Genomic DNA, 109,909 nt, shown 5'->3' on the forward strand with positions numbered 1-109,909 from the left:
CAGCCCCACACACTCTCCTCTTGACCCAAGCACGTCCCACGGCCTCACACCTTCATGGGCACGTCCAGCTGTTGGTATGATGCGATATTTGAAAATACCTATCAAGAAGTATTATAGGTTGCCCCAATACCATCACCTCATTATTTTCCTGGAAATTTAAAATCTGATTTACGTCTTGAGAGTAATTATGAGAAGGAACAAATTAACCCCCAGTCTAGGATACATGGAGGTATCTCGACACTTATACTGCAAGAATAATTTTTATTTTATTTCAAATACCTTCCACACATGACAGCATTCGTGTTTATATCGGCAACTACATCAGAATCTCTACACACACACGATCAACACAGAGAAGGTGGAGACGACTCGGAAGCTTTCTTTGAAAAGAAAAGCTACAGCTGGCTAGCAACAGACTGAAGATTCTTAAAGAACTCAAAAAGATCTCCCCTCAGTATCAAATAAGAGAAATTAATAAAAAATTAATGAGCCAAAAAAAAATTCAGAACCAACTTATAACTATTTTCTTACTCTTCCCCCAGTTATTGTGGGTCAAAAAAAAAAAAAAAAAGACTACAGAAAACCTTGCACAAAAAACCATTCACAACTGAATAAAATCATGAAAGTCCCTCATTTTAAAGACTACTTTTAAAGAGATTTAATGTATTTTCATTTTCATGTGGTGTTTATGTTTTTGAATAATACATTTATTTTTCTCATCCAATCACTCCTATTAAAATGATGATGGATATTTAACTTATTTTTTTAACTTATTTTTTTAATTTATATTTTTACTGCCATGTAAACATTCTTTTTCTATTTGAAACACACCAAATATTAAGCTTCACTCCTTTTTTAAAAATTCTTAACACTTGAGAAGCACCTGGGTGGCACAGTCGCTTGAACGTCTGACTCTTGATTTCGGCTCTGGTCACAATCTCAAGGTTGTGAGATCAAGGCCCTTAATGGGGCTCCACACTCAGCAGGGAGTCTGCTTAAGATACTCTCTCCCTGGGGCGCCTGGGTGGCTCAGTGGGTTAAAGCCTCTGCCTTCGGCTCAGGTCATGATCCCAGGGGGATCGAGCCCCGCATCAGGCTCTCTGCTCGGCAGGGAGTCTGCTTCCCACTCTCTCTCTGCCTGCCTCTCTGCCTGCTTCTGCTCTCTGTCAAATAAATAAATAAAATCTTTTTTAAAAAAAAAAAGATTCTCTCTCCCTTTCCCTTTGCCCACTTCCCCCCGATGCTTAGGAACTCTCTCAAAAAAAAAAAAAAAAAAAAAAAGTCTTAACACTTGAAAAATGAAATTACCAGTATTAATATTCCTAGAGTCTATAATTTTTTAAAACTAGTACCAAAATGCTAGTCCTGACACTGTGCTCTGGCCGTGCCATCCTTTTGTCCTTCCTGCTGTCCTTCCTCCTAGAAAAGCTTCCCAGTCTTGAAGAGCCAGCTAGCTGCCTGTCCTGTTGGTAAACGCAGCTCCAGCATCACACCCATCGGGCAGCCTTCCGACCTGCCCTGTGGCTCAATGCCCGTCCGTCCCGGCGCTGGTGCAGCCTTGCCCCCCAAACCCGGATCACCTCTACCACCATCGCACTTGTGCTTGCGGTCTCCGGGAGCGGGGCCGCACGCACAGCACGTGCCCCACAGCCGGCGCTCCGGGACGGTTCGGAGACCCGATGACTTCTCCAGCAAATGCACGGCTTCCCCTCTGGCTGGCACAGCTTCATTTCCAGAAAACACGTGAGTGAACCCTTGCTTACTACCCCTCCCCCCACGCCCGCTTTGGAAGGACAGTGAAAATTGTGACCAACCCAGATTCACATGCCTTCCATTTGGTCTCTTACTCTGGGTCATCCACTGAGCATTACTTAAGGCGAGGCCAGGAGTCCTGGCCGAGCGGATGAAACAGCCCCATCCCACCGCCATTAAAGTCTCCCACGTCCACCTGCAGATTCCCATCGTGTGAACGCTCCTCGCTCCTCGATGCGCAGACCTGAACTTGGCCTTCGCCCTTGAGAGCACCCCTGGCCCACCCGACAGCGCTGCTCTACTCACCGGCCGGCACTCTGAGCTCCACCAGGCTGCCGGAGGAGGCTAAGGGGAGGCTGTGACAACGGGAGCTACGAGGCCCGCTCCTGGACGCCGCTTGGTGGGCTCAGGGCCTAGATGTGCCGAGCTCTTTGGGCAATGCCGCGCCAACTCCCCCACCTGCCATCTGCGTCCCTGACGTGCTGTGTGGCAAAAACGTAGAAATACCAGATCCATGTACATCTGGACGACGGCAGTTCTGTCATCGGTTTCTGTAAGAATTGTGTTACTACATCCGCCCGGCATCCCCAGGCAGCGAGCCAGGTACCAAGCCCCCATCTCTCCCCAGGCCTCCCGCTCCCCACCCCCACAGGGGCCAGACAGCTCCACTTCTCCGTGAAGCATTTCTGACCCCCAGTTCTACAGCTGGGAAACACAGAAGTCTGGCTACCGTCACTCTGCACTTGTCATTTCGTGTACTATGTTGCTCCCCCATTGAAACTGTGCCCCCCGTGTAACAAGGAAGGCACACACTATGTCTCTTCATGTGTGATTCCCCACGGCACAAAAATCCCTTGTGTTTCCATCCGTCACTCATGGCCCGGCCATGAAGTCTCACACTCTGCTTGGTGCGCCATGTGAGCAGGGAGCCGGGTGTGGGAAAGAGTGGGCAGGAAAGAGAGAAAGTCGGAGAAGGTTCAAAAACCACGGGGCTGCGGCCAGGGGTCACACAGAGGTACGCCAGTGCTACAGTGCCTGTTTAATTGAAACCTTGTAATAAAAGTTTAAATACATAAAATGTTTTTTTTATCAAAAGAACATCCCCCACGCCCCCAGCCTGATGTGTACAGAGCAGGGGCGGTGGAAACTGGCTACCTACAGGGAACGGAGAAATGGCAGGTCCAACTCTCGTCGGCTTCGTCTTCCTCCACAGATGCCCCGTGCGTGAATTCAGAGTCTCGGGTGAGTGACGACCCTCCCCCACACGGGCTCTCTTCGGGCAACTCGAGTCCACACAAGGCATTCGGTACGGGGGAGAAAGCGCCTCTTGGCTGTCAGAAGACCAGGAAGAGCAGGGCTTCGTGTCTGGGAAGCACTACGTTCTCGACGGTGCGTTCCATGGCGCGCACCTGCTCGGGGGAGGCCGTCAAGAAGGCCAAGGGCCCGACGCGCTGCTCCGCGCACGAGTGGCAGAGGTAGCCTCCCTGGTTTTCCTTCCTGTTGCTCTGCAGGGAGGGGGAAGAAAAAGAGGTCAGGGGGGACGATCAGACAGCAGGGACTCTCCCCCAAGAGACGAAGCGTTAGCGTTCTGATGTTTGCAGACATGCAACACGGCCATCTAGGGTCAACTCGACTCTGTAAGACTCCCGGGGGGCAGCAACCTGAATTGATCGAGGCACGGGGAGGAGAGCCGAGGAGAACTGGAGCGGGCCCTCCAGGGAAACCGTGGTCCTGGGAGCGCCGGGCCGCAGCCCGACCTGCCAGGCCGTGCTCACGCCTAAGACGACGCCCACGACCGAATCGAACGCGACAGAAAGCCCAGGCTACCGAGGCCACATACGTAAGTGATGGGGAGCTTCCTCATGGTGAGCACGGTGTCCACGGGGATGGCGTTGTTGCACTGCCCCACGCAGCAGCGCACCACTCCGGTCTTCAAAACGGCGCTGGTCAGCTCCGCCTGCAGGAAGTACTCCTGCGCACAAAGGGGGAAGAGGGTCACCGCCACGTCTCCGCTGTGCTCGGCTCAGCAATTCCGCCGGCACCGGAGCAAGAAACGCTCTTTGGACACGGCGGAGTCCTCGCGGGAGACAAGCACCGACTGTCGCGAGTGCCCTCGGCTCTTTGGCTGTCCCCTGCCGGTCAGGCCATCAGCAAGACAGGATGCTTAGAGCGGCTCGGCCGGAGTCTTGACAGAATGGCCAGTTGAAAAAAAAAGGGGGGGGCTTAAACAGGAAATAATGATATTTCAGGACTGCGTCTGGATTTTTATCTCACGCCCACCTGTCCCAGAACCATTAAAAATTATCTGCATATGGCATTCTCAAGCCAGGCGAGCTGAAACAGGCGGCCTTAAAAGATGTGCCCACATGGACCAGCCTGTCCCCTCCTTCCGGGCTTGTGGCTAAGCGAGTGAGCAAACGCTTGGGCTATTCAAGTCTCAGTCTCTTCACCTGTCAGATGCGACAGCAGTGCCCGGTTGGTCTGACTGTTGGGAGGAGGAGACACTCACACACGCTAAGTGCTCACGGCCCGGCAGGCAGGGAACACCAAGCCAAACGTTAACAACCTCCCAGACTGGAAAAGCCGGAGGCACAGGGACCAGCGTCTGGTCTGCTGTGCCCAGAATTGAACACAGTTGTGGCAGACGAGTAAAACCACAAATATCTGCTGACCGAGGAATTATGATTTCCTCTTTTCTGGATCACAACGGGCTACTGATCTAATTGTGGCAAACCTGTATCCAGTATTTGGACTGATGTGGCTTGCTCTCTTACAGGATCTGTCTGCCTGCTGCAGAACAGAACAGAAAATACATAAACACTCGTGTTCCCACCAATAACTGAGGGCCAATGAAACCAGGAAATCCTTCCAAAATAGAACGACGGGTTTTGCTGCAATCCCCTTCTTCTGTTGTCTCTACTCCCCTCCCCCGAGGGAGCCAGTGCTGTGAATTTGGCGCGCACCCTTTTTGATCCATCCTAAAACGGCTTTAAGTTTACACATATGATCCAGAAGGCTACGTATCATTTTATAGGTATTCACTGACATAAATGTCATACTTTGGGCTGCTTCCCATCTAGTCCACGGAAGTGCCACACAGGGTAGGACTGCGTTGCTCTTTTCACGTCTGACCCAGCCATTCCCTCCAAGTGGACACTCAGGTTATTTCCAAATTACGGTCCACAAGGCAGCGACAAACGTGCTTGTACACAGCTTCCCAACCACACAGGCAAGGGTTTCTGCGTTTACAAACTTTCTGAGCACAACGCACACCAAGAAACCCACTTAGCGTCACAATTCTATACACACGTACGTGCATACATCAAAGGCTGAAAGAACGGTTTCATAAAACAGTATTTAACCTTAAGTGCAGTGCAGTCTTTCTCTTTCAGATTTTATTTCTACCTCGCTTTTTAAAAAACTTATCATAGCCCACTAAACTCATTTCGTAAATCGTGAATGGCTTGCAACCGACACTCGGAAAAGCACAGCTCCAGAGCAGTGGTTCTCAAGCTGGTCTTGGGACCCCTTTGCACTACTAAACATGACAGGTTCCAAAGGAGGTTTGTTTACGTGAATCTTATCTGTTACTATTTACCACGTAAGAAATTTAAGCCAAGAAATTCTAGAATGCTTTTTGTTTTTTATCGTTATGTTAGTCACCATACAGTAGTAGACCACTAGTTTTTGATGTAGTGTTCCATGATTCACTGTGTGTGTATAACATCCAGTAGTCATTATAACAAGTGCCCTACTTAATACCCATTACCAGGTACCTCATCCCCCCCCCTCCCCTCTGAACCCCTCAGATTGTTTCCTGGAGTCCATAATCTCTCGTGGTTCATCTCCCTGTCCAATTTCCCCTTCAGTTTTCCCTTCCTTCTCCTAATGTCGTCCGTGCTATTCCTTATGTTCCACATATGAGTGCAGCCATATGATAATTGCCTTTCTCTACTTGACTTCTTTCACTCAGCATAATCCCCTCCAGTTCCATCCATGTTGACGCAAATGGGGGGTATTCATCTTTTCTGATGGCTGCATAATATTCCATTGTACATATGGACCATATCTTCTTTAGGCATTTGTCTGTTGAAGGGCATCTCGGCTACTTCCACAGTTTGCCTATTGTGGACTCTGCTGCTCTGAACACTGGGGTGCATGTGACCCCTCTTTACACTACATCTGTATCTTTGAGGTAAATGCCCAGTAGTGCAATTACAGGGTCATAGGGAAGCTCTATTTTTAATTTCTTAAGGAATCTCCACACTGTTTTCCAAAGTGGCTGCACCAACTTGCATTCCCACCAACAGTGTAAGAGGGTTCCCCTTTCTCTGCATCCTCCCCAACACATGTTGTTTACTGTCTTATTGATTTTGGCCATTCTAACTGGAGTAAGGTGGTATCTCAATGTGGTTTTGATTCGAATCTTCCTGATGGCTAGTGATGATGAACATTTTTTCATGTGTCTGTTAGCCATTTGTATGTGTTCTTTGGAGAAGTGTCTGCTCATATCATCTGCCCATTTTTTGACTTATTTGTTTTTTGGGTGTTGAGTTTGAGAAGTTCTTTACAGATCTTGGGTATCAGCCCTTTATCTGTAGTGTCATTTGCGACTATCTTCTCCCTATAAAACAGGTGCACCTTGCTTGGGTCGTGGTTAATACTTTGACGTCTGTACATTCCCTCAGCCACCACTCGATAGATTGACTAAGAGGAAGAACCCCCAACAAAGAAAACAGTCAGAGATGAGGCCTCTGACATAGACCTAAGGGGCTATGGATATAAGCAAGATGTAAGAGGTAGACTTTAGAGTAGCAATTATGAAGATGATCTCTAGACTTGAGAAAAATATTAGGGACAATACAGAGTCTCTAAGGGCAGAAATGAGATCAAATCAGGCCGAACTTAAAAATGGTATCAATGAAATGCAGTCTAAACTAGATACTGCCAGGGTAAAGGAGGCAGAAGAACAAATTAGTGAGACAGAAGATGACAGAAAAGAAGGAAACTGAGGAGGCATGGGAAAAACAGCTTAAAGCCCAAGAGATCAGACTGAGAGAGATAAATGATGCCATGAAACGTTCCAATGTCTGAATTATTGGGATCCCTGAGGGGGTGGAGAGAGAGAGAGAGAGAGAGAGGTCTAGAAGATATAGTTGAGCAAATCATGGCTGAGAACTTCCCTATCTGGGGAAGGAAACAAGCGTTCGTGTCCAAGAGGCAGAGAGGACCCCTCCCAAGATCAATGACAACAGACTGATGCCCTGACATATAAAGGACAACTCACAAATCTTAGAACTAAAACGCTTATTCTTAATAACAATTAAACCTATTACATGTTAATGTTTTTATCAAAAACAACTGTATTTTCAGAAAAAAAAACCTTGGAAGAGTAACACTGTTTTCATGTCTGGCTTAATGGAAGACAACTGCTTCTGCGTTCAGTCTGTGGTGACAACACATGTCCCATGGCCTCTGGAAAACTCCCCCGTGCGCTTGTCAGAGCACTGAGTGAGAAGGGCAGACGACATCCTGGTGTCCTACACAGCACAGAGCACAGCAGTCTTAACAGGACTCATAAACACAGCTACAACTCTTTACCCAGGCTTTTTTCATGTGCCCTTCAATTTGTCTGACTCTCCTCCTTCCGGGAGGTGGATCTGAGGCTTGCCCCCAACAAACCCTTTCCTTGCAGCATAAACTTGATCATACTTGATGTCTCCGTCTTCGTGGTGCACTGGGCAGACGAGCTCGGTTCGGCTTCAGATCTGGTAAGCCAGCCAGGGGCTCCTTCCTGAGGGCTTGTCGTCAGTCCCAGCCAGCGGGGCCCTACGAGTCCAAGCAGCTGCCTGGGCTCTCTGTCCTAGGGTCTGTCCCTGGAGACCCTTTCTGCTTGGGTTCGGCCAACCTTCGGGGCTTAATTTAACTCCTGTGGCAGGAAACAGTTTTGGGATTTGATTGGGGCAGATGTCTCTTGGTGAGTACCTAGCTAGTGGCACAAGAGCTCGTTTCTCCCTCCCATTTGGTTTGGCTCTTAGATTTCTTCCTCCTGTTCAGCTGCCTCTTAGCCTCTTTTCTTGCTTCAGAAAAGGCTGGCGAGGAAGCAGTTTGGTTCAGTCAGTGGAGCTCTGACTTTTACAGAGGAATTAGAAACAAGGAAGCTGTTTGGTTCAGTCCGTGAAGCTCCCCCCAACTCCCCGCCCTGACTTCCAGGGAGGAACCAATGGTCACAGAGTCACTCTTGGCTTAGTTTGGTTTGTCTGTTGCTATAGCTTTTGATATCTTTGAATAAAACCAGATATGTTCTACTTGGAAGCTGGGAAATGACACTTTGATTCTCCCTCATGCAACCTTCTGGGCCATTCTCCAAAACTGGGCAATCACTTTTGGCAACACTGCTTGGCCACAACAGTCATTAGACTCTGGACAAAAATGACCAACTAACAAATCCATAACTTAGACAATACCATCTTGCAATTGGGTTTTGTAAAAGGGAGATCTTTGGAAGTTGGGCCTTTAAGATTTTGTTTGCATCTTGTTTGTGTGGTTTTGCTAAAGTTAATTTATAAAAGAGCTCTAGTTTAAAGGCAAGAACTTGTAAAAACTGGGCATTCTAAAACTCAGAAAGATAGGGCGCCTGGGTGGCTCAGTTGGTTAAGCGTCTTCTCTGGCTCAGGTCATGATCCCGGGATCCTGGGATTGAGCCCCTCTACCCACCCACCACTTGTGATCTCTCACTCACGCTGTCTCACAAATACATAAAATCTTTTACAAAGATAAAATTCAGAAAGATAGAAATCCAAATGTTTAAGTTCCTGTGACCTTGGAAAATACTTGGAATTAAAGCTAATTTAAGGCTGTTGGTTTACTAGAAATAAGGGAACCAAGTCTGTAAAGCTGTAGAAGTTTTGTGAGAGGGGACTCTTCGGAAAGGAGTTTTGTGCCTGGTCAGGACTAGGATTACGAAGACTTACTATATAAATAGTCTAATAGGGAGCGACTGACGCGTGGGGAAGGGAAGGGAGCGAAAGCGCACAGGATCAGACACAAGTTGAACAGTGACTCGGTATCAACAGGAACCTCAGCTGGTTCTCTGCAGAGTTCCAAAAGTTGGATTACTCTTCAGGGTATCCTACACGGGGGCAAGAATCCTGGTTTGTGATCATGTGCGTCGAGGGCATGCCCTTGGCAAGGCAGTGTCTTCGGTCAAGGCAATCCCTGATGGTCCTGCAAGGTAGGACCATGGGCAGCGCTCCTGCAGCTGGGAGCCCCTCGTTCCTGATGAAGACTTTCAACTAAGACGAAGAGTGCATTCCAACAGATTCTTGCTTGAACCATCCCTGGTTCTCTGTTTGCTCTTCCAGATTTAAGGCTATGACTTAGAGAAATTTGGTAAAATATTCCTTTGGAAACAAATATGGAACACTTACCTTCTTCTCCCAATCTGATCCCTCCAGAATTCAGAAACTCTGACTATTCTTATTTTTATAGAAATGTATATATTTGCGTAAGTTTGGTGAGAATCTGGTCTTATACAGAATACAACTGGAAACAGTGGTTATATTACCAAGGCTTTGACAGGAATGTCCTACTTGAGGGACATGTGCGTAGGCTCAAATATGACCAGACAGTTTCAAGGAACTAAGGATGACTTTATGGAATCAACGAAACCCCTTGGAAAAATTGGTTTGGTACCTTGCTTATAGGGTTCCCAGCAGCCTTATCAGAGGAGTAAAGAAGGTCACCTCCCAGCACGTGCAGAAACCTCAAGATATTTCGGGGACCTCAAAGATAGGAATTCACCGAAATCTATAGCACTGTAGGTAATGTGTGATGCCAAGTGTTTGGTTTGTCTACTTAGCCTCAAGAGGCTGTTAGAAGTTCAATGTGAAATTCCTTATGAAAAGTTCCAGCAGAGCAAATTTATCCAAAAAAGGAGGGGGGCCAATTACTATTCTTGCTATGCTTACGTGAACAATTAGGCCAACTTTGTTAAAACTGGCCTTATTTTACAAACAAATGAGTCTTCCTTTGGCTACCTTTAAAAATGAGGGCGATTTTAGAAAAACTGTTCCAGTAACACACCTTCGTGGGCGTTAGATTCTAGTTCTGAATTAACAGTCTTTGAGCGATCAGTTTGCCTGTTCAGCCGGACTGAAGCCGTGCTGGCCGCTCTGCCTCCAGTAAGAGTGGCCCTCGGAAGGGGATCTGCTTAAGGCCCCGTGCTATAACTAGGATCTTTAAGATGCGGACGGATTCCTACTGGGCAAATGAATCATTTCATGGTCTAACAGTTTCTGAAAGCTAAAAACAAGCAAACAAACCACATCTTTAAAACCCCAAACATCATGGGAAAAATAAGTTTTCCTTTACAATTAGCTTAAAGACAATCAGGCACTGGTACAGTGAGAGCACAGTGCCCCAGCCACTGAGATGACCAGCCACCTGGCCCAAGGCACAATTAGCCAGCACGTGTCAAAGTAGCAAACTCTCCCAGTCCCCAAAACCCTGCTGGTGGATCCAAAACTGCCTAACAGCTTCCCTCCTTGACTCTAAATTCCACGAGGCCATGGAGCGTGTGACTTGTTTAGTCACCTGTACTCCCCAGCGCTAACTACAGTGCTAGGCGTGGCACAGGGGCTGCCAGCGGAGTGAACGGGTCAATCAATCACGCCACCTCCACCCTTCCCTGACGTCCTGGGGGTCTACTGGTCCCACAGGTGTGAAGACAGGAGCTGCTGGAAAACACCATCGTCCAGGGAACTGCCAAGGGGCTCATGTCACAGTCAAGTGCGGGCAGGAGGACCCGCGTAGCCGCGGCAAATGTTATCCCAAGGAAGGAAAACAAAACCTACCCCAAAGCTTCGCTTGAACCCCCCAGGCTTCCGGAACCCAAAGGCACCAGACACCACTACCTCTGCAGCCTTTCCTGAAACGTTTCCAGGCTGCTTTGGTCCTCACTAGCCGTCAAGTCCCCAGCTCCTAAGTCCTCACCCACGACCTCCTAGGGGCGATCCTGTCCTCATCCCCGTTGCACAGAGGAGGGCACAAGAGTTGAGAAAGGAGGTCACTTATGCAAACGTTTGAAAGACGGACCACAGCAGATATGGGGCTCCAACCTGGGTCTAAGTCCAGAACCTGTGCTCTCTCACCACCAAGCAACAGTGAGGCTCCCTCTCTCTCCCGCGATCTGCAGACATAAAGCTCCAGGACAAGGAGGCACATGACGCGACAGAGCTTCACCACGAGAGCTGCCGAATGAATGAGTGCATGCGAGCCACGACCCCCACATCTTCCTCGGGTGCCAGTCCCCCTCCCCCATACCTCCCCACCTGGAGCCGAACGTCTCGACGACCAGTAACCTCGAGACCAGTAACCACCTCAGAGGACCCCTCCAGCCCGCACTCTCCCAATGCACCAAGAGTTACCCCGTCAGGCCACCCAGACCCTTCTCTAACCCCCTCCTCTCGGTGCAGGTACAGCCCTGCGCCAGCTTCACAGATGAGGACGCAGAAGCACAGAGTGATGAGTGACCTGTCCAGAGTGTCCGGCCAGAACTGAGCTGTGCGCCGAGGACCACCGGGGCCTCCGGAATCGGGCCTGGCCCAGCCCCATGCCGGGACAGGGGCTGCTCTCATCCAGGGACAAACCCTTCCCGAGCGCCAACAGTGTGCTAGGCGCCGTGCGGAGGACGCGCCTGTGCCACGTGGATTAAGACTTGCGGATTCTGGGAGGCCGAGAAGCTGTCTCTGAGAAACCACATGACTTCACGACACTGCATTCAACACTTCCTCAAAACTCAAGGAAACAAAGGAACCAAAGGGCTTCTGGGGATTCGCTAGATGTTCCAAGGGGGTGAGAGAGAAGGAGGCTGCCTGACCTGCTCCCGGTCACAGACACTACGGTGGTTTCTCACTCTGGGTCGCAGGGACAGTGGCTTCCTTTTGTTCGAAAGCTGCAGCCTGCAGGACTGCCCCGCTCACGTGTTTTCATATTCTCTGCTTCATTATCCTAGTCCCCTGCCCCGGAGCCTTCAACACCCCACAGGCTTCCTCTCCAAGCAGAGCAGGGGCTTGGCCACTTCCAAAGAGGATGTCTCTAAACAGATGCCTCGGCCGTGATAAAAAGCAGAAGTATTTCCTCTCACGCAAGGGCGTTTGGACCCAAACTTCAGCTCACATGGACGGGCCACGTTTCCGGGGCTCCCTCAGGGCCCTTCTGGGAGCAACAGATGTTTTCCAACCCAGCCTCAGCAAGGAGGAAGTATTTCTCTCGATTCTGTATCCTTTTCTACATGGGGGGATATTCACGTTCCCCATAAAATGTAGGTGATCACCAACGGACGAGCTTCCGACTAGCTTTAAAAAGCCTTTCCGACGCTTCTACGTAACTGGTGGGGTGGGACTCTCAGGTAGACAATCTCTGTGAAAAATCTGGCAGCATCTAGAAAGATCACGTACCCATTTATCCTCTACCTAGAAACTGAGATTCTAGAACGTATACCCCAGGACGCACTGGTGAACCAGAAAACAATTTGTGCCTTGTGATGCCTCGTGGCATTACTCCTCAAGGCCAAAGACTGGACAGAGCCCAGTGGCCATCAGCGAGGGGCTACCCCAGCCATGATACACGGACCCAGTGACGACTCCACAGCGGTCCCAAGGGATGAGAGAGAGCTGTACGTGTAACAGTGAGTGATCTCCACGCACATTTCCCAGCGACAAAGCGAGGTTCAGAACACTAGCTAGGGAATGTCACCTTTCACGAAAAAGGAGAATGGGAAAATTTATATGTATCTGCTGATACTTGCAAAAAGAAATACCAAAGGATACACTGAACACAATTTTTTAAAAAATAGCTATCAATGGTGTAGGGAGAGAGTCTGAAGGGGACAAAGTTCTGACGTTGAAAACATAAATGTCTTACACATTCAAAAAAGATAATTAAGTCACAAAGAAGCAAAGCAATCCCTGTAGAGACAGTAAACAAACAGATCTATCTTCTTGTAATTACACTGGTGGATCTAACCACAGAGGAAAAAGAACTTACTTCAAGAGCCCTCAGAACATGGTATTCGTACAACAAGTCCTTAGTGGAATATGGAGAAACGGGGCTGTCAGGAAATCTCAAATTACACTCAGTACTCCGCTTACAGGAATACTGGTACTACTTTGTGACTACTTCTTCCGTAGGAGAGTGTAAATAAGTGATCAATAAGTACCGTTAGGAACCGAGATCTACACAACCACATAAGAAAGCAAATCTAGCATGTGGCGCATTCTGTAGCACACTCACTCCAACACGAGCACATTAGAAGGAAGGAGGGAGGTCTTACGCTGCTCTGTATTAAGAAACTTACAAGACTTCACAACCCCGAATTCTGTTTGGACCCTGACTTAAACAAAACAACTCAAAAAAGGCATTTTTGAGACAATCACAAAAGTTCGAATATGGACTGGGTAGCAGAGGCCACATGGAACTATTATAAATTTTATAACGTAACAGCACTATAATTATGGGGGGGTCCACTTTTTTTTTAGAGATATATATTCCAACTGTATATGGGTATGATTTGTATGTAGTAATTCAATTTATTACTTTCTTGATTTTTAAATATCTCAGAAATTTCCTAAGTTAGAAAAAATCCCATTGAGCCCACGTCATGAAGCAGAATGCTGCTCCACAATACGTCGGCTACAAGTCACCAACGCGGCAGCTCGGTTCAGTGATGAATCCAGCCCCCAGAGCAGCACCAAGTCTAGAGAAAACCACACTCCAGGTTCTAAAAGGATACTTGCGGTCAAAGTTTATACAAAACTCACGTAATCTCTACCTGGAGATTATTCATACATAAAAATTATAGTTGACCCTCAAACAATTTTGAAATGCACAGGTCTACTTAGGCACGGATTTTTTTTTTTATAGTGCAATGCTGTAAATGTATTTTCTCTTCCTTATGATTTTCCCTTTCTAGCTTACTTTATCATAAGAATACCATATAGAATACATCCAACATACGGAACACGTGTTAATCGACTGTTTATGCTATCGGTGAGGCTTCTGGTCAACAGTCATCTACTAGTTAAGTTTTAGGGGAGTCAAGAGCTACCAGCTGTCAACGGTGAGGGGTACGGGTGGGGGTGGGTGTGGTTCAGTGCCCCCACCCCCGATGTTCAACGGTCAACTGTATTTCTACTTCCCCCACCCCGGGGTCCTAGCTCAGAGATTAAGAACAGCTGCTCTTATCTCTATACCATGGGGCCAAGTCCAGACCAGACCCTGCCGCTGTTAGTAAAGTTTTATTGGGACACAGCCACACTCACGCATTAACGACTTGCCTGCGGCTGCTCTCGCACTCTTGGGGCAGAGTTAAGCCAATGCACCAGAGGCCATATAGCCTGCAACAGAGACCTGACATGTTTACTGTCTGGTCCTTGCAAGAAAGCGTGCAAAGCTCTGCTCTAAGTCCTCTCTGGAAACCGCTGGGTGACCCAGTGCCTATAAGGACACAACCCAAAGAAGGGGCTCTGGCTCTGGGATCTGACACACAAGCCATCGCCCATGGTGAGGCCCCAGCAAAGCAAAGCTTCCTGGCGAAACATGCAGCTGATTTCAAATTCCAGAAACAATCTATGGTCTAAGAGAAGCTTAGAAGAAAAAAGCGCTACCAACACGCAAGGGAGTCAGTCTCATGCAAGAAGCTTTTGCTTTGGGACGGGTCCTGGAGTTCTGGACCGCAAAGCTTCCCCCTGGGAGGCTCTCACACCATCTTCCTCAAATATGGGAAGAGAAATCCTGTGTGTTGTCTCGGTCACCGTCCAGCTCTGCGCCTGGAATGGAGGCTGGGGGAGGGCAGGTGTTCTCTGGCCGCCACGTCACCTCCGGGGCCTAGAAACAGGCGCTGTTCCGTTCTGAGCATCAGGGCTCTGTGTCACCACCACTGAACAACGCTAGGACTTCCAGACCATGTACTAAAAACCGATTACTGCCCCACACCACCGGCCCGCCCCGAGGTGCAAAGCTGTTGGCGTTCACGGCTCAGACTCCACAGCTCCCAACAGTCCCACCTCCTTGAGATAGCACGAAATACGGTGCTTCGGCTGCACAGTCTTTTCTGTTCTCGAGACAACAAAGGAAGAAAGAGTATTTACAGTAACTTTTACACTGAAGTTTTGGGGTTTTGGCTTAAGTATTTTTGGTTCAGGGAAAGATGGACCAAGTAGCCACCATGAGCTTAGACTTCTGTTCTCGTTTCCAACAAAACTGAGAAGACTAACGGGCTTACACCACGACCCGTGAAGGGCAGAAGAGGACTGGATTTAAGGGGGGGCGGAGCAGGTTGGTTTGAAGGGGATAAAGAGTGAGCGCCGACACTTCCCTGTATCTTAGCTCTTGACCAGAGGCCTGGTGCCTGAATATTCCTTCTCCCCTCCCCAAGGACATTTTCCTCGGAAGAAGTCTATTGGTGGTAGCGGCAGTTGCTGATTCAAAATGAACTAGGGAAGGGGAGGGAGGGAGTGCAGACACAGGAAACATTCTTGCTGGTGTCTCCCCAAGAGTGTTCAGCGCAAAGTGAGCAAGGGAGCAATTAAGAGACACATCAACAGTGGAGACTTTACAAAGAACTTGTAAAACTGAATCAGGAAAGAATTAAGAGAACCCGCATTTTTGTCTCTTTGATTACAACACTTCCTGCGGCAGCCATGAGCCCCAAGAGAAGCCCTTCTCTGCCAGCCCGGGATCCTGAACCAGAGGCCTGCACAGGTCACAGACTGATCCAGTGAACTCTGAATGTTGCTGCAGTAACTTGTGCTACTGATTCCTCTTACCCCAGCTAAAGTCAGAATGTTCTCCAAGGATTTGGTCATGATGAGACGCTTCTTGGCACGGGTTACTGCAACATACAGTAAATTCCATTCATCCTCAGAAAACGACTCTAAAGAAAGTGAAGGGAAGAAAGGTGTCAGCTCAGAGCCTGCTGATAAAATGTGTGTTCTCCTCTACACGTTCACTACCCCTCCCTGCCCCCGCCTCCCCCACCAAGGAAAACCTCTCAAGACCTGCTGGCTGCAGACACAAACTCTTCCTCCAAACACCAACTCCAAAAACATACAAAACCCAACAGACTAGTAGCACGAAATACTGAGTTTTAACCTTTGCTGCGACTGATAAATCCCGGGAGCCCGTTCACAGGTTGTTTAATACCTGGGAGGTTCTCATTCATCCCCCCAGATCTCCTCATGACAGCTGTGTGGGACTGACGGGGACACTGAGCCTCACAGAGGCCAAGTCACATGGACACAGGGGCCGAGGCTTAGCAAGGGTCCGGGAGCAGAACCCAAGGCTGTCTCCAAAGCCCACGTTCTTCCCTTTTCCTGACACTGTCTCTGTCTCTCTCTCTCTGGAAATGTCTTGGGCTGTCGTATGACAAGCAGAGAAGAAATACACATCCCTCTACCGTGTCCTGGAAGCCTGGCCCCTGACAGTCACCACACCCAGCATGGCGGTAAGAACGTGGCCCTGAGCCACTCGTCGGTGACCATGCCAAAAACCACTAGACTGTGCACTTTAAATGGGCAGATTTTATGGTATGTGAATCAGACCCTGATAAAGCAGTTATAAAAGAAAATATAAAAATATGTAGGGGCGCCTGGGTGGCTCAGTGGGTTAAAGCCTCTGCCTTCGGCTCAGGTCATGATCCCAGGGTCCTGGGATCGAGCCCCGCATCGGGCTCTCTGCTCAGCGGGGAGCCTGCTTCCTCCTCTCTCTCTGCCTGCCTCTCTGCCTACTTGTGATCTCCATCTGTCAAATAAATAAATAAAATCTTTAAAAAAAAAATGTAAACATGCAATGGCCAGCAAGGAAAAAAAAAAGGGTAGTAATATATTAAATAAACTTTTCTTCTCCAATATGGAGCCGCTGTTGCCTCGGGCCACTCCGCTGCCCCACTCTGCTCTAACCTACCTTTAGCACCACGTCTCTCTATGTTAGGAATATACTCATCAGGGACCAGGAGTTTGTACCATTTCTACTCACAGCCTGCCAGTATAGGCTACACCCCAAATTCTGAGTCCATAGTCAGCAGAAGGTTTGTTTGTTTGCAGAAAAACTTTACATGGTTTAATTCTAAGATTCAAAACCAAAATGACTGCATAGATGCTCAGAACATAACAACTTGCCTTGAGTATAAACTTACATAAAAGCAAACAAATGATACAAAGTGCTTACTCTTTTATGATTTCCTGGCCTCTTTAAGTAAAAAGGAGATTTAATTTTAAAAAACTACACTTTGAGGGGGCACCTGGATGGCTCAGTGGGTTAAAGCCTCTGCCTTCGGCTCAGGTCATGATCCCAAGGTCCTGGGATCGAGCCTCACATCGGGCTCTCTGCTCCACGGGGTGCCTTTCTCCTCTCTCTGCCTGCCTCTCTGCCTACTTGTGATCTCTGTCTGTCAAATAAATAAAATCTTTTTTAAATTAATTAATTAATTAATTTAAAAAAAAAAAACTACACCTTGGGGACACCTGGGTGGCTCAGTCGGTTAAACGTCCAACACTTAATTTCGGTTCAGGTCACAATCTCAGGGTCCTGGGGTCGAGCCCCAAGTCAGGGAGCCATGCTCAGCGGGGAGTCTGCTCGAGATTCTGTCCCTCCGCCCCTCCCCCCAACATGCGCCCGTGCACTCCCCGTCTGTCTGTCTCTCTCTCAGATAAATAAAGTCTGAACACCACCACTGTGGGGAGCAGGTGAATTGTTTCAAAGCTCCTATGAGGCTGGGCAGCCAGCATCTGTGGTGAAAAACCCAGAGCTGAGAGCTGAAGCAGGACCGCCGCGCCCGCAGCCTGGGAGGGGCGGACCCAGAAAACTCGCTTTCCTCAAACACACAGTGTGACGATAAAAAACTGGGAACTAGGAGGTGTCTTCGTTTTCCTTCTAGAAGGGTCCTGCCAAGAGGCCACCACACCCAGCAGAAAGCAGGCGACAAGGGGAGCCCCGCGGGCAGGCGGCGCGCGGACGTGTCTCACCGACTCGGAAGTGGGGCAGCTGCGCGAGGTTGTGCCTGGCACATGGCACTTTCACAAAATCATCCAACACGTGCACGGTGTCAAACTCCAAGCCTTTGGCCTTGTGCACTGTGCCCAAAATGTACTCTGCGTTCAAAAGAGAGCGCACAGTTAGGTGGGGGCGTGGCAGGGAAGGGAAGGAGAGGGGAAGAGAAAAGCGAGCTCTTCCCGCCACGCTCCTAAAAGCAACGGCGCTGCCGGGACCCTTCCTTGCCCACGTGTTGCTCTGGGGACAGTGGTGGGGGTAGGGACACAGGAAACGACAGGTGAAAAGAAAAACAGAGGGAGAGAAAAATGAAAAGACGGGGAAGGAGCAACTTCAGCGCAGACGGGCCACTACCTGGGAATCACATTCCAGAGCTGGCGGGGACTGGCCCAGCCCTGCGGTCTGCGGGCAAAGGAACGGAGCCACGGGAGCCCTGAGCCACTTGCCCGCAGTCCCACCGGGGCAGACCCCACGACAGAACTGAAGGCCCGTAAGGAAGAGCGCCAGCTCTGCTCCCCGTCCCCCAGGCTCGGAGGCGGAGGCGCCGCAGAGCCCCGCTGGGCCCCCCCGGAGACCCCCAGGAAGAGGACTATCAGACCGCCCTCCCGCCGGGAGGTGAGGAACCCCTGTCCTCCTCACCTGCGAAGTCCAGGTCTTCTATGTGGCACCTCTCGATCCTTCGCACGAGGTCCGGGATCCTGGTGTTGTACTTCTCGACGACTGCAATCTTGGCTTCCAGCTCCTTGTCCTCGGCCGCCGTCACGTACCTCTTGAAACCGCTAAAGCCTTCTTTGTGCACCCATCGTCTAATGAACCTGTCCTTAATGACGAGGTTCTCTGAGGAGAACACACACTCGGGTTAACACAACAGGCCACGCTAAGCCACGCGGCAGCAGCTCCACACTCCTAGCCAACGGCAGCACAAACCCGGGGGATCCAGGTTCTAGTCCCGACTGCATCACTAACCTGCTGCGGGACCCTGGGCAGGTCAGAAAGGACCTGTGCTTTAGCCTCTCCGGCTCCAAACTTAGGATCGAGGGCCCGACCCTTGACAGCCCGCGCCTTCCCCCGTCCCTGTCACGGGCGCGCTTCCGTCCACTGCACCGGCCGGGAGGCTACTCACGTTTCCTCCGTTCTTCCTCCGGCTGAAGAAGGATCCAGATATCAATGATTCTGTCCAATCCAAATGATTTAATCCCCTGAAAAAGTTTTTTGGTGGCATTTTTGGGTTTTTGTTGTTTTCCGTTTTGTTTTGTTATTGTTTTAACAAAACAAAGTATAGCAAACATAGAGATGGGATTCTGAAATAGGGTGTTTTCGTGGAAACGGACCTCAATCGCACCCAAAGCACACAGCGGGTGACCTTCTCGAGCACGAAAGCACTAGCCACCATGCAGCCTGAGCGCTCAGGAGCCTCGGACGCTAAATCTCGGCTGCTACCTCAAACTCTTCCTCCGTTTAAACATTTCTTTTCTTTTCTTTTTAATTTATTTGACAGACAGAAAGCACAAGCGGGCAGAGAGGCAGGCAGAGAGAGAGGGGGAAGCAGGCTCCCCGCTGAGCAGAGAGCCCGATGTGGGGCTCGATCCCAGGACCCTGAGATCATGACCTGAGCTGAAGGCAGAGGCTTAACCCACTGAGCCACCCAGGGGCCCCTCTTCCTCTGTTTAAAAAAAAAAGGTGGGGGGGGGGGGTGGCAAGAACCCGGTGCACGCTGCTTTCTTGTCTGAAAGGAGCAACTGAAACCATCCACCTTCCAGGAATGGAAAGATGGCCACGATGGAGGCCATGAGGACACCAGAACACGACGTGCGGCATGTGATACTTACCACTATGTCCCTGGAGGAAAGGACTACACTAGGAAATGTCTACAGGTCCAGACTGTTCTATGTTCTGGAAGGTTAGCTCCTGCAGGAGGGGACCCACCTGGGCTACATACAGTGTAGTCCCTTCTACCCAGAAGCACGCATGAGCACGGCCCAGGACCACAGCGCCATGGCACCACACTCCAAGGATTTGTCCTCATTTGGGGAAGGGACACGAAAACCGTTAACATAAAACAGAGACCGAAATGAGCCCGCACGTGTTAAGTGTTGGAAAGCAGAAGTGATTCTGAGTGTGGACACATGCTTCAGATGACACATGGGCGTGACAGAGGGACAACAGCCTACTGTCTGCCATGCCCGGCACGGGCCATACCCCAAGAGTGCTATCCTCTTACAACGACGAAGGTCCCCGAATTACACTACAGTCACTACATGAAATACTGCAGTCATTAATGCAGCGAAAGGGAAGATGCTTACGTGTTGAGTAAAAAATGCACAAGTGTGTGTGTGCCCTGTGACTGCAATGATATAGAAATGTGTGTCTGTAAGAACAAAGACGTAAATAGCAAAAGGGAAAATTATTATCTGAAATCCTGAGATTAAGGGTGATTTTTTTTTCCTTTTAATTTTCAGAGCTTCAAGAACTTGGCTGTGTAATCTTTATCAGTAAGAAAAAGCAAACTCCGACCGTCTGATTACGATTCACTGGCTGTGTTCACTGAGTGCCCACACAGAGCAAGCCCTTAGAACCCACTGTTTTTCGTAAAAGGAGTGACTGTCTTTTGGTCGTGTCGCTTTGCTCTGAAGAGTTAGAAGTGTCATACACGTGTCACTTCCTCCTAACTTCCCCGTGAACCAGGTAAAGGAAAGGCATTATTTTTGTCTTAGAGATGGAGAGAATGAGGCACACGGAAGCTGTGACTTGCCACAAGCCACACAAAGTTAGTGACAGAACCAGAGCTAGAACCCAGGTGTGCACACCCTCCACGTGAGCAGCTCCCTCGTTCCCACGCTAACGAGCACCACACACCACCACACTCGCCGGCAGCCAGCCGGCAGCCTCGTGGGGAGAGCCAAAGAGGAGAAGGGCACTAGTGCTTTTGAAGAGTGGAGGAAGGATCCTCAGTCCTCACTGGGTCTTTGTAAGGACGTTGGGCTAACATCAGCAGGACGGCCGGGACAACGCCTTCAGCCACGGAGCAGATGGCGCCCCAGACCCCAGATGCTCGCTTGCATCACAACCCGGACGAAACCCACTATTGTCACTGGCTAGCTCTGTGTCTGTGCAGGAAGCAACCAACAGAAATGTGCTCTTACCCCGATCAGATGGATCCTCGCTGGGACTTCCCCTTCCGTCACCCGCACAGCCTCATCAAACACGTTGGCATTGGTCCGGGACAACAGGGCTACCTGGCCCTTGGCGTCACCTCTAATGCCACCTTTTGGGAGAGAGCGCAAACTCTGCGGCAAATCCAAATAAACAGGAAAACTAATTTTGGAACAAATAAATGAAGAGGAACGGAAAGCCTTACTCTGATGGTTTCCTCCAACCAAAGTCTTTTTCCTCACTCTCTTACAGACGTCCAAGATGGTAGCTCCCACGTACGCTATTTCCACGCCAAATCGGAAACTCTGTGGGAAAACAACAAAACAAACGGAGTCAACAACCCCTCCCTGAAGTAGGTTAGCACGTTTCTGTCCCTGCAAGGTCCCAGCCTTGCCAAACCCAACTGCTGATCCCTGACTCACCCTATCTGGAAAGGGGATTTGCGAAGTCCCCACTGTAAACTCGCTCACAATCAAATGACCACTGGCTTGACTCCTAAGCTTTCAGAACTGCAGCTGCCATCCCGGAACCTTCGGGATACCTACCTTCCTTTACCCCTTACCCCCAGATCCCAACCTGGGCAATTCTCCCACCGCGGGACCTAGACTGGTTTTCTCACCACTGCTACCAGCCCAGCTCAGCAACCCGAACTCCACGTTTTACCCACTCGGTCTCTCCCTCCCACTGCCAGATGCGTCTCTACGCCTCTGTCCGATGACTCTTTCCCACAAACTTTCATGGGGCCGCACCCTCGCTACAAGACAGGAAGAGAAGCACGGGGAAAAAGGTGACGCACGCACTCCGAGCAGGCCTCACAGCCCGGACAGCCTCGTTTCCTCTCCTGCCCCAAGACCAACGGAAAACTAAACTGCCCTTCCTTCTCAATCAAACCTAATGAAAAAGTGTAAATTATACGGTGGGGGGCAGGGGCGGGCTGGGGGTTTCTCCCCTCACCTCAGAGACCTCCCTCAACATTAATTTAAAACTGCTGCCCACACGGCCAGCCCCAAGCATCCTTCCTGAACATTCCCGGCCCTCCCCCGCCTCGGCACAGGAGCAAACAGTCTCCTACCCTTCACAACATGGCCCCACACCCTACTTCTTTGATCAGTGCAGCTGGAAAGACACCATTTGTCTCCAAACTCATGGTAATTATTGCCCTTTCCATGCATTTATGACTTAAAGTAATAAACTACCATGTGCTCTGGTGAACATCAATAAAACTCAGGAAAACACGAGACTTTAGATGAACAGTACTGTGTGGTTATAGGATCACTCCGAGTGAGCCGTAACCCAAAACATAAAATAAAATATCCATGAGTCCACACTGATATAAACAAATGATTGAGTGAGTAAGTAAGTGGGAGAGAAGATAAAAATCTTCTTTGCAGAGGATTTCTCCATAATTTATGCAGATACCCCAACAGCCTCCCACAGACAGGTACTGGAAAAGGGAGGATCGTGACAGCTTTCTCAGACGGCCAAGGACGCCCCGAGCTGTCACGCTCACAGTGGCAGACACAAGTTTTCCAAATTCTCGTTTCACTTGAAAGCAAGAATTTTATCTTTGGCAACAAACATTTGTCGGTGTTTTCCTTGAAGTCACAGCTCACTTCCTTCATTTTTGAGAAAATGCCAAAGACGGGAGCCTGTCAGCTGTTCCTTCACGTACCAACAGGAACGACACACAAGCGCAGCGGGCTGAACTCCCAGCTCAATCCCAAGAGCGCCCTTCGTCCGGGCGCCCACACGCTTCCGTACGCAGACGTGCTTCCGCCACTCTGGCCGCTTGCTCACAAGGATACCAGAGACGCGCCCAAGGGCCAGCAGTCCATGCTGTCCGACTGCTGTCACCGCAGGATGTCCTGGAGCGAACCGCTTTTGTCTGTCTGTCTGACCCCGAGTGCGTCGCAGGAAGAGCGCGATGACGGCCACACCACGTGGTGCCACGGCCCCCACCCCCCGGGAAGGCATCAGCGGTGCAAATGCGAGCACAGTGACAATGGCACACGCAGGTGTTGTGAACACAGAGTTGACTCTGCAGGCCCCGAGAACCACAGAGAACCAGCGCTCAGAAGCAAGGACCTGCTACGTATGGGGCGCCTGGCACAGGGGAACCGCGGGAAAGCGAGGGTGGGGAAGCGCAAAGCTTGCTTCTACGGTTCTGGGGACTCGGAAGCAGAGAGAGCTCTTACCTGTGTGAGATAGAAGACGTGCGTGTGAGGGACTGTAAACAGAGCATTGACTGCACCACGGAAGGTATAGATCTGCTGATGAGGGTCCCCTACAAAGATTTTCCCACATGGCTGAGACAGAACTATGTTCATGATAGCTGCAACCAATAAGAGGGACAGTGAAAGAGCTGAAGGAATGCCGACTCACAGAGCACAAAGAAACCATATTTATGACCGAAAAAGATGAAAATGCTTCATGAAACGCAGCCAGGGCACGCTGGACAACGGAGTTGTCTTTCCCTGTGGTATACGCAGGCAACGCAAAGAAACGACTGTGTAAGGGACAAGAGAAACCACTTCTGAGCCTAGGAATGCAGATTATTTTTAGTCCCGGATAAATGATGAAGTCTTTAAAAAAAAACCACATAAGCAAATAAAAAATAAGGCAAATTGTCTTCTCCAACATTGTAACTCAAAGCTCAAACAGGACCCCACAGAGGCACGCTATTTTCTATCAGCCACTTGAAAAACACGCACAAACTGTCCGCTCTAAGTTGACTAGCTTGTCCCATTCAGCCTGAGTCCAGCTCCCAGTCACCTGATGGCCTATGCTTAGTCAACATTTTAAGAGTAACCGAAGCAAAACATGAACAGAAAAATAAATCTGCTTTGAGTTGAGGGGCGTGAAGGGCACCTGCTGAAATCCAGTCGGATAATAAAGGATTTCTGTGTGACTCAATTATCATCTGTGCCTCTTCCTTATGACAAGTAAGAATAATCAGCTCATGTCACATGTGTGTCCTCTTCCATAATCACGGTGTTGCTTCTACGCGTTTGAGACTACTGATGTCCGGAAGAGTTTATCACCTGGGGTACAGTCCTGGGCCTCGTCCACAAAGATGGCGTCAAAAGAGGCAAGCAGAGGCTTGCTCAGCTGCCAGAGTTTCAAGTAGCCTAAAAGAGGGGAGCGGCAAGAGTCAGGACTCGCAGGCAGAGCAGTCACATTTAACGGGTGTCAAGAAGGGGGCACTGGCATACCATCGTGAGTCATTTGGTAAGCCTCTTCTTTGCACTCCCCCAACTTCCGCATGTTGTCCCAGAGTCGGCTGGCTTCAAGGACACCGTTCTAGAAAGCAAGTGATATGGCAAGTCACAGTTTAAGACCCTGGAAAAGACACCTCCTGAAATCACTTTCATTCTCGTATACAGAGGTCTGAACAAAGGCACCATCACAACACGGTGAGGGGCAGTCACCTCCCTAACCTTCCGCTGGCTCCACGACAGCCTTAGAACAATGTCAAGTGCAGAGATGAGTAAGAAGCTGGGGCCGTACCAAGCCCAGGGACAGACCATCGCTCAAAGAGTACAAGATCTAGGGCGGGGGTGGGGAGGGCGGGGAGCGGAGCGGGGAAGAGCACAAGATATGATGAACCAGAAAGGCTGGATTAGCTCTCTAGACTTACGACGGACGACTAAGCCATACAAAGAATGGCCAATAACTGCAAAGACAAGAAAAATCCGCAAAGAGATTCCTTATTTTTAGATTCGAACCCAATGACAAGCTCCTACAAGCCTTGGGTAGGAGCCTCATCTGTTGAATTAAGAGGACCAGCGAGCAAATTAAGTAGAAGGTCTGAGTCCTCTTCACAGAAAACACGCCACCTCCCTGCTAGCACGACGGGCCTGCGGTCCGGGAGTCCAACTTGCCGGCAGTTTGGAAGAAGGAAAGACAAGCAGGACAGAGTATCAGGCCAGCTCTCCTCCATCCTCGATCCCTGACCGTGAAGGGATCTAGACACTCACCAGCTTTTCACTCTGTTCAACCATGACTCTCTGTCCTTGGCTGTTCTTGCACCAGATCGGCACGTGGTCAATAGTGAGCTCCTCGTCGGCCGAGGCGAAGAAGTTCTCTAAGGTCTTACAGACGAGCTTGGCCCGTATGAATCCGCCTTTCCCTTCAGCAAGGACAGAATTGACCATGAAGGGGGTCAACTTGAAGAGATTCAATTTCTTCTTTAGTTGGTACCTGTAACACGCAGCCCGAACGAACGGTATTTGACTGTTAGCACGTGGTATTTAGGTCTCCCCCAACTCGAACCCTCTTCCCTACAGTGACACCACCTGGCCACGTTAAATGTCACAACAGGTTAGGGGAAAACAAAAGCCAGACAGGTTGAGCAAGGTCCATGCAGGATGTGAAACGGCTTCACCCGGCTTTCAGGAACTCTCAGATAACAGCCCAGAAGAGGAAGTGGCTCACGGCAGATGCCACTGCTCCAGGGTGTGGACTAGACTCCAAGAGGTCCCTAAAGGGACACTCGAGTTCCCTGAAGCCCTCCCATCCAAGGGAACGCTCAGAGGCCTCAGCAGCCCTGGGCGAGTGCACGACTGCCGAGTCTCCCCCAACCTCGTCCCAGGGAAGCCCATCCGTCAGAATGGTGAGAGCCTGTGCGCCAGACCAGTCCTTCGGACTTTCTGTGCCTCAGTTCCAGAGAAATGAGAATGCCCCCCTCAGTACGACACTACCATCTGCAAACAACGCATCTTTACAGGGTAGAAGTGCAAATTACTACATATCTTTCTGTTTCCTGCCTGTAAGCGGAGCTGAAAGCACTCCATATTCCCAGTGGTGCTGTGTCTGAGTTCCTATGTAATCATGACGCTCCCAACAGGAAAACCAGGAATTAGGCAAAGAGGGTGGCAGCACAATGCTCACTTCCGCCCGACGTGCCCATAGGCCATGGAATGAAAGGTCTTGCAGATGACGTTGCCGGGAAAGACTAGCTCGGCTTGCTTTGCGATGCTCTTGTTGAACGTCACGTACAGAAACCTGCTCTGGGACCACTTTTCAGCATATTTGACCAGCGTAGAGGTCTTCCCGGTGCCTGGGGAAGCCAAGAGGAAAGGAGGTGACCCTCTGACCAGGAAAAACTGTTGCAAAGGATGCCCTAATCAGGTCTTACCCATGCTTATCTTATCTCCCGCTAGAGACCAGACCAGTGACAGGTTTCTCAATACTGATAAGGGGCAGTGAAAAGAGCAGCAGATTCTAAGCCAGATTAACCTGGGCTCGGCTCCCGGCTCTAGCCGGCTCCAGCTGAGCCAAGAAGGGCGAGCCGCTGGACCTCACTGTCCACGGTGTGCCCCTCAGCCACGCGTGGGTAACGCCGATCTTGCAGGTCTAGCAGGATAAAGCAATCATCGAGGCACCCGGCTGGGGAACTCAGTAAGAGTAGCTACTGCTGTCCTAGGCATCAGTAATGATCCAAAGGCAAGAGCGTGCAGGTGAGATTCAAGGATGCTTCTGGCCCATTCTGAGCTCTCCAGCATGCCCTGCCTCTCCACCGTTCGTTTACTCAGTTATCATTCACTGAACAAGTACTCATGAGCACCCACTCCATGCTCAGCTGTATGCTAAGCACTGGGAGTACGCTTAAAAAAAAAAAAAAAAAAAAACCCCATGAAGCAAGATTCGTTTACTACAATCTCCTCGGGAATACAATACCAACACAGTTGAAACAATTAGAACACAATGAGAGTATAATGACAACGCAGAAGACCAAAAAAAGAGTATGAGTTTGGAAACAAAAAAATCTCACCTGTAAAAGAAGAAAAATGGTATCTCTTTCCCTCCCTAACACGGCTACTGTGAAGTCTAATGACACAGTGCGTTAGTATTTATGAAATGTGTGTGTTGGCTATACTTATTAAATAATCAGATGCCAAACAGTTCGTACAGATGATCTGTTACAGTTAGAGTTCAGAGATCATACAGGACTCTAATGGCTCAAGAAGCCTCCACCAGGAAGAAGCCGCACAGATGCGAGTCGGGGACAGCATGGCAAGGAGGTGGGTGGGGGTTGGGGGTGCTACTCTTGGAGAGAAACAGACCCAGCTGTGAATTCTACCTCCTCCACTTATGTGCTTATCTAACCCGGGGCAAGTCATCGCAACTTCTCTGAGCGTCAAATCCTCATCCATAAAACAGAGATAACCAACCAACCTTCCAGAACGCCCGTTAGGACTTAGCACCGTGCCAGGTACTGAATGAACCCTTGCTGTTGTTTGTAGCAGGATATTTAGGCAGAAAAGAAACAGGAAGGAATTCCAGGTAGAAAAGAGTATGAGCAAAGGCGCAGACAAAAGGATAACCAAGTGCTTTGGGAGACTGCAAGTACAATGAGCTGACTGAGGCAGGAGAACTACAGCTGGCATTATGTAGGAATGTAGGTTAGAACCCAGTGCTGGGAGAGACTCCCAGACTTTACGCAACAGAATCAGGGAGCTACGGAAACGTGGCCTGCCCCTCCGTAATCGATCCGTGCCTGAGCATTTACAATGATAAATGACCGGCTGGGTCAATCCTGCTGGAATCATCCCACAAACAAATGCCTAAGAACTATCTGTCCAATCAGGAACTCCATGTGGATGCTCCCTGAAGTGGCAAAAAAACAAAAAAAAACAAACAAACAAACAAAAAAACAAGCATTCCTTAAATGCTTTTAAAATTATTTATTTGGGGCGCCTGGGTGGCTCAGTCGGTTAAGATCTGCCGCCTTCCGCCCAAGTCATGATCCCAGGTCCAAGGATCGAGTCCCGTATGGGGCTCTGTGCTGAGCAGAGAGCCTGGTTTCCCTCTGCCTGCTGCTCCCCCTCCTTGTCCCCTCTCTTTCTCTCTGACAAATAAATAAAAATAAAATCTTAAAAAAAAATAAAATTAAAATTATTTAACTGCAGTCGTTGGACAATAGACCAAGGTAAAGAAATTCTGGCAGATAGCAGGGAAAAGGGTGCAGGGATGAGAGGCCTGAACCCGACGCCCCAGTCCAGGAATGGTGAGCTCCCTTACCTGCAAACGCCATAATCTTTACCACCTGGAGAGGTTCCATCTTGTGGCTCAGAATCAGCTGTTGTTCATGTGTAAGCTGGATGGTTTTCTTGCTATAATCATTATAGAAGAGAAATCAGAAAAACAAAGAAATTCCAAAGACCAGGTGACGGACTGTCACAAAGCAAACAGGCAGATTGGAGGAAATTAACCCAACAAAGGGCCTCGCCTTGGGGTGATAAACATGTTCCAAAGCTATTTTATGACTTTGGTTGCACACTCAATAAATGTACGGAAAATCACTGGACTGTACAATTAAAATGGGTGAATTTTATGTCATGTAAATTACAACTCAGTGAAACTGTTAAGACAAAACACCCCTCCTCTGTAAGTATAAGGAGGAGCTGAGAATAGAAGACAAAAGACACACACACACACACACACACACAAACCCCTATACACATACCCTGGCCAAACAGATGGTTCCTCTTTAACTTCTCGGGCCTGAGGACAGGAATTCTCCTGAAGATACAGGCAATAGAAAATGTTGTAGTGAATCCTAATAGGGAAAAAGCAGATTTAGAGATTTTCAAATTAAGTCACAATCTCTATCCTGTTTTCTTCAGATGTATTTGGACTCCTTACCATTTCTAAAAAGAATATAGCTACCACCATTTTATGGGGGAAAAAGAAAAAAAGAAAGAAAAGATGTTAAATACACCTAGAGCTGACCAAAGCCCTCTCGGAAAGCCCAGCTCTGGGAAGGTGCCTGGCCCCAGTGTGTAATAGCAAAGGAGAGAAACCAGGACATGCTGTCTGGTGACCAAAGCACTAGCTGTAACCCTAAGAGACAATCACAAAAGCAGCAACACCCGGCTGAAAACAACTACAAATTCCACGCAGAGCAGTGAGTCTTGTTCGACATCACCTTAATGTCGTCATGTCTTTCTCAGACTCCTCTGCTCTGCTCCCTGCTTCCTGTAAGGTGATAACTGGTATAGAAGCACGAAGAACATTCTATCTTTAAAGGTTCCAAAGGAAGGGCGTTACACAGAGAGCAAGATGTGATTACCAAGGACTGGAAACAGAATGGCCTCCAAGCCACCGAGAGGGGCCCATGACGACATGAAGCACCCAGCAGAGGCCCCGGAAATGGGCAAACAGCCCGCTACAAGCCACTTCGAAGCTCTCTGTTCACACTGACCCCAAACTCTTCCCCCTCCATCACCAACGCCCACATTTAGCGCACTGTTTCCCATCCCCAGAGGGAAAGTGATCTCTGAACACCATCAAATACCTTTAATGACACAACACTTCTGTCTCTGGTCATATTACCTCCCACGTAAAGCAGGAAGAAATACACCAACACAACAAAACCCAACAGATCGTGCCCTCCATTCCTCCTCTCTGTCCTCGTGCAGATGGAAAGAACCTGCGGGCTCGGAATCTGCACGTAAGAACATTGTTCACCATGTGTGTATCTGTCTTGCCCCAATTAATCCTAAATCTCCTTGTCCTGTGCCTCAATGCCATGGTAGGGATACAACTTAACTGGCATCTAATAAACTGAAACGTAACTCAGAAACACAGCAAATACTCTAACATTTCTGGAGCACAGGAGCACATGTGTTCCATCCTCGAACTTCAGCAAGGATGACTGGGCCACAGCTCAGGGGGTGCCCCCAGCCCTGCATCCCCCCCAGGGCTCACGGATTCCAGAGAAAGGAAATCCTCCCTAGGACTTCTGCTTCCCCAGGACCGGCTGCAGTAGCACACCGCCCGTCTCCAGCCGGGGGATTAGGGCGCCCTGACAGCTGCCCTCCACAGCCTGGATTTCAAGCTGACTTCTCCCCATGGTCCACGTCAGCTTTCCTTGTCTGGCCGATGCCGGCCTCACATAACTGTGGATGAGTCTCCCTCTTCTTCACCGGTCTTGCCACAACACACTGCTTCTTTTCCTTGGATATATTAAATTCATCCCCGTCTTTGGACCCTGAAATTATCTACTCCTTCTGCTAAAATGCTCTCCCCTCAAATCTTAAAATGTCATTTATCTTTTTAAGATTTTATTTATTTGAGAGAGAGAGAGAGAGAGCGTGCGTGACAGACAGCACAAGTGAGCATGAGCGAGAAGAGGGAGAAGCCGAGGAGGGAGCCCGACGTGGGATCACGACCTGAGCTGGAGGCAGACGCTTAACCGACTGAGCCACCCAGATGCCGCTGCCTCCCCCAATCTAACGCAGTGCTCCCCACCTCCCTTGCCCACGTCCCCCTTCCTTCTCTCCGAACCACTTGTCACTCACTACAATGTTCTTGTTCAGCGTGCTCACTTCCGCAGTCCCTGTCTGCTCTCTCTGGAACACAGTGCGTGAGGACTGGACCAGCGGCTGACACGCAGCCTCAGATCTGCTGACCCTCTGCCGGCTGCCCTGTGCACACGTGCTGGCGAGTGAAACCACGACGGTCACTCTGAACGAACCGCCTCCGTCCTAGAGACGGTAAGGCAGGCGAGACTCAGCCCCAGTGCTTAGCTCCCGCTCCAAAACAGAAATGGAGGAACCGAATCTTAATGCTTCCCTGGGAAGGCAGAGGCTCCTTTTAGCAAGGGGACTTCACGTCAGGCTTCAATAGCCTCGAGCGTCCGCGACCTCAGTGCTGTTTCCCAGCGGGGTGGCACTTCATATCCGCAGAGCATATCCGATCCTCCCAGCACCTGCCTTTTACCGCTGTGGACTTGGGGCAGGGGGGCCCTGTGAGCCCCACGGCCTGCCCGGGGCCAGAGCTGCGCGGCACAGCCAGCGCGGGCCGTTGCCTCGCCCGGGCCTGGGCTCTTCCTCCCCCCGCTTTACCGGTTGCTGATGTTGATCCCCTTCTCCCTCATGGCGTAGAGGAGCACGGCGAGGCAGTACAGCGTCTCCGTGATGTCCGGCACCGTCACGGTGGAGCTGGGTCTCCGGAGGCAGAAGAGCAGCTGCTGGATGTCGTTCACGCTGCTGGACAGGAGGACGATGGCCGCCACCAGAGCCCACACGTTGACACCCTGTGGAGGGCGGCGGACCGGGGAGGGGAGAAAAGACCCAGAACACGATTAATAAAACCCCATCGGACAACCAGCGAAGAGAGCCGAGGCTCGGGTGGCCTGGGCCGAGTGCCAACTTCCCAAGTGATGTTCAGAAACGTCAGCCTTTCCCTTCACCCTGGATTCCTTTCTTTCATCGCTTCTGGATTTGAGTCCTTAGTTTTCTTCAGTTAAAAAACATTAACGAAGGATCTAACACAGCACCCTGCCTAGAGGAACACCTAGCTCCCAGCATTCCTCTCCGGGTCGGGGCGAGCTCTCCTGTCCACAGCGACTCGACAGGGTCCGAGGAGCTCGCTGGGCAACTGTGCCGGCCCGGGAGGCCAACGGAGGGGCAACGCAAAAGACGACAGTGGTCTTTGAGGGACAAAACCAAGACTGACAATTCCCTGCCATTAAGATGTTAAACTACTACCTACTTCGTGTTATTATTTAAGTTAATTAATGTTTTACTTAATATGAATTCGATGTTTTAACTAACATTACGTAAATGACTGAAAATGTCTTATTATGGATCTCTGTTTAGTATACTCCGTTTAGTAGTATCTAAGAAAATGTTCAGGAACACAGAAATAGTCCAATACTGGAAAAGTATCTTTCTCATTCTTCACTTTACTACAAGCATCCCGGTTATAATTTCAGGGTCCTCTCACTCCAACCATCCTGTGAAAGAAATGACACCCAACCACCACCAGCGATCACGTCACTAAAGGCAGAAAGAGGAAAACACACGGCTGGATTGCCAGCTTTCTGCAGGCTGCAAACGGGCTGAGGGTGTACGGAGCTTCCAAGACAAAACGGAAGAATCCCTGATCTAGATGAGGAGCCACAAGACCCAGTCAGGTACAACTGACGGGTCACTGAACCTTACCTCTGAAGCTAATATCACACTGTTTGTTAATTAATTGAATCTAAATAAAATAAAATTTAATTTAAAATAAATAAATAAAAATTTAAAAGAATAAAAGGTCATCTGTCATATCAACACCCAAAGATATGGAAATGCTCAGCATTTCAGCGTCTTTTCATCTTATTACATATAAGCAGTGTATTTTGTAAAAAAAAAAAAAAAAAAAAGAGGCTGAGTCAGGAAACTGAAGACTATTTCTAGCTTCCCACTGACTCATGAGTGTCTGTAGGAGAACCTTCATTTCTCTGATTCTTTCAAATAACCCACTTACTGACAATGGAATGGGCTACCGTATAAAGAAATCCTTATTAATCAAAGCTTTTAGAGACTAGACAACCATCCTCTGTTGAAGATTCCTCCACAGAATGGGAAATTGGATTAAATGCTTTTTAAAATCCCTTCCACACTGAAGAATCTGTAACAACATGGCCTGTTATTTCCATAATGGGACCAATGACAAGATTAAGGCTTCAAAGCAGAGATTAAAGGAAGATTTTGAGGGGCGGCTGGTGGCACAGTCAGTTAAGCATCCAGACTCCGGATTTTGGCTCAGGTCACGACTTCAGGGTGGGGAGATCGAGGCTAGCGTCCAGCTCTCTGCTGGGCATGGAGCCTGGTTAAGATTCTCTCCCTCTGCCCCCCAACTCCCTCTCCTCAAAAAAAAAAAAGGAAAGAATTTGAAAATAGATCTAAAATGACCTTCAGCCGGACTTCATCTCCACTAGGCTTTCTGGAAGAGAAAGGGTGTGCGTTGGCCTGCAGTCACTCACCGTGGCAGCCACGTAGAGATCCGGGAGGTGCTGACGCACGCAGGCCTCTGCCTCAGGAAGGAGGAGGTGATCCCTCAGACTCCACAAGGCCCGTCCAGGGTCCACACTGGGGGAGCATTTACTGGTGGCTGCATAGCTGTACGACAGTCACAGCAGAGCCCGTGAGAAAGCTGACCCTGAGTGCTAACAGGCGGGAAAGGACTGGAGACTCCGTCTTCCTCCCCGGAGAACCACTCACCGAATGAGGTTCAGGACACACAAGTCGGACTCTTTCTCTATACCATAGCTCAGCAGGATGCCGTCAACTTTGCTCACAGCTTGCTCCTCATTCATCAGGTAGCGATGATACAGCTTTTTCCAAGGAATGAACTGAAGAGGTTTTAAAAAAAAATCCAGAATAACATGCAGGCAGCGGCTGCGAGAGCAGATTAAGCTACTACATATGGACCACCTTCTGACACTTGAAACGCACTTACAGCTCACAATTCAAAAGCTGGGCAAGTAGGGTAGACACATTACACATGTTTTGGCTGGAAATGAGAACTGGGTCTTGGTTTTGGTTCCAACCCTAACTTGACACAGAATCTGGGAAAAACTAGTGCGATTTCCCTGGTCAGGACACTGACAGCTCAGAGTTTCAATGAAGATCAAATAATATGAGAACCGTGGCTGGGGGCACCTGAGGGGCTCAGTCAGTTAACTGTCTGCCTTCTGCTCAGGTCATGATCTTGGGGTCCTGGGATCAAGCCCCACGTCAGGCTCCCTGCTCAACAGGTGTCTGCTTCTCCCTCTGCCCCTCCCCCCGGTTCATGCTCTCTTCTCTCTCTCAAATAAATAAATAAAATCTTTTTTTTTAATTTTTAATTTTTTTATTTTTATTTATTTGACAGGTAGAGATCACAAGTATGCAGAGAGGCAGACAGAGACAGAGAGGAGGAAGCAGGCTCCCCGCCGAGCAGAGAGCCAGATCTGGGGCTCGATCCCAGGACCCTGAGATCACGACCCGAGCTGGAGGCAGAGGCTTAACCCACTGAGCCACCCAGGCGCCCCAATAAAAATAAAATCTTTTTTAAAAATTACAAAAAAAAACCACCCTGTGGCTACACTAGTATCAGACAAAAAAAGGCTCTACATCAAAAACTATTTAAGAGAAAGGAGATTATATAATAATAAACGGGCCAACACACCAAGAAGGTCTAATAATCGTAAGCATAAATGTACCAAGTATCAGAGCTCCTCAATGAAGGAAGCAGACACGAAACCAAACGGAGGAGCAGAGAGCAACATGAAGTCCCAGGAGATTTCCATGCTCCACTTTCAAGAATGAACAGAGCCATCAGACAGAAGATCGAAAAGGAAGCAGAGGATATAAACAACAGTGGACCAAGGGGACCTAACAGACAGATCCGGAACATTTCACCCCACAGCAGCAGCATATACAGCCTTCTCCAGTAAACATGGAACACCCTCCAGGACAGATAACACTCTAGGCCACAAAAACAAGATGAAATCAGAGGGAGACAAACCGCAAGAGACGCCTGACTCTAGGAAACAAACTGAGGGCTGCTGGAGGGGACGTCATTGGGCAGATGGGATAACTGGGTGATGGGCACGTGACAGAGTGAGCACTGGCTAGTGCACAAGACTGATGAGTCACTGACCTCCACCTCTGAAACAATAATGCATCATATGTTAACTGAATTTAAGTAAAAATTTTTTAAAAGAAAAAAACAAATTTTAAGACACTAAAATTATAGAAAGTATCCTTTTTGATCACTATCCCACAAGTATGTGGAAATTAAACAACGCTCTTAAAACAACCAGTGGGTCAAAAAAGAAATCATAAGAAATTAGAAAAGACCATGAGACAAATGAAAACAAAAAACACAGCATACCAAAACTTAATGGGATGAAGTGAAAGCCGTGCTCAGAGAGAAGTTTATAGTTGTAAACACCTATATTAAAGAAGAAAGACCACAAATCAACAATCTAACTTTATAGCTACAGGGACTAGAAAAAAAGCTAGCAGAAGGAAAGAAATAATAAAGACCAGAGCAGAGATAAATGAAATCAAGAAGAGAAAAGCAGAAAGAAAAAAAAAAATCAATGACACTAAGAGTTGGTTTTCTTAAAAGATCAATAAAATTGACAACCCCTTTGGTAGACTAAGAAAAAAAAGAGGAGATTCAAATAACTGAAATCAGAAACGAAAGGTGGGACATTACAACTGATATCAGAAATAAAAGGACATGGGCCAACTGGACAACCTAGAAGAAAAGACAACCTACCAAGGCTGACTCATGAAGAAACAGAAAATCTGAACACGCCAATAATAAGTGACTTGAGTTGGTAACCAAAGACCTCCCAACCAAGGAAAAGTCCAGGACCAGACGGCTTCACTGGAGAATTCCACTGAGCATTAATTCCTTCAGAAGAATTAGTATCATTCCTTCTTAAACACTCCAAAAAAACTGAAGAGGACGGAGGGCCTCCAAACTGATTCTAGGAAGCCAGCATAACCTCAGAAGTCAGAGAAAGATACTACGAGCAATGAAAGGGAAATGAGAGCTACAACAGATCACCGGAAACACGTACGTCGCATCCTTGTTAAGCGATGATGAAAAACAGCCTCCGTCTAACATTTCAGAAGGTAAATATGAGCTGGAAAATCCTGCCCCAGATCTTCTCAAGCAGAATTGAGAAAACTCACTATCCCCATCTGTGACTACTCAGGTCACACGGGATGTATCTCAGTTCGGTGGGTAGAAATACTACGACACAAATCAGAGGTCACACCCAAAGGCAGAAAGGCAGTTCTCAGAAAGTACAAAACAAGACCTCAAGCAAAGAATGAAGCAAGAGTGATATGAAATTTCATCCATAACCCTTCATTTTTATAAGAAAAATGTATTAAGTCTTCATATGTCTACCTTGCATCCCTAAATTTTTTTTAAAAGATTTTATTTATTTATTTGAGAGAGCAAGAGAGAGCATGTAAGAGAGGAGCAGAGGGGGAAGGAGAAGGAGAGAGAATCCCAAGCAGACTCTGTGCTGAGTGCAGAGCCCCATGAGCGGCTAGATCCCATGACTTCGAAACCACAATCCGAGCCGGAACCAGGAGTCTTGGACACCCAACCAACCAAGCCACCTAGGCGCCCGTCCATCCCTAAATTTCTAAACTTCACCATATCTGAAGGGAGAGTTCATCTTCATTTCTAGGGTTTATCCCCAATGGCTAGTCTAAGGGATAGCGTAAGTCAAGCAGAACGTGCTCCCAGCCCGTGGGTTTACCCTTGAGCCCGCAGCTGGGAGGGAAGACGTGTACTCGAAGACCACAGAAGGGCGGGGCGCCAGAGCAGTGAGGGAACAGACTCAGCACCAGAAGTCTTTTTTTTTTTTTTTTTTTTGAAGATCTTGTTTATTTACTGGACATTGGGAAAGAAACAGTGAGAGAAGGAACACAAGCAAGGGGAGTGGGAGAAGGAGCAGTGCTAAGCAGGGAGCCCAATGCATGGCTCGATCCTAGGACCCTGGGATCATGACCTGCGCCAAAGGCAGATGCTTAATGACTGGGCCACGCAGGCGCCCCAGGAAGTCTCTTCCAAGAGCATGGGCTGCCCACTGTATCAACGGCAAGAGGGACACCTAGGGTGATTCCATGCAAGACTCATTTATGAATCACCTACTGTATATAAAAGATCATGAGGCACAATGGAGAACTCGAAAACAAATAGGACCAGCAGCCTTCTATCCATGAGCCGGTAATTTAGAAGAAGGAAGGGGGGCACCTGGATGGCTCAGTTAGTTAAGTGTCCAACTCTCGGTTTCAGCTCAGGTCATGATCTCAGGGCCATGAGATCAGATCCTGCTTGAGATTCTTTCCCCTTCTCTCTCCTTCCCACTCTCCTCCTCCCCCTGCTGGCACATACTCTGTCTCCCTTTCTCTCTCTCAAATAAATAAAACCTTTAAAAGGAGGTGGAAGGTTCTCCAAACTGTAATACAGAATGGGATAAGCTTCAAACAGAGGTAGAAATTGTTACAAAAGCACAAGGAAGAGAAAGGGAGAAATTTCTATTTCACTTCCCCAGGAATAGAGTGAAGCCTTGAAGACAAGAGACGTCAAGAGAGATATGAGGGGCCCTTTACATGGGGCGGGGGCGGGGAGGAGGCTGGACCAGCCTACAGAGGGCAAGGGGTATGCAGCCTACAGTCGGGACACAGAAAATCCCTTGTGGTGGGCAGAATACAGGGATATGCTGGGGAGTGGGCAGTGAGGCTCTCAGCAAATCCTCAGGCAAACACGGAAAGCTGTAAGGGCCTCCAGGGAACTCCGGTATTATTCCCGAGGCGAACAGAAACTACCATTTCTGGAAGAACGTTAAGGTCTGTTGTAAGCGAAGCTAACCTGTGTGCTTTCCGAGAAAGCACCACGGAGCCACGAGCGGTCTACGTACCAGTGGATCACTGATGATATCTCTCCAAAGGTGGCACACGAGGCTCACGTTCCAGTAGAGATCCTCCACGGGGAGGAAGGCGAAGATGTGCCGGAGGACCTCACTGGGCAGGCTCCAAATGTGGCTCTGGAGTTCCTGGCCAGGCAAGGTCCCCAGAAGCCCATAGTAAGAGTCAGGAATGGGATCGGGCCCAATGTCCTCCACCTCCTGGCTGGGTTCTCCGGGCTCTGTGGAGCGCCATGACAGAGAGTCCTCGGTTTCTTGCCTGGCTTCCCTGGGTCTTGCTCCCGACGGGGACAAACGATGCCGTGGAGTCTTTCTAGAAACTCCATCCCACTGACTGGTCCCTGTAGCTTGATTCCGAGACCGCTTCCTCGCAGGCAGAGCGGACCCTGACGCGCCCAGTCTTGCTTCTCCATCACCCTCCTGAGGCAGGGCACAGTTGCTCTCTGCAGCAAAGATCATGTCCCCCTCCAAGTCCTTAGAGGTGTCCTGGCCCACAGAACTGCTTTTGGCCATGTCATTGATGCACTGCTGCCGGGCGGCTGGGAAGAACTCAGTGTTGTACCCTTGACATCCTTGACCTGCATGGAGAACCCAAACACAGTGAACAAGATGGGAGGGACCGCGGACCCACCGCTGATCCACAGGAGGGACGCTGATTTTAATTACGTACATTAATAGAGAACAGAGACAAGGACATAGCTACCACTCAACTGATTTTATATATGTATTTTAATCCAAAACGTATTCTCTATTTGGCCCTACCACGTACTCAGACACATGCATGGAAGAGACAGACACCAGTCTCCAGACGGTCTGAGGAGCACGGTCTGCTTTGCAGTATGTACAAACTGAACACCCGAGTGGACAGACAGAAGGTCAACGACTCCTCACACAGACACACCCACTTATGAGAACTCACGTCTCCTGCCTTACTTGTACAACACAAAATCTAAGTTTGCTGAAGTAGACAAGAAAATGCTTTGGGTTCTCAGGATTCAGGAAAACCTACTCTTTGCCTCAGTTAAAACCCTTGTGATTTATTTTTATCTCCTCCTGTGAAGCTGACACAGTCACTGATTTTAAAATAAGAAGAAGGGAGTCAGAATTCTCGTCCTAGGATGCGGGTGGGACCTAACCCGTCCACACATTCCTTCAATGGGCCTTCATTCAGAGCCCGGGATTCTGAGACAAACTGAAAGTGAAATGGCCTCTACGGTCCCTGATCTCAGACTCTCAGGCACTTAAGGGAGTTCAAGTGGTGATTTCACACATCACCACCGTATTCTTACGCCCTATTGTACAATGCCAGTCAAGTGTTTAAGCGCCTTATCGATATATAACAAAAGACACGGTCCTGCCCGAAGTGGCTACAGCTGGAATTCTTCCTGTGGAAAATAAGAGAGTGGAACAAGACTAGGATTAGCCTCTAATGGAATTCATAGGATTTAGTATTTTTTTCTCGGTTAGAGGAAAAAACTGTAACTGGTTCTAGGGCAATCTGATAGAAACCCAGGGCTTGAAGGCAAGAGGCCGGGTGAGATCCTACTAATTGTGGCACTCGATGGCACCGACACCCACAGAGCCTGCACGTGCTCTGGGCCGGGACTCCACACGGAAATGTACACACGCTGACCAAGTCTTTGTCAATGAACTCACGACACAGAGAAGCTGCTTTCTACACACAGAACAAACAAAATACCACCACTGAGTTTAAAACTGCCTCATACATGGGTTACAGTAGTTCCAAAAAGTGACAAACACGTATTACGATAGTTACAGATGACTAGGTAAGATTTGAGTTGGATTCTGAAATTCAATATATCAAAGGGAACTAAGGCAATCAGGACTCTCCTGATGGGTATTACTAACAAAAGGAGGCATTCGTTTGGCACCTAAATGGGTAATAAGAAAAACTGAAGTCCCAGAAGTAGAATTTGCATGTAATTAATATTAAATGCCACGTGACAGCAAGTCCAAGCTTGCGTCCATAACAGTAACAGGGAAACTTTTCATGGCAGGTGTCTGAGTGATGGGTCAGAAAATGGAACTCAAGGATATTAACTTGACACTGTATGTTCCAGCTGATTTGGAAGAAGTAACACCTGAAGGCAAGGAGAAGGGTTCCTGCAACAGCTGGACACGAGGTGACAAAGGGCACAGTCCGCCATGAAAGCATGGCATGGGGGCATTCTGGAGAAAACTAATGGCACAGAAAACTAATGCGCTCAGTGACAGACCATTGGAGTAGGGACATCACACAGCTCTAGGGAGGAAGACCATGACGCTGGTGCATGTCTCCCACCACACTGTGGTAAAGCAAGCCAATGCAACTTGTTCTGCCACGATTCCCTGGGGCTTTGGCCAACCGCTATCAGGGGATGCCATTTTCATGGAAACTCACACATAATGAAAAACGTGTCCAACTATCACAAGAGGACTAAAAATCACAGCAGCAATATTTACAAATACCAGGAGAGAGTCAAAAGTCACACACACTACAGATTCAGAAATGCAAGGTATTTTTGGAAGACATACCCCTAGTCCCTCTTTTTGTTCTGGGTCTAGGATAGAGACCATGGTTCGGGTCTCTGTTGGTCCATCTTTGACAGAAGGGCTGAGTCACAGCCAAGTGACTCCGAGCCAAATGTTGGCAGTCGATGGCTGTAAGGTGCTTCCGCTTAAACCGTCTCACTGTTTGGTACCAACGGGCAGAAGAAATGGGACACTCGTTAGTCATCACCAACTCTCCAAGTGAGCAAACAGCTTATACTTAATTTTCAGGAATCTACTGACTGTGGACCACCCCAGCCAGCCCTCTCCTTCTTCCCTAAATTCCTACCCACATTTAGTCATTTCCTAGTCTCTTAGCATTTCCTCCTTAGAATTTAAAAATCCTAAAATAAGATCCTAAAATGATTGTTTTTCTTTACTAAACCTCCTGGAAGCCCTGATCATGAACTGTTTATTCAAAAAGAGGTTACCACTAATGCTTAAGTTGGGATCCAAGATCTTTTCTCTGACTTTATCCAGGCCATTTATGTTCCCACAATAACCGTAAGTATTTTAGGGTTGGCTTAGCTTTGTAAAAATAAACTCATTCATCGTCCCCGGTATATACTAGCTTCTCCAGGTCTCAGAAGCACAACGCAGTGACTAATGAACAGTCCCTATAAAATCCCAGAGGGCCCCCCCCATGTACGCATCTCAGCCCCCAGGGCATCTCTGTACTGGCACTGATGTAAGGAGACAGGACTGATGCCCCCAAGTAGAAGAGAATCAAATCCACTCTCGAGGATCTTCAAGAGGAGGAATTTTCATACCCTCCCTTGGCAACGCATTAGAGCAGCAACTGTACCTAGAATTCTGTCTCAAGAGTACTGACATATGTAGTTTTATATTCATCATTTTCTATCAGGTAATTCCTTTTCATATTTAACCAAGACTTCATGTTTCTGTATCTGGGAACACATGTACGATCTAGCTTCCTCCTTATGGCACTAAACAGAACGGTTACACTACATGTTCAACATTCTGAACAGGTACACTTAGAAAAGAAAGCAAAAGTAAAGAAAGGACAAGAACAGCTATAACAGAATCAGAGTCATCCCTTACAGAAGACGGTCAAGAAAGAATAAAATCCATTCCTGTCAGTACCACGTTTTCGCAAGTCCTAAAATAACTCGAGCCAACGCTAGTGTCAGATGCCGGAATCTCACTCGACATTTCAGCACGAAAATGTCTAAAACCAAGTCATGGATGAGCATAACCAGCATGATTTACATTTTTTTTTTAAATCATGAATCCCTCTCGGCCCTTAGCGTCTTCAGAAACGCTCCTTCCAAATTTCAGCTCATTCTTTCAAGGTTTAAACAGAAGTTGTGGAGAAAAAAAAAGTCTTCATGAATATTTTAAGACTTTAAAACAATGATTCCTACATGCAAAAATAGTTGTACAAGCCCCTCTAAAAGGATGCTAGAGACCTTCTACTACGTGGATTTAGAAACTAGAGGCAGAGACAGAACCGTGCAGGGCCAGAGCTGTTTCTACAAACACGGCCAGAGGGATCGAGGCAGCAAGTGGAGCGAGAGGAAGGGGCCCTGGTGCGAGCCCTTCACCCACCACACGGCACCTGCTGGACCCACCAGCTCACTCACTTCTCCAAGACTCAGCGGCATTATAATGCTTAAGTGAGAAAATACACCCACCAGTCCCTGAACTAGAGAACCCCACCCAAATACAGCCCTCTGCTCACTCTGCTTAACAAAGCTTAGATCTGACCAGTTTACAGAAAACACTGAAATAACTTTCAAATTATAAAGATGCCACCTAATGGGAAGACATGAAGTGCATCAGCAGTCCGATCACAGCCACATCTGTATTTCTGGGAACGTCTTAAAAAAAAAAAAAAAGGTAATATATCTTAATCACTTACTATGAACCAAAAATATCCCCTCCAGTACAATAGTTTGGTAACTGATTTTTCTGTTGCTGTTGAACACATTCCTTGACCCTAAACGAAGAGTCTTATTCACACTTAAAAAGGCAAAAAATGAATACGCACTCTGTATACATTAGAAAAATAAAAGGTATTTGAAATTTTCTACATTGAAAAAAATAAGCTTAAACTCTATTCTCTTTTTATATAAAAGACACAACTTTACCACTTCTGCTTCAAACTCCTCGTATTACAAAGTCAACAACCTAACTATTTTGCCTGAATGGGGACCGGAGGTCAGAATGGCAAAAAGTTATAAGGTAGAGCTACAGTGACCCTTCCAGAATACCGACAAATCCCGGCCCCTAATTCGGGTCCTCCAAGTGCACAAGGTTCATCTTACAGCAGCAGCTGCAGAATTCCAACCAATAAACCCACTAACACTGTAGATCCCAAATACGTGCCTGGTCTTTGCTTCTCTGGCTCTTCAAATATCCCCAGCTATTTCAGAACTGGCAAACAAAACATCTAGAATTAGAACAGGAGATAGGAGCAAAAAGCTACTAATAGGCACTGTCTTATTTAAGGAAGGTGAAGGTCTAGAGACAGTGGGGGCGGGGGCGGTGGGGGCGGGGCGGGGGGGTGCCTCAGTCAGTGATGCGTCTGCCTTCGGCTCAGGTCATGATCCCAGGCTCCTGAGACCAAGTCCCTCATTGGGCTCCCTGCTCAGTGGGGAGCCTGCTTCTCCCTCTCCTGCTTCTACCTCTCCCGCTCCCCCTGCTTATGCTTTCTCTGTCAAATAAATAAATAAACTCTTTAAAAAAAATAAAGAAAGAAGGTGAAGGTCTATTGCCAAACTGGCCTGGAGAGGAAAACCCATCGTGGATAAAAATCACAAAGGAATAAGATTAACATCAAACCACTCAAATTCATGCAATCCCAGGGCCTTGGGGCCAGCACAGACCTGCTTAGCTTACTGGGATGAGTCAGGTAACACAAGACGTCTAAAAGGCAATAGAGACATAGAACCGACGGGAACACTGGCGTCAGTCAAGGTTTTAGATGCCCACGCAAATCTACAATACACCCCTAAATTTGGCTGTGGCAAACTGTTAAACAAGACAGTAGCTGACAGCAGGTGTGTAAAGAAGTACTTCTTCATAGAAATGCCACGCACCCTAGAACTTTTTCTGTAAAAATTACGTAAGAATGGCTTTATCCCAGCCCATCCCAGCCCTCCCCAGCCAACCATCCGTAACCCCGATGCCATAATGCAAATGTGGGAGGCCCTGACAACGACCACCAACTGGGGGGGAATGTCTTAACCCCACGCCAGCATCCTCCAAGCAGATAAGGTACTATTCTGTCTTTTCTGACTGTACCCTGTGAACACACAGCACAGTACTAGACACATGGCACCTGCAGAGCCAACACTAAGAGAGGAGAAGAATGAGAAGAGAGCAGGGAGCGTGGTAAGGCTGGGTGGCACGGGACCCTACGCTCCAGAAGGCTAGGAATTTGCTGCAGAGGGAACCTGGCAAGGGGAAGGGGAGACCACACGAGAGAGAACATCAAAAACACCCAAAAGGAATTATTTTTGGAAAAGTAATTATATGGATAGGGTATGCTCTTATTTACATATTTAGTTTGCAAAATACATCAGAATCTTGAATCTCTGTTGAGAAGATGCAATGTTTGCAGAAATCTTACAAAGGCACAAGAGCAGAAGAAAGGCGTAACAGGAGTGAGCAGAACACAGTCCACGGCTTCCAGAGAGTTCGCGTAAATTCCCATAGATTCTGGCACACAGCCATCACGGAAGGAGCTAAGGTTAAGAGCAGAAGGAGGAGGGGCCCCCAGGCTGAGTGATCTGGCTTCTGGGTATTGTCCCCGGAAGTGGTGTCACCTCAGCCACCTGTGACTGCTAACCTGGGAGGCAGAGCTACCACTTTCATTGGATTTCCGTATCAAAAGTTACTTTTCCGACTTCAGCGAGAGATCAGAAAAACTAGACTGCATTTTATCTGACTCTCAGACCTCTGAGAGATGAAGTGCTTCATTCACTCAACTGGGAGCCAGAGCCCTGTGTCCGTCTGCCTCCGGAGTCACACAAACCACGGAACTGTGGTTCGATTCGTCCTCTGCTGGGCAGGTGTACTCAACACTTAAAAGCCTTGATTCCCTTATCATTAAAGAAGAGGACGACCATGACCCACCACACTGAATTCACTGGACGGCCGAGGCTCAAATGAGACGATACAGATGAAAATACTTTAAGACATCCATATCGAGGCTGACGGAACCGCCGGGCTACACTGTCAGAATGACACGTCCACCCCACCAGGCTCGGTGTCTCCTTAAAGGCGCATGAGTTTTATCTTAACAGTATGAATGTTCTGGTGAAATTAAAAAAAAAATAGTACAGCAAAATGCTAACCACCCTTCTATTCTTATGAACATACTTTTAAACCAACAGTTCCAGTGTAATGTCATCAAAAGAAAGATGCTCAAATGCGACGCCCTCCTCCCCAGTCACCCGGACCGCGTGGCATCCGTCCCTCCCCTAAATGCCAAGTGCACGGAGTCTCACGGGGCACATCTGTCGCTGCTAGAAGCTGCTCGGGATCCCTTCAGGAGCAAAGGGCAAGCGGGCTCCGTGGTCAGCGTGCAGTGAAAGGGACGGCGAGAGATCAGGGTCCCTCGTGCGCTTTCTGAGCCGCGTGAGGCCCCAGAGGTGTGAATGTCCTCTGTACCCACGCGGGTGTTCTGTACCCTCTAAGATACTGTCCCACGGTGACTAATAGAAATCTGTCATCCCCCTCATGTGTCAGGACTGGAAAAAACTGAGGACGCACGAAAGCCATTTGGTCAAGCAGAACTGTGCCCATTACCATACTGCTTTTCCCGTGACGGCTTTCTCACAGCAGGACGTCTCTGTGACCCCCGCTCTGCTGGGCCCCCTTTCAAGAACCCACAGCTCGGGAGCCCAGCAGAGCCTCAGGTTCCCGCCCCGACTTCAAAGCGGTGATCGCCTGCAGTGATTATTACCTGTAACGCATCATCGAGTCTTCCCCTCGATGACCGGCTGATGACCGGCCAATGACCGGCTGATGACCGGCCGTCCGGTGTAGGCCCTGCCTCCAGGCCACCCTGCCTTGCAGGCCCACAGGCCCAGGCCTCCCCTGAGCTACAGCTGTTCTCAACCGCTCCTGGACCAGAAGGCCCTAGAAGGCTGGCAATGTGTCTCACCACCTTATCCCCCAAAGCTCTTAAGATAACACTCTGCAAGTCACAGAGCCTGAGGCACTTGTTGAGTGAGAAGCACAGTTAAGATTCCTTGACTCTGTTCTCGTCAGTCAGCTTCATTCCAGAAGCGTTACTGCAAAACAACTTACAAAACAAGTCACAGAAAGTGAAACCGAGCGCTCTGGGTTTTGTGGCAAAGACAGTGTTTCTCTTCTTCCACGGCACACAGCGGGTCTACACGTCTCTGGCCTGACCAGTTAGGAGGTCACTGACGGAGCTCGAGCCAGCGGCATGCAAATAAACGGATGGGTGCTGCTTGCAGGCCTGGCCCACAAATCCTCTCCGGCTTGTACCTCCATCCTCTGACCCCCTTCCAGTTAATGGGGAACTTGACCCCCCCAGGGCATCCTTAGAGGCCCCACATTCAAAACGGAAGCAACTCCAGCCGCCTGGGTCCTTGGATTACTGCTTCAAAGCGGGCCACTCCCCCCTACTCTCCAACACACACACACACACACACACACACACACACACACACACACAACCTGGAACCACCTTAGATTGTCCTGAGGTGGAGACATGAACTTTGATGGTCATTACATGTTTGGATCTATCTGCTACTGTAGCCAAGCCTTCTCTAAGCATTCCAGGATCATTGGAAATTGGTACCAAGTTAATGTCTTTCTTTCCCTATCATTGCTAATCAGAATTTCCAACAAAAAGTCCAACAAAAACTTACAGGTTACAGACCTAAATGGACAGGATGAAGACACTAAGTACGCACAGTTCCTAGACAGAAAGACTGTTAAGTAACTGCTTAAAAAAAAAAGAAAAGAAATCGGGGCACCTGGGGGGCTCAGTCCATTAAGCATCTTCCTTTGGCTCAGGTCATGATCCAGGGTCCTGGGATGAGCCCCCCAGCAGGTTCCCTGCTCAGCTGGGGGTCTGCCTCTCCCCCTGCCTGCCATTCTGCCTGCTTGTGCTCGCTCTCTCGCTCTCTGTGTCAAACAAATAAATAAAATCTTAAAAGAAAGAAAGAAAGAAATCAAGGTTATTGTCTAGGACGAAGTACCTGACCAGACAGACTGCTCCTAGTAAGAACCAGAGAGGGCAGTTTTGCTAACTTACTTACTGAGTCACCTAGCCTCATCTTGTTAGTTCCCCACAAGCCTCCCACTTTTCTCAGAGGGGCTGTGAAGACGGACGAGTGGGCACTTTCCCTCTTGGGTTTCCTATGGAGACAGCAGTGCGGGGCAATGTGGTCCAACCCCGCAAGGATCCCGGTGCTTCACAGGCCGTAAGACCTAAGGGCCCAGTTTAACCAGTTAAGGTGTTATTTCCCAACTTTAGCCCTGCAGAAAGTATTCACTCATGCCAGGAAGCCCTGTGCGGTAATAAAACCACCCTGGCTCTGAGATGCTTGTAACAATTACCTGCAAAACTATGTATTTAATATGCATCATATGCAAATTGTATTACCAGAGTGTATTTTACTGTTATTAATTTATCGTCAACTGTCTGTGTGGGTATTAACATGTCTTCCACTCTGGACTGAAAGCTCTGTCATCCGGCAGGAGGCAGGAATGAGGGACTCACTCAGCCCAGCACCCAACACACTCAGTTCCGTGGGTCACTGGTGATCAGACGGACAAACGAGCGCCACACCGCTGCCCGGCTTCCCTCCACAGAAGCTGGGTTTTTCCTTGGCCTCGAAACCCTACACGACCTGACAGCTCCTTGCTGCCTCACGGCTCCAGGAGCTCCTGCACACACCCTCCCCGGAACCCACTGGATCCCACGACTGGGCCACGCCAGAACCGCGGCTCAGAGGAGGTTTGCTTGCGGGCGATGGCACTCAGCGTTTCTGACTCCCCACAGGCAGAGTTCTTTCTCCTGGAACATTCCGCCTTCCATATCCAGAAAGCTTTAACGCAGCCTCTGAAAACAGTCAGGCTTAATTTCTAGGTCACTTTTTCTCATCGTTGCGAAATGTCATAACCGAAGACTTAATAACAAGCGAGTATTTAGAAACCGTCACTGCGAGGAAAATAATCACTAACTCCAGTAAGCTCAAAATGGAAAAACTTCAAAATATTGCGTCCCCAAGCACTGCAAGAAATAAACGCAGAACAAAGATGCTGTGGTTCTGGCTCCCTTGAAGGAGGTGCCTCCCATGGCCACGTCCTGCTCGTCTAGAAACCCCAAAGGCCTAGCCTCGCAGGCCTGATATTCCTCAGATCGTCTCACCCCTGCAAACGCCCGCTCCTCCCCAAGAGACAGCATTCACTTAGGGCACACAAGGATGGAGATGCGGGCTTCGAACAAGGATAAGAATGGTGAAAAGAAAGGAAAAACAAGAAAATGTTACTCACAACCTAGAGTATATTTTTATATATTTGAAAGGCTTGTCCTTCTGTCAATTCCACGTTCCGCTTTCAAGCTGTTACGATATCGTAGGTTCATTACAAACACCACGAGGGCTTCCTCTCTTGGTATCTCTGGTGTCATAGGCTGAACACTCACTAGCGCACCAAACGGCAAAGATTTTGCCTGTCCATGAGGCGGCAAGTAAACAATCACAAATCACCAAACATCAGGCAAACTGTGCTACAGAGATATACACACAGGAAGTGCTGAGAGTCAAGGCAACACATTAGGGACGTTGAAAAAGACTTCAGGAAGAGTTCAGCCTCAGAAGACGAGGAGGGTTCAGTAAGGCAAAAGAAACACTACGTACAAAGCACAGAGAACTAGCACAGCATTGGTGCAGTGGAAAGTCAAATTTCATTAGAACAAGAGGTTCACAGATCCGGGACAAGGCTGGAAAAGGAATCTGAAGGCACAGATTGTAAAGGTCCTTAAATAGAGCACTAAAGGCATGGGCTTTACCACATAGGCGACTCGGGGCATCATCTAGCTTACCAGCAGCGCTAACACGGGAGTCAGATTCATGCTCCGTAGCGGTCTTCCTGGAAGCTGGGTAGGGGGTGGGTGGACGCAGAGGCCGCAAGGAAAATCAGACAGAAAGTCAGTTCCCTGACCAAAACAAGAGTTGGGAAAGGCCTGAGAGCAGCAGCAGCAGCAGAAATAGAGAGAAGGGGAACCGGAAGATCAACACGTCTTCTTCGACCAGACTGAAAAGAACCATGAAGAGGAGGAGTGACAAAGGTAAGTGACATTTCAAGCGGGAACCCAGAGGTCATGTCATTAACGACATTAAGGAGTCAAAGACAGTGTTTTTGTTCTACTTGCTTTTTCCTGGAAGGAGAAGATGAACGTTTCCCTGTTTTGAAAGCAGTTGTTTGTTTTGCTTCATTTTAAATTTATCTGTGGGATGCCGGGTTAAGCTCCAGGGAGAACTTTGAAATAGGAGACTGGTCCTCAAAAGGCACATGAGCGACAGTTGAAGCTGTAAGTTGTAAGATGCTGGGAGATAAATTTCTAGGAGTCAGTGATTTCCAAGCCAGAAGGGCAAAGACAGACTCCAATTCAGTCTTCAAATAAAATCCACCTACCAAGGGTAGAGGGATATGATAAGCAGAGAAAAGATGACGGCAGCAAAACTGAATTCACAGTTCTATGACCAATACCAACAGTGTTCACACACTCACAGACCACAAAACACACCAACAATCAGGACACCGATGACCGTAGCTGAATGCTACAGGAACACCAAATACAGCGTATGAGAAAGGAGAGAACACAGCCACGTAGCAAATCCCAATGCCAATACTGACTCCACGAGCCACGAGACACTAAAAGGCAGACCACAAATTCCAAAAGCCTGCAGAAAAGAAAGAGGCAGCCCAACTGGGAAATCAGCAAGACGCAAGCACAGCTCCATCTGTCAGCTCACTGTACAGATCCCTCCCCTCCATACCAAGCTTTTGATCTAGAAAAACCACAAGGGCCATGATCAGACGCGTATACCTTATCATCTAGTTATCTAAAAGGGGATACAGAAGCTACGTTCCTAAAGAACACAGGAGAGGATTTTCACTGAGGGTACCAGGTAAGTAACCAATCACCTGGATTTGAAATATTCTTATCGTGGACCCATGGGTCCCCGTTTTCTTTTTAAAAACAGGGAAACTGGAGACATAAGGAAAAAAAAAGAAGGTGGGGTCTTTTGTAATTAGGAGGGGGCTGGGGAGCAAGAGCAGCAAAAAAAAAAAAAAAAAGTTACAAGATGCTCAGTTTCCACTGGCACCAAACGAACAGCCACCTAACAGCAACGTTGGGCGTGTTCTAAAACTCCGTGCATTTCGAAATACTTTTATGCCTACCCTTTGCTGAAGTGGCAAGATATAATGGAACAATAATTCCGGCAAAGCTGATCCTGGACCCAGTTCTGTCTCAGTGCCTACCTATATTACTTAGTAAATTAACCAAATCCAGTCTGCTCATTAGTGAAATGAGCTTGTTTGCATGGGTCCATACCAGAGGCCTCCTTTCCTTTTATCTCCCTTAATTTACAGAGCGCAGTGCCAGGCCCCAGCAGGCACTCACTAGGTGCCACCGTCCTTTGTTCCAGAGGACTCTATTACCTTTAGCTCCATGGGAAAATCACTAACTTCTTGAGGCATCCATTTCCCTGCCGGTAATGATGCCTCGCAGGGCTGTTTGCAGATTAATGAACGACTCTGTAAACCATACAGCGCAACACAAAATGTAAAGCCCAACTGCTTCCCGGCCTGGCCAACAGTAGCAACTTTGGGACTGAAAACACCAGGAGGTTTGAACGACTCGTACCCGGTGAGACCTGGCTAAGAACTCAGCACCTGCCCTAGTCCCTCCCATCACCCCCTTCAGCTTGCTGAGATCTCAACGTTCTCTGCACGAGCCGAGCTCAAGGCCTTCCCACATCACCCTGATTTTCTTAATATTCAGAGAAGGCGGACTCCGATGAGGGAGTCGGAAGAGGACGCGATCAAATGACTCGCCCAAGGTCAAAACACCACAGTAGAAAAGGAAATGCCGACTTGTCAGCCACCGAGGCCACGTCCCCCGTGCCTCCTTCGGCAACCGACGGGGAACGACCCGCTCCCCGCTTCCCCGGCGGCAGGACGCAGTGCGGGGGCGCCCCCCGCCCTCCTTCGTGCACGCCCCGCCGAGCCCCTCCAGCCCGGCCGCCCGCGGCGGACCCGAGCTCCTGCACCTCTGCGCTCGCCCCGGGCCCTCAAGCCCCCCGAGGACCTGCTCCCGCCCCGCGAGGCCGGACCCCCGCTCAGGACCCCCAGAGCTTAAGTGTCCACACGGCAGGGCCCCGCCCGCGCGCTCCCTGCCACGTCCGCGGCCTCACGCACTATGGCGCTCCGAACCGGGCCTCCCGCCGCCGCCGCCGCCGCCGCCGCCGCCGCAGGGCCCGGGCCGCCCGGCCTCCCAGTCCCAGCGTCCCCAGGACAGCGTCCGCCGGAGCAGGCCGCGGACTTCCTCCGCCAGCTCCGCCCTGGCCGCAGCCCCGGGAAGAGCCCGCCGCCAGGGCAGACGGACTGCTCGCACGTCCAATCGGAACGGCACGCGGAGGGGGCGGGCTGACGGACTGCTCCAGCGACCAATAGGAGCGCGCTCGCCCAGGGGGCGCGGCTACCGCCAGCGGGCCCCGCCCCGCCCGTGCTTCCGCTGGGGCCGAGGAGGCGAGTGGAAACTTTCCCAGAGTTCCTCCGAGCGCCCGCGGACCCGGGGAGGGGTCGCGGCGGGGCGGAGGGGGCCGGCGGAGGTTGGGCGAGGGAGGGGCGGAGGGTGGGGACGCACGGGGCCCCACCCCCTCCCTGAGGGCCGGCGGCCGCCGGGAGACTGGAGGGCGGCGGTCCCGGTCCCTCTCGGGTGCCGCCCGGCGCCGGCTCCCCCTCCTCCTCGTCCTCCCCGCGGCGGGCGTCTGTCGGGCCGGGCGGGTCGTGCCGCCGCGCGCAGCGGACGCGGCCCGGGTCAGGCCGGGCGGCAGCTCCCCTCGCCCCTGGTGTGGCGCCCCCAGATGCAGCCCGGGCGGGCGGCCGCCTGGGAACGAGCGGGGGGCGCGTGAGCACGGCCGGGCCCGCCCCGCGAGGCGAGTGGTCCGCGGAGGGCCGCCCCCGCACGGGGCCGCGGGGGTCGGGGCGTCCCGGGGGCCGCGGGGGGCAGGGCTGGCGGCCCGCACGCCCCAGCCTCGGCCACCCGCGCCCGCGCCCATGGCTGCGCGCGGGGACCCGCGGCGGCTGTACCGGCTGGTGCAGGGAGGCCGGCTGTGCGCCCTGCGGGAGGAGCTGCGGGGAGCCGGGCGCGCGGGCTGCCCGGGGCCCGCCGGGGACAGCCTCCTGCACTGCGCCGCCCGCCACGGGCACCGGGACGTGCTGGCCTATCTGGTGGAGACCTGGGACATGGACATCGAGGCCGCCAACCGAGACTACAAGCGGCCGCTGCACGAGGCCGCCTCGCAGGGCCACCGGGACTGCGTGCTCTACCTGCTGGGCCGAGGAGCCGCCGTCGACTGCCTCAAGAAGGCCGACTGGTAGGTGGCCGGTTCCCGAAAGACCGCCCCCCCCCGTTCCCCGCAGAGTCACGGATCCCCGTGGACTTTTCCGCCTTGACACCGCCCTGGAGGACAGGTCAGCCTCCACGAACGGCGGGGTACCCTTGCGGGGTTAACTGTTCGCAGTCCTGTTCCAAACCCTTTCTTTCCCTTTACGGAACAGTCTGGAACGCGATCGAACCGTGATGGTCTGTGCTGCCTGCAGCCCGGGCCGCGCCGGGCTCGGTCATGACTCCGCCAGGAGCGCTGTTCTCACTTGTCCCTCTGAACAGAGGCTCACAGAAGGTGGCAAAGAAATGTTCAGGAAAGCCCCGTGTGCCCTCCCTCAGTCTCCCCAAAAGTTACCATCTCACACACCTACAGTGCAGTACCAAGACAAGGAACTGACATCGCCACAATCCGTGTATTTTACCGCTTCCAGGACGTGTGTGTGGTTTTATCTCACGAATAGCCTTGCGTGAGCACGGCCACAGACAAGACGTGCCGCAGTTACCATCACGCAAACCAACTGCACTTTGTTAGACGGACATCGTTTCTAGTACCATTGTGTGGGGCTCCTGGAAGTGATGAACATCCTAAGATTCATAACGTAGTGAAGTTCCTGCCTGCAGGTGATTTCTGATCTGATGTCACTATGAACCCCAGCAGCTAGAGGGATCGCTAAGTAAGGTGCTATTTTGCCCACTGGGGTGGGGGGTCAGCCCGCTTGATTGAGCACAAGCCTGGTTTTCTTCTGCTGCTGGCAAACTGGTCTAAAGACCATTCCAAGAGACGTAAGACCTCATACATGCCTCAGAACAATTCTGTGGCTAGGGGACTGGCCTCTCCGCAAAAAAAAAAAAAAAAAAAACATTAAAGAGGCAACGTACATTGGAGTGTGTATGTGGGAGGTGTGATTGCAGTGAGATTTTTTGGCCGGTTCTCACCTTTCTGGCTTTCTGCAATACCTTCCTGCTTTTTCAATCATCCTGCCTTGCTCAAGATTTATTCCCTCTATGAAGTCCTTCTGGAAGGTTCCAGCCTTCATTTATCTGGGTTCCTTCCTCTTAATTTCGCATTCATTCTCCTTACTACATCCCCCCCTCAAAAATATTGGTAATTAATATCATAGCAATCTTAGAAGACAGATCCTAGATGCAGCCTGTGAGGTCTCCTAGGTATAGTGAGTTCCCGCTGTGTGCCTGACATGGGTCCTAAACCCAGGAATCAGGAGGTAAATAAGATCTGCCCTTGCTTTCCCGGAGTTGTGTCTCCCATGTTTTGCAGATGAGAAACCGGAAGCTCACGGTATAGAAATGCCTCACCCAAGATCATTTATGAAAAGAGGAGGGCCAGAGCCACTTTCCTTGACATTAATGTAGTTTATTCCCGTAATTGTGGACACAAGTCAGTTCAGAAACATTGTAATCACACTGTCCCGTTTGGGTCACCAAAGTATCCTCCTCGTGGGTAGGCACTGTGTCAAATGTCCTTTTTTAGCCTTCTTTCAGCACACTTAATAAACAATTACTGATTAAAGTGAATGGAGTAAGTGCAGCAGAGTACCTTTTACACAAATATTATTCAAGACAGGGGCGCCTGGGGGATCAGCCGGTGAAGCGTCTGCCTTCCGCTCAGGTCATGTTCCCAGGGTCCTGGGATCGAGTCCCGCATTAGGCTCCCTGCTCAGTGGGGAGCCTGCTTCTCCCTCTGCCCCTCCTCCTGCTTGTGCTCTCTCTCTCTTTCTCCCAAATAAATAAATAAATAAAATCTTTAAAAAATATATTATTCAAGACAAACTGTCCATGGTTTTCATTAACTCAGTTTGTCTCTGTCTCAGTTTGGTCCCATAGTTTAAACTCGTCCAGAAGCAGGTTTGCCTCCTCAGTAATCCCCTCCTGCAGGCACGCCCACATCCTAATTCCTTTCCCTTTCTTATTTCTCCCAGAGCCTCATGGTGGCCAGAAAAGTTGCTGCTCAACACAGATTTCCTGCTTCTCAGACCCCCGAGTCCTCTAGGTTTTCCACCTCTGCCAAGGGCACGTGCCTTTCTGAACACCCAGCCGCACACTTCTAATATCTCAAATGCCCTTCCGTCTGACAGTTTGCCTGATTGGCCTTAGGACTCCTTTGATGATGGCCTGCACGAGGAAGAATCTGGAGGTGATCCAGGACCTCGTGGAACACGGCGCTGACCCACTTCTGAAGAACAAAGACGGCTGGAACAGTCTCCACATTGCCAGCCGAGAGGGCGACCCTCTGATCCTCCAGTACCTGCTCTCTGTTTGCCCCACCGCCTGGGAGACGGAGAGCAAAGTCGGGAGGACACCGCTGCACACAGCAGGTATGGCCGGGAGCTCTGCAGGGGCACAGGGACAGGTACGCAGCCCGCTCCCCCGAGCCCGCAGAATGCCTTCTAGTTAGGGGCACCCACAGGGCTGCAGGGGTCTCCAAACTAGCGGGCCAGGAATAAGGGCAGGTTTGGGGTATTTTGGCACAGAGTTTGTTCCTGCAGCTAATGGAACGTTATATCTGTCCTGTCCGCCCCAATTTGTTGGAAAGTTCATTCTGTTCTTCACTGTCTTTGAGCTTGGGCAAGGGACTTAGCCTCTTAAGCAAATTTCCTCATCCCCAAAATAATGTTGGTAATGATGCCCACGTTGCAGGGTTGCAGTAGAGGTTAAGGGACACGATGTATCTAAGTCCCTTGACACGCACTGAGTGCAGAACAAACAGGTATGGCTATTTTCAGGATCATGTTTACGTTGTCACTGTTACCTGCAGGAGGAAAAGAGACAGTATTTCCCTCTGTCCTCACTGATACCTACCATAGTGCTTATCCATTTAAATAAATCTAGGAACTTGTAATTGAGTACCTGCCTGAGTGTCTTTGACTTATCTTGATGATGTCAATAAAAATGTGGGATACAGCTAATTATCCTTAAATCTGAGTTACCTATTCGTAGGTCATTTTAGATTAGTGAAAAGCAGAAAGTGCTGTGATGGAAGACAACACAGATATCAAAGACCTCAGGAGTCCAGGTCAAGAAATTTAAAAAATGATCTGTAGCCTTCTGGATAGTACGTTGAATTAGAGTACAGGGCCTTGGTTTCTCAAAGCATCAGTACCTGTGACATGATATAGTTTGGGAACTATTATAGCTCCAGGGAGAAGTTAGGGACCAAGGAATTCTTTTTAAGTCTTGACAGGTGAGTAGAAGAACGTTTTTCTGCTATGAATTGTTTGACCAGTTCCCCTAGAAACGATCAGCCCCTAGCCATTCACAGAAGAGAGTGGAGAACAGATAGTTGAAATCTTTATTACTGAGTGTCGTTCTCTTTAGTAGGAGAATTACATTCCTGCTTATTTTGTCATGGATCATTATTAATATGTTTTACATTTCCTGGGCAAAAACTGACCGGCCCTAAGAATTTGCAGTACAACAGTGGAGGAAAGTTTAGGACTGAGAATTCGCCATGGACGTGCTCACAAAGACAAGATAGTCGAGTGTTGGCTAAGTGCCTGTTTAGTGAAAACATCGTCGTTACCACTTACCCAGCTAAATTTTTATTTTTCTAGGATGGTAACAGTGTCCCTGATTTAATTACTGTTTCCCATAAGTCCTAGCTAAAAGGCTGGGGCAGAGAGAGGCGGAAAGAGGAGTTTTATACCTGCACTGAACGCTCTGACTCTCCGCTCTCTTCTTCCAGCGATGCATGGCCATTTAGATGCGGTGAAGGTGCTTCTCCAGAGGTAAGAACAAAACAGCAAATAGAGGAAAGGATTCACTAATTGTGACAGTTAATGTCGATGCTACAGGAAAAGCTCAGAAAAATAGCTCAGAAAGAAAGTCAAGCACCCAAAGAGAGATGAACAAAGGACATAACTCGAAGAATATAAAACAAAAATCGCTAAGTAACATGAGAAAAGAAAAAAATCACCTGTGTATCTGCTCATTCGGCCAGTTTTCATATGCTCAGTGCCTTAGCACCCACTAAGCACTGTGCCAGATGCACGGGCTGCAAGAGAGGCTGGCAGGCACGGGTCCCCTCGTGGAGCTCACACACTGGCAGATGGGAGTCACCGTTCACACCCTGCGAGCCCGAGGAGAACAAGGAATCACGGGCTCCCTCCAGGAACATACGCCAGGATGACCCAACTTGACTTGGAGGGAGGAATCTTGGCCCCTGGGATAGTCAAGCTATGATCTGAAGGAGGCTGAGAGGGGGAGGCAGGGCCCCATTTCAGACAGAGGTGACAGTCCCCGTGAATGCTCGGAGCCAAGGGAAAGCCTGGTGCTGTAGCAAACGGAAGGTCCACGTGCGCTGGCGCTGTCAGGGCAGCAGGGCGAACAGGGCGCCGTGAGCAAAGGCGGACGGAGGGCGGACCCGGACGATGTGAGGACTTCAGATTTTATTGAGAGTATGCCATGCCACGGAAGGGTTTTAAGCAGAGTGAAGGGCAGACAGTAATAAGTTTGCATTTCTCAGAGATCCTCTGGTCGGGAAAGAGAGAGTGGATTGGGGGGGAGCAGGAGTGGGTGTTGCGAACATCGGGAGGCCGCTGCAGTTCACCAGGAGGGAAATGACGGTAGCTGGGCTATGAGCCGACTGTCGGGGTGAAGAGAAGGACGTGGAGGTCCTTAAGAAATGGAATCAATAGATTCAGGTGAATCATTTGATCACAGGAATGAAGGAGGAGACGTTAAGGATGACAGGCTTCTCGCTGAGCAACTAGGGATGGTGGTGGTGCCATTTGCTGGGACAGAGAGCACTGGAGGAGGAGCAGGTTTGCTGGGAGGATGGTAATTTCACTTTTAGATGTGATGAGTTGCGTGTCCCTGCGAGGCACCCACGTAGAGATGTCGAGCGCCCAGCTGCAGACAAGATCCAGAGCCCACAGGAGGGGTATGAGCTGAGAAGCGCACGCAGGCGTCATCGACCTAGAAATGACGACTGAACGTACGAGAGCGGAAGAGATTATCTGAGCCGATACTGAGTAGTAAGAAGAGGACAGAACTTCACGCAGTGCTGTGAGGTAGCAAAGGTCCTACTGTGGGTGGAGAGAAGACAGGCCTCCATGAGGTCATATCAAAGCTGTAATTGAAGTGAAGAAGGGAGAACCAGGGGCGCCTGGGTGGCTCAGTGGGTTAAGCCTCTGCGTTCGTCTCAGGTCATGATCCCAGGGTCCTGGGATCAAGCCCCACATTGGGCTCTCTGCTCAGTGGGGAGCCTGCTTGCTCCTCTCTCTCTTCCTGCCTCTCTGCCTACTTGTGATCTCTCTCTGTGTCAAATAAATAAATCTTTAAAAAAAGGGGGGGGTGGACAGGGAACCAGTGCTCCAAGCAGAGAGGATCGGCACATGCAAAGGCAGCAAAAAGCTGGGAAGCTGGAAGAAAAGATAATGAGCAAAAAGAGGGTGGGAGAGGTAGGACCATAACAAAGGTAGAACAGGTGGGAAGACGGGCCCAGAAGGTACGATGGATAGGACCCTGAAGGACAGAACAGAAGAAGAGAGGAGAGGTAGGAGAGGCAGAAGGTAGGTCAGGTAGGAGGCAGGACCAAGAAGGAAGTAGGACAGATAGGCTCGCAGAGGAGTTAGGAACGGGAGGAGGTAGGTCCACGTGGAGTTGGGACTGAGAGGAGGACCAGGAGATGGCAGGAACGGAAGGCGGCCCCCCTGGAGGCTGGAGTGGGAGAAAGGCCAGGACAGTGGAGGAGGCAGGAACGAAAAAGGCAGGATCGACGTGAAGGTGGGCAGGTGGGTGGCAGGACCGAGAAGGTGGGAAAAGCAGGACTGGGAAGGCGGTGGGAGGAGGAGGAGGAGCGGGAAGGAGGCAGGTGGCCCAGAGGAGCGTGGGGAGACGGGTAGATGCCGCATTATCCTGACCCCAGGGTCGTGAGGGTTTAGATTTTCCTCTGTGATTGGGAGATAAACGTCTCAGGGAGGACTGGCCATACCCACGGTGGTCCGGTGGCTGGGAGGAGGGTTAGCAAAGCAGGAGCCGCAGCAGGAGAAGTGGACCCAGAGCTGAGATTTTGGTGGCCGGTCACGAAGGGGAGACAATGCCCATAAGTGGGGTGAGGAAGTCCGAGGAGGAGCTGAGTTTGGGAGACAGGGACCGCACTCCCGTCTCTGCAGTGCATGTGTGCGGCGGGGACCTGTCTGACCCGCCGCTTTGGGTTCATGCGGCAGGTGCCTGTACGAAGCCGACCGTGCGGACAGGTGCGGCTGCACACCCTTCATGGACGCTATTCAGTGTGGCCACACGGCCGTGGCCAGGCTGCTGCTCGAACAGCACAAGGTACAGAAACAGCCCTTCCCGTGGGTGTCAGATCAGGGAGCACCGCCAATGTGGGGTCAGTGTCACGGTGGGCGAGGAGGAGGCAGACGTCCTTGTCTGGGGCCCCTGCGAGGGTCCCGTGTGGTGTGCGGGGAGCAATTAGAGGAGGAGGAGGGCCCGGCACCCTGCTGGTCCGCAGGAGTGACTGCCGGCCGCCCGCCAAGCGTGCCATGGCCAGAGTGTGGCATCCCCCATGATTGGCCAGAGAGGCCGTGGGGCTCCGCTGGCGGGTCCCCGCTCCTCACATACAGCCTCCTCTCCCCGGCCCTCCAGGCTTGCTGGGCCACGCGGGATGCCCTGGGGATGCAGGCCATCCACAGGGCAGCCGTCACCGGGCAGAACGAGGCCCTCCGCTTCCTGGTGTCCGAGCTGGGCGCTGATGTGGATGCCAGGGCTGCACCCAGCCACCTGACGCCGCTGCATTTTGCTGCTAAGGTTTGTCTCTCCAGGAAGACCTTCCCTCCGCATGATGTGCCACCTTTAGTTTGCACACACCCTTGTTCCGTGTTCAGAAATAACGTTGTTTGCAGCCCTAAGAATCCCCCACGTAGAGTCCTACTGCCTGTCCTTACACTAGATTCCAGAAGGGAGCATTTTGGCCACGGACGCTCGCTGCTTATAGCCCAGCTTGAGTGTTAGGAGTGTCTGGTGGGTCATCTTCAGCTGCACTGGCTGGCTGCCCCGACTGGCTTTCCCAGCAGCAGGAATAGCTATTTCCCTGTGATACACACTCTCCTGGCCCCCAGGAAGGCAGTGGAGAGATGAGGGGACCCACACCTGGCGGAGGCCACGGGGGAATGGATGGGACCTGCAGCCGTGATTCCCTGTCTCTCCGGTGCTCGCAGCCTGGTCGGTTGGACAGGAATCCTGTCAGGTGACACATGCTGTGATGTGTGCTGTGACGAGCGTCCAGGATGGGTCACGGTCTCCCTGTTTATCTTTGCTTTGAAATTCCAGCAAAGAGTGTGTTTGCTGGGAGAGATTCTAGAAGCACGTGTTCCGTATGAATCAGGATGTCTGCTGCCGACTGTAGTCATCGGTAATTTGGCCTACAGAGTAGATCCTCTGCGTTTTCATAACCACATGTCCCCCAAATCTGGATTTAACAGTTTACACTCGAACCTGAGAGCCATGTGGGTCTTCCTATAGATGTGAAAATTCCATTGTAGCAGCTGAGTATTTTAGAAAAAGTACCTGACACGCATTAGTTGGTGTTGTGGGGCTCGTTGGTGTCCTCGTCCCAGCATAACAAGTGTATCTCACCCTCAGGAAGGACACGTGAGCACAGTCCAGGTGCTCCTGTCCTTGGGTGCCGACATCAACTCCAGAGACGAAAGGAAGCGATCAGGTACGGCCTCCTGTTCCATGCGGCTGGGGAGTGACTAGTGATGGATGTAAATGATGCAAGGACTTGGATGTGGAAAACACTGGTGTCAGACGATTCCTCTAGCAGCTCGGCAGCCCGTCTTTGAAACGACACGTTTGCAAAGCTCTGGAAATGTCGCTGTTGCCATGACAGGGGCGGGGCCTGTGCTGGTCGCTGCTGTTCTGACCACTTTGCACCATGACCACGTGTGCGCCTGGAGGCACTGGCTGGTGGATTCACTGGTCCCTAGTTTAGATTCTCCCAAGGCCGTCTCTCTTTGGAGTGCGTTTGAAAACTAGAATCACTACAGTTTCTTTTTAAGATTTATTTATGTATTTTAGGTGGTGGGAGTGTGCAGAGGGAGAGAGAATCCCGAGCAGATTCCCCACTGAGCAGTGAGCTCAACAGGGGGCTCGATCCCAGGACACTGAGATCATGACCGGGGCAGAAGGCAGACGCTTAACCAACTCAGCCGCCCAGCTGCCCCACTATAACTTTTTAAACATGAGGCCCAGAAAGATTTTCAGAGCTAATTCTTTAGACTCAGGTTAGAATAAACCTCTGCAAACGTTGGGGGCGTCTGGCAAGCATCTCTGTGATGCTCAGCAGCCCCCCCCCACCCCCGAGGCTGTGAGGATGATCCCCGCATCCAGGGACACGAGTCTGTCTGCAGGACGCAGGATCCTAGGCTTCGCAGCACCAGGAACCTGGAGCCCTGATTCCCAAAGCGGGGGAGGTGTCCGTTTGTTCGTCACGTCACTCTCGTTCATGGCAGTGTTTTTACTGACGCAGAGAATTCACAAAACCTTTAAAATGGCTTCTGGGCCGTTTAAAGTTTCCTGTTCGTAAACTTGCTTCATTGCTTTAGACAAAAATCTCTTACATTTTCTCATTGGTTGATATTTTTAAAGCCATTTCCAACCCAGTCAGGTGAAAAAGGAAAGTGCTCTGATCCCGTAGAGGCAGGGGCGCAGGGAGGAGTCGCAGAAATGGGGGAGGAGGATTGGTTTGGGGTTGTAGCCGCTCGCCAGGCGGGCACCGCTGCGGGGTCCTGCTCCAAGTCCCTGTGGCTTCTGTGTCCCCGCAGCCCTGCACCTGGCCTGCGCCGGCCAGCACGCGGCCTGTGTCGGGCTCCTGCTGCGGTCCGGGCTGAGCGACTCTCCGGACGCCTCGGGTGCCCTGGCTCGGCAGCTGGCTCGCCGCGCAGACGTCCTCCAGCGCTTCGGCCGCGACCCTGCGTCCTGAGGGTGCTTCTGAGCAAGGACGACAGGCATGGTGACCGCGTCCTGCTGCTGCCATCGTCAGGATCCCCAGCCAGCGGGCCGTGAGGACGCCGGCTCCCAGGCCTGGTGACCCGCCCGCAGAGACCTTTTGTGGTCCGGATTAGGCTTTTTTCTGCCCTTTGAGGGGAGTTAGGGGATGTTCTTGGAGTCGGTGTCTGGAGCCCTCAGGGAACCAAGTGGCCCGTGTGACTGTAACACAGTATGAATTCACGTAAATATGTCATGTGTTTTGTGAGTGACGTCATGGGGGGAGGCAAGGGCGAGGATGTTAACGGTACAAGGGCCGGAAACATAGCTGGCCTGCTGCTTCCTTCCTTCCTTCCTCGCTGCGTCTTGGTTCATTGCAGTGGTTTCGCTTTGGTTTTGTAGCCTGAAAGGGACGCCTGCCCAGACATATGCAAGGAAATAATGGAAATATTTGTACTTTCTAAGCGCTGCTGGTTAAGCTATATTTTTTGTTTTGTTTTGTTTTAAAGATTTTATTTCTTTATTTGACAGACAGAGATCACAAGTAGGCAGAGAGGCAGGCAGAGAAAGAGGGGAAAGCAGGCTCCCTGCGAGCAGAGAGCCCGATGCAGGGCTTTATCCCAGGACCCTGAGATTATGACCTGAGCCGAAGGCAGAGGCTTTAACCCATGGAGCCACCGAGGCGCCCCGAGCTATGTTTTAATCTCAAGGTCACTTTTACTTAGCGGTTGTACGTCGGCTGTCGGGCTATCTTCAGATAATGAACACACCTAAGAGATACAGCTGTGAGATGCCCAGTGGGAGAATGGTGTGTGTGCTGCAAGCGCCGGACGCACTTCCCATCCAGAGCCCCCTGCCCACTGCAGCCTGGGCGTGTTGAGGACACTTGACATTGTAACCAAAAGTTCTGGAGCAGCTTACACAGGTCGAAGGGAGGCTGCATGCTCAGACCTTCGGATTCTTTTCCTTTTTCCTTTTGGGGGGAAGTGATAAAAACCATCTTCTCTGGGTCACAAAGAATAGTTAATCCAGGTTGGTCTTAGGAAATGACACGCGTCGGGCACAGGCCAGACTCGATCCTCTGCTGGTCGTGAGCCAGTCAGGACGGACTGCACACTGGCCCAGCCTGATCATCGTGCTGGGCGAGGGAAGGAGGGAGACCTTCCAGTTCTCCGTCATCGCAGACAGCACGGGTTGGTTCCCAGTGCGACAGCCAGCACTTGGCATCTGTCTCGTGACCTCTGGGTGGCGTCCGGCGTCCCGCGCCAGTCCGAGCTTCGGTTCCTGCTGCTTTGGAGATACCCCATGTCGCTGCCCTTTGGGTGTGAAGACGGTCCTGCTACCCGCGGGGGGAACAGAGGGGCCGTGGGGGCGCCGGCCGCCCTCCCCGCTCACGCACGCAGCTTCCCAGCACGGCGGCTCGAGCGGGGTCCCCGCACGCCTCCAGCTGCGTGTCGGCCCCACGAACTGGCATGAGGCCGCGCTTTCGCTCCCCACACATTCCCGACTCCATTCTGTGGTGCAGACCATGGCTGCTGAAGCTTCTGGAGGACCAGGGGCCGCAGTGTCGGCGCCGGCGGCATTGATTGTGGCAAAGGGGGCAGGGACAGTCCAGGAACAGCCTGCCCCTGGGGTCACCGCGCCAGGAGCGAGTTGCACCCTCACTTCCGAATCGTGGGAGCTTGAGTCTGCTTCCGGGGAGGCCCCGCCAGGCCACCCGATCTGAACCCTGACACCCCCCCTCGCCCATCCCTGCCCGTTTCCTCCTCATTAACACTGACCGACCACACATTTGGGTCCTGCTCTTCGCTTCCTCTGTCTCCGCGACAGGAGCGTGAGCCCCGGGGCGGGACTTCGTCTCCCTCGTTCACTCACTGTCTACACGGCCCAGACGGTGCCGGACACGGAGCGGGGTATAAGTTTTTATGTGGTCGATGTGTGAGTGGGGGTTCGTATTTCTGGAACATGTGCCGTGTCCTGGACGCGGTGCTGAGTGCTGCACCCACACGCTTTCTCTGTGCCCCCCCCACCCCGTTTCAGCTCCACCTCGGGCACCCTTTCTCCGCCAGACTTGTGCACCAGCCCCCAACCCACACACGCCGGCCCTCGCTGCCCCTCTGCGGGGTGACGGGGCCTCGCTACCCGACAGGTCGCGCAGCTTACCTGCAGCCCTCGGTTACGGTGCTTTCGCTTCAGTGCGACTGTTGGTCTGACTCCCTCCTGCCCTCCAGAAGCCTGGCCCCCGCCACGGCTGGTAACACACGCCTGGGTTTTTCTGGCTTTTCCTGTAAGCTGGGGTGCCCCTGCTTGTGTGAGCCCTGGCCATCTGGTCTGTTCTGGGGTCCACCTCTGTGGGGACACTCCCCACCGTGACCCTGGCCAGTTCTAGGCCTTCCCACACCCAAACCAACTTTCTCCGTAAGCTCCTTGCACATGAACCTGATTGACCACTACCCGATGTTCCTGCAGTTCACCGTGACTCCCGGGTTCAAGCCCTCCGGCCATCATCCAGACCATGGTGGTGTCAGCCTCCTGATGGTGCCCCCTGCCCCCTGGGCCCGTCCTCCTCTACCTCATCCCCTACACAGCTGTCCTAGAGCTCTCACCAAGGTGACCAGGGTGCTGACCACTGACATGTTTCCCCACCCATCTCCTCAAGGGCTGTTGACTGGTCCTGCAAGCCCCCCTGACCCACAGTGAGGGTCTCTTCCTAAGACCGATCAGGGCAGAAGCCCCTGGAAAGAGATAGAAATGAGTAAAAATTTTAATCATTTGAAAATAGCCACAGCCTAACGTGTATTACTGGGGAAAAAATATGCAAGAAAATATTCACAAGACAAAATAAAAAGGAAATCTCAAAACAGAAAAGAAATTACACAAGTCAGGCCAAAAATGGAGAATTCCATGAAGGGACCTCAGATGCCGCGCATCTTGATTCTCACTCTCCCCCGCACTGCTGGAGGTCGCCAGCAGGGGGCAGACCTGAGAGCTGGCCGTGGGCTCCCACCCCCCGGGCAAGGCTCGCCAAAGGTACCAGTAGTGAAGGAGAAACAGAAATCACCTCTTTCCCACCACCCAGAAATAACCCTTATTTCCTCCTGCCGGTAACTGTATGTTGGAGGTGACGCTGTGCACAGTCTCCCCTAACTTTAGGTCAACAGCATATGCTAACACTGCAAAACTTTGCACACCTTTTATTTTAATCACTAACGCTTCTCGGTGTTGCTGCCATATTTATTCTCTGACGCTGTCATTCTTGTTTTGCTTTGGTAAGAGCAGAACTGGGACATCAGTGCAGCCCTTGGACTCGGCAGGAGCAGAGGCAGGGGTGTCAGAACTGACAATGGCTCAGGTCTGATCCCACGTCAGGGCCGTGTGGGGCTGGGAGTCAGGGGCAGTGGGGACAGGGGACTGCTGGGTCCGAGCGGGCCTGCGCTCTTGGAGCTGCTGAGTGGTGACAAGAAAGGAAAGGTAGGAAGACCGTTGAACAGCACAGGTTTTCTCAGAAAGGGTGAGACCCCAGTGTTTCAGGCTCAGATAAGGGCTGAGTTCGTTGTTGGGTCCAGGCTCTGCAGGATGGGGGGAAGGAAGGGGAAGGGAGTCTGAAAGCCCCAGGGCATGGGATGCCAGGATCAGGATCGGGTGCACACGAGAAAGAAGACAGGATGACGAGGGGGAAGTTTCCAGGGCAACTGCGTGCGTGTCTCATGTAGCATCAGTATTTGGCGGGTGTGGGGTTGGTGGAGCACGTGTGTTGGTGTTAACTTACAGTTGGGGTATTTATGGACTTTTCAAAACTGCTTCCTTCCCGGAGCCAGCAAGGGTGTGGAAGGCGTCACTGCCTGGAGGCTAATGTGGTCCTTAAGCGGGGGGGACGAGGTGGAAGTGAGGGCCCAGCTGTGGCGGGAAGGACTTGCTGGGCATGCGGGATGGTAGCCCATCACAGCCCGTCCAGAGTCTTGGTTCCAGTGACCGTCCCTGAGAAGAGCCCTGGAGAGGGATCACGTGATGAGCCACCGGCCTCTGCTGCCCGCTGGGCCTCTGCCCCGACTCCGAAGGGCCCTGCAGACTCCTGTGTGAGGGGCTCCCGGGCCCCTGATGCCACATCTGGAGATACAGCTGTCTGCCCCCTCCTGCCCACTTCTGGGCGTTTTCACAGGGTGGGGAGGCGGCAGAGTGGTTTGCGGGACGGGCCAGAATCAGGCTGCCTGGATTCGGATGCATTCTGATACCGTCGTGTGACTTTGGGAAACTCATCTGGAATCTTCGAGGCCCGCTGTAGCAGGGGAGACAGACTGGACCCTGGCAACTAGTTACGGATGAAACGTCAGGGAGTGGGGAGTTCCAGGGAGGAAAAGAATGCGGAGAAGCGGCAGGAAATGGCAGGGGCTGTGTGGGGGTCACATGGGGAACCCCAGAGCAAAGTGTGTGGCCCTCTGGGGAGGACGCTCCAGGGGCAGCAAGACCAGCCTGCGAGACCATGTGCCCTCCATGTGTGGGGAGGGCGGGATGCCACCCGCTGTGGCCGGCATCAGGAAGCCGGACATCCAGGCCATTCGAGGCCATTTGACTCTGGGCAAGAAGGAGGAAGCCACAGGAGGGTGTGAGCCACGGAGGGATGAAACCCGCCTGCGCTGGACCGGGATCGTTCAGAATGCCAGCCGGGGGCAAGAGCCTGGCGAGAGGACATCACGCAAGCTCAGGGGAGGCGTGGCGGTGACAAGCGCCGGCCCACGGCACCTGGGTGAGGTGTAGGCTCTGTGTCCAGGGAGATCAGCAGCACTTACCAGTGACTCGGACAAGGAACGTGAGAGAAATAGGAGACGTGCAGACTAAGGGCCTGAGCAAACCAAAAGCGGAATCGCCACACATTGGGCCAAGAAAGACGGGGAGGGGGCGGGCAGGGGAGGAGTGTGGGAGTTGGGCTTGGACGCTTGTTAGGCACGAGCTGCGCGGTCCAGTGGGGCGTTAGACGGGAGCTGTGGGGTCTGGGTTTGCACCCCTGACAGGCTGCGGGGTGCTGGAATGGAGGCTGCCGGTCTGGCCAGCGGCATGAGAGCCCCCGGCCAGGGAAATGCAGTAGGATGTTGGCTGAGGCTCCTCGTCCTGCTCTCTCCAGCCATGTCAGCTGCTCGGCTGCAGGTGCAGAGAAGGCACAGCATTGGGTTTTCTCAAGGTGGGGTAAGGGGGGACGCCGGGGGGGCTCATTGGTTAAGTGACTGCCTCCGGCTCGGGTCATGATCCCAGGGTCCTAGGATCGAGTCCCACATCGGGCTCCCTGCTCAGCGGGGAATCTGCTTCTCCCTCCGCCTCTGCTCCCCCTGCTTGTGCGCTCGCTTGTTCTCTCTCTCTCTCTCTCTCTCTGACAAATAAAATCTTTTAAAAAGGGGGGGAGGTAAGTGGAGCAAAGGATTATTCAGTGCAGTATCTAGTACATGGTGTACACCTCCAACCTGTCAGTACCCACACCCTCTTGCCTTCTGATGCCCCCCCCCCCGCCCTCAGAGAGAGGTCCCCTCCCGGCTCTGCACACAGTGGTAAGGGCCCACGCCCCTGCCATGGCCTTGACCTCACTTCTTAGCTTCTCCAGACTCATTCCTTCTGCAAAATGAGGCAATAACACGCCAACTTCATGGAGTCGTCGGAAACTTTAACCGAGTCTCTGCGTGTAACACTCAGTGTGCGCCAAGGCCAGGATGAACAGGAGACATCCGAGGTCCTCAAAGGCCAGAGGAGGCCACGGGAGCTCCCAGAGTGATCGGTCCTTCCAGGCCCCTTCCGGACTCCCATCTCTCCTCCACGTCTCTGCTCCACACTTGGTAGCTACGATCGCGTGGTTTGCCGTGTGTGGGGGCTGCGTGTGCTCCGCTTGGGCCTGCTGAAGTCGACCCTGGCGCCTGTCTCTCTCCTACAGCCCAGGAGCACCGCGCCCCGTGCCTGGCCTGTGTCGCACCTTCAAGGAATTCTTTGTGGATTTGAAATAAGCTTATCCGATGTAACACTCATGCATCTTATTTAATTTTTAATGAGGTTTTATGATAAGAGTAATAAACCTCCACCTGGTGAAAAAGAATCCAGACAACGCAAATAAAAATCCCCCCTCCAGCCTGTTCACTGACCTGAACAAACCGCTGTTGGGGACTTTCCAACCAGAGGCAGTCCGGGGGGTTCTGATTACCTACCAGACCCTGTGCTGACTGCCGTGCAACTTCCGTGACGTACCAGCACACCCTGGACGGGGCTTCTCACTCGTCCTCGCAGACCTGCTTCTTCTCTCTCCCACCGTGTCATTCACAGTGTTCCATAATTTGCCCATAGACATTCAGGAGACTCCCAGGGTTTTTGAGAATCGCCGTTGTAAAGAGCAGCACGGTGATCGCGGATCTCTGTCCTTCTGTGTATAAGTGGAGGATAAATTCCTAGACGTGGGTCAAGGACATGTAATAAATGTTGTGTGTGGCGGGGTGTAGCAGGGCCTGAGAACAGCACGTGTTCCAGCTGGTGTGAGGAACTAGAGGTTTACTGCAGGTGTGGGCTGCTGTGTAGAAACGTTGCAATGGCTCAAAGACAGGTTTTGGTCGAACGTGAGGAATGACTTTCCAGAGCCATCCTGCAGACCTGGGCCTCGGGAAGTCCTACCTTCCTCGTCAGGCAAATCGTTGCTGGCTGGGTCGCTGCCCTTCGCCTGCCAGCTGCAGAGGTGTGCTGTCTTGGCGGCCGTTGGGACGCGGAAGCGGTCAGGAAGTCTCATGGAAACAAATCACTGATGACCGTCTGCCGCCAGGAGTGCCGGTTCCTCCCCAAACTCAAGCAGCAGAATCCAGCTCACATCCAGAAGTCCAGCTCTACCGGAGCCCAGGGGACTTTCCTGCTTCTGTGATGTGTGAAGTTACATGAGAAGGAGGTTGGGATGGGCCTGGAGTGCCACACACCCATCACACTTGGTTTTGCCAAAATACCTTCCAGAATCCCCCGCACGTGAAAGTGCCTGAGTCTAACACACCATCAGCAAAGCTGGGTCACCACACCTGATTTCTGCTAACCTGGCTTAATAGCTCATTATTTCAGGTTTGTGTTTAATTATGGGTCAGATCAAAGATTTTTGTATCTGCTTATTGACTTTTTGTATTTTTTATCTGTATTAGTTAGCTATTACCTGGTAACAAACTACCTCAAGGGGCCCCCGGGGGGCTCAGCTGGTTAAGCACCTGACTCTTGATCTCAGCTCAGGTCACGATCTCAGGGTTCTGAGTTCAAGCCCCACATTGGGCTCCATGGCTTAAAGCAACAGCTGTTAATTATTTCTCAAGAGTCTGTAGGTGGGGTGCCTGGGTGCCTCAGTCAGTTCAGCATCCCACTCTTGGTTTCTGCGCAGGTAGTGATCTCAGGGTCATGAGATCCAGCCCCATGTCGGGCTCTGCGCTGCACTCAGTGGGGGTCTGCTTGGAATTCTCTCTCTGCCTCCCCTCCCCTCACCTCCTGCTGGCTCACCTGTGCTCTATTTCTCTCTCTCTCTCTCTAGTACAAAAAGAAAGAAAGAAAGAAAATTCCACGGGTCATTGGGTGGTTTTGCTGATTCTGGCGGAACTCCGCTGCGAGCTGGGCTCACTCGTGCGTCTGGGGTCAGCGGCCGGGCTGCGCCGGCTGGCTGGGACTCGCTAGCCTCATGGTCCTGACCGTGGCAGGGATCCAAGAAAGGAGGGAGGACGACTCAGTGCGTTCCTCGCGTCTGCTCTGTGCGTGCAGACACCCCTGTCACATCAGCCAAAGCGGGCCCCGCGGCCAGGCAGCCAAGGGCAGCCTGAGTGCGTGAGGCCACCACCCCACGCGTGAGGCAGACCGGCTGTGAGGGGGCCGTTTATGGAAATCAACCTTTTGCGTTATCTTTTGTCTCTTGTTTTGTGTCTTGCTGATTTGTAAGAGTCCTTTCTATGTGCAGTAGCTTCACACAAAACTCAGATAGTGACAATAAAATGTGGGCTGGATATTTGGAAGTAAAGGGAAATGAAACAGGCAGCAACACCGCAGAAGGGATGTCTAAAAAACGACCGTTCTCGTGGTGCGGACACACGGAGGCTCGCTTGGTGGTGGCGGAGGGGGCCCGGCTGGGACGCGAGGCGTTGTGCTTCCTCAGCCGCGTGCGGCCACAGGGGAGCAACGCCCAGAGTTCTAGAGCTTCCCTCTGCGCAGCCCACGGCAGGCCCACGTTTCCCAAAAATCCACACTCAGCTAAGGTTCGGATGGACGCAGAAGGCCTTGGTGCCAATTCCAGCCTGGGGGCTGCGCTCCCTCCTGGGCTCAGAGCCCCAGGCCTCGTGCCCTTCCCTCCCCAAGTGACCGTGTGGACGGAAACCGCCCTGCATGCAGAGAAACACACTCCAAACGCCAAGAAAGCAAGCTTACTTCTCTCCTAGGTAGAGCCTGGGCCAGACCAAGCACCGATGAGTCAGCTCAGCTCAGACTCCTGGTGTTGGTGACCCGGATCCCCCTTCCTGGGGCTGCTGCCATCCCAAGCATGCGGCCTGTTTGGGGTCCAGGCCTATGATGGGGACATAGGCTTACCCGCCTATGACGGGGACAAGGACAAAAGGAGGTCACGCCCCTTTTTTAAGGTGGCTTGTGTGTCATTTCCATTCACACCCCACAGTCTGCCTCCACCCTCAAGAATCTAAAATCTGAAAGCAGGACACCCCTTGGGGCGCCTGGCGGTGCATTCACGGAACCATCCGACTCTTGATTCGGCGCAGGGCAGGATCTCAGGCTCGTGGGCCCCAAGTCTGGCTCTACATCCCGCTGGGAGCTGGCTTGGGATTCTCTCTCTCTCCCTCTGCCCCTCTCCCCAATCACGCTCGGGCGCACTCTCTCTTCCTCTTTCTCAAAATACATAATCAAATCTTTAATTTAAAAAAAAAGTAAGCCTTGTTAGATATCTGCATGGCGGGCATGCGGGTGGCAAGGGCTACTTGGGAGCTGCGGGGACTGACCGCGGGAGGCTGTTTCCAAGAACCAGTGGCATCCGGGCCCGGACCGGAAGTGGGGGTAATGTTGGCTTGTGGAGGTGACAGAAAGGACTTTCTGAGCAGGGTCCACCCACAGCAAGGATGTGACAGAATGAGATCCGGGGTGCCAGATGCAATGCAGGTAAATTGGAATTTCAGGTAAATGAATTACTGTTGAGTGTAAGCATGTCCCAAGTATTGCACGGAGCACACTCACACTAGAAATGGTATTTGTTGTTTATTTGAAATTCAGACTTAATTGGTCATCTGTGTTTTCGTGTACAGGGTTTGGCAACCCTAAATAAAATACTAATTCATGTATCAACTTGGCCTCTTTCTATAAAGGGGGAAAACAATGTATCCTTTAATCTGTTTTGTTGAACTTGACTTGTTGGCTGAACACGCAAAAAAAAACAGGAGGTGAGCGGAATTTGGAGCCCCGCGTCGCCGCCATCGCTGGTAGATCCACCTCAAAATCGCGGAAGCTTAACAGAAAGAAGGTGTTGCTTCTCGTGGACCGACCGTCTGTGTGTTCTCGGCAGGTCCCCCCCACCCCGGGACAGGTTTCCCCTAAGCGGTGGTGCCACCTCCTGCAGTCCTTTGTGGTCTCACACACTGGGAAGGGGCAGCCTGACCAGTCACGTGGCTGGTCCGTGGGCAGGTTTGAAAACGGCACAGGTCAGCGCCGGCATCTCCCCGGCTGCAAAACCAGACGGGCGGCTCCGCCCAGATCCCGGCAGGGCCCGGGGACGTCCTCTTCCCACGGGCCCGAGCTCGCGGCCACCAAGCCCGGTGCCAGTGGAAGGGACGTGGTTCTGTTCAAATCGCAGCCCTGCCTTTCCGTGTGCGGGAGACTCGGTACCAAGTTCCAGAATGTTCTCACTTGTGGAAAGGCCACCGGCACCTCCCCGCGGCGGTGCTGTCCAGGCCTGGGGCTCCGAGGGTCGCGTCGGTGCCATGGCGTTGACGCTGGCTTTGCCTCCGGGTAAGTTGTCCGCCCGGCTCGCTGCCGGGGCCGGTTTCCCAACGGCGACACGGAACAGCCGCAAACTTCTAAATCCGAGAAACCGTCCCATCAGGGCGAGCGGAGGTTCGGTCCGGTTGGAAACTCGGCCGAGCTCCCACAGCCGAGTCTCCGAGGCCGCCGCGCCCCGGGGTCGCCCGCGGGCGCTTCCGCGCGGGCCCGGCTGCACCGGCTCCTCTCCTCGGGCGGGCGCTCGCCCTTCCAGGCGTCGGAGCGGGGCGCCGGCCGGAACCCGCCGCAAGGCCAGGCCCCCGCTCCGTGCGCTCGCGCCGCCCGCGCCGACCCTGGCGGGGAGCCTGGGAAACGTCCGGCCTCCGCTCCTCTCGCGGGCTTCAGCCCCCACCCGAGCGCGGGGCGCCGCAGTGTCCCCCCCACCCGAGCGCGGGGCGCCGCAGTGTCCCCCCCACCCGAGCGCGGGGCGCCGCAGTGTCCCCCCCACCCGAGCGCGGGGCGCCGCAGTGTCCCCCCCACCTGAGCGCGGGGCGCCGCAGTGTCCCCCCCACCCGAGCGCGGGGCGCCGCAGTGCCCCCCCCACCCCCGCACCCCCGCAGGCCCCGCCCGCCCCGTCCAGCCATTCGGACCTTAGTCTCCGGGAAGGCGGGTCGCTAACGACAGCAGACGGTGAGACAGCGCGACCGCAGTCCCCCCGCTTTCCTGTTCGGTTTTCAACCCGCGTTCATCCGGCCGGCGCGGGGGACTCGGGCGGCGCGACCTTCAGGGACCGCGCGGCGGGGCCCGAGACCTGCCGCTCCGCGCGCCGCGCCTGGGCCGCTCGGGGGACTGGAGGAGCCGAGGCGGCGCGAGCCCAGGACGAGAGAATCCTGACTGCGGGAGTTTCCCAGAAATCCCGGCTTTGTGACCTGTTGCCGCGGCCTCGACCTGCGGGCGGGCCTGGCCCATCCGTCTGCCAGCGTCCGAGGATGGGACGGGGCGGAAACCAGACGTTCTCCCAGCTCCTGGGGATGCGCAATAGCTCCCCCGCCCGCTTCGCCCAAAGAGGAGGACGTTTGCTTCACAGGCCGATCGTGTCCTTCAAAAGGGCTCGCCCACAAAACATGTCACACCCGTTCTCCTTTACAGGTTCTCTACAGCAAGTAACGAGATCCCCTTCTCGGGTCTGGACATTTTCGCAGAGCAGACGCAGTAGGGACGGTTCCCCCAGAAGACTGGCAAGTAGTGCGTGCGCTCGAGGCTGTGCGATGAATGCAATGCCTCGTTCCATAGAAAGGCTCAAAAAACACCTTTGACACAAAAGTACGACGAGGTTTATGATTTAGAGCAAATATTTGACCGGGTGCTCCCTGAGAAATGACCAGCGCATCCTGTGTGCTCTGTGTCCCAGGAGGGAGGAACAGGCCCCCCAAAGTGCGTGGTACCCTCTGGGGGACCCACCTGGGTCAGACAACTCCCGGGCCTCAAAACTGAGGGTTTCTTAGAGCGACCAGACTCACTATAGTTGACTTAAAAAAAAAAAATAAAATAAAAAAATAAACACACATCGAGAAAGGCTCCTGAGATAACTCTTTTTTTAATTTTTTTAAAAAGATTTTATTTATTTATTTGACAGAGATCACAAGTAAGCAGAGAGGCAGGCGGGGGCGGGGGGTGGGGGGGAAGCAGGCTCCCTGCTGAGCAGAGAGCCCGATGCGGGGCTCGATCCCAGGACCCCGGGATCATGACCTGAGCCGAAGGCAGAGGCTTTAACCCACTGAGCCACCCAGGCGCCCCTGTGATAACTCTTAATAGGTCAGCAACTAAGTCCAGCTCCCCTCATGTGATCGTCCCCTCTGGACAGTATGCATAACTTCCCCCCAATAAACAGGAGAAACAGAAGACGGAGAAGGCAGGTTACAGGACGGACATCATGACAGCAGTTGAAAATAGCTGGGCGATTGCACTTGTCACCAAGGGAGGAAGGAGGAGAGTTTGATAGAAGAGTGGGTCTTTGCATCGTGTGAAAGAACGTCTGGAAAGCTAAATATGGTGCTGGTTTGAAATCGGGTATGTGCAAGCCTCAGCTTGCAAAAATTAGACTTTTTTAAATGAAATTACAAAAAAAACGGAGCACAGCTTAAAGAATGATGTATGAAGTGAATATATGCAAGTGTAGGAAAACATAAAAAGGAAGAAATGCCTAAAAATAGGTTTTAAGTGTTTATTAAAATAGAAATCTATCCATGTAAATACGGCAAGTAATATAAAAACATGAACACAGAAGCCAAAGTTCCTGTTAGACTTCTTCCCAGAAACAACCAGAGTTAATGGCTTAGTGGACAGCTTTCTAGATTTTTATCTGTATGCAAACAAATACATGGGGGGGGGGCACTGCAAAAAAAAAAAAAAGGTTCTTTAATACTTTATTTTATGAATTTATTAATACTTTCTCTTTGGCGTTCACTTTCTTTCCCCCCCACAGTATCTGGGACATCCCTCCATGCTAGTACTTTACAGACATGCTTTGTACTTTTTAACTTTTTTTTTCTTTTTAAGTGCCGTGGAGGATCCCACCCAGTGGGTATAATTGCAGGTGAATATTTTAACCCACATTTCACTCAACAACATCATAATCATACTGGAAGGCAGTTTTAGGGGAGTCGATATAATCGTGCTCTCATTCTACGAATTCATGACTTTCCCTTTTTCATATAGTTTCCCTGCTGGGGCCCATCTGCACACACACGCTTTTTTTTAATTGCTGAAACTAATTGTATTTATTTATTTTTCTAAGTAGGCTCCACGCCCTTTGTGGGGCTCAAACTCACGACCCTGAGATCAAGGGTCTGATGTTCTACCGACTGAGCCAGCCAGGCCCCGCACACACGTTTGAATCATTGTTCCGTGAACCGGGAACTCTTCTGGGAATCGCTCCTGCCAAGGGCTAGGGCCTGCCAGGTGCTAGGAGCAGGCACGGCTGGTCTTGTACGAGAATGACAAGATAAGCAAGGGTCAGGCCAAGATGTCCCCTGCAAGCCTCTCCGGCTGCTTGGTCATCTACTGCTGAATTTAAGTAGATGTCTTTGTACGAGGTGTAAATACCTTGCTAAAAATCAAAAAGCTCTCATTTTTGTGAGATCCTTTCCTCAAGGGTAGAATTTTTATGCCCCTCCTAGGTCTGACTTGGTTCATGTGGGTTTGGGATGGCACTGAGCGGTGATCTAACCCTGCCGTTCTCTCCGTTTCTCTGGGGCCAGGCAGGAAGCGGACTGCGACTTCCTGCAGAGTCTCTGAGCCGCTGCTGCCGCCACGCAAGGGGAGCCCCAAACACGTCCTTCCTCCTTGACACTAACGCTACAGATGCAGTCGGGACCTGGGCTGTGATGGGGACAGAGCGGAGGTGTTACATTCCCAGTAGAGAGAGTAACGTGTGCCTTACGTTAAGAAATTAGATAGTTAAAAAAAAAAGAAAGAAAGAAAGAAATTAGGTAGTTTATGTATTTAGAAACCTTGAAAACGAATATTAAATACTATGTTAGTATTTATTAAAATGCTTACAAGGAGTTTAAAAGTCTGTGTCAGATATTTAAAAACCGAAACTCGAGTCATTAAGTTTAACATGAACCAAGAGGAGCCGCAGGAAGGGACACAGCACCTTCTGGAGACTTTGAGGAACAGAACAGTTCATGGATAACTCACATGCCGCACGGGGAAGCGTGAAGTTCAGCGGCTTCTAGAATAGTCACGGCGATGGGCTGCCACTGCCACCGTCCATTCTGGAGCGTCTTCATCATCACAGGGGAACCCCGTGCCCCCCTCCGGCTCCCCCGACAGCCCCTGCGGACCCACAGACACCACGGACTCCTAGAACACGCGATCTTTGGGCTTCTGGCACTTGGCACAACGCGCTCACGGTTCATCTGTGTGTAGCACGTGTCAGAATTCCGTCCCTTCCTGTGGCCAAATGACACCACCACGTGCAGAGGCCACGCTCTGTTCCTGTATCAGCTGATGGGCACCTGGGTTGTTTTCGCCTGTGACACGGCTTCATGCTGCCATGAACATTCTTTTCCAGCTCTTTGTGCAACGCGTAGTTCCCATTCCTCTGGGGCACGGAATGGGAGTGGAATTTCTGGGGCATACGGCAAGCCCCTGTGTGTACGTCTGATTGTTTGAGGAGCTGTCGGAGGGTTTCCCAAAAGGGGCTGCTCCATTTCACACTCCCACCCACGCTGTATGAGGTTCTGATCTCTCCCCGTCCTCGCCAACACTTGGGATTGTCGGTCTTCAGTTGCTGCCATCCTAGTGGGTGTGAAGTGGTATCTCATGGTTTGGGTTCGTGTTTCCCAGATGACCCCTGACGCTGGGTGTCCTCTCACGTGCTTGTTGGCCTTCCGGATGTCTTGCTTTGAGCAATGTCTGTTCAAGTCCCTGGCCCCTCTTCTAATTGGCTTGTCTTTTTATACCGAGTTGTACAGCTGGAAACTCGTATTGCTTCCCTCCTCCTCCCCTCCCTCTTCGTGTTTGCCCCTCCCCCCCCACTAAAAGAGCACTAGACCAGATGACTGCTCCCACCGACCCTGCTCAATACATCAAAGTCTAGTGGAGGGAATAGCACAGAAGGGGCAGCTCCTGGGGGTGGGGGGTGCAGGTAGGGTCTGGGGGCCTCCGAGGACGGAGACTAGAAGCGAGTGGTGAAGAGCATTGCAGCTGGCCTGTGACCTCGGGGGAGTCTTGCTCTCGATTCTGTTCCGCGGCGTGTACGTACAGGCACGGCGAAGGAGGGATCGCTCGGTCAGAGTCACCCGTGTGCCAGCTCAAGGTGGGATCCCGCGACTGAACGAGAGTTAAGTGACAGTGATAGCGGCCTCTGGGAAATGTGGACAAAGCAGTCACGTGATGCAGTTTGGGGGTTCCAGAAAGACTCCCCTAAAATATATATCCAACTACCTCCCATCTCGCTACAGATACACCAGTACTACCCGGAAAACCTCTTATTTTTAGTCTGTTGAGACATGATGTCACTTGGGAGACAGAATGTCTCCGAGAACTAGTTTATGAGGGAGGGATCAGTTTATAGAACAGGGAACTTAGGGTTTGAATCCTCTCCCCCTGATAGATAACAAATCCCAGTCTCCCTGGAATCTATCTCCTTACATGCACAGTGGACTCAGGAACACACTTCGTGTGGCGATCGCAGGACTAAGGAACCAGCATCTGAGAAACACGTCCTAGGGCCTGGCCAGAACAGGACCTCCAAACAGTAGTTTGGGGTTTTTTTCTTTAAGATTTTATTAATTTATTTGTCAGAGAGAGTGAGCACACAAGTGGAGGGGTTGGGAGAGGCAGAGGGAGAAGTAGGGAGCCCGACGAAGGGCTTGATCCCAGGACCCCGGGATCGTGACCTGAGCCAAAGGCAGATGCTTCGCCGATGGAGCCCCCCAGGCGCCCCTCCAAACAGTAGTTTGAATTTGTGTCAGTTCTCGGAGAGAATGGAACACAGAACAGGAGGGATGGTATTAGGGAAGCCAGGAGAGGTCTGAGTGGGGCATTGCAGTGGGGCCCCCCAAACCCTGGGAGGGGAATGGGCACTGCCTCCTGTCCCACCGAGCCGGCGGCAGCAGCGTGACACCTTCCAGGGAAAGCACACCCTGCACATAATCGCGGGCTCTGCACATTCCATCAGCTTCTGTCTGATTCTCTGTCACTCACCAGGGATTTCCAGGGAAGCTGGGGACGAGGCCTCTGGGCCCGAACCCTTGGTAAACCTGACAGTGAGGCCCAGAGCCACCCATGCCCCCTTGCCCCCCGTTTCCCGACTCTGCAGGGCACGGCCCAGAGCTGAGTGGACACTCGCCCATGACCCCTTGGCACAGAACGAGGTGCTCTGTGAAATGGCAAGAGATGCTCCCCTGACAGCTCCGCGGTCCTCCCCGCAGGAAAATGTACTGTGTAACAGCTTCGCCCACACCACAAGGCCGCCTTTGTTGCTGGCCTCCAGGGATGCTGTGCGGGGCCGCGGCGACCGCGCAGGGAACACGCAGGCCTTTGATAATAGTCCTTTGTCCCGGCCTCCCCCAAGAATAGCAAACAAGAATGGCTCCGGCAAACACAGCCGAGACCCTGACGCGGAGATCCGATGTGAGGGTGAGGAGCACCAGGCTCCGTGCAAAGGAGGAGGAAACGGGAACTCGGGGCCCCGGTGCACAGCCACTCGGGGGAAACCGGCTCCCAGAGAAAGTCCCTTCCCGGGAGAGGCTGTCCTGAGCTGAGCTCGGTCACACACACCCACCCCTACCCCCACTCCCCCATCCCCCGGGCAGCCTTGTCACATGCTCTCTGTAGCAGATGCACAGCGTCAGAGGCTGCTGTGGTTTTGACGGGGGCGACCCTCACGTTGCAAAAGTCACCATTTCACAGCGAAGCGCGCAGGAGCATTCCGGGCATTCCCGTCGTCCTGCGGACACCACCTCTCCCCAGCTCCGAAACCGGTTCCTCGTCCTGGAACAAAACCGGTTCGAGCACGTGCTCCTCGTTCCCCTCCCCGCCCCCACCCCCGTGCCTGCAACCACCCACCTGCTTTCTGGTTTTGTGGATTTACTTCTTCTGGAGACTTCGTACTCACGGAATCACACAAGACGCGGCCTTCTGTGTGCAAAGTCTTTCGGTTGCCATAAAGTCTCGGCGCACGAACCAGTCCTTTCCTTTTCCAGCTGAGTGTCTCGCTGGACGTGCAGACCAGGCTTTGTTTATCCATTCACCTCCTGAGGGACATCGGGGCGGTTTCCCCTCTGGCCACCGTGAGTAACGCCGCCAGCAACAGTGGCGCGCCGATGTCTGGTAGAGGCCCCGCTCGCGGTGCGGGCGACGTGGCCGGGAGTGGACTTGCTGGGCCAGAGGGTATTCCGGGTAACTCTAGAAGGAGCCCTCGAGCTGTTTATTTTTACGTCTTAAGTAATCCCTGCACCCAGTGTGGGGCTTGAACTCACAACCCTGAGATCAAGAGTCCCCCGCCGTACCGACTGAGCTGGCCAGGCGCCCCGAGTCCAAGGGCTTCTATCATTGCTCTTAACACACTGCTGTTCCGCACCTGTCCGCCTCCTGTCCCCGGTCAGGGGTTCCTTAAGAGCAGCCCCTGTGCCTTCAAAAACAAAACCAAAGCACCTCAAGTCCCCGAGCCTGGAACGGGGCCCGGCCCACAGGAGTGACCGGCGTGGGCTAAACCGTGTGTGGAATGAGCCCGTCGTTAGGTGGTCCCAGGAGAAAACCATGACTCATCCCTATCAGTCACTCGATTCTCTCTCGTGTGCACCAGAGCCTTGGCGCTCTGGGCTCCCGGCTGCGGTGGGCAAGCGCCCGACGTAGGGCACTCAGGGAAGAGCCGTGGTGGGCACAGGTTTTCCCTGGCCAGCAGCCCTTCCCTCTCCGCAGCCAACAGAGGCAGCCCCCTTCCCTGGGGAGTGGACTCCACGTGCTTCCACTGGGGCTGCGGCCCACCCAAGGGCGGTCACAGGCCAGGCCTCACCCCTGGCCACCGGATGGGTGTAATGATGGGCCTGGGACCAGAGAGCCAGGAAACCACAGAAGAAGCTCTTTCCACGGGAGTGGCTAGCCCGGTCATGGAGGGTGGTGGCCACGAAGCCTGTTCAGTGTCTGGAGAGGACAGACTCCCCCCCTGCCCCCGCCACACACACACACCAGTGACATTCTCTTAGCCTCTAGATCAGCCATGCTGAAAGCCCACGTTTAGACTTTTAAGTTGTGTGACCCCAAACATTCTCTTCCTCAAGAGTCCCCGTCTTGGCTTTCCTTGCTGGTTCTGTGTCCACCTTTCTGCTACCCTAGACTCCAGGGGTCGGGCCTGCAACCGCTGTGTCCACCACCTGCCGTCCTCACGCAACAGCCACTCCGGATTTCTGGAACCGATGATGTCCCCGCTAACCGACCACATGACTTCAACACATCGCTGGCTCCCACGGCAGCCCAACCTCCGGCGGCCCTGTCTGTCCATAAGGCTGTCGCGCTCGGTAACGGGATCTGAAGCCCAGCTCTTCTCTGGGATCTAGGCTTAGGGGCCCCCAGGTAAGTGATGAAACATTGTCCCTGGGGCGTGGGCAGAGGTTTCTGGAAGAGATGAGCATTGGACTCCGTGGCCCTCCCCAGGGCATCATCTAGTCCGTTGAGGGCCTGAAAAGAACAAAAATGCAGAGGAAGGGTGAGTCTGCTCTGTGCCTGGGCTGGGACATCCCTGTCCTCCTGCCCTCAGACACCGGGGCTCCTGGTTCTTGGGACTCAGACTCAGGCCGGGGGACACCACGGTCTCTGCTGGGCCGCCAGCCGGCCGCCAGCGGATCGTGGGGCTTCTCGGCCACCGTAACTGCGCGAGCACCTTCCCATAATAAATCTCTCCTCTCTGGATCTCTGTGTATCCTGTTGGGTCTGTTGGAGAACCCTGACACACAGAATCTGCTTCCTTCTCACATTTGGTTCTCCCGCAATCCACCAGTTTCCTGTCCCGCAGTGCGCCCGTTTCTCCGCACTGCCTCCGGGGAGCAATGATCATTGTCCTCTGAGCTACTGCACGATCCCTGAGCTGACTCCCCTTCCTGGGGGTCTCCTGTGGTCGCCCTCCCTCTACCTGGCGGAGGTCCCTGCTGTCATGGCCGGTCTTCCTCCGTGGAGGGGCTGTTCATCCATCCCGCCACCTCCCACCATGCTCGCTCAGCGCCCGGGTGCAGGCCTGGGGGCAGGTGAGAGGGAGGCTCCAGAGCAAACATCCTCAGGTGTGAAGGACCTCAGAGCAGAGCCCAGCCACCCCCCCCCCCCCACTTCAGATCACGAGCCCACTGCTTCTTACACTGTTTCCGTCTTCACGGAGGACTGTCCCTGCAAGGAGGGCGTGTCCCCCCGGCTTCAGTCTACGTGGAGAGTGCATGCCCAGCTGAAGCCTGTTGCCTCTGTTTGCTGGAAGGGCTGATCGCCATCAGAAGGTGACGGCTCTGGGAGGGCCCTCGCCTGGCCTGGGTGCTACCAGTCCACGTCCAGGCTAAGTGAAAGAAGAATGAGAGGGATAGCCAGCTAGTGGATGGGGCAGGGTCCTTTTGGACACTTTTCATTTTTTTTTTATTTTTTAAGATTTTATTTATTTGAGGTGGGGCAGAGAGCACAAGCAGGTGGAGCAGCAGAGGGAGAGGGAGAAGCAGACTCACTGCTGAGCAGGGAGCCTGACGTGGGGCTTAATCCCAGGACCCTGGGATCATGATCTGAGCTGAAGGCAGACCTTTCACCGACCGAGCCCTTTTCCTTTTATCTGATGGCTTCAGCACAAAAACCCAGGAAGTGACTTCATGGTCCCTCCCTGTCTCTGCAGCCACACGTCCCGGCCTCTGCACTTCTGCACTTCGGTGGTTAAAGGCAGCTCATTGCTCACCTGGCCCCACGCGGCTCCCCGCTGAGCAGCACCTAAAAGACTTGCAACACCTTTGGGTCATGACTTCAAACTGGCCAGAGGGGGAAGCCGACTGACCGCCTGGGCCAGGACCGGATCCATCAGGTGCAAGCAGTTCTCAGAGGATCAGAGGCCGAGGAAGGGGAGGGGAGTTGTGTGCAGGGGTGGGGCCGGGGGCGCGCAGAGGCCGTGAGGGATCTACCCTCAGCAGAGCTTTGGACTTCTGATCCCGCTGTTGTGGGATGTGGGAACGGCATGAGAGAGAGCTGGGCATCTCTACCTACTCTGTTAGGGCTCAGGGCTTCTTAATTTGTTTTGTTCCCTTAATGTTAACGTTTTTCAGAGTAACCTCAAGGCCTGCTGTCCTGGTGGGTTAGCTCTGTTCTGAACGGCCAGAATGGTTGGAGAGTGTATCTGGCTGGCGATCAGCAAATTCGGCCAGCTCACCGCCGGACGCACATCACACCCAGCCTGGGCCTGCAGGGAATTCATCTCAGTGAAGAACAAAAGGTCAACACCAGCAGGCAGCGAGAGGGCTCACGGGCCCCGGGTCCCAGCGCTCCATCGCCGATTTACTGCGTCCTGGGCGGGCGACGGGGAGGGGTCAGCTGGTAGCAAGCGAGGGTCCCCCAGAGCCAGCACTCATCGGTGCCCCTGCCCAGCGGCCCTCCCTGCCCCTCCTGCCCTACTGCTATGCTCTTCGCCCGCCCCCCACACATGGTGTAGGCGGCTCTGCCGGTGTTTTCCAAATGCAGCTTCCTCCTTGGTCTGGAGCCGGGGGCTTGACCCACACCAGCCAGTCAGAGCCCCTTCCTACATCTGTCCTCGGCGGGCAGAGACACGATGCAGCCTGGTTTCTCTCTGCGCGAGGCCACTAGGAGGCCAGCGTGGAGCAGGTCTCGGTGGAGCCCCCGATCCGGTACGTTGCCGGGTCTCTGGGCTGTTGCTCCGTGAATGGTTCGGTTACACAAGCCCGTAAGTTCCGCGCCCCTGCTGGCATGGCCATGGGGCGCGGCAGGCAGGGGCTCCTTAGGGAGTCTCCGGGTGGCAACAGCTGTGGAAGGCTGGGGAGGGAAGCCGTGTGGGGCGAAGGAGAAGCCACACCACCACGCGGCCACGAGGACGGACTTGGGAATCTCCCCGGGGTGCTGGACCGCTAGGGCAGGTTCTGAGTCAGGGGGCAGGAGGGCAGGTCTCCGTCCCCCCGGAGAACCCCTCCCTGGATGTGGGCCTGGGAAGGGCGTGGCCCTGGGCAAGGTGCCCTCCAGCCGGCTAGTCCCCCGGAGGGCCGCCAGGGACACTCCTAGCATTCTGGGTGGTGATTTATTCATCCGTGAACGGGAACCAGGTGATGCCTCAGAACATCCATGTATGTCCCCTTTTCCCTAAACGGCTTCGAATCCCATTTTGGTTACAAAAGAGTCCTGACCCTATGGGGGGAAGGTTGTTCCTTCTGGTGAGAGGAGTCACTCCAGCCTTCACAGAAGAGCATCAGGTGCTCACAAGGACAGGAAGCACCCCCACAAGCAAGGAGAAAAACGCCGAGTTGTGGGAAGGGGCAGAGGCAGCCTGAGCTGACATGATCGCAGCCTGGCCTTGAACGAGGGGGCTCTCGTGCAGAGCCCCGAGCGCAGTCACAGACTGTTCGCCCCACAGGAGAACTTTAGACCCTGTGGCCCAACCTTGTCCTTTTTAGACACGAAGAAAACCAAGACCCAGAGCGAGTAGGGTTCGGGACATCTAGGTCAGCGCCGTGAATCGGTTTCCTGGGGCTGCCTTAACAAACGACCCCAAACTAGACACGTGTTCTCTCGCTCGCGGTTTGGAGGCCAGAGTCTGAAATCAAGGTGTCAGGGGCACCGCGCTGCTTCCAAAGGCTCTAGGGGAGGAGCGGCCCCTCCTCCTGCCCCTTCCAGCTTCCGGGGGGCTCCCGCATTCGCGGGCTTGGGGCCGAGACCCTCCTGTCTCTGCCTTCCTGGTCACGTGGCTTCTCCCTCAGCTTTTCTCCCATAAGGACCCTCCACCCTAAATCAGGACGATCGCATCTCAAAATCCGTAATTATACCTACAAAGACCTTTTTGCAAATAAGGTCACGTTCACAGGTTCCGGGGACATGGGGCTTTTGCGGGGGCGCCATTTAACCCCTTGCATGTTCCTTGGGGGGAAATCCCGTGTCCTGCCGCGAATGCAGTGCTTGGCCAAAGAGGTACTGCTTATTCTTTATTTGGTGCTTACATGAGTGTCCCCAAACTGTTTTCCACTTTCTGTCTTCATAAAGTTTTCTAATATTGTAATATGACCTAAAGAATAATAGTAACGAGGCTGAATTACAGGATGTCTTGAAACTGTTATAAAGAGATGCAGATTTATATGTACAGAAATGAAACAATCCGTAGAATCTATTGTTTTGTTTATTTCTAATTTTTTTATTTGAGAGAGAGAGGGAGAAACAGCATGAGCAGGAGGCAGGGAGAGGGAGAAGCAGGCTTCCCACCGAGCAAGGAGCCCGAGGCAGGACTCGATCCCCGGACCCCGAGATCCTGACCCACCTGTGACACTCAACCAACTGAGCCACCCAGACGCCCCTAGAACATGTTGTTAAGTGCAAAGAGGAAGGAGCAAAAACAGTGCATTGCCGTCTGCTACCAAATGTGCGTGTGCATGTGCACACATGTGCGCAGACTATTTCTGGAAAGACGGTAAGAAATTTAACAGTGAGGGAACCTGGGTGGCTCAGTGGGTTAAAGCCTCTGCTTTCGGCTCAGGTCATGATCCCAGGGTCCTGGGATCGAGTCCCGCATCGGGCTCTCTGCTTGGCGGGGAGCCTGCTTCCTCCTCTCCCTCTGCCTGCCTCTCTGCCTACTTGTGATCTCTGTCTGTCAAATAAATAAATAAATAAAAAGTCTTAAAAAAAAAATCTTAAAAAAAAAAAAAGAAATTTAACAGTGAAACTGGAGGTCCGCTTGTGGAGCTCATGTATTTTCCACGTTGTACCCTTAAATATCGCCTGACTACTTTGTTTCAGCTACGTGTGTCATTTTAAAGTGGGACGTTAAGTAATAAAGATAGATGATATTGGCTCTTTTTTTATGTTGGTTTTTTAAGGGTGAAATGTGCAGTTGCCTGTTTGCTGACAGCATAGAAATGTGGGGCTCGGAGGTAATGAGTCTCCATCACAGCGTCTCTGTCCGCCAACCAAGCGAAGCCACAGTCAATCAAGGTGAGCTTCGTGGATCACGTGACGGGAGGGAGGGCCCCCTGCACACTCGGGTCCTTCCCATGGAGGAGCCAGTGCCAGGTGACCCCAATATGCAGAGAAACCTGCTGGACCAAGAGGCCGATCTTCAGGCTGTTCCCTGGAAGGAACTTCGGAGGCAGACGTCTCCCCGGACCCGCATCCCAGGGCACTGTCTCTCTGCACCGTGGCCATGTTCCTGGCCCTGGACTGAGCCAAAGCCCTGGGAAGGTAACTGGGCCCCGAGAAGCCCCCCACTGAGAGCGCCTGGGAGGGCGGGATGGGGGAAGGCGGGCAGCTCCCGTGCACCGGGGTGGAAACGACTGTGTCACGCCACCTTCCCCGGCCCTGGTTTGGCAAAGTGTCAAAGGTGCCACGTGAGAAGAAAGATCTAAGAGAGGGAGAAGGTAGGTCAGAGAAACTGAGGAGAGGGAGAAGAGGGGGCGTGGGAAAGAGCTGACGGGAGAGACCAGAGGAGGTTTCAGAATCCAGAGCAAAGCAGGTGGCCAGGAGGCCGGTCCTGAGGCCCTCACCATCTGCTCCTGCCCGGGGGCTGCTGCTTCAGAGCTGGGGAGGAAGAGAGAGTCCTAGGAAAAGGAGGAGTACTGTCCAGTTCTCACCCTGCGGACCAGGCGGCTCCTGGGGGAAGCACCCTGGGGTGGGCCAGGCTCGCTGTCAGCTCTGCGTGTGATTTGTGGCTCTGAAGGCAGAGGGCTGGAACTGGAAGAAATTCTCTGGGTTTAAATCTTTTTTAAGATTTTATTTCTTTATTTGAAAAAGAGAGAGAGCACAAGCAGCAGGAGGGGCAGAGGGAGAGGGAGAAGCAGGCTCCCCACTGAGCAGGGAGCCCGTCTTGGGGCTCGATCCCGGGACCCTGGGATCATGACCTCAGTGAAGGCAGAGGCTTCACCAACTGAGCCTCCTAGGAGCCCCTCTGGGTCTACATTTAAATCTTCACAGCATAAAGCAAGGCTTAAGAAAAACACACTATTTTGGCTGGATTCCACCGGAAGAGAAATTTAATTCCCTGAGAGATGACGGTTAACGGTACAAGCTGTGTAAAGTTTCTCAGCCAGAGAGTCCCCCATCCGTAAAATCCATAAAATGGGGAGATGACGGCCTCTAAAGTTTTTTCCAGTCCATTCTAGAATCCGGCAGCTCTAAAGGATGTGAAGATGGGGGGAGGTGAACCAGTGACTCTCTCTACAAGAGGGTCAGGAGACCCACCACCTTCTGACAAAGGAAAATCCAAACGGGAACATGAGCATACGTTCCCCTGAACACAGAGGGTGGCAAGAACAGATTGGCTCCAGCCTCGCTCTGAGGACTGATGCAGACAGGTTGCTTCCATTTCCACAGAAGAGGAGGGGTCCCGTTGTTTCCAGACGCTCCCCTGAGTAGCCGGGTGTGCGCCTGTGGCCTTAGAGAGCCCGAGGAGTTGAGCCTGCCCGATGCCCACGTCAGGCGCCAGGAACAGCAGCGCCCAGTGCAGACAAGGGAGACTCCCTGCGTCCCAGGGTTCTGACCTCCTAAGTGCCATGGGGTGTCCTTTTATTTTCTCAAAGTGAAAATGCTCTCTATTATTTTCTTAGAATGAGAGTCTATCCCAGAACATTTCTTTAAAACTTTTAGCTGCTTTTTTGTTTGTTTGTTTGTTTGTTTTTAGAAATTACTATGCCCAACATGGGGCTCGAACTCACGACCCTGAAATCAAAGGTCACATGCTGTACTGACGGAGCCAGCCAGGAGCCCCCTTTTGGTTGTTTTTCTTTAAATTTACCCTATTTTTCATTTTTTTTAAAAAGATTTTTAAAATCTTTTAATCTGTTTTTTTATTTAGAGACAGAGCATGAGGGGGGAGGGGTGGAGGGCGAGAGAGGGAATCTAGCTGACTCTGCTGTGTGCAGAGCCCAATGCGGGGCTCGATCTCACGACCCCGAGACCATGACCTGAGCTGAAACCAAGAGTCGCACGCTCAACCCGCTGAGCCACCCAGGCGCCCCTAAGACATACTTTGTTTTTAAGAACAATTTTAGATTCACAGCAAAATCAAGTGAAGGTACAGAGATTTCCCTATGCCCCCTGCTTCCCACACTGTCCAAATCCCACAGCGGAAGCCCGTCTGCTTGGGCATGGCGTGCTTTTTCTGCCCGGGCTCTTCTGACTCCTCTGTCCACAGTCAACCCCCCGCCTTTGCTGGGGACACGGGATCCAGGAACCCACCGCTCCTTGTAGGCACCTTTGACTGGTTCTGACCGCACTTCCCCACCTGGGCTCTGAGGCACCTGCCCCCTTAACTCCTGTGGTCTTTTCTGGAACCTTCTAGCTGGAGTGAGTTTGCTTCTCAACGCCTTGCCTCTGTGACGGCTCAGCTTTCTCTGGGCTGTTAGGTCATGGACTTGACCATCTGCTGTCTTCCAGCAGCCAACTCCCTTTCCGCTCTCTCTGAAGGCGAAGCTTCAGACCCCTTTTCTTCCTTTTGTGCCATTTCAGCAGACCCTGGGGCGGGAACCATGGTGCAGGCCGGTGCTCAGTCTGCACCGTGCTGTCTCAAGTTCCGTCTTACATTGTCGTCCCCAAGCCCCTACTCTCTGACGAATGCCGTGGCTGCTAGCCTCGCACTCTGGCACTCACAAGAGTGTGCTCGAACAGCGTGTGACATCGTAAAAGTTTATACTAGTGGATGTGTTCGAAATCTCCTCTTGTCTCTACTAGCTTCAGCCTCCTCCCCCTCGCTACCTTGAGGCTGAATCCTTCTGATCGCTGCTGGAGCTTACCTCCCACTCTTGGCTCCCCTGTATTAGAATTTGATGAACATTTTAGCGCTGCTTTTTATATCCCAGGAAATGTCTTTTCCGTGCGTCCCCAGGAATAGAGAGCTGGGACGTAGGATTTGGCAGATTTCTCTCCATAATGACTGCGGCAGTGGAAACGTCTCAGAGACCTTCCCGTCTCCACTGTGACTCTCCCAAAGGAGGACATAAGGGGGAAAATTTCCCAAACTTACATGATCCTGGGACTCTTTCCTTGGAGAGAATCTGCAGGGAGATTTTGACAGACCACCCAGAAACTTCAAGAGCAGCAGGCGGTGTTGGGAACTGGACAGAGAGGAAAAGCTGCAAACCTAGTTAATTTTTAACCTGACAGCGTTCTTTTATATAATCTTCACTGCACAGTGAATTCTTATTTGCCAGCTAATATAAGAACTTATTTTTCTGTTATCTGAGAAAAGACAAGATGTTCTTCCTAATACTTTGTTATTTATTTCTGGCAGGAGTCAAGACTAACCTTGGAATTCTTTTTTTTTTTTTTTTTTTTTTTTGAGGGCCGTGGGCAACTGAGTTTCAGTGGTCAAAACCGACTGTTCTAGTAACATATGGGCATGGGGGTCATGAACAGCAACACTAAGAGTTCTGACAGGCAGATAACCCCACACTGAAATCAAGAAGACAACTGATTTAAAAACTTTAAAATGAAAAATAATAATTAGATAGGGGCGCCTGGGTGGCTCAGTCAGTTAGGTGTCTGACTCTTGGTTTTAGCTCAGGTCACCATCCCAAGGTAATGGGATCGAGCCCCATGTGGGGCTCCGGTTCAGCAGGGGGTCTGCTTAAAGATTCAGTCCTTCTGCCCTTCCCCCCATCTCTCTCTAAAAATAAATTAAAAGGGGCGCCGGGGTGGCTCAGTGAGTTGGGCCTCTGCCTTCGGCTCAGGTCATGATCCCAGGGTCCTGGGATTGAGCCCCGTATTGGGCTCTCTGCTCGGCGGGGAGCCTGCTTCCCCCTCTTTCTGCCTGCCTCTCTGCCTGCTTGTGATCTCTCTCTCTCTCTCTCTCTCTGTTAAATAAATAAATAAAATCTTTAAAAAAATAGTGATTAGATATCAAAGGTAAAAAGGCTTTGACATGAAAAAGGGCGAACCCAAAGTGGGTTAGCTATCACAACCATTAAGTCACTCTGGAGGTAAAATGTGCAAACAGGACCCAATCTACTTAGCTCACCACAGCCTAGCCCAGTTCCTGGCACAGGGGAGACACAGTAAATAATTGCTTAAGAGATAAATGAAACAAGCCAGGTATTTTTATTTCAAAAGCCTTATAGTGGGAGATCTGGAGTTAAAAATTTAAAGGTATGTAGATACCACAAACCTCTCCCTGAGAAAGTGTCCCCCCAAACCACCCATGAATAGAGTCCGTAGAGTCAGGCTAGAGCGCCTCACTTCTAGGGTGAAGGAAATGTCACGGACACCTACCAGAGGATCTGTTCATGCCTCTTGTCCGGGACCCAGCCACCGCCCCTGTGGATATGGACTCCTGGTAGCCATATTTCCACCACGCACTCTATGCCCCCCGCTTGAGTTAATTTGATCAAGTTGGACACAAGAACCCCAAGCTCGCCCAACCCGACTCTCTGCCTGGAAATCTGATGTTGGTTATGGAAACCTGGGGAGTCCAGCCCAGGGGGTCTCACCCCAGGTGATTTTTTCAGCCCCTGCCTTGCCACTGGGATGCTGGTGATGTCTGGAGACATTTCGATGGTCACAGCTGGGGCCAGGAGAGGGTGGGTATTGGCATCTCGTGGGAAGAAGTCCGGGCGCTGCTACACACCCCACAGTGCCCGGGACTGGCCCCCCACCGAGGAGTGCTCTGGCCTGAAGTGTCGGTGTGAGGCGGAGGAACCCTATCGAGAGCGTCTGGACAGACGGGGCGTAACTCAGTTGAGCTGGGCTGCCAGCCGTCACCTACCCTCCACGTCTAAGGAAAGCAGTGTCAGGTTGTAGAGAGAAAACAAAAAAGAAGCCATACAGAGAGGAGCTGGGCTAAGAGACATTTTTCCAATTCCCAACTCCAGTTCCTTCCAGAAACCTGACTGCACTTATGCCCCCTTTATCCTTCTCATAAATCCCCCTTTATACTTGAGATAGCCCGACATGGGTTTGGTTACTTGAAAGAAAAGTAACTTAAACTAATACAAGAAACATTCCGGTCAATGATTTTCAAGTGACCTAAGAAACGTGAAGGCTTGGGCAGCTTAGAGATCGTTCTAGTCTAGGATGGAACGAACAAATCATCAATTCAGTCAATTGCACTGCTTTTCCTTGACAGCCACACTCTTTTCCCATCACTTCTCGACAGTTAGAGGTTAGAGTAAGCCAAAAAGCTTTCTGAAAAGGGAAGGGATCCGGAACATGCTTGCCCTACGCTTATGACGTTTTTTGGAAATTGGGACACCTGACTCATCTGCTTGGCCACCACATCTGAAACCCCACCCAATTCTACTAACTCGTCATTATATTAAAAGCACTCCATAGATCTGTTACTAACTGCACTTGCAAATGGCTTCTATTTTGCATATTATTTTGTATTTGTAGGTACATCATCAGTCTTGCCACTGATTTCATTTCTCTATATACAGAAATTCAATAAAAGTTGTAATGTAGGGTAAGCCACTGAAATGGTCTTTGATACTCGGTTTCTTCCCGGAAGTTATACTTTTCTTTACCCAACTCTTAGGAATATTGAATTCATTCCTCATCCATACATAGAATTTCTTGATCATTTAGGAGTTGCAGAGCCCTTTGAGAATCTCATGGTGAGTCCTCTCTCTGGAAAAATACACATGTGCACTGTGTTTTCCATTCAAATCTGAGGGTTCACAGACGATTTAGAGGCCATCATAATTATCCCTCAGGTTATGAGCCCTGCATTAAATATTTATTGAGTGCCTCGTATGACCTAGGTGGTAAAGAAAAAAGGATGAAAATGTAGAGTTCTACCCTTGAGAGGAACACAACTCCATAGGACTAGCAAACACTAAGTGCCCAGTTACAACCCAGGAGCCATGTGCTGAGAGTAGGGCCGCAGAGAGTACACGCTAACCCAGAAGAGAGGAATTTAATCCAGAGGGGGAAGTAAGGATAGATTTGTGGGAGAAGTGACATCTGCACTGAGAATTCTTACAAGCAGAAGAAAGCAGGGTCCATAGAAGGATAGGGGAAGAATGCTCCAGGCTGAGGGAAAGGATGTCTAGAAGGAAAAGAGCATGGCAGGTCCGTGGAACAGAAAATGTTCGGAGCAGCGCTGCTCCTCATCTGTCTGTCCGTCCTCAGCTCCATCCCTGCTTTCCTCTGGATTGCAGGGGCTGAGTCAGCAAACCACCCCTCCCAGAGCCCTCTGCCAACTGGCTTCTGGTGAGTTCTGCCAATGGAAAGTGCTAGGGGAAGACAGGAGGCAGGAGAAGCCACAGTCCCCTGCTGTTGGTCGTATCAGGAGCAGCCAGGAAGGGGACTCCTGGGCTCCAGCGGCCACAGAGGCAGTCACGGCTCTGGGCCAGCCCGACAGGGATCAGGAAGGCCAGGCGGCACCATTTTTCCTCTCGCTCCAGAGTTTCGGGCAGTTCCTAACCTCTGGGGAACCTTCTCTGTTTTGCCTCTCCAGGCCTTTCAAGCTTTGAAACCAATTTCCTATATTATAGTGCCTCTACTTAAAATACCTACAGTGGCTTGCATTCTTCTGGCTGGACACGGACTAATGCGGCGAGGAATGGGAAACTGCCGAGGCGTGGAGGAGGGCTGCGGTGAGGGTTATATCGACTGGGTCATTGAGGCCAGATCACTGAAGCTCATCTTAGGAAATAATCTGTGTTTGGACTTGATCCTAAGAGCAGTGGAGGCCTAGGAGAGATTTTAAAGATGTGCTTAGCTTGGTTACTTTTGATTTTTTTTTTTAATTTTTTTAAAGATTATTTATCCATTTGACAGACAAGATCACAAGTAGGCAGAGAGGCAGGCAGAGAGAGAGGAGGAAGCAGGCTCCCTGTTGAGCAGAGAGCCCGACTTGGGGCTCGATCCCAGGACCCTGGGATCACGACCCGAGCCGAAGGCAGAGGCCCCAACCCACCGAGCCACCCAGGTGCCCCGGTTACTTTTGATTTTGATGAAGATCACTTGGACTAGAATACAGAGAACAAGTTTGAAGGCCGAAGGCCAATTAAGAAAGCTTTTGCACTCATCTAGGAGAGAACTTGACGGTGGTCTATTCTAGTGTAGACGTAGTGAGGTTGGAGATTCTGGAGGGATTGGCAGGATTTTTATGAGGTGGGACGGCCAGAATGTAATGGGGTATTGTGGCAAACGCAAGATGACTACGCGTTCATTGGCAAGTCTTTGCACTGATAGGTGGGCTTTATGGCTCCTCCTTTTGAATCTAGGTGTGCTCTGTAACTGCTCTGACAAGTAGAATACGATAGAAGAGACCCTGTGCCAGTCTGTGGGCCCAGGCCTTAAGAGCTCAGCAGCTTTCATTTCTTGTTTCTTGGAACTTACGCTCTTGGAACACATCTACCATATTTCGGGAAGCACAAGCCAAGTGGAGAGGATACACCCACGTAGCTGCTCTTGTTGACAGCCCCAGCCTAGCTCCCAGCTGACAGCCAGCATCAGCTGTCAGCCATGGGGTGTGCCATGTTGGATGTCCAGTCTACTCTGGTCTTCGGTCCTGCCACCCAACCGTTGACTACAACTGCATTGTAGACCCAAGCAATTCCCACACATCAGAGCCCATTCAACCCACAGAACCGTTAGAGATAATAATACATGGTTAAGTCACTACATTCTGGGGTGGTTGGTTACACAGCAAAGGAAGATAGGAATAGATGTGGAAGGAGAGAAAGAAGACAGAATCAAGGATGTTACCTAGAATTCTGGTTTGGACCCAGGGTGGAGCCAGTCTCTACTCAGATGGAGACTGTGAGCGGACGAGCACTTTGTGGGGCTGGGCAGGGGGTGGGGGAAAGGGTGTTGGGTGGGTGGGTAAATGAATCTCTCATAAACTAGGAAATATTTATTTTGGGGATTTAATTACTTTTTTCCTAGATATTTTAATATGTTTTCTCTTCAGCATTAGATTTCCAGATGTTGAAGAGATTTATATTTGATAGATCCCTATCTTTAAGACCCTCTAAAATAAATATCTTAGTATCTTCTGCAGTAAGAAAAGCTGCCTTCTCAAAAGTATCAAGGGGAACTGGTACCTGTTTCATCACATGTCGTCCTTGTTGATCTAGGGATCAACTTCCAGGTCTCTTATTCATTCATCAAATATTTACTCATCACACGCCAGGCTTTCGGCATTGTTCTAGAGCCATAATTCTGCACAAGACAGATACTGTCCCTGCCCTCACGGACTTTACATTCTGGTTGGCAGGCAGGCAAAAAACAAGAATGTACCTGCCAATTTGATAAAAAATCAGTGAAAGAAATGAGCAGGGGGTGATCAGAGAATGAAAGTTGAGGGGAACCTACTTTAGATAAGGTGGTCAGGGAAGGCTTTCTTTTCTTTTTCTTTCTCTCTAAGATTTTATTTATTTGAGAGACAGAGTGAGCAAGAGAGCGAGCGCATGAGCAAGGGCAGGGGCAGAGGGAGAGGGAGAAACAGGCTCCCCACTGAGCGGGGAGCATGATGCTGGGCTCGATCCCAGGACCCTGGGATCATGACCTGAGCTGAGGGAAGACACTTAACGGACAGAGCCACCCAAGCGCCCCAAGGGAAGATTTTCACATGGAAACTTAGGGAAGTGGAAAGAGCCAGCTGTGAGAAGAGGTGTAGGAGGGGAAGTGAGGGTTAGTAGCTATGGGACCCACCAGGGTGCAGAGGCCCTTGGGTGGTTAAAAGCTTGGCCAGATTCTCGGAACTGAAAGACTAGTGTGTTTGGGGTGCAGTGAGCCAGAAGTATACAAGATGAAGTCAGAAAGAGACACAAAGGTTAGGGTCAGCAATACCTTTAGGCCATAGTAAGGGGTTTGAATTTTATTCTAAATGCAAAAGATAGGCAGAAGCATGAACATGATGTGATTCACATTTTAGGAAGATAACGGCCAGCCGAGACAGAAGGGTTGAAACCGGGTAAGAAACTATTGCAGTGGCTCCGGACAGAAGAACGGCCAGGACTGGGATTCATTCTGATTTTCTTTTCCTTGGACTCAGGGTCTCCCTCCATAAGGTGTGGGTGCGGGCTCGGTGCAAACAGATCGGCAGCGATTCCCAAGCACCTGTGTATACATAACACTCACACTGGCCTCTTGCTTTGTACGACAACTTGAACTATCTTTCAGAGGGATGGTATTTTCCATCCTTTCCACCGATCACCCACTTCCCCTGAGGTTTCACTCTGTTCGGAACTGAGGCCTCTACCACACAGAACCGAGTGGCTTTCAAGCCACTTTACCATAAACAGTATTTGTGTTGTCTGCTATGTTCCTCGGCAACTTGAATAGATGATGAGGCTCCTAGAGCAGGTATAGAATTTTGGATTAAACCAGTTGGTTGTTTCGTTTTTTTGGTCCTTCCACAGGGCCACGGGACTTGGAAGGCCAACAAAACTAAATTTCACTGTAAGGGATCAGATTGAGGAGCCTCATTAGCCTTCAACTCAGATCCCTTATCCAACGCCTTGAAGCTTCTCATTAACTCCCTCTGAGTATTGATAAAGTACCCTTCACTTTAAACATGGTAACAACTCAGTAGATATGCTTAAAAGCCTCAACATTCAGAGGTTGAAAAAAAACATTCAGAGGTTGATGGCAATACATGAAAAAGGCTCTTTATTGTTATTTACAGTTTTTAATTTAATTCAAATTTTTAAAAAAATTTTATTATTATTTTTTAAGTAGGCTCCACACCTAATGTGGGGCTTAAACTCATGACCCTGAGATCAAGAGTCAAATGTTCTACCGAGCCAGCCAGGCACCTGGAGTGTGTGTGTGTGTGTGGTGTATTTTTTTTTAAGTATTCTCAGTGACAAAGGTGGGGCTCAAACTTATAAGCCCTAGATCAAGAGTCACATGTTCTACTGACTGAGTCAGCTAGGCTCATTATTGTTAGTTTAAAAAAAAAAAGGGTCAATATTTCAAGTCAGTTCAAAAATATAGGTAACATTGTAAAAGTAGCCCTAGAGATCCCTTTCCCCTTCAACTACTTGAGGCTGTAGTGAAGACAACTTGAACCAGGAAGCAGGCCCTCACCAGACACAACTTGATCTTGTACTTTGTAGCCTGCAGAACTGTGAGAGGTAAGTTTCTGTTGTTTACAGGTTTGTGCGTGTATATGTATGTGAACGTTCTTGGAGACAGACCTTCTTAAAACATCATGTTCAGCCAACAGAAAAAGCAGTCACACCCACCGGTACGTAATGGGTTCAGTAGACAACTTGGCACTTGATTTTTGTCTGCCCAGAAATTCATTTGGTCACTGATGTATACAAACCCAGTTAAGAGATGTAAATGTAACCCCCACCGCCACCCCCAGGTCCAGGGTCCGATAGAACACACCTTCTTAAACTCTTTCTGGGGTGAAGAAACATTATACAACACTGTTACATTGTTTCCGGAATCTGAATGATTTAAACATGAAGGAAGTTCTGGCTGCGGAGATTCACTTCGAATAGCTCTTCTCTAGCTGTGTTTCAGAGTAACTCTAGAAGGAAACACCAACTCCGGTCCGAGCGCGGCGCACCTTACAGGCTGCAGACCCCGCTGCCCAAGACTTTGCGGGGACCACTGGCCCAGACCGCCTCTACAGGGTCCCCTCGCTTTGGTTGAGAACACAAGCCTCTCCTGACATCCAGCTCTTTACCCAAATGGAGATTCCAGCAGGAATCCTAAAAAGGTTGCGGGGTGGGGCGGGGGTGGGGGGAGCGGGCAGGAGCAGGGGAGACGGAGGGCGCACACTGTTTCTTCCACCTGCGGGGCTAACCGCACTCCTGCGGCCAGCGACGGTCTCTAGAGCTGCCGAGCTGCGGCTCTCAGCAGGCGCAGACCTGCGTCCAGATCAGATCCAGCCTTCCCCTTCATTTGGGCTAAGGGTTCGTTTTTTGTAAGCCCCCCCCCCCTTCTTCTCATTAAATTCATTCGGGCCGCACAGGGGGGAAGGCGGCCAGCACGACCCAGGGCGGGAAATACGATAAAGCCTGCGACCTCCGGACGGCCTCGCGAGCGGCGGGGGCTTCCTGCGTTCGGAAAAAGGAGGCCGGACGGGAGGAAACACAAAGCCAGCCGCCAACGACAGGGGCAGGCGCGGCCGCGCGGGCACACCGGCCCCGGCCCGCACTGCGCCCGGGCCGCAGCCGGAGCCGAGCCACGAGACGAGCCCCGCGGCTGCGAGGCGCGGAGTGCGGGGCCCGAGACGGCCGCCCGCGTCCCCAGCGGACCCCGCGCCGCCGGCTCGGGCGCACGTGGCCGCCACGGGCTCAAAGTCCAAGGGCGGCGGGAAGTCCCGGGGCCCCGGGCGCGCCTCGGTCCCACACCAGGGCGGGAGGAACGAGGCGGACCGCCGTCCTCCGGCCACCAGCGCGCTTCCACCCCAAAGACCGTCCTCAGGGGCACGCGCCCGGCCGCCTCCTCCGCCCCCAACCACGGTGGCAGCGAGCCGGGCGGGGAACCGGAACCGCCCGAGGGACGGCCCGCCCTCCTCTCGCGAGAGGCGGGAGAGGACGCAGGTTGGTCGGGCGACGGGAGCGCAGCCAATGAGCGAGCGGGAAGGCTGTGATAGACGGCCCTCCGAGCGCCGTCTCTAAGCCCCGCCCCGGCTGCGGAGGCCCGGGTCGCCGCCCGCCTTTCCCTGCCCTCCCCGTCTTCCCTCCCCTCCCCGCCCCGCTCTTCTCTTCCCGTCTGAGGTGGCGGCCGGCCTCCCTCCTCTCCAGCTCCGTTCCAGCTCCAGCCCTGGCTCCCCGTTCCAGTCGGGCCCCGACACCGGCCTGAGCGCTTCCCCCGCGGCTCCAGGGCGGCCGTATCGCCGCTGGCCCCGCGAGTCCCCGCGCTTGTGCTCTCCCTGGGCCTCGGTCCTCGCCGTCCCCCGCCATGAATGAGGAGTACGACGTGATCGTGCTGGGCACCGGCCTGACGGTGAGTCCCCTCCCCCCGCAGCGCGCGCCGCGGGAGGCCTGGGCCGCCGCGCGGGGCCGCTCCGTGCCGGCCGGCGTCCCCGTGCGCGCGGGCGGGTGTCGTCGTGGGGGGGGGGCGCACCGCGACCGGCGGGGGGCGCGACCCGGGGCGCCGGAGACCTGCGGCGGAGCGGGGCCGGCCGCGCGGGCGGGGGCTGGGGGCCCCGGCTCGGCCCCGGACGTGCAAGGACAGACCCGGAGCCGGCGAGCCCGGTCCGGGGGGTGGCCTGATGCCGGGCGACGGGGAAGCAGAAGTGGGTGGGGAGCGAGGGCAGCAGCCCGCTGGGCGTGTGGGGGCCCCGCCGCCGCCGCTGCGGGTTGACGGCCTCTCCCGGTTGGAAACGGAAAAGCACCAGGCGGGGTGGGGGAGGGCGGGAGCGCTCGCAGCTGCGTTTCCTACTTCGGCTCGAGTCGCGGCTCGTGGGTCTCGGCCTACCGGAGCCGGGCGCGAGATTTTGTGACAAGTCATTGGGGAATCACCGTCTTGTAACTGCTGCAGTTCAGTGAACTTAGAGAAAATGAGCTTTTTAACCGCCCCCCCCCCAACTTCAGAGGAGGAGCATTGCACATGCCTTGGAACACTCTCATCCCATTTCCTGAGCATCTGTAGAGACTTGGAAATGAGTGTTCCCAGAGCCTGTCTGTCCGAGGCCTTCTCTGCTGACCATTGCCATCTTCTGTTCCCTGCGTCCGTCGTCTCTCCTGGTGGCTTTCCCCTGAGCAGTGGACCGCTGATGGGTTGCTGGAGGCCGGGTTCCCTCCTACGGACCCGTCCGAAGCCGACCTGTGCCTGGCTAGGAAGTAGTACCGAGCAGCAGAGGTCACTTACCTAGAAAACTAGTCATTTTGAATGCGAGGGATTTGGTCGAATTTCTTTTTAGGTGGTGAGTTGGCAAACGGTTGGATGCCTAAATGAACAGGCCTACCAGCTGCGGGGCTGGTTTCCCTCAGTATTTTTAGGGTGTCTGATTGGGGTTCTGAGCTTAGTGGTCTGTGCAGGGTTGCGCCTGTTGAAATGGGCCCGGTTGCTGCCAGGGTGTTGTAAGAGTCAGTTCTGTGTTTTCTATGGTTATTGCTGGTCTTTCAGATTTGCTCTTGCTTAGGTCAGTTGGACGTGGACAAAGGAGGGCAGATCTGTCCTGCAGGTTTCTCATGGCTGGTACAGAAGCATTGCTTTGTGTCGAAGATAAGCGTGCTCTTGGTCTGTAACAACCAAGTGACGATAATGCACTTTATTTAAGTATTTATTTGGGTTAATTGTGACCTTTTTGATGAGCAGTAGGTACATAACTGGAAATCAGACCAGTTTCTGCTCTCACTTTGCAGCTGTAATAACTTTAATCCCTATGAGCCTTCTCATAAAGGTGTTCTTTGAGAATTCTGCCCATGCAGAGCATTCACATTCTTCCCATCATGGATAGGAGTAGTTATGGCAGGAGGATTGGGTAGTGCTGAATGTGTATCATCGTTTCTCGTGATGCAGACTGCTTACCGTTAAGTAAGATCAGCAAAGTTAAAAACTCTCAAATCAGAATTGACTATTTCAAGTGAATATACTACTTCATTTTCTTAATGTTTGACTTACAAATACCTAGTGCCAGAGAGTCAAGAACCTAAAAACAGGCACACTCTACCAGTTATGGGTGCAAACTATTAGGCGATGGCTGTGTGTCAGGTACTTTTAGTGCTGTTAACTTGTAACTTTTAAAGAAGTGTAGTGTCAGAGTTACTCTGTTGCCTAAAGTGGGCACTGTTCTGTATTAGTTGTTTTTCTAAAATGAAGGTGGTGGTGATCCACAAATGTTAATTGTAATTTTAATAAATAAGACATAAAACATGTAACTTGGAGCAAAATCATTCTCTATCCAGGAGAAATGGAATATTCCATATAATTGAATTTTCTAAGGAATTGAGGATTATCACTTTAAAGAACCACCAGTTTCTGAAAAAAAAAAAAACAAAACAAAACAAAAAAACCCTTTCCTATTGACATCACAACTTCTTTAACAAACTAAGTAACATAATTTGCTTGATTAGTAAGACTCATGTCATGCGGAGTAGTTATTGTGTTGACGCTGTAACATAATGAAACCTCTGAGACACCTGGTAAGCCGTCGCTCCTTATTAAATACTCTCAGCCTGCGGCCTTTGAGAGTTAGTTCTTCCGTCTGCGCCTCATTTTCTCCTCCTCCTCTTGCTGTTAGGCTGGTGATTTTACTTTTCTTTGATTTCAACGTGAACAGACAACATCTGACCACCTAATACGCTGCTTCTAATTGACTTTGGGATTGGCAATAAATTCTTCAGTCTTCTTAAAAATAGTGTAAAAAAAAGGGTAACTAGTTCCACAGCTTATTTGTGGCTCCCAGGTATTTGTGTTGCTTTGTTCTACATAGTAATTCTGGTCCGGAATTACAAATAGAAACATGTACTTTAGTGAGAGTTAACTGGTATTCCCAGTATTAGATGTTTGGAAATTATTTTATATCCCAGACATAAAATTTTACCCTTTTTCTTTATTAAAACTTTGTGATTTAAAAGAGGTTTTTATATCTGATTTAAAAATCTTAAATTGCCTCTCAGATTTGCTCTTTGAAAATCCTGGCCATTGCTATGTTAGAGTTTTGTAGATGAAGGACTTTCTATCCACCACAGTAGTGATCATAGGGCCAGTATGTACAAATGTCTTATTTTTGGAAGGTATAAATGTCTTGTAGGCAGTCTGTATTTTAAATCCATTTCAGGTATACTGGCCCCATAGGATAGAAGTAAAATCAGACACATTTTAGCATCTGGAAGTAGTAGTAAGATACTTGGTTTGAAAAACCACTAACTAAATGTTTTGGCTCACATCCATGAAAATTAGCAATCCCCTCTATCTTCCTTCCCCTTATACCTGATTAAAGGCTCTTTTTGGAGTACTGACTTACCCAGTTTCAGTTATTTAAACTGTGACTGTTGTGATCAGTTATGGGCATTACATTCTGCATGGAGGATGGCACTCGTGAGAGTTACCGCGAGGAGGTACTAGGTGCGGTAGTAGGGCTGTCCGTGTGAGAATTCAGACAGGGCAAGCAGGGAAACCTTCACAAAGAAGAAATGTAAGCTGGCTTTTAAAAATATTGGTAAGCTTTGAGCAGGAGGCACGATTTTCTAGGCAGAGTGAGCAGGGTGGATTGGTATTGAGAACAGGATGTATAGAATAGGGAGTTTTTGCCTTGAACAGAAGGTATGAAGAGGCAGATTGGGAAATTGTGTTGGAGAGAGGGCTTTCACTAAGAATATTGAATGTATTAGGCTAAGAAATTTTAACTATCTTTCAGGCAGTGGGAAAGGATTTTGAGCAGGAAAGATAGAATTAGAGCCAATTTCAAGAAAAATCTTTAGACAGCATTTAATCACGTGCATTCAAGGGACAGAAACTTAAAGGAACATTCTGCTGAAAACAATTATTTTTACTGTGTTGTTGCTGACATATGAAACTGAGATTAACTGATTTAAAAATGTTCTAGTTAATGCATTTTCCCCATAGTTCTAGGTAAGTTGCTTTCAAAAGTCATTTTTCTTTAGTATTAGTGTTCAGGTACCTTGTTTTCTTTATCACGTTTTTGTGGGCATTTATTTCCTGTTTTGGTTTTTTTGTTGTCATTTATATTTTGTTTTTCCTTGTAAGTTTGAAATTCAGTTGGATTTAGAGTTCCGGTGGGTGCTGAGTTTGGTCACTTGGAAGCTCTATCAGAACATTGTACTCTGTCTCTGTTCTCTTCAATTCCTGCTCTCTAAGGAATCTCTAAGACCAGGGTCGTCTCTCGTACCACTGACTTGGGAAGTACTGTGTAGGTTGATCACAGTTCACACACATATAGGAACACTGTGCGTGCCCCTTCGGGACATTAGAGGTATTTTGCCTTAATGTATTTAGGTGCTTTCCAAGTAAGTTACGCTGATTATTGCAACTCTGGTGATACGTGCAGGGTGCTGAAGGGAAGTGACCTTCCCACCACTGATAGGGCCCTTCCCTCACTCCCACATGTCTATCCTTACTAGGACTTGGCTGCCACTGACCTTTAAACTATTTGATCTGGTTACCTCTTTTTATGTAGGAGAACATGAAATGCCAGGTGAGTGGCAGATGCCATTATCATAAAGAAGTTGGATTCTGAAGATGGTTTTATCAGTTATTCTGGGTATGAGTTTGTGTTCTCTCTTGCTCAGGTCATTTGTGGGTGAGTTTGAATTAAATGTGGAGTACTCTCATCCGTTAGATTTAAAACTAATATGTTGGTTAATATTCACTGATACATAGATTTTCTGGTAAAAGTTATCAGTATTTTTGATATAGATGATGGGTGGACAGGGTTTTCTAGTGCAAAAAAAGGAAATTCATTTAGAGTATTTTTCTGGCTTTAATGTGCTTTGCTTGTTATTCTTTATTCATCAGATAGTTAGCAGTACTGGATTTTAATTTTGAGTTCATTTTGTAAGATATTAAAATTTAAGGATCATTAATGTGTACCCGATGCCCAGATATGATTGACAGATTTTATCAGTGAATTAGTTCATCCCATGCTTTAAAGCAAAATGTAAAGTATTACACTGTGCTACTATGTATTTTATTCTTTTGGCAATGGAAAGGCAATCTTTTATAGATGGGCTTAGGAGAATCCATGAACCTGCAGATTTAACTAGCTTTTCTCATCATTTGTTCCAAATGGTGCCTCTAAAGGTGGTTTTGTTAGCAGTTCTTTGGACTTCAGTGAATCTTTAAATTACTGAGCCTTTCACTTTCGGCCTCCATCTTTGTTACTTGCTTTAGAGCCGTGGTCCAGTGAGTGGATCATGCTTATTTGCAGGGAGGCATGGAAAGTTATATATAGAAGATATGCAACACTCAGAGTTGCTTGCTGTGATTTTGCTTCCAAAAGTTGAGCTCTGGAGTCTGCCTTTGTTGGCTGGACATAGGACTGTTTCATCTTTCTCTCTTTATGTCCTAATCTGTTTTTGTGAAGGCAGATTTGTTTTTACCTTTGTGTAATATGTTGAACCATATATGTCGGTGCTTCTTTGGAATTTTTTTTTTTGGGGGGGGGGACAAGTGAATTGCTTTTGAAAAGATTCGGGTTGATTTTTGTAATTGTAAAATGTAAAGATTCAGTTCTCTTTATCAAGACATCGTTAAGAAAGTGGACAGGCAGGCAATCCACGGAATGGAAGAAGTTTGCAGTGCACAGAACCAGTAAGGCACTTTTCTCTATCCAGAATATGAAAAGAACTTTAATATAGCTGTAAGAAAAAGAAACCCATTTTTTAAAAAGGGCAAATAATTTGAATGGGCACTTATCAAGAGAAGATACCATAATTATCAGTAGACTATAAACTAAAAAAGTGCTCAGCCTCCTTAGTTGTCAGGAAATGCAAATTAAACCACATCCTAACTATAGAATGGCTAAAATTAAAAAGATGCAAGTGTTGGGCAAGGATTTGAAACAACAGGAACTTTCATACCCTTCTGTGACGGAAGTATAAATTAGTACAAGCCCTTTGGAAAGCAGTTTGGGAGTTACCTGCTGAAGTTGAATGTAATGGTGCTTTCCTTGATATATATCCAACAAATGCATAATAAAAGCAGGTTGAGAATATTCATAGAGCATTGTTTATAAGAGTCAAAAACTGGCAACTGATCCAGATGTCCATTAATAGTAGGAGGGATAAATGATTGTGTAGTCATGTGGTATAGTCATTCAACTAAAGCCTCCACCACTTTGTTACGCAAACTGTGGTTCTTGAATCAACTGCTTCGAAGCAACACCTGAGAACTTACTAGAACTGCAGAAGGTTAGGGCTCATGCTGAGTATACTGAATCAAAATCTGATCCCCAGTTTTTTGTTTTGTTTTAAGTAGGCTCTGAGTTCAGTGGCGGGGCTTGAACTCGCATGATCCAGTGATCACGAGCGCCATGCTCTACCGACTGAGCCAGCCGCGCACCCATAGTGTGACCCCCAGTTGATTCTTAGTAAAGTTGGAGCATCGCTGCTTTAGTAGTGATTCTTGAAATTGGTCTTGGACCAGCCTCATTAACATCAGCTGGGAAATCATGAGAAAAACAAATTCTCAGCCCCAACCCGGTTCTGTGGGTGGGAGTTCCACAGTCTGTTTTAAGGAGACCTCTGGGTGGTGGGGATGCAGAGTGAAGTTCGAGAATCTGCTCAGAATTGACATTTCAAACACGTTCACAGGTGGTACTGAATTGGGAAGCTCCCTTTGAAATCCATTCACTGCTCGCAGGGTTAGACCTTCTGGAAAGGTCCATGTAGGAAATAGGTTATGCAGGCGGTACAGTCTCTGTCACAACTACCCTTCCACTGTAGTACGGTGAAAACAAATGTGGACAATATATAAATGAATGGGGTTGGGTGTTTACCAATAAATCTTTATTTGTGAAATTGCATGTCCACTGGACTTGGCCCCTGTACCTTGGGGACCCCTGCTCTGTAGCAGTAAGAATAAGTACATTTCAAGAATACACAAAACAAAATTTGGATGAGCCTTGTAAATATAATGTTGAATAAATGGTATATTCAAAAAGGATATAGTGATGATGCCATTTATTCAGAGTTTAAAAACAGCAGATCTGCACTTTTAGAAATCATGAGGCGGGGTGTGTGAGGGTGTAGTTAGGACTGGAATAGAGCATGAAGTGGCCTTCTGCAGCACTCCTAGTGTTTGGTGTCTTGATCTAAATAAGAAATGACACATCTTCCTAGAGTAAAATTTGACATTATACTAAAACGAATAGATACATTTTGGAGTAAGATTAGAAATAATGAATTTTAAAAATAAAGTTATCAAAGTCAGACTTCTAGGGGAGTGAGATTGTTCTCTGCTACCTAGGGTCTTTGGGGTAAATTTGAAAACCCCTAAGGATTAATGAGGATACGTGGAATTTCTGTTTTCATTTAAAAACAATAAAGCCTTGATCACCAAAACTCTGGTTAAGAGTTTTGAATGAATGTGTATCCCATCTCTGTGATAATTCTCATGAATTCAATACTCATATTCTTTTTTGATATTCCTCCCTCTATCTTGATAGAGTATATCTTAGTATATTCATGTTTTATCTACTTTTTTCCTGAGGGTGGACATTTATAATCTATTATGGTTGTCCTGGATGCTTCCTTTAGAGCTCTCGTTCTCAGACTCTTTGGCTTTGGGATATATTCTTAAAAATTAAGGATCCTGAAGAGTTTTGTTCATAGGGTTTATATATATATATATATATATATATATATATATATATATCAGTATTTATAGTTAGAAATCAACACTGAAGGGGCGCCTGGGTAGCTCAGTGGGTTAAAGCCTCTGCCTTCAGCTCAGGTCATGATCTCAGGGTCCTGGGATTGATCCCCACATCAGGCTCTCTGCTCCGCAGGGAGCCTGCTTCCCCCTCCCTCTCTGCCTGCCTCTCCGCCTACCTGTGATCTCTCTCTGTCAAATAAATAAATAAAATCTTAAAAAAAAATCAACACTGAAAAATTTTAAAAATTACTAATTCACTTAATGATAAACCCACATATGTTAACATGAATAAGCTTTACAAAGTGTAATTGTATCTTCCAAAACAAAAATATTGTGAGAAGAGTATCATTGTTTTACATTTTTAGAAAGATCTGTTTATTTTTAAAGATTTTACTTAATTTAGAAAGTGGGCATGTGCAAGTGGGGGTGGGCAGAGGAGAGGGAAAGTCTTTTTTTTTTTTTCCTTAAAGATTTTATTTATTTGAGAGCGAGAGTGAAGGGGAGAGAGAGAGAGAGAGAACCCAAGCAGGAAGGGAGAGGGAGAAGCAGACTCCCTGCTGAGCAGGCAGCCTCACGTAGGGCTGATCCCAGGATCTTGAGATCCTGACGGGAGCCGAAGGCAGACGCATAACCAACGGAGCCACCCAGGCGCCCTGAGGGAGAGTCTTAATGAAGCAGACTCCTTGCTGAGCAAGGACCATGCCGCAGAACTCAGTCTCACAGCCCTGAGATCACAACCTGAGCCAGAACCAAGAGTGATGCTGAAGGGACTGAGTCGCCCAGGTGCCCTTAAGAGGGGCTTTAAAAAAGTATCTGTTTGAAACATGTGGTAACACTTCACTTCTTTTGAAGATGCTTATGCTTTCCCTGTAGGAATGTATCCTGTCAGGTATAATGTCAGTGAACGGGAAGAAAGTTCTTCACATGGATAGAAACCCGTATTATGGAGGAGAAAGTGCATCTATAACACCTCTGGAAGATGTAAGTATTAGAGCAAATTAGGATGCCTTTCATTCTTTGAAACTTTTACTTGTGAATCTCAACTCTACTCCTTGTAGATAGGTTTAATTTTGTTTTATTAACTAGATTATCTCTAGCATCCTATTTTTTCAGGGACTGTGGGTTTTAGGGCATGTAGACATTCGCGTTGTGACCGGTACTGCCATCTGGAGCAGTTACCGGTTATCTCTCGATGGGAAGGGTGTAGACTCGATGGAGGTCTAACACAGGCCGAGCACAGGGCCGGCGCTCTCCACCTGGTTTCGCTCAGTTACTCAAAGAGTTTTGTCCCCATTTTTCAGATGACAAAATAGTCTGTTATTAAAATCACAGGATTGTGAACCTAGGTTGTAAGACTCTAGAGCTTTGGTTCTTTTTGCTCTACTGCCTTGCTTCCTGCTCTTTTAGACTAGGCACACAAAGCATTTCCAATATATCAATATTTATCATTTTGCTGTTTTGCTGAATATTTCTCTGAGATTTGTTCAGCATCCAGATGCGTGGCCACGAGCTGTGCTGTGTTTTATCAGAGATACATGGGTATGTATCGTCAGTTGCTGTCCATCATGACTGATGAAATAGACTTCATCTTTTTTTCCAAATTTTTTTTGTATTCAGGCCTATAGAAAAGTTGAAAGAATAATACCAGTGGGTCAACCTTCCATCTGGATTTAGCAGTTAACATTTTGCAATACTTGCTTTATGTCTTTTTTTGTTCCTGGTTTGAATCCTTGAAAGTAACAGACATCATGATACTGGACCTAAATATTTCAGCATTCAGTGGCTAAGAATAACATTCTCCTATGTGGTCATAATATCATTTTTATCACATTTAAGGAAATTAACAGTAATATCCAGACCACAGTCAAATTTCCCAGTGATGCCAAGAATGTCTTACATTGTGTGTGGTGGCAGTGTTTCTTTTTTCTTTTCTTTTCTTTTCTTTTCTTTTCTTTTCTTTTCTTTTCTTTTCTTTCCTTTCCTTTCCTTTCCTTTCCTTTCCTTTTTTTTTTTTCTTTTAAACTGCTTTAAACATTGTCTTTGGTGTTTCTCTTTATTCTTTTAATCTACAGAAATCTCCCCACTTTTTTTCCTTTTGAAAAGTCCAAGTTAGCTTCTAATAAGAAAGCATCGTTGTGTAGCTCATACTGCATCACATCAGGAGGCATATTCCCAAATTTTAGACCATAAGCTTCTTTTTATCTAGAGCTCCTACTCAATTCACATAAATTTTAAATTAGCTGGAGCTAACTTTGTTTTTTTTGATTTGAAGAATCCAGAATTTATTTTCGACTCCTTATATAACTATAGAAGCAAAATTACTTTAGCTAGTAAAGTTAGCTTTTTACCCAGGAGAGAGTGAGTTTAAATGATTTCTACAAATGGTGTATCTGCAGAGTAGTGTATCATTGACAAATTGTTATATATTCTTGCTTATCTGTTAGCAAAAAATACTACCTCTGTAATACTTTAGCATTCATTAGTCTAGTAGTGTATTTAACTTAGATGTGTATTGGAATTTCTCTAAAAATTATATCTAATAAAAAATGAAACGTCATTGTTACACTTTACCTCATCTGCTGGTGGTCAGTTATTACACCAGCACCATGTCATGGACGAATAGTTGCATAGCATGATGAAAAGTAGATTTTGTTACATTATGATAATTTTTGTTTTGGTTTTAGTTATACAAAAGATTTAAAATACCAGGAGCACCACCAGCATCGATGGGAAGAGGGAGAGACTGGAATGTGGACTTAATCCCTAAGTTCCTCATGGCCAACGGTAAAACCTTCTCACATTTATGGTGGTACATTGAATCCGATTTAAAAGTAGACTCTAGCTTTTGACAGAGTGTTACTCCAGCGATGTGAAAGTAGATTTTGTTGATGGCAACGGTTTGGTGAGTAGACTGTGGCCATTAGAGGCATCTGGAGTCAGTAAGAATGGAGGAGGGGTGCCTCCTTCCTAATTGGTTCTGGAGACACAAAGCTAGGACATGGCACAGTGTGTATGGAAACCGGAAACGTCCATAACCCTATTCTCTCGGGGCTTCCCTGACAGTCTCAGATATCTGGGTCTTTAGAAGCAGTGTTTTCCCTTGTTTGGAGGCTTTTAAATTTATTTTTTCACATTTTTCTCCTTTTTAATTAGGGGAGCTAAACTGCTGTGGTATTAATGCCTTTTTCTGAAATTACATTAAAAATTAGGTTGTTGGTATGAAGTCTATTTATGTCCCATCAATTAAAGTATGAATTACCCTTTGCCGTTTTTGGGTTTTGTTTGTTTCTTGATTTTGAGTTTATATTCTAGTTTCTTTTAGTGGAAAGATCTTATTTGCATTTTCTCTGAGATTTGTTTATTTAAAAAGATTTTATTTATTTGAGAGAGCACAAACGGGGAGCAGTGGGCAGAGGGAGAAGTGGACTCCATGCTGAGCAGGGAGCCTGATGCGGGACTGCATCCCAGGAACCCGGGATCATGACCTGAACCGAACACAGATGCTTAACCGACTGAGCCACCCAGGCTAGGCTCTGTGTGTGTTGAATCTCACCATACCCCCTAGACATATATTGAGGGGAGAGAGGCAATGATTTTTTAAGGCTTTTATCTTCTATTGCCTGATCTGACTCTTAGCAGTAGCCTGTGGGTCTGCCCCTTTCCCACTACCTTACTAAATCTGAGTATTCTTCATTTTAATTAAAAACAAATTTATTTATTTGAGAGAAAGAGGGTGCCTGCACACAAGCTGGGAGAGGGGCAGAGGAGGAGGGAGAGAGGATCTGAAGCAGACCCACAGGCTGCTGAGCACAGAGTGGATTCAACGCTTGATCTTGTCTCTGGGATCATAACTTGAGCCAAAACCAAGATTTGGATGCTTAACCTACTGAGGCACCCCGGCACCCCATCTTCATTTTAATTTTTGTCACTTTGCCATATCTGAAGCCAAAATAATGGATTGATTATTTTTAAGTTGGCTCCACGCTCAACTTGGGACTTGAACTCGTGACCCAAGATCAAGAGTTGCATGCTGCAAGCGTTGAGCCAGCCGGGTGCCCCGTGGATTTTGTAAAAGTATCTATTTGTTAGAGAGAGAAATGCTTGCTAGATGTTCATTGCCTTTCGTATTGGCCAGCCTTAGGCTTTGTACGTTTTTCTTTTGAGGTTTTAAAAATTTTCCTTATCGATGTGAAAGAGTTCTTTATAAAGACCATGAAATAAATGCTTTTAATGTATTCGAAGATATCTTTTCCAGTCTGTGATTGGCTTTATAAGTAGCTGTGCTGTATTTTTCTTCCATACATAAGCTTTTACTTTTCATGTAGCTACATAGATTGATTTTTCTTTTTATTGTTTTTGATTTGGAAGGCTATGCTTAATTTTCCTCTTTACCTCAAGGTTATAAAAATACTAATATTTGCTGTTAATGGTTTTATAGTTTAATTTTTTTCATTGTAAAAATAAATTCACCTGTTTTACTGTGTAAGTTGATTTATTTGTTATCCTGTTTGAGGCTAAATATCTTTATAGTTTTTTTTTTTTTTTAAGATTTTATTTATTTAATAGAGATCACAAGTAGGCGGAGGGAGGGGGGGAAAGCAGGCTCTCACCTGAGCAGAGAGCCCAATGTGGAGCTCGATCCCAGGACCTGAGATCATGACCTGAGCCGAAGGCAGAGGCTTTGACCCACTGAGCTACCCAGGTGCCCCTTTTGTTTTTAAAGTAATCTCTGTACCCAGCATGGGGCTCAAATTTAGGACCTAAGATTGAGAGTCACAAGCTCTTTCGACTGAGCCAGCCAGGTGCCCCCTCTGTTAACCTGTTTGAGAAGTAGACATTGAGATTTAATTTTTCAGAATGGTTAATCAGTTGTCCCTCAACACCGTTTATCTTTTCCACTTTGGTTTGAACTTTTATAATATATTAAGTTCTTAGACATGGGTCTCTTTTTTTCCCACTAATTTAGTGATTAATCAGTGTAACTGTACAATTTAATACCTGGCTGGGTAAAGCTCTCTTCATTATTTTTTGTTTTCAAAAAAATTTTTTAGAGGTGCTTGGGTGGCTCAGTCGATTAAGTATCTGACTTTAACTAAGGTCATGATCTCAGGGTCCTGGCACCAATCCCCACATCGGGCTCCGAGTTTAGTGGGGAATCTGCTTGTCCTTCTCCCTCTGCCTCCCACCCACTTGCTTGTGTGTGCAATCTCTCACTCTCAATAAATAAATCTTTAAAAAAAAAAAAAATATATATATATATTATTTTGCTCTAGTGTTTCCTTTCAAATGAGCTTTAAAGTAATTTTGTTTAGTTTCTCAAAAAGTTTTCTATTTTAGTATACCAAATTTCTTTGGCTTATAGGCGGTAATATTTTTAATTATATGCCTGAAGTTCACATGAAATTAATGTTCATTTTATTTTTTATTTATTTTATTTTTCAAAACTATTTATTTATTTATTTTAGGGAGGGAGGAGGTGGGGGAGAGGGAAAGAGAGAATCCCAAGCAGGCTCCAGGCACAGCCTGGATCCTGGGGTGGGGCTTGATCTCATGACGCTGAGATCATGACCTGAGCTGAAATCAAGAAAGAGTCAGACACTCAACTGAATGAGCCACCCAGGCGCCATGAAATTAATATTCATTTTAATTAGTACAGATTGAATAATATAAACTGAATAGCACAAATTCTTGAAAATTCTTGTCTATTAGTTGCTTCTCTTTACAATAGTAACTTAAAGGAAACTCAAGCCCATTTTCAATAGTACTGTAATTCTAAACTTCATACCTCTAATAATAATTAACACAGATTTTACAAAAGCAAGTTGATAAAGTTATTACTCTTGAAGTTGTAACATTAAAAAAGTACTTCTAAAGATGTTCCGTAATAGGTGTGCATTCTGATTGTGCCGTTTAGAACATGGCATTCAAGAGTTTTTGGAAGGGGTTGGACAATGTTAGAAAAAACTGGGAAGCGATTAGTACAAGCCAACAGTGAATGTACTTGTATTTCTGCTGGTTTTTGAAGATACTAAGACTTAAGTTACAGTTTGGATTGTTGGACTTTTTTAGGTCAGCTGGTGAAGATGCTGCTTTATACAGAGGTCACTCGCTATCTGGATTTCAAAGTGACTGAAGGGAGCTTTGTCTATAAGGGTGGAAAGATCTACAAGGTTCCATCCACTGAAGCAGAAGCTCTGGCATCTAGTAAGTCGTTTTGTTTTATTTTCTCAGAACACCGAGATTTCGTAATGGACAGGAATCTTAGAGATCACATTTAATGTCCCTATCCTGACAGCCATCCATCTGTCACTTCGTCCAGTCAGCAATGTTTACTGAATGTCTGTTACTTGCCAGACACTGAGAGGACATCAGTGAAGAGAATGTTCAAAAACCCCTACCGCTGAAGCTCGGAGAGGCTTCGGGTGGCTTGTCTCCCCCTCATGGAACTTGGTGCTGGTGTGGGTCAGATAGTGCTCTTTTCATACTAGTAATAATTGTAAGAGCTGTTTTTTGGGGGGGATGGGGCTTCCTATGTGCTAGGCTCTGTGCAAAACATTTCACATTCATTGTCTTATTTGACTTTGGAAATAGCATTACAGGGTAGGGTTTCCATTTCATAGATGAGGGAAGTCAGGCCTGAAGTCACGTAGGTAAGTGGCAAGATTGGAGCGGAAACTCTGGTATTACCACCGTAGCGCCCGTGGACGTAATCAGTGCGCTCAGCCGGCCACCGACCCAGCTTAGCCATCCTGCCAAAGAAGAAACTCTGTTCTGGCAAAACCTTATCTTTTAATTGATGCTGTTGTCATTGTCTGCAGTCTCTGATTTTAGGAATTTCTAGTGAGGATGGAGTGATTTTATTCTTTGCCCAAAATGATTTCTTCTCTTGGCTCAACCTAAGGTTCCTGGTTAACATTTTCTATTCCTACCTCTTTTCAAGAGCAAACATCCCTGAAAAAGACCTTCTGTCTTTGAAGGTGTTTGAGTTATTGCGCAGAGCAGTTTGAGAAAGGGTGAATTTGGAGTGCTCACGGGTGGATGAGTTTTCTGCAGTTCGGGTTCCAGGAGGAGTTCGGGAGAGGGAGCTGTTTGGATTGGGAGCAGAGAAGTGCCAGTAGATTCTCAGGATTCTTTTGGCGGGACAGTGGGAAAGCTCCCTCACCTTAAAACGTAATTTGAATTACTTTGGCACCTTCTCTAACTCCATTTATTTCCTTCTTGCTATGGGGAGAAAATGTTGAAGGTGCTCTAGCCAGAAAGAAAGAAATCAGCACAGAGATTTGTGGCCAAGTTAGGATTAACAACCAGAAAGGGAATGGAATGGCTCATACTTAAATTGAGGGCGTTGGTGGTATAATCATGGGTAAGAAATTATTTTAAATGACAACATAAATTTTATTCCAAAGAAATAAGAGTTCAGCAGTTTGAAGACAATCTTTTACAACAGAGTTTGTGTTCTAAACTTTGATTTACTCTCTGAGCTCTTACCCTTGTTAATAGCTTCACTTCCTGCCTCCATTAAACAAAAATTTAAGGATTTACCTCGTAGCAGTTTGATTTTCCCTTTCTGATTTAGTTTTTTCAAATATGTAGAACATTTACATGGGCTGGAAGGAAAGTCAACATTGTATCAAAAGATGCATTTAGAGTCTCGTCCTCATTCTCCTTTCACTTGATTGTTTTTTTGTTTCCCGGTTTATCCTTCTCATGGTCCCCCCCCACCCCCC

General features: G+C 50.1%; 3 protein-coding genes across 5 annotated transcripts in view; 2 read left to right on the forward strand and 1 right to left on the reverse strand.

Moving 5' to 3' along the window:
- Window positions 1-2,768: 2,768 nt before the first annotated feature.
- Window positions 2,769-50,300, reverse strand: FBH1 (F-box DNA helicase 1). Of its 2 annotated transcripts, XM_080810526.1 has the most exons (21): window positions 50,165-50,300; window positions 39,713-39,868; window positions 37,172-37,755; window positions 32,955-33,085; window positions 32,717-32,852; window positions 30,807-30,997; window positions 28,424-28,516; window positions 27,979-28,070; window positions 25,846-26,014; window positions 24,933-25,155; window positions 24,168-24,255; window positions 23,997-24,083; window positions 23,151-23,287; window positions 21,161-21,260; window positions 20,946-21,067; window positions 18,926-19,001; window positions 18,442-18,639; window positions 17,778-17,903; window positions 15,582-15,688; window positions 3,593-3,724; window positions 2,769-3,257 (listed from the first exon to the last, which is right to left on the reverse strand). In XM_080810526.1, coding segments are annotated over exons 1-21 (3,120 nt in total). In that variant the 5' UTR covers window positions 50,166-50,300; the 3' UTR covers window positions 2,769-3,086. The 2 variants fall into 2 exon arrangements, with proteins under 2 accessions (XP_080666652.1, XP_080666653.1); XM_080810527.1 differs by lacking the exon at window positions 39,713-39,868 and having other exon boundaries at window positions 50,165-50,293.
- Window positions 50,301-50,641: 341 nt separating this feature from the next.
- Window positions 50,642-60,788, forward strand: ANKRD16 (ankyrin repeat domain 16). The gene is made up of 7 exons (XM_080810383.1): window positions 50,642-51,345; window positions 53,469-53,689; window positions 55,057-55,099; window positions 57,542-57,650; window positions 57,963-58,124; window positions 58,959-59,037; window positions 60,143-60,788. The coding sequence occupies exons 1-7, from the start codon at window positions 51,026-51,028 to the stop codon at window positions 60,298-60,300; spliced, it is 1,092 nt and encodes a 363-aa protein (XP_080666509.1). The 5' UTR covers window positions 50,642-51,025; the 3' UTR covers window positions 60,301-60,788.
- A 33,633-nt stretch (window positions 60,789-94,421) lies between these two features.
- The window catches only part of GDI2 (GDP dissociation inhibitor 2), a 29,715-nt gene continuing 14,227 nt past the window's right edge, over window positions 94,422-109,909 (forward strand). Inside the window, exons 1-5 of one of the 2 annotated variants that reach the window (XM_080810536.1) lie at window positions 94,422-94,438; window positions 94,643-94,844; window positions 103,056-103,163; window positions 104,867-104,966; window positions 108,252-108,386. In XM_080810536.1, the coding sequence (XP_080666662.1) occupies window positions 94,800-94,844; window positions 103,056-103,163; window positions 104,867-104,966; window positions 108,252-108,386 (388 nt within the window). In that variant the 5' untranslated portion in view covers window positions 94,422-94,438; window positions 94,643-94,799. Of the gene's footprint in view, window positions 94,439-94,591; window positions 94,845-103,055; window positions 103,164-104,866; window positions 104,967-108,251; window positions 108,387-109,909 lie in introns of those variants that run through there. The other variant, XM_080810535.1, reaches the window with a different exon arrangement.

Source organism: Martes martes (assembly GCF_963455335.1).
Source record: "Martes martes genome assembly, chromosome: 8".
Classification (NCBI taxonomy): Eukaryota; Metazoa; Chordata; class Mammalia; order Carnivora; family Mustelidae; genus Martes; species Martes martes.

What these genes read in the sequence shown, in the direction of transcription:
- FBH1 (XM_080810526.1), bottom strand. An exon ending in ATATCATCAGTGATCCACTG is followed by an intron (nt 33,086 to 37,171) that starts GTACGTAGACCG and finishes AAACCTCTTCAG; the next exon opens with TTCATTCCTTGGAAAAAGCT. An exon ending in GGGATCAACATCAGCAACCG is followed by an intron (nt 28,517 to 30,806) that starts GTAAAGCGGGGG and finishes TTTCCCTATTAG; the next exon opens with GATTCACTACAACATTTTCT.
- ANKRD16 (XM_080810383.1), top strand. Translation starts at nt 51,026, where the DNA reads ATGGCTGCGCGCGGGGACCCGCGGCGGCTGTACCGGCTGGTGCAGGGA. An exon ending in TGCTGCTCGAACAGCACAAG is followed by an intron (nt 57,651 to 57,962) that starts GTACAGAAACAG and finishes CCGGCCCTCCAG; the next exon opens with GCTTGCTGGGCCACGCGGGA. An exon ending in CGCTGCATTTTGCTGCTAAG is followed by an intron (nt 58,125 to 58,958) that starts GTTTGTCTCTCC and finishes TCTCACCCTCAG; the next exon opens with GAAGGACACGTGAGCACAGT.